The 144,179-nt window shown below is 40.2% G+C and overlaps 6 protein-coding genes across 7 annotated transcripts; 4 read left to right on the plus strand and 2 right to left on the minus strand.

Annotated features, from left to right (window-relative positions):
* Window positions 1–16,948: 16,948 nt before the first annotated feature.
* On the minus strand, window positions 16,949–29,904 carry tes (testis derived transcript (3 LIM domains)). The gene is made up of 7 exons (XM_030732522.1): window positions 29,733–29,904; window positions 25,705–25,790; window positions 22,671–23,166; window positions 20,870–21,547; window positions 19,034–19,249; window positions 18,732–18,890; window positions 16,949–17,650 (listed from the first exon to the last, which is right to left on the minus strand). The coding sequence occupies exons 1-7, from the start codon at window positions 29,757–29,759 to the stop codon at window positions 17,459–17,461; spliced, it is 1,854 nt and encodes a 617-aa protein (XP_030588382.1). The 5' UTR covers window positions 29,760–29,904; the 3' UTR covers window positions 16,949–17,458.
* A 3,998-nt stretch (window positions 29,905–33,902) lies between these two features.
* Window positions 33,903–38,712, plus strand: cpa5 (carboxypeptidase A5). The gene is made up of 11 exons (XM_030731364.1): window positions 33,903–34,044; window positions 34,776–34,851; window positions 35,001–35,135; window positions 35,227–35,331; window positions 35,806–35,907; window positions 36,143–36,244; window positions 36,369–36,479; window positions 36,713–36,803; window positions 37,216–37,415; window positions 37,523–37,607; window positions 38,441–38,712. Exons 1-11 carry the CDS (start codon window positions 33,977–33,979, stop codon window positions 38,647–38,649), a joined length of 1,284 nt encoding a protein of 427 aa, XP_030587224.1. The 5' UTR covers window positions 33,903–33,976; the 3' UTR covers window positions 38,650–38,712.
* A 1,250-nt stretch (window positions 38,713–39,962) lies between these two features.
* LOC115781683 (carboxypeptidase A1-like) lies at window positions 39,963–44,369 on the plus strand. Its single transcript, XM_030731481.1, has 11 exons — window positions 39,963–40,036; window positions 40,575–40,656; window positions 40,835–40,969; window positions 41,109–41,220; window positions 41,819–41,919; window positions 42,057–42,158; window positions 42,265–42,375; window positions 43,009–43,099; window positions 43,431–43,627; window positions 43,737–43,821; window positions 44,051–44,369. The coding sequence occupies exons 1-11, from the start codon at window positions 39,969–39,971 to the stop codon at window positions 44,236–44,238; spliced, it is 1,272 nt and encodes a 423-aa protein (XP_030587341.1). The 5' UTR covers window positions 39,963–39,968; the 3' UTR covers window positions 44,239–44,369.
* A 338-nt stretch (window positions 44,370–44,707) lies between these two features.
* cep41 (centrosomal protein 41) lies at window positions 44,708–51,036 on the minus strand. 2 transcript variants are annotated; one of them, XM_030732186.1, is made up of 11 exons: window positions 50,942–51,036; window positions 50,550–50,613; window positions 50,415–50,462; window positions 48,951–49,012; window positions 48,588–48,657; window positions 48,363–48,501; window positions 47,101–47,267; window positions 46,951–47,018; window positions 46,731–46,845; window positions 46,208–46,423; window positions 44,708–45,930 (listed from the first exon to the last, which is right to left on the minus strand). In XM_030732186.1, exons 1-11 carry the CDS (start codon window positions 50,972–50,974, stop codon window positions 45,812–45,814), a joined length of 1,101 nt encoding a protein of 366 aa, XP_030588046.1. In that variant the 5' UTR covers window positions 50,975–51,036; the 3' UTR covers window positions 44,708–45,811. The 2 variants fall into 2 exon arrangements, with proteins under 2 accessions (XP_030588046.1, XP_030588047.1); XM_030732187.1 differs by having other exon boundaries at window positions 50,804–50,943.
* Window positions 51,037–51,365: 329 nt separating this feature from the next.
* Window positions 51,366–88,443, plus strand: poc1b (POC1 centriolar protein B). The gene is made up of 12 exons (XM_030732185.1): window positions 51,366–51,839; window positions 52,238–52,322; window positions 52,753–52,924; window positions 53,090–53,269; window positions 54,970–55,077; window positions 55,421–55,536; window positions 55,820–55,953; window positions 56,096–56,164; window positions 56,259–56,411; window positions 56,533–56,610; window positions 86,637–86,942; window positions 87,755–88,443. Exons 1-12 carry the CDS (start codon window positions 51,825–51,827, stop codon window positions 87,911–87,913), a joined length of 1,575 nt encoding a protein of 524 aa, XP_030588045.1. The 5' UTR covers window positions 51,366–51,824; the 3' UTR covers window positions 87,914–88,443.
* A 46,707-nt stretch (window positions 88,444–135,150) lies between these two features.
* dusp6 (dual specificity phosphatase 6) lies at window positions 135,151–140,017 on the plus strand. Its single transcript, XM_030731763.1, has 3 exons — window positions 135,151–136,164; window positions 136,511–136,945; window positions 138,297–140,017. Exons 1-3 carry the CDS (start codon window positions 135,762–135,764, stop codon window positions 138,608–138,610), a joined length of 1,152 nt encoding a protein of 383 aa, XP_030587623.1. The 5' UTR covers window positions 135,151–135,761; the 3' UTR covers window positions 138,611–140,017.
* The last annotated feature ends 4,162 nt before the right edge of the window (window positions 140,018–144,179 follow it).

Consider the following 144,179-nt stretch of genomic DNA (forward strand, 5'->3'; position numbering starts at 1 on the left):
CATTAAAGAGATAGATTGGAAGGACTGGAAAGTCTCCAGTGTCTTAAGTCTTCACTTTAGGGAACAGACTATTTTGTGCATGTGTGGTACTGGGTGGACACAAAGTAAACAGACAGCTGAAGAGAAGGAAGTGTTATGGAGCCATGATCTTGGATGGCACTGTAAACATTGCACCCTCATTATCACCTGACTTATACATATAAATGACAAAGTATGTGCTGGGTAACAGGCTTGGTCAGACATGGAAGTGATGATGAAGAATGGGACAGAATATTTAGCAGAGAAAAAAGACAGAAACAGGGTTTTTCTGAATGCATTTCTATGTTTGCCAATTATTAAATATATTGTTGTTGTTGTTGTTCTTTAATCTAAATAAGGCACTCAGTATCACCCATCACTCAAATCCCTGTTTGGTACTGTTTAGAGACTTACAGCTCAGTTCAGCAATGTACAGCATCACCCTAGCTCAAAGTGAGTGTGATTCAAGGCCTGAAATGGGCATGCAAGTCCCTGAAATTTATGTGGTATCTTGTTAAATGTTATATTCCCCATGTACCAAAATGTTTTCAACAGTATTAAAAAGACACTTGTGAGTTTCTGATAATGATTTTTTTTCCCCTTGTTGCTCACAGAAAGGCTTCAAATCAGCATGCATTTGAGAATAATGATGGAGAAGTATAGAAAAGTTCAGAAGGAGTTGCACTGTGTCTTTGTGGATCTAGAGAAAGCATATGATGCCAAGACAGAAACTGTGGTACTGCAGGTGGAAATCAGGAGTAACAGAGAAGGATGTGAGGGTAGTGCAGGACATTTATGAGGACAGCAAGATAGTGGTGAGGTGTGCGGTACGAGTGACAGATAGGGTTGCAGTTACATCATGGATCTGTTCTGAACCCCTTCTTGTTTCCAGTGGTGATGGACAGGTTAGCAGATGAGGTCAGGCAGGAGTCTTGACGGCCTATAATGTTTGCAGATGATATTGTGATCTGTGATCATTGTGATCAAAGCAAAGGACAGAGCACATAAAAGATGAAGAAGACAATGAAGACAGGGTGGAGTGGGTGGAGACGAGTGTCAGGGTGATTTATGACACAAGGACAGCAGTAAGAGTCAAAGGGAAAATTTACAAGACGGTAATGAGACCTGCTGTGATGTATGGTTTGGAGACAGTGGGACTAGGAAAAAGACAGGTGGAGGAGCTAGAAGTGGCAGAGTTAAAGATGCTAAGATTTTCATTGGGAGTGACCATGGATGAACAGGATTAGAAATGAATACATCAGAGGGACGGGTCAGGTTGAGGGATTTGGAGACAAAGTTAGAGAGGCAAAGCTGGATATGTGGCAAGGTTTGGATATGTGCTGAGGATACACTGGACAAAGTAATGAGTGGAAAAAATTGAAAATATACCAGTGGAGTGCTCTTAGCTCCAGAAAACTGGTAATAGCTATGGATTTTATGAAAGAGCTAAACGGCAGGAATGCATACAAATTTTTTGGGTAGCCTAGCTGTAAATTGTTGATACAAATATAACAATCAGAACAAGCGATGGGAATGATCAGGGAATCCCTCTTTACTTCTCCAATGTAGCCCTTCATGAAAGTGTAACAGAACTAGTCCATCCTCAGAGAGGAAAAAAAAGACATGAGTAAGTAAAAAAAGAACCAGCACTCAACTTTTATGACCATACAAGGAAGCCACATTCCTGCCTTGGACATTTACAGGCTCTTAAACTGGGGCCTGGTGCTTGCCAAAACTGAAGAGAGGAATTCTTATCAAGCTACAGTATTTTCATAGTATATGGAGGGAGTTATGGGAGCATAATGAGTGGTGGAAGTAGTTTATATTAAAGGTTAACGAGAGCAAATAATCGTGGAGAGAAAATGGGATCAAACAGACAAATGGGAATCTTGGTCTGAACTGAGAAATTTCCTTTTGAAGGCCATCTGAATCCGAGGGTGTTTCTCATCCAGTGATGTGTGTAGCTGATAATACTTATCTACCACAGCAGGGAAATTGCTATTAAAGTGCCTTTATTTAAAATCTCAATTCATATTTCACTTTCTGACAAAAACCTTCTTCATTTTTAGTGCACGTGAGGAAAAAATGTGACCACAAATGTCTGTACTCAATATTATTATCATTAATATTTAGATATTTAAAAATAATGTGGAAGAAGTAATCATTCCGCATGCTGTATGCAGGTCATTAGGTTATTTTAGGATGAGATATGGGGAATGTTAACCATAACACCCACACTGACACACTTCTTCAGTCTCAGAGTGCTGTTCCATGTCACGAGTTAAAGGTTTATGTGTGTGTGCGTGCAGTTGTGTGTATGTGTGTGTGTGTGTGTGTCAGTGGCAAATGCATGCACTGTATGTGCCTATAGTTTATCTGAAACACACACATTAATACTGTCTGCATCCACACAATCACAAAAAGTCACAAACATGCTTACTACTCTGTGTACTTAGACTTACATCTTTGTTGCACATGTGTATCGACAGATTAAACATTTGTTTGCATTACTGTTCATTTGTTCTAATCCTTGGTGTCCCTTTCATCTAAATTACAATTTGCTTCCTAATAGATTTAAGTGCTTACCTTCTCAGATGCCTTGTGTATTAGCATTACATTTCTGTAAAACTATGTAGTGGTTGTAAACTGTAACACAACTAATGAGAAATTTCATCAATTCTTTAGATAATATAGAAGATTGTGTGTACATTTACAGCTGGTTTCCCAGTCATGGATTAAGCATGGTCCTAGACTAAAAGGAAAAAGTCAATGAAGACCAAAATAGGAAAAAGTATTTAGTCCAGGATTAGACATAATCCCTGTACGGGACACTGGGCCTTAGTGTATAGTCTGAGACAATCAGTCTCTGAGTTCTTATCATTGATGTTTCCAGCAACAGAATCCCCCAGATTATAATATAGATAAAACTACTCTTACAATTAGCCTTTTGTAAAGGTTACAAATTGTCAACTGTTGCTTCTCCTTGAGCAAATCTTTTCTTTGAACTAAATGAAAAGCCAGTGTTAAGGAAAAAAAAACAGCTGAATGTGTAAATGGTTGAAATGAGTCATGCACATAAAGTAATGATGCAGTCAGGAGGAGATAATGTTTCCTTTGTTCTCAGAGTGCTGCTGTTATCCAACAGCGAATTAAAAATTCCAAAAGGCCATTTAGCAAAGGCAGAAAATTGATGCATATGTGAAAGCCAAACCCATAAGGATCTGTTGAGGGAAATTAAAAAACACATAATGCCCCCCAATTTAACATTTTTAAATCATCATTTTGTTGAGTGCCCTATAATCCTGAAAGACTATCACCATCATCATGTCATCACGTTGTACTGTAACCTTGAGTGGTACACTGATTACTTTATCTGCAGTCTTTTCCAGCTTGCAGCATGGAAAGGAGGAAGACTGCGGTTAACAATGGCAGGAAAGGGAAACTTGTTATGAGAAATCTTGCAACAGGCACATTGGTGGCAGTCGAGGTTTAAAATGATTTGGATGCATTGTAAATGTTACCTTTTTCGTTGTACTGCGGTGCTTGTGGCAAACCTTTAGTTTAATGTCTGAATATATTTCTAGTATTTTGTTCCCTTAAGGTCATTCCTGTGTATATAAATACAAATATAAATCAAATTTGTCATAATTTAAAATTTTAATTGTCCTTTGTCCTGCAGAAAAAAAACAAACTGTAACAACACAACAGTGTGTGCTGTCTGAACTGCAGCTGTATCCACTCATACAGTTTAACTTCCATTTGGTGTACAAACACACCCAGGTACTGTATACAGTACTATACCACTGTCTGAAGTGCTTCCACAGTACCTTGAATGACTGCTTTCTCACCAGTATAATTTATACACTCTTTTACAGTGTGTTACAGTTCCATGACATTTGACTTAACAAATGACTACGCTTATCTAAATATGAGATATAAGGTACCAGGGAGCACCAAACTCCAAGGGACCAATGAAGTTTGAAAAATGAACTCACTTACACTTAGACATGCAAGGCCTCGCACAGTAAAGAGAATATATTTCAGATGACTCTGAACACAGCTTATCAGCATGTGTAACTTAAGCAAATATTGCCAGCTGTAAGACAGAATCATTAACTGGTAACTTACCATGAAATGCAAATAGTAACCAGGCAACCCAGAGTCAGTGTGATAGCAGTAATCCTGCTAAAATAAGTAGGGCTCTTTCCAATGTCAACACAAACTTCATTTGTTAATATTTTTTTCTGGAAAAGAATAAAGTAATTACTTCTTATATTAGAGACAGTTTAGCTTTGGCAAAGGGCAAGCTACCTAAATATTAAAGGTTTTGAATTATGAATGGTCTCCTTCATTTCAGTGAAAGTTTCTCCAGCTTTACATGTGTACCCATGTCTTTTTACCCTGCTGGTCTATAGGCTTTACATGCAGGTGAAGCCACTCACATAAGAACTTTTAGATCTTCAAACACTCCAAGAGAAATTGCAGACCTTGACTGCAGTATTTTTCTGTTTGCTTATTTTTTAAGGAATATATAACAGCAACTGGTTGCTTTCTAGTTCTTCTAAAGTCTGTAAAATCAATTGTGCCATCCAGGAAATTTGTTGTCATTGCAACAACAACAGATTGCAGTGATAGACAGTATAAAAGATGGATGCAAGTTCTGGGTCTGAAAATTGAAATCAATGCAGAAGTGCCTTAAATTTGTGTTCCTTTCAGTGGCCACCAGGAGGTGAGTTCTCTGGTTGCAAAAAGACTTCCAGTCCTTTAGAAGTCTACAGGAAAATGGCTGTCAGCCCTGACATCAGTAAACCATTTTCTGATGACTTTATGGGCTCCATCACTCACTTTGAGTCATAATGTGTCATAATGAGGTTCTGGTAGGACCCAAAAAGCAGGATCAACAACAGTATTCACTGGCACAAACCTTATTGTGGTAAAGTAACAGACTCAGAGACTGGGAGTGAAAGCAACTATGGGGCTTCGGCACAGGGGATTGCACAGGGGTCTGCCAGAGAAGAGATGACATGTTATTGTGTGATCCAAATGTGTGAAGAGCGTTTACAAGGTTTATTCTTACTTGCTACAGCAAGGGGTCTGAGTGATAAAGGAGCACTTGGTTGGCAGGCAGGGTTCCTGAGATCCACAGGTGAAGAACAATGTTTCAACATGTTTCAGCTGCAAAGTTGAGAATTTTTACAGGGGTGTGTGTGTGTGGGGGGCGGGGGGGGGGGGGGGGGGGGGGGGGGGGGGGGTGATTGGTTATTTACTTGTGTTTGGAACAAGCATCAGGTGGCTACTCAAGGAAATGGAGTTGTTGTTATTTCTGCGCCGGTGAGTGGGTACTCCAAGTGTCCATCCCAAGCCCAGATAAATGGGGAGGACTCGGTCAGGAAGGGCTTTGGGCATTAAATCTTTGCCAAATCAAATATACAGATCATCAAGAATAAGTGTTACATACTGGGTTGATTGAGGAATGGCTGGTATGACAGAAGAGGAAGCAAGGGATGGGGTGAGATGGAGGCAGATGATCTGCTGTGGCAGCCACTAAAGGGATGAGCTGGATGAAGAAGCTGCCATTTGAATGAAACAATAAGCTATAATAAGAATAAAGTGAGCACTGGATGTCCTTAGGTATAGCTTTTGAAATATAGAAAGAGATACATAGATTGGATAAGCATGATAACTATGTATAGGATCTGATAAGCTAATGGCAATAAGTCAGACTCATTTTTGGTGGGTGTTGGACCCATGTGGGCCCTTTGTTACCGATTCAGTTCCTAATTCTTTGTCCATAATTTTTATGGACAGAATTTCTAGGCATAGACAATCTTGGTGGCCTCAGAATCCAGTGGTGGACAGTAACGGAGTACATTTACTTGAGTACTGTACTTAAGTACATTTTTTGAGTATTTTTACTTTACTTGAGTATTTATTTTTTGGTGAATTTGTGACTTTCACTCCACTACATTTCAAAGACAAATATTGTACTTTCGACTCCACTACATTTCTAAAAAGATTGTCGTTACTCGTTCCTTTTGGCTCAGCATAGCTTTTCGCTGTTGCTATTTTTCTTTATTGGCCACAGGCTATGGTCTTCACAAGAAGGGAAACCAATCACAGTCTCCGCTCACACCTGGGATTTGGAATTACACAATCGTCGACTTGAGCTGAGCTCCCGCTTTCATTCAAACAGAAATCAGCAATGGAGACAGCTGGAGAAAGTCAAGCGGAGAAACCACTGCACCCATGGCCCTGTCTCAGCTTGCTGTTTGAGATTTCAGGACTAAAAAATTGTTCGTATCAGTTTAAATGTCTTCTGTGTTTACCGCGAACAAACTATATTTCTGCATTTAAGAACTCGCCATCCAACCTGATGGCACATTGAGGCAAACGTTTTTTTTCCCAATTTAGATAAAAACTTTAAATGACTTTGACTGAGGTTTAAGTGGTTGCATTTTAATGCCATGACTGATGATTGAAATAAAGCCGACCATTAGTGTGGTAAGCTTGGTGACAAGTGAGAGGGAAACTATGGCGTGGTTTCAGCACCAAAATTACAAATATTGCACACTCAGTGGTGGCTACTTTCTCATCGCAGAAGGCTATATCCATTCTGAAGCCAGCTACTGATCTGATTAAGAGGCTGGCACTGGTAACTGAGCGGCCGGTGTTCTGTATGTAAACATGTTGGAAGCAATTTTTGAAAGGTAGCACCAACAGATAGACTTAGCTATCTAGATACGCTACAGTAGGAAAATCTGATGAGGTAGCACAGATCATCAGAACACCGGCGCTGGCAAATGAGAAGGAGACTACTCAATGCAGGGGTGGGTAACTCCAGGCCTCGAGGGCCGGTGTTCTGCAAGTTTTAGATGTGTCCCTGATCCAATACACCTGAATCAAATGGCTGAATTACTTCCTCAGTATGCAGTCAAGTTCTCCAGAGTCCTGCTAATGACTTCTATATGTGATTCAGGTGTGTTGGATCAGGAACACATCTAAAACCTGCAGGACAGGGGCTCTCGAGGCCTGGAGTTGAAGAGCCCTGATCTAGATTAATCTGTACAGAGCTTTCACTGTTTTGTAAGCATCTATGTTAAGTATGGTAGTTCTTAGTTACTATATGTGGGGAGAAAAGTCTCCTGTTTTGTTTTTGTTTGGTTTATTTATTTATTTATTTTTTTGGGGGGGGTGGGGGCATAGTAAATAAAAAAATGACAAGAGTTGTCCTATTTTTTATTGCATTTTTATGCTGATGTTTTACAGGTGGTGCAGACTTTTTGTTACAGAGTGGTTCTACATGTCAATACATCATCAGGTGGTTTCAATAAGTTACAAGGTTCTGTAAATGCACTCAAAACAATACAGCAATGTACTGATATTAGAAAATATAATTTGTACTTTTGGATACTTGAGTATTCTTAAATACATGTACTTTTGAATACTTAAGTATTTGTAAAAGTAAGTACTTCAGTACTTTAACTTGAGTAAACCTTTGACTGAGCAGTCTCTGGAGCTTGAAAAAGGCGACTGGACTTCTTTTTGTTTCTTGAAGACGTTTCACCTCTCATCCGAAAGGCTTCTTCAGTTCTCAACCAAATGATGGAGAGACCCAGGTATTTAAACCCCTGTGGGCGTAGTCCCCTGGAGGTGGTTATGACCCTCTATTGATCATGTGCGTGAACACATGTGCCCAGGTGTGAAGGGGGCGTGGCCTATTGAGGTCACTGGAACAAAGGTGTGAATGGGGGTTGAGACGGGACAAGATTCAGCAGTACATCTGCATCTGAAGGAAAAAGGGCACTCTTTTGAGGATGCCAATGTTCACATTTTGGACAGGGAAAACAGATGGTTTGAAAGAGGAGTGAAAGAAGCCATCTATGTCCACTGTGAACAACCATCATTGAACAGAGGAGGTGGATTACGTCACCAACTTTCCCCCGCTTACAGTGCTGTCCTGAGCTCCCTTCCCAGACGTCTCAACCCCCATTCACACCTTTATTCCAGTGACCTCAATAGGCCACAGGAAACAATGGAGCGGAGTCCTAAATTGGTTTCAACTGAAACCACTGATTAAATATGACCCACGCCCCCTTCACACCTGGGCACATGTGTTCACGCACATGATCAATAGAGGGTCATAACCACCTCCAGGGGACTACGCCCACAGGGGTTTAAATACCTGGGTCTCTCCACCATTTGGTTGAGAACTGAAGAAGCCTTTCGGATGAGAGGTGAAACGTCTTCAAGAAACAAAAAGAAGTCCAGTCGCCTTTTTCAAGCTCCAGAGACTACTATGACCTGGATGACTGAGAATCTACACAGACTTTGACTGAGCAACTTTTCCTTGTAGTTGAGTAAGATTTGACCACGAGTATCAATACTTTTATTTAAGTACTAGAGTTGAGTACTTTGTCCACCACTGTCAGAATCTCATCTCTGCTTTTTACAGATGATGTGGTCCTGTTGTCTTCATCAAGCAGTGGCCTCCAGCTCGCACTGGAGCAATTTGCAGCCAAATGTGAAACAGCGGGTATGAGAATTATCCATCCATCCATCCATCCATCCATCCATCCATCCATCCATCCATCCATCCATCCATTCTCTTCTGCTTATCCGGGGCCGGGCCGCGGGGGCAGGAGCCTAAGCAGAGAAGCCCAGGCTTCCCTCTCCTCAGCCACCTCCTCCAGCTCATCCGGGGGGACCCCAAGGCGTTCCCAGGCCAGCCGAGAGATATAATCTCTCCAGTGTGTCCTGGGTCTACTGCGGGGCCTCCTCCTGGTGGTAGCCTCAGATTTGGAGAATTAGTACCTCCAAATCTGAGGCCATGGTCCTCAGCCAGAAAAGGGTGGAGTGCCCACTTTGGGTCAGGGACGAGTTGCTGCTCCAAGAGAAGTTTAAGTATCACAGGGGTCTTGCTCACGAGTGAAGGGAGATGGGAGCTGGAGATTGACAGACAGATTGGGGCTACAGCTGCTGCACTGGCCCATCGTGGTGAAGAGAGAGTGGAGCGTAAAAGTGAAGCTGTTTATTTACTGGTCAATCTATGTTCCTACTCTCACCCATGTTCACGAGCTTTGGGTAGTGACAGAAATAACGAGATTGTGGATACAAGCCCTGGAAATGAGCTTCCTTTGAAGGGTGGCCAGTCTATCCCTTAGAGATAGGGTGAAGATGCAGTCATTTGAGAGTGTCTCAGAGTCGAGCCGCTACTCCTCTACATTGAAAGGAACCAGTTGAGGTGGTGGATTGGATGGATAACATTAATCGTACACACTGAAAGCTACATTGAAAAACTACACCAAAGTGTAGCCAGGTCTTTCATTGTGACAGTAAGCAATCCAGAGTCCAGGTGGGAGCTCAGCAGTACTTGCTATAATAATGCAATGATCCATCCATTTTAGTCCTGTGAATAATTTCATTTACCAAAATGCTGAGCTGTTTAATACATTTATATCTTCTTTTGGCAAATTTAGGACACTTTAAACTCAGCTTTTTAGATATACAGTAGCTGTAGTCAGATTTAGCCTGCTTCCATCTTTGACAGACTGCTAAGATGCTGACATTCAGATTGTCATAATAAGCCTTTTACTGCAGGAATATTATGGCATGTTCTGTGTTTGTACTAACTGATAAGAAATTTCCAGAAATAAAAACACAATCAAGTTGTATGGGCTTGTCTGAGCTTCAGTGGCAACATCAGCTTCCTGGCAACCAGCACACATTTGTGTTTGCTAATCAGGGATGCTGACTAATCGATGAATTCTGTGGCATCCAGAGTTTCCAAAGACTGAAAAAATGTTGCATTCAAAACTCTGCATGACCTGATCTTGTTAGTTTTTGTTGAGAATAACATTACAAACTGAGATATCATTGAGCTAAATGAAACATTTGACAAAGTGAAAACAAGACAAAGTAATGTACAGGACAGGTTTCTAAGCTGGATCATCTTAAATACTGCTTCAATATTTTTTTAATGTGGGCTAGGGACATTTTTATTTTTGCAAAAATGGACAGAAAATGAAAGGCCTCATGAGCACTGTAAAAACACTCGCTGAGCAGGTAAGATAAGAAGACCTGTAAAGAGAACGCTATTTTTAAACAGGTGCTTCCACATTTTCAGACATTCCTATAGTCTTAAAATCCTTCCCACAGGCTTTAAAAGCCCACTTAGTCCAGAACAGGAACTCCAGATTATAAAGCACATGCCTATAGGGAAGGGTGACTCCTGGTGGATACATAAAAAACTGCCTGACCTTAAAGTTAACCCAAGAAAGACAATCTCTCAAAATGTTCTTCGGGAGAAAGATCTGTGATTTTAGGAATGGTTTACATATTTATCTTAGTTTGTTTTCATCTCAGCATTCTTCCTTCCTTTTCTTCTTTCCCCTCTTTTTGTATTTCTTCATGAAAGTTTCTAAAATGTTCAACAGTATTAATGAACTTTACACTCTACTTAAATTCTAATTGTATTCATACAATTACAAAATCATGGATTGCCTTCATACAGCATCAGGATGTTGACAGCCTGATGATCAGGTTCAGTGAGATACAGATTGTGCCACAAACAGGATCTCTCCTCCGGATGAAGCCTAAGAGAAGAAGAGCCATGTGATCCATATATTAGCGGGTGTATTTGTCCAGCGTTTGGGTAGTGAGGAGGATAAAGAAAGTGTTTTTTATACTGAGGGAATGGTGCAGATGTAATGGAAAACACATCTATGAGGATCACAGCATCCTGAGAAATGAGGACGACCCTGAAGAATGGTCACAGAAAAACAAATGTTGCGGCGAAGAACTGATGGTAATGATCTGTAAAATATTTAGATAAACCATGAGAGAGAAGAGAAAAAGAAAGAAGGAAATGGAGGGGGGGGCGTGTGTGAAAGACTCTAAAGAACATTTGTCAGTTCGATCATCAGATTAAAGGAAAACTTTAACGGATAAGGAAGATAACAGCTTTTTGACATCTAACTCTGCCAGTTTCAAGGTGTCAAGCACAGCTATTCATCATTTCTTTGCTTCTTCCTTCTTTCAACGAATGTGCACTATATTTCCAAAAGATATTTCCTCACTTGCTGACTATTGCTTCTGGTCAGATTGTGCTCCATATTAAGGCATCTGCATTCAGTCTATTCTCTACTGATCCTGTTTGTCACAAAATTAAAGCTTTGTTTAAATTTCTAAATGGAAAACCACATCAACAATTCTACTTAAATTTTTACAATAACTATCTGGTTTCATGCAAGACAGCTTTCTTAGCATCTCAGCTACTTATAGTTCATACAGAGCTTAAATTTAATTACCAGATCCTTTCAAGTAGCAGCCTCAGAGCTTCCTGCCTCCAGCCCCAATTATAACTGTGGTGTTTAGAGCATTATTGTAATCCTTATACAGGATCACTGCTCTTCAGTTAGTTCAACGTAACACAGTTTATCTCAAAACCAGCAAGATACTCTGTGATCCTTTAACCTTGACTGGCAAGTTTTGTACTATGATAAAAGTGAGATGAAGCACCTCTGGAGACTGAGTTTGTGAGCCACACATGCACATAACTTGTCTGACTGTGCCATTAAACATGATCGCTCCTGTTGGCTGCTGGTTCATAGCCTGTAATGCCAGGCCTGCTCTATAATGACATTCCATAAAACTGAGTCATTCCTGCTCACTGCTTTGCTCCTCACAGGAGGAATGTGGGTGGTGAGTTATCGGAGTTTCTCGGAGCTGGCATTTATACCATCTGCGTTAAGATGCCTGCCGTGGCTGCTGTTTCTGCTCATCTTCAGGAACGTTTTAAGATTCCAGGGTGCAGCGTGTTTCTGTTTAACCTCAGAGAACTGGATGTTCTTTTTAAACAGGAACTATGAAGCCCTCACCTTTAAAACCATAAACCTTTTATTTATAATATCGATATAGTAATAACTTGCTTCATGTTTTTCTTCCACAAATGTAATGAAAAATGTGTCATAGTGTAACCCCATATTTTGCAGGCCATCGCTGTTTTATTTTTATTAGTGTGTTTCTGCCTTCTGCACCCTTCCACATCCTCTCAACTTGTTTAATCTGCACATGAGAAAATGTATTGGATGCATGAATTTCTCTCCTTACATTATGATTTTTAGTGTTACAAGAATGTTATCCGACTGCTCTCACTTCACATCCCTGTTCACTTCCCTCCTTCAGGTGCCTCAAACATATTCTTAAGTTTAATGACTGGTTTTATTTTGCAGTCACGACAAGAACTAAAGAATGTGAGATCAGGTGATCTTCAGGTGCTTTCACCTAATCACACTTGGGGCAGTCCTGATTGGCTGTCTCACAGAAACAGCACTGTGTGGACTTGAGATGGGTGTAATTATCCAGATGTGCATTTGTGAAACTATACAGTCGGTCTTGATCCTTCATGGTGTTTCAAGAGGTTTTCTTTTTTTTTTCTTCTTGTGATCTGAGCCCACTGTTGCCCATTTCACAGCACATTTCACACACCGTCATTATTTTTCACAGCAGACATTTTAACTTGTCACAGTAGGGTACACGTGGAGTTAATGAAAGTGTAAGCTCACACACCGCAAAAAATTAAAAACCTGAGAAATTCTAAAAAAAAAAATGAGCATGGGGTATCGGGAGATGGGATTAAATAAATTGAGTCTTGTTTCTTTTTTGTATAGTACTTTCTGAAAGCACTTTTTTCTGCTTAAAGGGTTCTAAACTAATACAGCTACTTACAGTAGTGCACTCAGTGTAGTGGAAGACAAAGATGCACACTGAATTTTCTTGGACTAGAGGTTTACATTTCCATTGCTAATGCTAAATTTCATAGAGTTCTTAATAGTGTTTTGAAAGGTTCCTCCTTTAATATTAGTTTACAAGACAGTGGAACATGGATTTGACTTCAATGTTGGTTGTCAGTGGAGCAGGGGTCTGAAATTAAACATGCGGATGTAATCAGGATATCCAGTCTATCACAAGATTTCATCTGAATATGCATCCTGTTTTCTGTGGAGAACAAAACAGAATGAGTGTGGGTTATCTACCTGAGATAACCAAAGCAACCTTAGCTCCATTTGAAGCCCAGCAGGGGTGCTTGTGATAAGCTTCAGATATGATTCCATGGAAATACTGTAGATACTTCCCTGCTGTAAGTAAACAAGATAAACTTGAACATGTTTATTTATACTTGTCACTGGCCTCTGGCATTACGCTACAGTATATTCTACAATATCCTGACTTAATGAAACTGATGAAATGTAATTCATGCATAAAACCAGACGCAGCCTTCTGCTAAGTTGCAAACAGTCTCAGGTGCTTTTTATATGTTTTTCAACATTGCTCTACTAGGACGAAAAACTAGGGAAACAAAATTCCAAGTAACTTCTAAAATCTCATCTTGATTTAATCTCATATCTCTCTTCATATGAATATAACTCACACTAGATACAGTAGATAGAGCTGCCCTACGTTCATGCATTTGAGAAGGATTTATGACGTGAACTGTTGTCAGAGTATGAATTATGGAGAGCAGATCTTCTGCAGACTTAAGTCAGAACTTTTCTTCACAGAGAAGCAGACTTTTAGGCAACTTTTAAACATATAAGGCAACACACAAAAGTGCCACTACAGATACGCAGATGTTGCTTTAAAGCTTATTGCAATAATGTGGTGCAAATTCCAGTGAGAGATGAAAGGCAAGGCATATTCCTATGCTAAACTACAGCACCATGCAAATATATATATATATATATATATATATATATATATATATATATATATATATATATATATATATATATATATATATATATATATAGAGAGAGAGAGAGAGAGAGAGAGAGAGAGAGACAGATATATATATATCTATCTATATATATATATATATATAGATAGATAGATAGATCTATCTATATATATATATACAGTATTATCACATTCAAATTCATCATGTACATATTACAGGAAGAAGATCCTTCCCTTTTCTCTACTTCTTAGAATTTTTAACTGTTTCAGGGAAAAGAGAAACTTGAATTCTATGATCAACAATGCAGTGAAAATGCCAACAATGACCTGGCTTCCTATGATGGAAGAACTGGCCATGGAAGGAATCTCTGAAATGAGAAAATCAGAGCAAGGCCACAGGAAGATGCTGGAAAGAGATTATGAATGAGTGACCCTGGAAGTGGTCAGGTAGTTCAGTCACATCAGAACTAGTAGAGTTGTGGTTGAAAGGGGGGAAATAGCCGCATAGTTCTGGGCTGACTGCCATTTAAGACAATGGCCCTCATCAGAAATGGCACTTCCTTGAATTGTGCACACTTTCCATATCGTAAATGAAAATACAAGCCCTTCAGTGGTGTTTTTCCATCATGGGAACCTGCCACTGACTTCCCAGAGTATCCCAGAGTGTAACAGGTGAGGTAACAGGGGAGAGTAACATGTAGGAGTTAAAGTGAGCAGCATTCAGAAAGATAGTATTTGGATTGCATTGTGATCCTTCTACAGCACATTAATACTGTTCTAAAGTATTCATGTATATCAATCATACTCTGCATATTGTGACATTTAGTGTTCAGTGTAGTGTGGAATAGTGACAACACATTTATAGCATTTGCAACAGTAATATCAAACACCCTGTACCAACAGGTCTGTTCATTTATACTGATTAGATATCTGGTTACCTTGTAACCACACTGGAAGTTATATGAGGTCAAGATAATAGAGACTCTAACAGATCTTTTTCACAAAGGAAAAGCACCACTGTAATTAACAATTAATGCTAAGCAGCATTAATGCTGCATTTAGTGGGTCACTGAAATGGTTCATTGTGACGTTTCAAGGTTATACCTGTGATTTTCCAGATGTGGCTGTCTGGAGCTATTTTCACACATGAACTTCAGAAAATGAAGTATAATCTTGTTGGGATATTTTCATGCAGTTTCAGAGCAACTCACATACTTCAAGTCACACAGACTAGCTAATGTCTCATCTGACTGACCGCGCTGGACATTTGCATGCACCTCTAACAGGTGCATCACCAAAAAAGTTCAGGGCTGACAGACAGAGCTGTGCAAAGGTTTTGAGCCAGTCCTTAATTCTTTATATTTTGCTAGGAAAATGCAACCTAGATGTGATATATTAAAATGTGCAAACATAAATTTAAGTACAGTATATCAAGCAAAAACAGCTCTTTGGATATTGGCTGCCTTTTGTTCTGTTTTCTGTCAATATGATCCTACACTGCTTCAATAATGTTGAGCTGTTGTTCCATTGTGTGTTTCTCTATCCAGGTATGCTTTTACTGCATTAGAAGTGTCCGAGATCATTGTCATGCTGAAAAATGAAGCCACTGTCAATCAGAGGCTTTCCAGATGGTACTGCATGGTGGCGGAAATTCCAACGCTACTTTTCTGTGTTCAAAATTCTGTCAATTTTGACAAGATCCCAAACACCACTGGCTGAAATGGAGCCCCAGACCATGACAAAACCTCCACCATGTTTTCCAGATGGCTGTAGGCACTCTCTCTCAACCTTGTCCAGACATATTTGGATTCATCGCTACATAAGACCTGCTGCCACTGATTTTCAGTCCAGGTCTTGAGTAATTTGACATACATCAGCCATTTCTCCCTGGTTTTCTGTTCCCCTGTTCACCAAAAATGAATTCAACAAGATATAAGCAGATATTTAATGAGCTCTATGGCTGATTTCCAGCCCATAGACATGATAGAACTAGTATAAAAGGTAGAATTTGGTCAGTGAATATAATCACCTTATGCATCTTTTTTATAATGCCTTACACCGAACACCACATCTGCACCAGTCCAGCATAGTGTATCACTGCAAATGTTACCACAGTACTGCAAGCTAACCAGTTCAGCCTGCACCAAACTGCTTAATACATGTTCATGCAACGTTTGAATAACATAAAATTTGCATACTTTATGTAGTTTTGCAAGGTTTCACAAAAACATAATTCAGCAACACATTGTATATCCAGTATCTAAATTAAAAGCAACTGTACATTATGTAACACACAGTGTGACAAGAAACAGTCTGTATGTTTTCTGATATTTGTTGATTTGTTTAAAAAAAAAGTTTTATTCAGTTTATGCTGCTTTTCTGTGGTGCTAGATAGCTGTGGAAGTATTGCAGTACTGACATTATATTACTACTGAGCAAGTGTCTTCATGCCATCACTGGAAAAAATGCCTGACTATATATAGCACATGAAAAATCAACTTTAAGCTACGAAGAGGTCACTCCAAATATGTTTCTGGAGCTACTTTTATCTCCTTGCAGTTGTATTCCTCTGCCATCACAGTGTCTTTAGACATTTGTGTGATTTCTATTTCTCCCAAATTATTGAGCTAAATCCATATGGTGAGATCAATGTTGCCTTGACCACCAAAATCTAATCACATCTTTCCTTGTATCCAAGTAAGCATTGTATCAAAAGTTGCAAAAACATTTGATACATTAGGTGCTCCTGACATGCTGCATTCAAGATAATGAACAACCAAAAAAGCAGCATATTAAAGTCTGCACTGCACTAGTTTTGAGCACATTAGCTACACAATGAGCTATTTTTAAGGCTTTAGTTCCACTACAGGCCCATCAGAGTAATAAAAAAGCTTTTATATGGCTTCACAAAATGCCAAATTAAATCATTATATTTTGTATACTCTGAATAGTTTGCTTGGACTGGACTTTAATCATTTCAGCAACATTTTCTTTAGCCACATGAACATGTGAAAGAAGTGGTTTTAGAAATACTTGTTATGATACTACAAGTCATTTGCACCTCATAAAACAATACAGTGATTGTCTATTCGAGAAGCTATTAGCAACACATTGTTCCCTCAATACAACTATAGAAATACTATTATCATACAACCTCATTGGCTGATGTACAAGAAAAACAGACAGTTGTGGAGAATTGGAGAAATTTACTTTTAATGTCTCATTGAAATCCAGAAATTTATTCTGAAGCACCCCAAACCTGGCTAATACTGATGATACAACTGCTGCAGGGAAAGTGAGTATCAGTAGCTTTTATATAAAAGAAGTAGTAAAACAGTGGCCACAAAAAAAAAATATATATTAACAGTAGGTTAATAGACACAGGTTTAACAAGGACAAAAGAATCTCATCTGTAAATAACAGTGCAAGAAAAGCAGGCAAGACACTTAAAGGCTGGAAACAAGGATGGAAAGTAGAAGTTTGGGTATCAACCTATCAGTGCTGTGGTCTTCCTAGGCACACAAAGGGTACCTGAATTCCAAAGGCTTCACTGTTACAGTAGATCACTATACTAGAGAGATCAGGCACTCTATTTTATGTTAACAATCCCAATCCTCCACTGCTCACTGCAGCTGTACCAGTGTTTTCTCTGCAACATTCTTGGTTTCACAAGTGGTGAAGAACATGAGGGACTCATCTTGGCCCTTTAAGCCATGATTTTCTTCTTGCACTCCACAGAACAGAACAGGAAGTTCTTCACTGCCATAAAGCGCTGGCCAATCAGGCACTTGGAGCAGCCGGAGCACTTGAAGCACTGCGGTTCAGCATGCCAGTGGTGATCCCCGTAGGAAACCCTTTGGGCCTCAGGCTCCACCGCATTCTGGCAGCATGAGCATTTCTGAGAAGAGGTAGGATAATGATGTCAAGTCACATAGGTGTCTTTTTACAAAGTTTCAGATACCTGTATTCAAAATTCTTTTTTTTTTTTTTTAATTATTCAAGCTGTTTAAGTATCTATTCTTCATTTTATTTCTCTTTAGTTTGCTCCTGGTGCCTGATTAATACCTGAATCATTAAAAAATAATGTTTAATTTAGGGGAAACTTAAAATGTTTGGCAACACAGTGTAATTACTCTCTTAAACAAAGAAGATATTCTTTAACTCTTACAGGCAACGGCAAGTACGAAGTTATATGAAAACAGCGGCTTTGCTGTGGATTATGTTGGATAAATACTATAAACATACAGCGAGTGCTTCACATTCTTGGCTTTGGGTGGCCAGCATATATTCCCATATCTGCTTTTCACAAAGTTTGACGAGTGTGAGACCGCTGCTGTGTAGCCCTTTGACACAAAGAAGGCATTGAGTCTCCAACCTACTGACCTCAGTGTTCTTTTGAGAAGCTAAAATATTCAGTGGGATCAAATCTAAGATCTTCTTGTTATTAAAGCTCATTTAGGTGTTTAAAGACAAAAATGTGCACTCGGGGAGCTGAAATTTGGTATGTTATTATATGTATATTTGGACACAGCTTCCTACTAATAAATCCTAAAGATTGAACTGCACTAACAAACCTGAACAGTATGACCAGCTGCCACATGCTGCTGCTCATTTGTGTGCAGCAAAAGAGCTTCAACTTGTCAAAACATAACCACTGGAGTGGCTCAGAAGGTAGAGCAGATCATCTACTAATAGGAAGGTTGGTGGTTCAATGCCTGGCTGCTCCAGTCTGCAAGATACTGAATCCCAAGCTGCTCCCGATGTGTTCATCAAAGTGTAATTGTGTATGAATGTTAGATTGAAAGCACTTAGATGTTGAAAGTACATGTATGAATGTGTGTGAATGACTCAGTGAGACATGCTGTATAAAGTGCTTTGAGTGCTCATGTAGAGCAGAAAAGTGCTACATAAGAACCCGTTCACTTACCAATTTACCATCTGTTTACAGGGATGAACCAATTGAAGAAACAAAGACTCACCACAGCATAGTTCTTCATGTAGCAGGGCTTACAGACAGGCTTGTCATTCTCCATGACATAGGTCTCTCCAGCCAGGATGCAGTCACATTCGAAACAGCAGAAGTGCTTCAGATGCCAGTTCTGGCCCTCAGCCTGAGTGTACTCATTACTGAAGATCAGCTGCAGACAGACACGTATCAGAATGTAGTGAAGGATGCTAATAAACTCTCAGCTATGAACGGTCACACAGACACATTCAGAATACTAACAGTTTTCCCAAATGACACAAGTTCAACTCAAGAAAAAAAAAAATATTTTCTGACCTCATCACAGCCTCCACATCGTGGTTTCTCACTGTCTCCATAGTGGCGTCCACAGTACATCTTGCCTTTCTTCCAGAAGTAGATCATGTCCACCAGCAGTTCGTTACAGGTACAGCAGACGAAGCATGCCGGGTGCCACATCTTATCATAGCCGGCCCGCTCAGCATAGACAGCTGGCTCACCCTGACGCATGGGCTGCTGGCACTGATGGCATGACTTTAAGGGGAAGTAGGGAAGGACAGAAAATTGGCATGGATCTACACTTCATTATGATAACATAATCAGAGCTAAAATAGGAAAGGTGTTCTATTATGTGAAAGAAAAATTGAAAACAGTTTGATACATCTTGTTCTGAATAGGTTTTCTTACAGCCCATTTGGCCCGAATAAACAATCATTATGAAGCATTTCTTGATAGGTTTCCACAAAGGGTAATATCTCTCTCTGAATCCATTGCCAAGTGAAGTTGAGCCTCTTTGATTTCACAAAGAAACATGGGAACTTTCTGGCTGTACCCTTTGCCAGAAATTGGTGGAATTTCCCTTTTTAAATACAAACTTAAAAACGCTGTGAGATCGCACTGGTGTTTAATTACAATGAGGTGACTGCTGATGTAGAGGTTAAACAAGTCAGGAGAGAAGAGTCTGTTATGATCCAGTGAAAAATTACAAGGAGGGATTAAACTTTAGAACAAGACGGCACATGAAGAAAAGTACAGGGGAAAATGATCTTATTCCACCACTACTGAAACTCTTGCATAACCAGTCCTGTTTTTTTGAAATGCATAAATCGCAGTAAAACAAAAGCAGGAATAAATAAAAATCCACAGAAGAGGAATTCACTGCAGATGGTAAGGATGAGAAAAACGTCAGCTGTGACTCATGCACTACTGCCAAATAAATACCCTTCATCCTGAAAGGGGAAGGTTGGTCTTTTGGCTCCACCCAGTGTTCAGTTGTAGAATTACTAATGACAGTCATGGAATGAGCGAAGAAACGGCTACATCTACTTAATCACATCAACTAAGTCATATCGCAGTCAGAGTTAATAAATAATGTAGTGATACTAAAATCTAATGTAACTGCTATAACATTTTACAGGAGTTAATCACACCTTTAAGGAAACATTTTATGACTGATCTCTCAGCTCAACACCTCCTCAAAAGGGTTCCCAGAATAATGTGACTGGCAGAAAGATGATTAAGAGCTCAAGAAAATAGAGAAACATCATACTATTATTGTTCTATTATTTTATGCTACCTAAAGCTAATTTTTATTACAATTATAATATAATATAATAAAGCATTTATTTATTAATAATACACACATTTAAATTTTTTGCTCCTTTTGTACACTTGCGGTCTTCCTCAACTTCCCTACACCTGTTTTGAGTGCAAACACACAGAAATGAAAGGCTGGATTAAAATGATGCTTTCCCCCCTAAATTTTATTATAGATATTGCAATAATATTGTATTTTTTGGGCCATAAGTCAGTTAATATCTGATATTGTGACAGCCCTGATTCTGTATTATTGCCTGATAAATGGTTACCTATGAGTCAGTCCACTGAAAGTTAACAAATTTAGCTTTCATTAATAAATCAAAAACTAACTTTATATTTGAAGACTTTAATTTTGTATTACGTAAAACTGCGAGTGAACAGTTTTTTGTTTGCATGTTTTGCTTTCATCTGCCATATTGTAACATATCAATATCAAAAAATATTTGTACTTTTTAGATTTTAACTTAATTTTATTTTATTGCAGATGGTCAGTCAACGGAGGGGAAAACACACAAGCAGATAATAAAATAAATAAATAAAATAAAAACTTCTTACAAAGTTCTGTTGTGGTAGTGTAGCTTGCTGAGCTCCAGGGACACCCATGGCTCCAGCGGTGGCAGCAGTACCCATGGCTCCTCCAGCTGGCCCAGAGCCTGCAGATAGTCCTGAGAGTGGCCGACCACTACCAGCTCCAACTCCACCTTTCGCAGGTCCAAAGCCACCACCAACTCCAGCCCCAACACCAGGTCCTTCAGTCCCCAGTCCAGAGCCAATAGTCCCTGGTCCAGAGCCATTTCCAGGCCCAACACCAGGTCCTGCAGCTCCAGGTCCTGAACCAAATCCAACTCCAGCAACCCCATCCTCTGGTTTAGAGCCAGGCCCTCCAGCTCCACCACTAGTCCCAGCAGCAACACCAGCTCTAGGTCCAAACCCACCCCCTCCTGGACTGGGTGCTCCTCCAACCCCAACACTGACTCCACCTGGCCCCCCTGCCTGAACCAGAGCCATCTCTTCAGGCAGGATGACATCTCCAACCCCCAGGGCCTCATCCTTGTACTTTCGCACGTACTGCTGCATCTGCTTGACCTCAGCAGGGCTCAGCTCATGACACCTGGAGGGGTCCTGGTCATGCTCGGGCAGCTGTCGGGCCATTTGCTGCCGACGGTAAGCAGCTCCCTCTGTGCCAGCTACTGGACGTTTCTCTGGTGGGAGCAACTCAATATAACGCACAGCCTGTAAGGGAGGCAGACAATAAAAGACTTAAATTCACCTCGAAGGGGATAAAAAAAAATGTGAAGGACAGATTTGAAAGAAAGCAAGAGGAAGCTGTCTTGTCCTGTAGAGAGAAAACAAGCAAGCCATGGGCTCTACAGATATAGCATCAGACTCAACAAAGACAAGAAGGGTGAGTCAATGTCAGACAAGATTAATGCATTGGTGAGAGATGCTGGTAACAAAAAAAAAAAAGCCTCCTCTTTTTACTGTAATCATCAGTGCTTCAGAAATTCCTGAAAAAACAACCATTACAAATTAGTAAATAAAATATAAAAAACCATTTCAGAAAAAGCCTCCAAGTATCACTGATCCATTACAGGGAAACAGACCTTGTGTTCTAAGACAGCAATTTAATGTATCTGGCCTGTGGGTTTCCTCTATGGTAGTAGTTAGACAAGGAGTTTCTAATGCCGTTTAAACAGTTCAACAAGCATAATACCATAAAAAAAAAGCAACAGCAAAAAGTGAGTCAGCTTATCTCCCCTTCAAGGTCATCTCTTTGTGTACCTCTGGGTCACTTCCAGGGTGGCTATTATTTTTAGAACAATATCAGGAAGTCTAATTCTGCCCACTTACACTTCTGCATCTGTGATGCACACTGCATCTCCCCCAGTGTGTTAAAATGGCAACACTTCACTTTAAATTTAATTCTGGAGGAAAGCATGAGGTTGTAAGGAAGACTGCCAAAAGACTTTAAAACTAATAGCTGCTCTGGAAGTGGCCAGAGGTGTGCTAGGAGATGATGTTGATGGGAGAACTGGCCAACATTAAACCAGGTTGGGATTTTTTTGTTTTGTTTTTAATCTACAGAGTTCCTAAATGTCACTTAATTTACAGTAAATCATGCAATGCAACTAATATTTATTGTAGATGAACGGCCAGGCATATTATCGTTCATGTTTTTTTCTTTTTTATGTCAATGAATCCTTTTTATATGATAAGACTCAAATTCCAAAACACAAAGCAGCAAATCAACACATTTGAGAAGTAAATATTTTACTATTTTTGTCTAAAAGAAAAAAAACCCCAAATACTAAATTTAGACTTGAAAAATGTTTTTATAACTAATATGAACTCTTACCATATACTTGTTAGCCACTGGTGGCGCCCACTCATAGGTGACAGTCTTCATTGGTACATCTTTAGGAACTGGCACTACATTGGCTGATGTGGCACTGACACTGACGGGCACTTTGCTAGCCTTGACTGGTGTAGCACTGGCTGGTACAGGCTGAACCTGAGCCTGACGCTGAGCCCCACTGGGTGCTGAACCCACAGAGGCTCCAGCAGAGGTTACAGAGCCAGCTGTGGCAGAGGGGGGCACAGAGCCAGCTGTGGCAGAGGGGGGCACAACAGTGGAGATGGCACTGGGTGGTACTGTGTAAGCAGTGGCAGGGCTGGGCAAAGTGATGGTCACCATGTTGCCCTGGTAGTCGGGGATCCCTTCTGTCTTCAGCTTGGCAATGAGGCCGGTGTACTTGGTGTCCTCAAACAGCTTGCCTACCTTCTTGTTCTCCTCTGAGTTCATCACCACATCGTGCTCTGCGAGGCCACATTTGCAGTTTCGGCATATTTTTCTGCAGAGAAGAATTTAACAAAAATGATCAGGACTCGGACTTTTCAAACATTATTATTAATAAATCACCAATGCTCGATTCAGTTTTTCTATTTGCATATTCTTCTTGATGCCTGCTAAATTTTCTAAATTTGAAGAAATCCCCACTTCATTCTGCTTTCTCTATTTTTAAACTAGTAAATAAAACTCTTACACTATTATACAAACACAGTAAGCTCTATGTTAAAACTGAACTCTCAGCACTTTTATCATGCCTCAACACATCTTTCTTCATAACTATGACATAATTTATGGCTATAAGGCATGCTCCAGCCCAAACAAGCTTTCAGAATTTTAGCAGAACGGGGGATACTTTCAGCTGAATTAAGCTTATATCAAATGACAACAACAGGCTCCACAATCAACACACTAATTTGTGCCTTTGGCAGGCATGTGATAACCTCCAGTTCCAGCCGGTTTGTAGACTTATGAACAAAACTCACCCTGAAAGCTCAACACTGGCCCTCAGACTGAATTCATTGGCCTGGTGTTTCCACCATTGCAATCGTGTTTATTCACAATGAGCCAGTCAGACATGGAACGCTGTGCTCAAAGACAAACATGAGAAGTGTCTGTTCTCAAGAACAGCATGTTCCCATTAGGCTGATGGCTCCTGCTGCTATAAGAATCCTTTTAATTAAGCAAACTGGGAAGTGGCCAGACTGGGTCAATGAGTGAAGTTCTTTTTGTTTGTTTTCCTTTTATTATTCCTGCAATGTCATACTGAATAAGCAAGCTTTCTGCAAGCCTGCTCTGCTTCATAATCGTATACCAGCATTACTGAGCTGGATGATGTATTGATATATTTTAATATACATAGTGATACATTTTCAGATGAGATACAGAATGCATTTTATATCACTAAAGCCTAATATTGCATCATAGAAAACTCAAGTTGAAGAATAAATCTCAAAGTTCAAAGCTATGCACTTTGTCTACTGTTTCCATACTTGTAATTATAACAATGTGTCATTTCTACAAGTCAACAAAGAAAGAAACTGCCTTTGACTAATACGGTAATTTCCACATGGGAGTTGTTGGTCTCCTGCTTCTACAAGAACAATGCTGGTTTCCTTTTTTTTCCAACACCAGAAGAAAATAGTGAAAATGTTCTAAACATGCAGCTAAAGCAGTGCTTATCTTCAGTGCAGTCTGTTAGGAGACATGCCGCCTACCATACACTATAAATAATATACTTTGTGGATCAGAAGCTTCTACAGTCCCATTTCAAAAAAGCTGAATTATCCGTAATGAAAGAAAAGAGTTTCTCAAGCCAAAGAATTATCGTCAGAAAGAAAGAAGTAAAACACTCCTGCCAAGAGACGGGAGACTGCCTGAGACATTGCTTGACAATAGTGAGGTACACTATAGCGCCAGAAGTATTCTTCTAGTGGCCCATGTGTGAGGTCAGACACTGAGGCCTGGCTCACAGTCTCCGCTCTAATTCATCCCAAAGGTGTTCTGTCGGGTTGAGGTCAGGACTCTGTGAAGGCCAGTTAAGTTCTTCCACACCAAACTCACTCATCCATGTCTTTATGGACTTGCTTTGTGCACTGGTGTGCACTCATGTTGGAAGAGAAAGGGGCCATCCCCAAACTGTTCCCACAAAATCTTGGTATGCTGAAGAGTTCATTAGGAGTTCCTTTCACTGGAACTAAGGGACCCACCTCCTGAAAAACAACTCTACACCATAATTCACACATTGGCACAATAAAGTCAGACAAGTACCGTTTCTCCTGGTAACCACATAACCCAGACAGGATTGCCAGACAAAGAGCACCATTTGTCTCTCTGGAGAACACGTCTCCTGCTCTGGAGTCCAGTGGCAGTGTGCTTTACACCACTGCATCCGGCGATTTAAGGCTTGGATGTAGCGGCCGAGGAAACCCAGTCCATGAAGCTTTCTACACACTGTTCCTGAGCTAAACTGAAGGCCACATGAAGTTTGGAGGTCTACAGCAATTGAAAAGAAAGATGGCGGCCTCTGTGCACTATATGCCTCAGCATTCACTGTCATTTTATTTGGCCTACCAGTGCATGAATGAGCTGCTGTCATTCCCAATTGCTTCCACTTTGTTATAATCCCACTAACAGTTGACTGTGGAATATTTAGTAATGAGGAAATTTCACAACTGGACTTGTTGCACAGGTGGCATCCTTTTACAGTAGCACGCTGGAATTCTCTGAGCTCCTGAGAGCATCCCATTCATTCACTAATGTTTGTAGAAGCAGTCTGCATGCCTAGGTGCTTGGTTTGATACACCTGTGGCCATGGACGTGACCGGAACACCTGAGTGAATACTCTGGGCTATAAACTGCATATTGTTTATCACCATTCAGTGTAAAATCACTAAGGTATGATTTTTGGTGACTGAGCCTGAGGGTTCACTGCTTTCCTCAAGACACCCCCGACTCACTCTTTAATCAGCACTGTAAAAACAGGAAGTGAAGAAAATAAAACTTGTGAAACTGTGATGTTGGGCAAAGGAACTGTCCAAACCTCCAAAAATGCAGCTCAAAGCCCTCGCACTTGTCCTTGCATTTCAAACAGGCCGCTCCAGCGCCAAATTCATGGCCGAGAGTCACCTGTAAACAAAGCACAGAAAGGAGATGACAAGTGCTATCAGTTTTGTTGTCTGCTTCCTTTGAGCAGGACCCCCTATTTAAACAAGGAACACAGAATCATAACCAGCTTTATTGCCCAAGTATGTGTACACATATAAAAGAACTGGGCAGTTTTTTCTTTGCTCTCAATATACTTCACAGTAGACAGACAATAACAACACATATAGCAGATTTATATTGCTGTGTTGATCAAGATGTTATTAGGGATATATATATATAAGTGGCTACTATAACATATAAAAACACAAAATTAGTGTTTGATCTTATCTGACTGGAACGCCTGTTTATTGCCACTTAAATGGTGCCACATTTGTAAAGAAAATGCACATGTGCACGCACACACACACAAAAAAAACAGTATATACACAACATGTTTCGGTTCAGTAGCATGTATTGTTGATGTTTTACTGGAGAACAGTTGCCCATTTATGGTCACAAATGTCCCTAATGGCTTAAGGTGGACACAAATGGTTTTTGACATAATAGTGACACTTAATGGAAAATCATATTAATATGTGAAGAGGAACTTAAAGTATAAGACAGAGGAAGGAAATAGGATAAATTATATAGTCTAATGAAGAACATGTCTTTTCTCAGTCCCCCTCTCCTGTGCAAATAACATTTTTAGAAAGTGAAATTCATCTTCCTGTCACTTTGGTTTTTCACAGGACTCAAGATGAATAAACCTGATCTGCTCTCTGTAAGCGCTCTCATGTGCTGCAGCTGTTTGGTGAACCAAGTGTGATAGATTTATTTCTTAACTTTAGGTTTCTTTTATTAGAACTTTAACATCTGCTTTTCTGTTGCCTAATGTCAAACAACACTCATGTCCACCTTAAGCTATTAGGGCAGTTTTTGACCATATATAGACAACTATTCAATGGCACTAAAAGGCTGGTGGGATCTCATCAGGCACCCCTGCTGTCAAAAGAGATGTTTTTGACCCAAAAAGAAATTCACTGCTGAGGAATGCAGACAGACAGTTTGATGCCAGACTTTTAACATTCACTGCAACTTCCTGAGACTTTCTTCCTCTGGGAAATGTTAAGAAGCACCAAACACATGATTGAATCTCAGTTAAGCTGCACATGTACTCTCCTGCTGTGCATTTTGCAACAAGCGTAAATAGAATTTTAGGAGTAGCCTGTCAAACTGCAAAGGAAACTTCAAAAATCAGACCGAGCCTTTTCCTTCTCTGTGCAATAAAGAATGATGCTTTTTGGGTAGGGTTGGGTATGATTTTACTTACATTGTAATACTGACACAGAAATACCACTATAATTGTGGATAAATAAAAGTAAATAAAAGTAGTTGGACCAAAGTTAAAATTAGAAATATTTGGATCTAAAGATGAAACTACCTGATTTAAGCAAAAGTAAACCAGATTACAAATTTGCACAGGCGCTGCAAACTTCCAGCCCCTGATTCTCAGTTGATTTCACATGATATCACAAAATTGCTCAGGCTCTTGCACATATTCTCAGATTAAGGCGTGACGTGTGATCTTTGAGACCGGATGACTTATTCAAAGAGTCGTTTTAAGACACCGACTAAAGCACCGGTTGAAACTGCTCAAATGCAAGAGATTATTGCTGTGCTTTAAGGGCAGAGAAGTTATGTGGTCAAGAGCCTAAATATTATCTCAGGCATGGGGAGGATGATTGCTTTTGGCAGAGCTTACTCAGTGTGTACGTATACTTCCTTGGAAGGCAGCTACGCCATCTGGATTCACATCTCAAGTTCATCAGTGACTTTGTTTCATGACTACGCCTGCAGGGTGATTCATTTTGGTGACAGCACTTTGCTAAAAGCCAGTTCAGACACAAAGTCTATGATTCAGGTCCGATGAATCATAGTTGATGAGGCAATCTGTTTGAGAAGGGCAGAACTGGAGCCCAGTGGCAGCTCCAAGTCACTTTAGCCAGAGCTGACCAGCTCCTTTCAGACCATGACACCTTGTTTGTGTAACATCGGGAAGAAGGCAAAACACATATTTAAAAATAGATTTTGGTTTACTTTGTCAAATATTTTGCTTCTAGTGTGTTGGTGACAGCAGGAACTGTATGAAGGAAGCTGTATTTAGTTTCAGTCAAACTACTTTTAAATAAAACACTCCTCTGTAAGGCTGGAATACCTTCATAAAAATATGCCTTTGGGTCAGTTTTACTGCTGTTCTCTTAGAGACAGATTTAACTGCTCTCATGAGTCACTGGTTTGAACTGAAATCGAGCTCATAACACAGAAGTCACTGTAGGATTTAAAACAAACTGAGAAATCCTTTGGTCTGGAGCCGTTTCTACCACAAAGTCTTACAGAAGCTTCAATGATAGTTTAGGTGTTTAGGTAAGAAATAAACCCAGAAAGACCACCAGAGACTTCTAAGAGTGAGGAGAAAGGCAGTGCTGTACACAGTGCGCTCATAATCACAACTTATTACCTCAGATGTCTTTTTGAGTAGAATGCAGGAGCTTTATTGAGCATAATGTTACCGAAACACAAAGTTAGCTTTAAAAAAAAAAAAAAAAAAAAGGCAAGAGTGATCACAGCAGCGTCTCTGACTGTGAACCTGCAGCCTCTGGCAGACAGAAACCCTGCAGCTGTGGCTGATCTCCCCAAGGGATTAAAAGCAGATGTCAGACTGGGTCTATCTGGGTTATCCAGCTGCTCAGACCCACTTTTCAGCTGAGGGTTACTTCACCCCTGCTGAAAACTGTTTTGTCTCTGCAAAATTGTCTCTCTTTGTGTGCATGGATTACTAATACAGGAAAATGTTAAACGCTACTTTAGAAGTGACTGAAGCCATATTAAAACTGCAGCTTAATCGGGACTAATGCTGAACAGCTCATATAAAACTAACCACCAGTGTGGTTTTCTCTTCCACTGCTGCCAGATCTCTGCAGGTCTGTGCTCAGGTTAACTCCGCAGCAGTAAGTTAGAAACAGTAACTACAGGAGCTTCTATTTCTAACCTACTCAAGAGGTTATAATAGTGTCTACAGAAAATACTGACTGTTTGATATTCATCTGTATTCACTTTATAAACATTGATTTCTCAAACAGAATTACTGGCGCAGGGATTATCTACCGATCATAAGTAGACTGAGCAGAAGGAAAGCATGAGAGGAATCTAATGAATGCAAACAACGAGCATCTAAAACGGCCCCTGACGGGAAATGAATAACTTCACTGGACAAAGCGTGTACTGTCTGTCCTGACCCTAACTTTGTCTGGTCCCCTGGAAGGCCAGACTCCATCTAAAAATCATGAACTTCTGCAGGATCTGGCTTTAACGCTCAGTGACATGAGCTTTAATATCCCAGAAAGCTTACTGACAGGGACTTCTCAATTCGGCTGCTGGAACAGCAACATTTAATTAGGATTAAATAAACTGCCGTAACTGGTTTGCATTTTACTGTCACAACGATTTGTTCCACTTAATACAGAGCTGTGGACAGTTACCAATGCGCTTTAATACCACAGGATCAAAACAATGTAAGGGGAGGACGACTATTATCAGAGGTCGGGAGTTTGGTAGATCCGCAGGATGAGACTTTGTCACATTTCAAACGCAGTTTCTCACATGTGAACTTGTTCTGAGAGGGAAGTAGCTGCACCGGGCGTGACCGATGTTTTCTAAGTTTGTAAACCGATCACCACGAGTTTGTTGGGGCAATAAATATCAGCTGTCTCTTGACGTGAAATAACGGCTAATTAAATTTTTATTATTGAAAAATTAAAAACCGATATTTCTAACGCATGTTCTAAATTAAAACCGAAACTCAAACTCTAAAACGAGCTAAAACACTAACTTTTTTCCGCCACCTGCCCCCTTGCTCTGCACACCTTAAGGGCGTTCCCTGGCCAGTCTGAAATATCCACGGAGAACACGGGGGGCAAAGCTTACCTTCTTTAATTCCTTCTCTATTTCCATTCTTGTTTCGTTTTCTCCGTCCAGAGGAACGTCTCTTTAAACTCTCCTTAAAATTCAAACACAGGCAAGAGGGGGCAACGCGGGGCAGCAAGATAAAACAAAACCTGCTCTCCCTCACTAGTTTCCCTTTGGAGGTCCTGCTGAGCTGCCGAGCCCGCACAGGTGTCAAGTCACCACAATCAGGTCCACAGTTTCCGTTTGGCCATTTCAAAATAAAACATGCGTTTGTGCACCGACGTGGCGTTTGGATGAATATTCAATATGACTGAAAATTCAAAAATATTTTTACAAGTAGTTTCGAAATCTATAAAAAAAAAAAAGTGTGTCTGAGACATTCCAAATTGGCCTTTTGTTTAAAAACCTTGCATTTTTGTCATGACTGTTACAGGCTCTATGTACTGTTCCAGCACCAACTGCAGCAAAATAGTTAAAACCTAGAAATTCAAACCAATATATGCCCACTTTAATTTTACTTTCAAAGTGATACAATAACCATAATGTTTGGTACAAAAACATTAAAATTAGCAGTGACTTTAAAATGCCTGCAGTTATGATGTGCATATTTGTATTTTTGCATTTGCATTTATTTCACAGGGGACACATATAAAATATTGCTGCACTTAAAAATGGCACCCAATGCAATGGCTTGTGGCTACATATTTTGCAGTCTTTTTAACCAGTGATGATTTTGAGATACAACACTGATACAAACATAAACATAAACATCATAGATGAGCCAGTATTAATCAGATAAATGTATGTCATCACTTTCATGTATTGTTCCATGATCTATATCAGCAATGCCGGTTGGAAGCAGTAGCTATTTATGGCACAAAGTGAGCAAAGTCATATGCTTCATGGTGTCAAGCATGCTTGACACCATGAAGCATATGACCTTGCTTAAAATGGACCTATTGTATTGTATAGGTGACTTCATTCACCAATGCAATACAATAGGTCCATTTTAATTCACTTTATTAATTTTAATTTTATTAATGATGTATTTGTTTATTTCATTTTTGCCCTCCTGCAACTCCAGAGCAATGAATAAAAACAGAAAAAGAGGTTTCAGAAAAGAATTTACCAACTAAGAGTCTTCTCTTGTTCTCTTGAGTCTTCTCGGTGCTACAAAAACATCCACTTTTATTCAAATTCACTTTCAAAGCAAAGGAGATTGTTACATCACAGAGCCTGAGAAGGTGGAAAGATGTGGGGCAAAGAATAACTGACCCCATTCACTGTGGTCTCTTTACCATGAAATAATAAGTAAACACTAATCACATTAATTAAGCTAAACAAAATAATTAGTGGTCCTATAAACACCTGATTGCCTTTTATTGGTCAAAACCATCAAGCATGTCTATAAACTTACAGGCCTTTGTAACCCACAAAGACTGTAGATAAAAGATGCACTGGGATGGAAAGATCTCTTTTTAACTATCTTACTTTGTTTCTTGTTGCTTGACTAATTACACCACTCCAGTTATTTTATTTTTTTCCTAGATAATTGTGCAAAATCCAGTTTGCAGTCATCTGTCGGGTTTTACTATGAAAAAACACTTTATTACTTCCGGACAAAGCCTCGTGTCTTCTTCCCAACTTGACTCGGCTTTCACTCTGGAGGTCCCGCACACTTTTCATTGATGTTAAAGAAAGGGTGGGGGTGGGCCTTGCACTTTAATAGAGCTTCGTCTCAACCAATAGAAGTAAAGATAACAGGCACTGGAGGGCAGGACAGCCAACCAGCAAACAGCAGGGGCGTGTCCTCAACCTAACAAAGGATATGAGTGCATTTGACACATTCAACCTGCCGTAGCGTTTATTCCGTAGTTGCATTTTTCTCCAGCTTTTTTTTTTTGGTCCTCATCATTATGTATAAATTCATTTTAAACAGTTAATTATGCATTAATAACTGAGTAGGGAAAAGAAAATTCACTTTTGATCCCATGGAGCAAGTGAAATAATCCCAGGACGCGCAGACCACAGACTACAGCTGGTCCTTTTTGTTTGTGGTTTGAACCGAAACAGCTGCAGTTTTGACTCAGTGACAGGAAGCAATGGCGGTTATCAGCTTCCTGTGTGCACTTTGAGAGGAAGCAGCACTGTCACACCCCGACAGGTCATGTGTGGCGTTATCTGTTAAAGAAAAATGTTTGATGAATCATAAGCAGCTTTTTCGCCAGTGCTCTCTGATGTCTGATCTATGCTTTGAGGAATGCCTGTAAACTCTCAGGCAACCGTTTTAATAGATGTCGTCATTTCATCTGCTGTGTCCAAACCTTATTAAAACCTCATCACGCGCAAAGATGCTGCTATCTTCAGCTAGAAAACATGTGACTCAAAGATGGGATCTCAGTCATTTAAAGTGACCCTGAGCCAGAATATCTGAACCATAATGCATTTTTAAATTAGACATGACACAAAGTGTGAGAGTACCTAAAATTAAACTCATCTTATCAGTGTAAATGTAGCCACTACGTGACTGCAGGGAAGGCATACTTTTTTTTTTTTTTTTTAATCTCTGTGAATTCAGCAGGTGTTTGTACTCTTTACTTTTCCTCTGCACTGAGCTTATCAGCTCGGTTGCATAAGAAAAATTTTGGAGACTGCAGATGGGACGCTGGCATTGGAGAGAGGTTGCATTAGTTTGTTGCTTTGCTACCATGTGACCCTGTTTTAACTTCCTAAATTGTCCTGATGTATGATTGCTATCTTTTAAATAAGGAAATAAGAAGGCATCCATTTGAAGGCTGGGATTTTAAAGGCGTTTAGAAGCTCTGAATGTCTTATCTGTCGCTCAATATTTCAACATAACTGAGAACTATATCCACTAAAATGTGGCCAATTTAGAAGAAAATAAAAGCTGGGCATAAATTTGCAGCATATTTAAAGGTTATTTTGGTGTCTGTTGTATTCACGGGGAAAAATTTCAACTAGCATTTGAAAGCTCACACCTGCTGAAACACCAGATGTAAAGTTTTGTGCTCTGACAAAACAGGTTATCTCATGCCTGGGAATATTTTTGCTAACATGCAGAGTTCATAGTGCATGTGTCCAGGCAGCTGGTCTGAATTTAGAGCATTAATGAATTCTGTCTGCAGTAAGAGAGAGGAAGCAACAAGAGCCTGCAGACGCACGGCTTTGTGTTGAACAGTGAGAGTCCACCCTGAGCTGGAAACAGCATTTAGACCAGCACTCAATGCCAGCAATTAATATGTGGATGCAGTGATTAAATATAGTTACATGAATACATTGTTCAGTGGCATAAAAAAATTAATCTTGACAGGGAAAATAAAAAATCTTATCTTATATGTTAATGATGACTTATCAGTATTTCATGAAATAAAGATTTCAATTTCTTGCTTAAATCTGTATCATGAGCATCCAGTGGTCAGAGATATCTGTGGAAACAGCCGTGCTTACCTGGTTGAAAGGCAGCAAAATCCACTGAGCATCGCCTCTTAGGCTCACTAATTAACATACTTTATATCTTAGTTGCCTAATCGGTACAAAAGCACATATTAAATACACCACAAAGAAAGCTGCACAAGAAGTCATATAAACACCATATCATGACTGTATGCAGTGTGCACACAGTTCATATTTGCTGTGTGACAAAATTACCGCAACTTTGGGAGGTGCTCAACTGGTTATGGTCACTGTTTCTGATGAAAAAAGCAATAATCTGATTTCCCAGATATCTTGTTAAAATCCTTTACAGGAAAGTGTGACAGTTGTTTTATTCTGATCAACTAATAAGTCAACGAATGTAATGTTTTAGTTGGACCTGATAAGTACCAAAGATAAATACTTTATTGGAACAGATTTTTTTGCATGTCTGTCCACATATGGGGGCAATGGGGTTTATTTTATGGCATAACACAACAAAGCTGTCATTGTTGACCAAAGTATTAAATATCTTATTCTGCACAAAAAAAAAGCCAAAATGTAATGTCCTCATGAGGCCATGTTAAATTTATGTTTTCAGCCAGACCAACATCAAATCCAGCACCTTTTTTTATTCATTTATTTTGAGCTAAACATAAGTTTATTTTGTTCAAATATATCTGTATGATGCAACCTTCCCGTATCTCTAGGCGGGTGTGGGAACAGCACCGGCTGGTGACAAAACTCTAACAAGGTCACAGTTTTGGTATGTAACCTAGCACACACAGCCATAAAAGCCCATCTTTGGCCCAGCCTTCACACTGTTGGTCATGATGAGGGGGCTGCTCGTGTTCGCGGCGCTGTTTGTGGCCGTTCTTGGCAAAGAGACATTTGAGGGGTAAGTGGATCTGTCCACTAAATCTGAAACAAAATCTGTATTTTTGAACAAACTTTGGCGTTACACTTACAGTTATCAAAAGTGTCCTTTTTTTTGGGGGGGGGGGGTTGCTTCTAAATTTACTAGTTTTATAAAGCTGATTAAGGATGATTAATGTTCTGTAATGACACCAGGTCATTTCGTACATTGATCAAACAAGGAGTGGTTCTAATAACTGCAGGAAACCACATGAGATTGTTTGGAAAATCTCCAGTGGATTTAATCTGTCACCTCTGTCATATCCTACTGACCCATCTGCTGCTTGGCTAATAGGATAATGCAGCAATGAGGGCACTGTGGGGGCTCTATAGGTGACGAGGCCTCTCCTGTTCCTGTTATTGAAGATAGTTCGTCATGACTCTGGCTGCTGTTTAGGGCTGCTTACTGTTAGTGTAGTATCCGCGAGGTGTTGTCCAGCTGAATACATTTTTTATCTGGACGACACTTCACTGTTACTACAGTATGAACAACAGTATGCATAGCATTAATACATACGTGGGAAATAGCTAATATGCAGTGTCTAGAAAAACTGCATTATTCCTGCAGCTGAAGCTGGTTGAGATACCTAAACTGGTAACTCCAGCTTCACAATAAAGACAATGACTTTTCCTGTCACAGTGACAGCACAGTGACAGCACAGGCAAACTGAGCTGAGTTCAAGCTTGTGAAACTTTGCTGTTTGCTTTCTGCAGGCACAAAGTGCTTCGAATTGTTCCAAAGGATGAAGCCCAGCTGTCTCTTATGAAGGATCTGGAAGACATGATGGAGGTCATTTATCATCCACTAACAGACATCAGCAGATACCATTGATTGTGAAATAGAAAAAAAAATGTGCAAACATTAAAATGTGCCACAATTTTTAAATTGATCTTTATTGATTTTTCTAAACAGAGAAGGGGCTTTTTATGTTTTTTCAGTTGGATTTTTGGAGGGGGGTGACTACTGTATCTACTCCTGTGGATGTCAGAGTTCCCTTCCACAACCTGCCAGCAGTCGAAATTTACCTGGAGACACAGGGCATTGAGTACACCACCATGATTGATAACCTGCAGGTAGATTATAAGACCTGCAGCCTGGCATCTTTTTCTTTGAATGATTTTGTTGATCAGTAACTCGAATATAAATGATATCACTGTCCTGCAGGTGATGCTGGATAAAGAGCAGGAGGAGATGAAGTCTGCTGCTCGTGCTCCTCAGCCCAGAAACACTGACGGCTTTGACTTCGCTGCATACCACAGCCTTGATGAAGTAAATACACAAAATTCCTTTGGCTACTGTTATCCAGTGAAAAGATTATCACCATGAACAGTATTTTAAAAAGATTGTGTATTTTATTCAATTTTTTCACTAAGCAAAGTAAAACAGCGTGAAAAAAAGCAAACAAACCATTTGAAAGTTAAAATATAACTGTTATATTATATATAATATATTTCATGTTCATGTGAACCCTACATTTTGGAGAACAATAAAACACATTTATTTCTAAAAGTATGAGTATGTTATGTGCCTCATGAAAGCTGGAAATTAGGTTCTCAACATTTCAGTGACATTCAAACTGCATGTTAATGGAAATGTTAATTAGCATTTCCCTGCTGATTTACATCATGTTGCAATCCCCATGACACTTCAAAAACATATTTAAATCTCATTTAAGGCCAGACAGTGCTGCAGAATTATGTCACACTCAGCAGATGCTTATGTATCTTTGTGTCTCCCATTCAGATCCACAGCTTCCAGGACATGCTGGTGGCTGAGAATCCCAACTTGGTCAGCAAGATAGTGATCGGTCAGAGCTACGAGGGCCGTCCTCTGAATGTGCTCAAGGTAAAAAAGAGAACACCTGCCCTCACAAAAGAACTTAATGAACATCAACAAAAAAAAATAAAATTGGTGCAAATGAAGCCTCTAGTTTATTGACAGTTAAATGATCTGCTCAGAAATGGGCCTAATTAGATAAAATATTTTACAAAGGAAAACATGCTGCGCGCTTCTGACAAAGGAGTTTTCAGCCTTTATTTGTGATGAAGTTTGACTGCGAGTTTCGCTTCCTCTGTTTTAGTTCAGCACTGGTGGAACCAACCGACCTGCCATCTGGATCGATACTGGGATCCACTCCAGAGAGTGGGTCACCCAGGCCAGCGGCACGTGGTTCGCTAAGAAGGTGTTTGTTTGTTTGTTTGTTTTTTTGTTTTTATGAGTTTTTTTTTATTTCCTCTCCATCTCTGCTGATTTTGATAGCTTCCAGGTTGTACTCAATATTGCATCCTCTGCATCTCTGTTAATAGATTGTGACTGATTATGGAACTGATCCTGCTCTCACCGCCATCCTCAATAAGATGGACATCTTCCTGGAGATTGTGACCAACCCTGATGGATACTATTATACCCTCACTAGTGTGAGTCTCTCATAATGTCTGTTTTTTCTTTTAAGAGTTATTTACTACCAAATGTCTGTTTATAACCTTCATGTTACTTTTAAAGATTTCTTAAGGACTCCTCCCCATAAACATAAGCTGAAGAGTCGATACAGCTGCACTGTGTATTTAGTCAGTTTTGATCAATGAACACGACAACAGTCATATAGAATAAAGTATTCTTCTTTAAGTTAAAAGTAACATTACTGTTTCAGAACCGTATGTGGCGTAAGACCAGGAAGCCCAACCCTGGTTCTGCTTGTGCAGGAGTTGATCCTAACAGGAACTGGGATGCTGCTTTTGGAGGTAATGTTTTCCTTTGATGCTGAAACGTATTAAAACATCACGTCATTCACTTGTACTTAAAGCCACGCACAGCTACTGCATAAGGTAATAATAACTAATCACGTAAGTCTGGAAAATATGTTTTCTGTGATTGTGTCTAATGTGACTTTTAAAGATTTTAATCAATACAATGCCACTATTGGTGCTGCGACCAAGGGGTGGCAAAATGCCAAAGTCTTCATCTACTTAAATTTCAATATATATAAAAAATATACTACGGATAGTGGTTGATCACTATATATCATATATTGTTGTAAACCTTTCATCATTTTACACTTTAAGGGGCCTAACCATGAGTAATAAAATTTCATGGGGAAGTTCTACTGCTTTACAGTTGTGTCTGTTGTCTGGATTTTTTATCTTTTATAAATAGACGCCGGTGCCAGCAGCAACCCCTGCTCAGAGACCTACCATGGACCCAGGCCTCACTCTGAGTCTGAGGTCAAGTCTATTGTGGACTTTGTGACATCTCATGGCAACATCAAGGCCTTCTTCTCCATCCATTCCTACTCTCAGATGCTGTTGTATCCCTATGGCTACACAAGTACTCCTGCCAAGGACCAGGAAGAATTGGTATAAAATATTTTTCTTTCTAACTTCTTTGTTTAGAATTCTTATTTTTATTTCATCTTTGGTCACTCCATGCAATTTTAAAACATATGGTAATATGCTTTCCACAGCACAAGGTGGCTCAAAAGGCCATCACTGAACTAGCCTCCCTGTACGGTACTCGCTACAGATATGGCAGCATCATCAGTACCATCTGTAAGTATAAGCAAGACTGTTTACAAATACAAATAGAGACTGTGTTTACTTTATTTAACTTAACAATGATTATCAAATAAATCCTCCTTTCCTATAACTTTAATATCTGTAAATGCAAATGTAGTGGTGGGACTGAAATCCTGTAAGGCATCAAAAATACTTAAAAGGTGGTGGTTGAGCCAAACTACATGTTTAATTTCTTGGTTTATGCCAACAGTTATTGCTTTGCTTCCCCAGTTGCAAAAACTGCAGCTTATATTCTTTTGCCTTTGTTTTTTGAATAATTGTTTTTTTTTTTTGTTTTGTTTTTAATAATTTGCCAACAAGAGTGATCGCTGATAATTTTAAACTTCATCTGTGATTCATTGCAAAGCAAGAAACTCATCTTCGTTAGTTGGAGCATGAAGGAATACACATTTCACCATGTTCATACTTAAAGTACAACAAATTATATCAAATAAATTTAACTCCATGCAGTGTAAAAGTCAATTGGTTTATCTCATGAGCAAAAAAAAATAAATCAGTAATTTTTTTTTCCCCCAAATTACAAAAGTGTGTAATGACAAATGACACATGTCATTTGTCATTACACACTTTTGTAATTTGGGAAATGACACATGTCTGTACTTTGGACACATTTTTGGTGTGTATGAACCACAGGTTGCTTTGTTGCATCTAAAATTAGATGTGCAAGTGGTATGTTTAAAGATGATGGATAAGATAAACTTATAAAATTAGAATTTTTTATTTCAGGTTATTGCCCTGACATTTTAAGTATTTTTAGCTTCTTTTTACAGTTTAATTGTTTAAAAAAACGCCTGTTTTAATTGTAGACCAAGCCAGCGGTAGCACCATTGATTGGACCTACGACCAGGGCATCAAGTACTCCTACACCTTTGAACTGAGGGACACTGGCTACTATGGCTTCCTCCTCCCTGCCAATCAGATCATCCCCACCGCTCAGGAGACTTGGCTGGCGCTGATGTCCATGATGGATCACACCTTCAAGAACCCATACTGGTCTGTGTGTGTGTGTGTGTGAAAGTGGAAATCCTACAGCTGGAGACTGTTCAAACAAACAAGACAAAAAAAAAACAATCAAAAACCAAAGCTGAATTTCTTCATGATGCTATGTATACACTGTAGCACATTCAGGCCACAGGAGTCCCAACGCACTCGTACAGTGTTCTGGGTTGCATGTTTCTTTTATTGGTCCCAGCACACTACTGCACAAATAGGAGAAGCAGAATTAGAAAATATGTACCAGCTATGGCAGCCAGCCTCTCCTGGCACCGCCCCCTGAACCCTCCATTCCACCTCTCCTTCTGTAGCCGAGCCACAACCACACCCCATCGCCACATACACAAGAATATTTTGTGCATTTTATGTCACTCGCATGACTACAGTGCTGCCGTGATCATAACAAAGTGGAAGAAACAAGCTATATATATATATATATATAGAGAGAGGAACGTTTGTGGTCAGCAGTTAAATTCTATGTTGAGCTCTAGATAGAATTTGTTCAATCCACGCAAAATCTGAACCATAAAAACATGTTGCAGTTTTCTTGTCTAGCTGTGTACGCATTAAACACAAAAAATTGTCATCATATTCTACTCTGACATGAAAGAAAGCAAATAAGCTTATTCCTGAGATTCTATTGAAACAGCAAGTTTTTCACATGTGCAGCCCACACACTCAACTTTGCTGCTCAACCTACAAACACATTTTCCTTTCAAATGTGGTCATTTAAGGGGAAATGAACACACTTTCCAATTGTATAAGATTTGTGACCTGGAAGCATTGTTACAACAAAGAAGTAGTTGCCCAAACACAAATTTCCTTACATTTTGTGCATAGTTTTGAAAAAGAAATAAATATTAGATAAGAAATTTCTTTCTTATATATTTATATAAGAAATTTCAGCATTAATTTTGGTCAAGATGGCGGCGCGCACAGACGCAGCGGCTCACGGCTCTTCCTTTCGGTGCTCTTTTTTGTACTTTTTGTATTTCATATTTGTTAGTTCTCCAATCTCATTGTACATCCTGTATAATGACAATAAAGGCATTCTATTCTTCTATTCTTCTAATCAATAGAACTTCCACATAATCTATATGGTACTTCAATAAGCTGTCTGTAACACAGCCGAATGAAGAAGAAGACGTGTTGGGTTGAGCAATCTTCCTTTTTTTAATAAACTGAACACAACTGTGTCAAAATCACAAGCGCGTGGTGCAACCGCTCTCGTGAGTCAGCCAAAGAAACAAACACAACCATGAACAAGGCTGTGGCTTGAACACGTGACCTTACACATTTAAAAGATGGTGTTCACCCTGACCTTGCCACACACTGCTGGTCATGATGAGGGAGCTTCTTGCATTCGCTGTTATCCTTGTAACTGCTCTTGGTAAAGAGACATTTGACCGGTAAGTGGGCCTGCCAAAACCTCCCGCTGCTGTTGGAGTAGGGTGTAAGTCATCTGTATGCATTACAATGTGCAAAAGATGTGAGCTTTAGATATAAAGTGAGGATGTATTTAAGAATAATGACGAGGCATTTTTTGACTTAAAGCAGCCTGACCAGCCGTTGCCTTTACAATAGAAGCGTTTCTCCAAGGTGCACTTCTGCAGCTTTTGCTTTTGAAAACTTTAGCATAGCATTGTAGCAATTATAAAATGTAAATGTAATATAAACTGATGCATCCAGGTAAACTTTAGTCAGTAATAAACCTCATAGAAAGTCAAGGTAATTTTACCCAAACAGCGCCTTTCATTAGTAAAAGCCCAGGATACTGGAGGAATCTAGCATCATCATAAGAGTTCTCACAGCTCAACGTTTGCAGAAGAAGAATCAGAACCAACCAAGCTTGAGAAAGGCTGTTTCACCCCCCTGTGTGCCAACTTCTTGCTAAATGCTTGAGTTGTGTCAAAAACTAGTGAAAGAATGAGGTTTCTCTTTTTGCAGGCATCAGGTGCTTCGACTTGTTCCAAAGAATGACACCCACCTGTCTCTTATCAAGGAGCTGCACAACACGATGGAGTATGAGGTCATTTATCATTGACATCACTTTTAAGCCAAATCTAAAATAAAAAATGGAAAGAATAGATTCAAATATGTCACAAAACCCCATTTCTTTATGCTGAGGGTTTTGTTTTGTTTTGTTTTTGAATAAAATGAGATGTGCTTACCTCAGTTTAGTGAATAATATCTGTTTGTTCTTTCAGCTTGATATCTGGAGGGGAGTGACTGATGTGGGCTCTCCTGTGGATATCAGAGTTCCAGTACATAAAATAAAGCTGGTCAAACGTTACCTGGAGACCAAGAACATAAAGTTCTCCACCATGATTAAAGACCTGCAGGTACAGTATAAGACCGGGAATCTCAAATAATCAGAGCATGGTTTTCTTGCTGGTTTTTTTGTGTTATTCATGCACCTGGTTTTGTGATTGGGAGCCACTACTCTGAAACAGTTTAGATAACTATGCTTCTGTCCTGCAGGTGTTGTTGGATAAGGAGCAGAAAGTGATGGAGTCTGCTGCAGCTCGTGTCCCTGACCCCAAACACACTGACAACTTTGACTTTTCCAGGTACCACACCCTCAGTGAGGTTAGTGCACACATTTGCTTTCGCTATTGTTATCCAGTAAAAGGATATTTTTAACTATTTCAAAACAAGTTTTATTAAAGAGTTTTGACCTTAGTCTTGGGACTAAAGGGGACGAGTAAAGGTTTTGTTGCCTCATACAACAAAATATTGTTAATTTGCTTTAGTGTATGGACAATAAAATGTGTTGGAGCTCGTGGAATATTTGATTAAGTTTTGAAAAAGTGACGACGTGAACCTCTTTTTATTTTAATTTTTTTTTTCCAGACTTGTGTTTGATGGTCACTTATGTTCATCATATTGTTGAAAACATACACTATATGGACAAAAATATCAGGCCACACCTCTTAATTTTCAGTCCCACTGCTAAAGGTGTATAAAATGAAGCACCTAGCCATGCAGTCCACCTTTACCAATATTTGTGTAGGTTTGTGAAGTTTCTTTCCTCCTAGATATTATAATATTGGAAAGCGGAAGGGTTTAGGAAACACAGCAACTCAGCCATAAAGTGGGAGAATGCAGAAGTTACAGAGCGGAGTCACTGAGTGCTGAGATGTGTGTGTCACGCTTAATTGATGCTTGTGCGGGATTTCACTGTCATTCAGATCACAGTTTTCAGGACATGCTGGTGGCTGAGAATCCCAACTTGGTCAGCAAGATAGTGATAGGTCGGAGCTATGAGGGCCGGTCCCTTAATGTACTCAAGGTAAAAAAAAAAAAAAAAAAAGCACAATGGCACATCAGGACAATGAATGCATGCATGCTCTTTAGAAAGCACAAACACTCTCTAATTACAAAAAGTACCTTGAAATTTCACTCATCCTTTCCCTTCCCGTGTTTTAGTTCAGCACTGGTGGAACCAACCGTCCTGCCATCTGGATCGATACTGGGATCCACTCCAGAGAGTGGGTCACCCAGGCCAGCGGGACATGGTTTGCCAAGAAGGTGTTTTGACAGTCAGCCTGTAGAGTTTTTTTCTCTTCTGTCTCTTCCACTTCCAACTACTAACAGTTTGCATTCAACATTATGTCCTTTGCTTTACTATCATTAGATTGTGACTGGTTTTAGAGGGGACCGTGCACTTACCGCCATCCTCAATCAGATGGACATCTTTCTGGAGATTGTGACCAACCCTGATGGATATGCCTACACCCACACCACTGTGAGTCTGCCATAGGTTTTTAATATTATAATATTATTATTATATAATAGGTCATACTCATTGCTATGTCACTTGGAATGACTTTCAGGGAGTTGTGAATTTGTCACACTTTTACAGTGTTATGTTTTATAATAATTAACAAATAAAGAAAAAAAATGCTGCTTAAAATCGTTGAAGTCCAAGTCATCACGATGACCCTAACCCTAACTCCAGCCCTGTGCTATCAGAATATATCATAGCCTACATAATGGTACAGTTGCAGTGAGAGCTCAGTCTGTAGTGCTGGTAATAAGTTACCCCAAACCCACTCCCAGCAGGTGTTGGACTCTGGTAGGACTGCCCTCTCTCACAGATTCTATTCATAATTTAGACAGAATTGTATTTCACAAGGCTAACACAGAGAGCCGCACATTCACTGACTACAAGGTCCACACCAGGAAACTTCTTGCTGTGAGGCAAGTGTTGACCATTATATCCATCCGTCATGTAGATGGGTGGATGACAGAATGCACGGACGCATTTAATATACATGTTTATTTAAAGTTAAATCTAAGCTTTCATAACTAGAAATAAACCTGAACACTTACTGTAAAGTAGTAACCTACACACACTGGGATACTTCGATGTTTCCAGAACCGTCTGTGGCGTAAAACAAGGAAGCCTAATCCTGGCTCCAGATGTGTGGGTGTTGATCCCAACAGGAATTGGAATGCTGGATTTGGAGGTATGTTTTTTGATGTAAATATACTAATATAATATGTAAATACTTAAAGTTTCTATGAGTACATTTTTAAAGCCATGCATTTCAGTCTTCCTATGTAGTGGGAAAAAAAGCAGAAACTTAACAAGAAAGCACAGGGAATACAGGGGAGGGAGGAATAAATAAGGAATATAGACTAAACTTAAACATGAACCCAAACAACAAAGATCAGAACACTGGATCAAAGACCCAGGACCATGACAATTAATGATATAAATGTGTTTAATTTTTGCAGTTTTCCAAATTTAGAACTTTGCAAAGACATTTTCTCTGTCCTTGTTATCATCACATGTAGGACCTGGTTCCAGCAGCGACCCCTGTTCACAGACCTATAGTGGACCCAGACCTGAGTCTGAGTCTGAGGTCAAATCCATTGTGAACTTTGTGAATTCTCACAACATTAAGGCCTTCATCTCCATCCACTCCTATTCCCAGTTGCTCATGTATCCCTATGGCTACACCAGGACTCCCATCAAGGACCAGACTGAGCTGGTACAAAAATATAAAACTGTTGTCATTGCTCTTTTTGTCTGTAATGACAGAATATGTAAAAATGTATAACATTTATTTGAAAAAGTTTGATGGTAGTATCTTTCTATAGGACAACCTAGCACGACAGGCCATCACTGACCTGGCCTCTCTGTATGGTACTAGATACAGATTTGGCAGCATCATCAAAACCATCTGTAAGTTTCTGCTAAACATCTTAAAACAGAGACTTGATTTAATTCCCGTTTTATCTTATTTACCTTTCTTCTTACAATAAGATTGGCAAATGTTGGGAAGCTTTTACAAATCAAAATCCTACTTATGCACTACTTATTGCTATTGTAATATGTAATCTAGATAGATGTTTAGTGACTGAGTAAAGACAGGTGCTACCTTAAAATCTCTCTTATAACTGCTTGTTCGTAGACCAAGCAAGTGGTGGGAGCATTGACTGGGCCTATAACAAGGGCATCAAGTACTCCTACACCTTTGAGCTGAGGGACACCGGCCGCTACGGCTTCATCTTGCCTGCCAATCAGATCATCCCCACTGCTGAGGAGACATGGCTGGCTCTGATGACCATCATGGATTACACGCTCAAGAACCCATACTGATCTGTGTGACTCATGTATGAAAGTGTGGGGAATGTAACCACTTAAGCGTCATCTTCAAGACTAAAATCACACATGTCAAATTCAGTGGATTTTTAGACATTGTGAAAATCACAAAGAAATAAATGAGCATGCATGGAAACTGATCTGTTATGATTTCATTCAGAGGCTATTGCACAACTATTTATTTATGTTTTTCTTTTTTTTTTCAAAATTACTAAAGGCACTTTTTTAACCTGTTTTTTTGGGGGGATTCTTTAAAAGATATACATACATACATATATATCTTGTTATTGTCTGTTAGGAGGCACTTGCCCCCTTGTCATTGCCATTTAGCCACCATTACAGTATTACAAGACACTTTAAATACAGAAATTACCTTTATGCTTCTCAGATGAAATCATATGATGACCAGTCTGAAAGTGTATTTGGTGGGTTAAAAAAACAATCAAGAAAACACACAAAAAACTGATGCAACAAACCATTGTACCCTTTATTTGACATTTGTTACAACAACAAAAAAATCATGTAACCACTTAAGAGTTAAGGCGGATTGTGAAAAAATGTTCATTTGAACAAAGAGTGAGAGAGAAGTCCAGATCTGTTAACCAGCCACATGCAACAAGTCACCAACATGCAAACAAAAGGCCACAAACAGCAATACTGTTGTAGAAATGTAGGAAATGAAGTGCTTCTAATAAATGTGTCATAGTCACGAAAACAACACTCATGTATTTTCTTTAGTGACTGATCTGTTTTATGCACATCAGTGTGAATAATTTACAGTACTTTTGACAAACACACACACACACAGAAAAAAAAAATGCAAAAACTGCAGTTAAAGGCTGCTGGTGTACTATCATGAAAGAATGACAAGTTACAAAATACAGCACAACTTTTCAAAACCTTACAAATTTGATCAAACTCTATAACATTACACCTCATTTAATACAGCAATTTCCAGCATATCCTTCATGTCATTAATTCAGAATTAAGATTTTAATGATGCAAATTCATTAGCCAGTGAAAACTGAAAAATAGTGTTATAAGTGCAAGAAGTCCTCTGATCTCAGGTTCAAGTCTGTTGGAAACCATTATTTAAAATGACAATCTCTCTCTAAAAGTCAAGATTGAGAGTCTGAAATAAAACATCTGTGCTGCTCCTAACATATTTTATATATGACACTTGTCCAGATGTCAGTCATCATTCGTGTACTGGCCACTGTTGTTGTGAAATGCTAATCGCTTTCCCAAGGTGACGAAGAACACATCCAACACTAAAGAAATCAATTTTAGGAGAATTTAATTTCAGCATTCAGAGAAAATTCTGGAACAAAGTCTGATAGTGGGCTCCAGAAACTTAAGAGAAAAACTGCAATTAAGCTAATTAGGTAACTATGCTCGTTCTTGTTGACCTCAGACTGTCTTTTGCAGATTGCAACCAAAGTTGGATTTTTAAAAAATTTATTTTTTACACTGATATGGGATCCAGATGGATGCTAGATTTTAACTTAAAAAAACTGACTTTTCTTTGGAGGTATATTTGTGCACGTTTGTGGTTAAAAGAGGGGCGGAGTTATTTCCAGGCTCTACTGCTCCGAACTCGGGCACTGCCTCTCCCACTTGTACTGGAACTCAGATGGCTGGATGTGCTCGACCGGGCACTGCTGGTTGACATTCGGCTGGACAGACGACCTTCAGTGAACACAGGCCAAACAACATTACTTTAACACCCATGGGAAGCAATACTGTAATTTGGTAATAATAGTAATTATAATAGGGTCGTCAATAAAACAAGTGTTTAGCTTCAACCTAAATAGGAAATGTTACCTATGGAACATGAAGTTTTAAATAATACATCAATGAATTATTTGCTTTGGTTTAAAGGGAGAAAATTCTGGAAATGCAACATGCAGTTGCCAACTGCTCCGGCCTAAAATTGGATTTCAAGTCTTTAACACTGTATCCTTACTGTTGGCGCTACTGGGGATGAGGATTTCCTCCAGCTGCTCCTGGATCCTGGCCAGCTCGTCTGATGTGAACCGCCATCTCTTCTCTGCTGCGTGTGCAGGCTGCTGTGGCGCACTGCACTTTTTCCCCTTTGATGATGTAGGAGAGGACAGGCATGAGGAGGGGATGGAGCCTGTTGTCATCCCGCTCGGAAATTTCTGAGCAATTACTTTGAGACCTGTGAAGGGAGGACACAGGGAGAGAATGGCTTGGTAAAAGGAACTTAAATCTAACCTCTTTTCTACAGCAGCTGATTTGATCCTGTTTCCCCCAAATCTTACAAAACCTCTATTTAATGAAAACAAATTGTAAAAACTGGGGATCGCATGCCAGAGCTGCAGCTGAACGGGGTTATGGTGCATTTTAGCCTCCGATTTGTTCTCTGAGATCAGTAGAAAACATAAGCTTGTCAGATGTTGATACATATGAATTACAATACTTCTAGAGAAAGTAGTTTACAAGACTACAGTGATATTAGCTCTTACCTCCACTGAGCATAAACAGGTTCTCAAACCCTCGTTCACACATGATGGTAGCTGCCTGGCTGGCTATTCTCTCATCCTCATCATACACAATGATGATCTTGCCTGCTGCGTTTTTCTGCACCATTGGTGGGTTAAGTTATAGTCAGCAGTCGATACCATTTACATTTGTGACATGAAAAAACGACAACTGGTGAATGATTCGTGTCTGTAAAAAGGATACGTATTCCAGCACTTCTTTGGTGTAGGGGTTCATCGTGCGAGATAGCATGGCAATGGGAAAACTGTGTGCTGTAGGAAAGAAAGATAATTAAAATAAAAATTGCCATTTTTGTTATAAGACATTCAACAAACCAGCTTCATGTTTACCTACCGCTGATGATGTGACAGCAGTCGTACTGGTCACAGTCTCTCACGTCCAGCAGCAGGTACGGGCAGTCGGGGTAGGGCCTGTCGTCTGGTTCCGGGCTGGACACCAACTCACTTGCCATCTTCTGATTGTTCCTGTCCATATTCAGCTCTCCCACACCACTAATTACACTGAAAGGTCAAAGGTTAGATAGTCTGCAGCCACTTGCATTTTATATTGTTGTTTTTCTCAGTCTGGCACCTGTCACATGTATAATTCAAGAATGCTAAACAATTAAGTATCCGACATATGAAATAACTGATTTAAGGTTTACTGTCATATATACTGCGGACAGAGTGCGTTATTATGTTTACACTGAGGCAAATACTAAACAATCTTTTGCCAAATGTAATCGGTGATTTCAACCTGGGTACCCCCTTAAAGTTACTTTTAATGTAACACAAGCTTACATTTTACACTGATTTCAGAACTTGTAACTTCTCCTGACAAGACTATAAAAGCTTAGGAGACAAAAGTGTTTTTATTTTACTTATGTCAGTGGTGAGTCAGTACGGTTAGAGTAGTGATTTTGTGTCATAAAGCACAGAACGCCTAATGAGAGTTGTATAGGTTTAACCCAGTGCTGCCCTGATTTCTGTCCCCCCCCCCCCCCCCCCCCCCCCCCACACAGACAGATAATGCATAGTTCTACAACATGGCTCCCCGATAAGTTGGGAATTACTGTGCAAAACATAAACAACAACAGAATTCAATGACTGAAATCATTTAGAAAAAAAAAGGGAACAATACAAGGACAACTAGTAAAATGTTAAAACTGGATTAAACTCTGCCAATAAAATATAATTCTAAATTCAAAGCCAACATCCATGGGAGAGGACAGGCATGAGCATCACTATTATTTAACTTTATAAGCTAGCTATCTGTGGGTAGATACCAAAAGAAGTCATGAATGGGTGAAGTCACAGCGTAATACCTGCCCAGATCTAATCTACTAGCTAGTGTGGTTGCACACACAAATTAGACTCTTGGACACAGAAAACTGTTTTCAGGTAGAAGTCTATCACATACTGACTGCATCAGTGCAGCTTCAACATCTTGAAGAAGGAAATAAAAGGTAATATTTGCTGTAACTATTTAGGATACATTTTTAATACAATAACAGTAATTAAAATAGTAAATATTGTCAGCATAAAGTTTGACTGTCAAAAATACAAATAGTTTGGAGTACTTAGTAAAGCTTTACAGGGTGCTACGCTGTAAAATACCTCAGAAGTGTTGACCTAGCAGAGTAGCATATTTCCTTGGTGTCTCCTGCGTCCTGATGGTCTGACAGGACAGACCTCTGCAGAGAGCCATTGGTGCGTTCAGACAGACACTCCAAGTCTGCGTCTGACTGTAGACCATCTGCAAATCAATAAACATACATTACAGCATATCATCAACTACTGTTAGTCAATATGTAAAAAAGTAAGTTTGACTGCAAGTGTTACCTCCTGAACCGTTTGATTCACTATCGTTCTCATTTTGATTCAGGCTGGAAACAGAGGCCACCTGAAGTATCTAGCATGGAAAAGCAGTTTTAAAGTTAAAGAAGATTAAAGACTAAATCAAACGCAAGAAAGAATGACACATCCTGATGTCTGTATAAAAAAAATAAATAAATAAATAAAATAAACAGAGCTAAGAGCCATTTGATTAAAGCTAATGAAACAAGTAGTCTATCTGTGATTAATCACCAAGTATTCATATCCTCCACATTAAGACCTAAGAATAGCTGGTGGCTGGACTTTCCACTGATTGCATCAATCTTGCAGAACATTACAGTAATGGAAAAAAACAATTTTGATGCTTACCAGTTGTGCAAATGTTGTCACCTTTAAGCGTTTGAAGATTTCATCTTTTCGATATCTGTAATCTTAAAACGGAAACAAACAAATGAACCTAAAAAAATCCACATATGTAATGGTGGAAAACTTCAGTCTTGATGAAAGCCATTTCTTTTGAATGACCCTTGCAGTTGAGGATAAATATTTCCTGTCAAGTCTAATGCAATCAATTGTCTTTGTGTTCACAAAGACTGTTAAAACACCTTTAACCACTATGTGCAGCTTTAGTAGATAAAATTCACCTGGGTCTATCAGGTCCTGTATTTCTTCATCCCGTTCCACTGCTTCATCGAACCATAACTCTAACCTGTCTGTTCCCATTCTACCTCGACACTAAAGCTGCCACCACAGCGCCCAAATCAGACTGCTCAGGCTGTTTGTTTTATCAGAGCTGCTAATGCTGGTATTATCAACAGTGTAACCTCTGTGTCTCACACTGACAAAGACCCCTGCTGGCACCTTGCCAGTGCGTCCCTAACGCCTGGGTCCAGTCCCACAGAGGAACAATTGTGAACAGTGGTACAATCTGCCTTGGAGAACGAAGGAATCAGTGTTTCGTATCCCTGGGAAATCAGAGTAGAATCCCTGTCCACAAAGAACCTATTTATCTGGGAAATATCAGCAGGTAAGAAGCTGGTTTGTTTACCTTTTGAAGGTACACAGAGAGGGAAGAGACACACATAGATCCTTAAAAAAACTGGAGTGCCAGGTTGGTAAATCTTGCCTTGAATGTGCAGTAAATAGGCCTCATGCACTTAAGGGAAAACATTAGGAGGGGATTATTTTGCTGGGATTGGATTATGTGTGAATCTTACAGTTGTGCCAAGGTGGGCTATTTGAGCCACCTGTTCACATTTGCACAGAAAAGACAGCATTTATAAGCTGCCAAAGGACTGAACTGATGACATGGGACCAATAGTTTAGAGTAGCAGTCCAGTAGCCCAGTGGACAGAGAATCTGTTCTGTACTAATTGGGTCAAAACTGTGGCCATTGTCAAGGATCTTTTAGGAAAGGAATTTATCTTTACTGTGCATGCTGAGCATCAGAAAGATGAAGTATAGATCTTGGACACATAAATTAAAAGAATGAGGACCAAGTATGGCTGTTATCTCCTAAGACAGCTGTTATTTTTATACAACCATGTAGCAGGTGGCACAAGGGGGAGGTATATTAATTATGGATTTTGTACTTTATAACCTACTGCATGGAGGAACTGATGTTTTGTGTTCCATTTGCTTCTCCTTAGCAGTTGCCTGCTAAATCTCACTGAGGTCAGACTGCATTCTGTCAGGGCAGACTTATGCATGGATGGTGATATTTATGGTTTATTGCTTTTAATATTGTTGCACACTGGCACGCAGTGAAATTTGGGTTCCTGCTTTATAACAATGCTAATAAAGATACAAAATTCTTAAAGACAGTTTACTCACTTTTTTTAATCTCCTCCAGTCTTTCCATATACTTTGTGAGGCTGCATCCTGGGACATCAACATAGAAGGTTAAAGAGCATTCAGACCGTTTGTGACTAAATAAGCAGCACATTCATGTACATCTGGCACCTGTACCTGTGTCCAACCTCGTTTTCACGTGCTCATACTTTGCGTTTTTCGGTATCTTTTTCTTGATATACTGCAAAGAGAAAAGAACATCGATTTCCGTCAGCTGTAAAACCTACAACAGCGGCCTTGAAGCAAATCTTTCGGCCCCGGAATAACGAGTACCTTTACTAAATAGTGAGTAATCTAGCTAATGCTGTCATACTAACAAGTGCACTGCTGTTGATATGGAAACACTGATACTAATACAGCTGACTAGCTACCTTGTTGGACCGCTACACTAGTTTTTGCTGCTCATGCTGTATTCGCAGTGGGTTACACAATTTTTTCGGCAGCGCAGTAATGCCACTTCGCCGCGTGTAAATAAAATAGGCAATGCTGTTATTCTTTCCCAACGTTACCTCTGCACTGCCGATGCCCCGATTCAGCGACATCTTTTTAAACCGAAAAACCAAACGTTGAGTTGCAAGGTTAATAATCTCAGTTTTGATTTGCCAATGCTTTTTCACAGACCAATCGGAGAAGCCGATACTGCGCTGCCTACTGCGTAGCAGGTTGGCTAGTTGCTTAGCAGCGGAAGACGCAACACCCTCATGACGTGCTGCGTTCACGTCGCAATATTTTAGGTTAAAACAATGCAACGTGATCACAGTTTGTAGAATATTTACGTATTTGTGACATGTTCTACTTACGCAGTTATCTTTCTTTATTGTATAACGTAATATGACTGTTTATTTTTGTATTTGAAACAGTTACATTACATATATTTACCCAGACCCCTTCAATCCTCAATATAACGTCATTTTTTCAAATTGTTGGGACATAGTAATGATATAATACATCAGTACTACTTTATTTAATTTGAACGATGTTACCGTATTTGCGAGGGTTTTCTGAGCTCCACTCTTTTCTTGTAAGGATAAGTTTCAGCGAGGATTTTCATGTCTACCATTTTAACATGCATGGTGAATGCAGCACCACTCCTTGCTACGAAATCAAGATACAGGTGGCTGTTTTATTTTTTTTTTAGCTTCATGCTGCAAATTGAAGGTGCAGTTCCGTTGTTTGTGTAACGGAACTAATTTTTAATTATTAATTTCCGAATACATAAAGTACCAAGTAAATTAAAATTACTAAAAAGTGTTGAACTATCTGAGTTCGACAAGTCAGGTCTGAAAGAGTTGCTGAACGCGCACTGATGTGTTGACAATCATGGAGGTGCAGAGCAGCGGGTTAGTTCAAATTTCCTGTGGACAACTTTAGCACTTCTACTCAACGCACACAATGGCGTCTGTTATGGTAAGTCTATTGTTTTAAATACTTGCTTTAAGACAAATTAGCGAAACGTTGCGTGTAACGTCAGCTGGCGCTAATATTAGCTGTGTCGGCAAGTTTTTTTTTTAGCTACGTCTCTGCTAAGAGGATTTGCTGATTGGGGCTGTCACACAGGGTCTTCTTAAAACATGGCTTTAAGCTTTGCCAAGAGTTAGGTCTCTAATGTTGGAGGGACACGCAGTAGGGCAGGGAACTAAAGACGTTCCTGCTTACAACAGTAGACTTGAGTCTGAACAACTTGGGCATAATGACATGCAAAGAGTGAAAGTGTTCCCTCACCAATGTAGAGCAGAACTAGTCTGCATCATTAAAACTGTACACGACACATATTTTTGTTCACTAACTGAGTATTGTAATTGAAGGAGGATCCCACCCTGGAGAGGCACTTTAAGGGACATAGAGATGCTGTCACCTGTGCAGACTTCAATCCTAACCGTAAACAGCTGGGTAATGCTTATTTAATACAGAAATGCTGTTCACATACTTTGTTAGCAATACGCAGATATTTGCTGTATCTTTCATTTGGCCGAGAAATAATTTTACAAACAGATTTTTTTCTCTACTTTTTTTTTTTTTTTTTTTTTTTTTTTTTTTTTTTTTTAGCCAGTAAGAGAATCTTGACCTTACTAGACACTGGGCTTTTTTTTTTTTTTATTATTATTATTATTATTGATGGACTTATGCAGACATTTAACCTGCAACTGTTCAATTTCAGACAGGAAGCCAAATTTATTTGCATTACTTACATTCTAGAAATAAAGTCTATTGTAGCTGTCCAGCAAAGACCACATGTACTGATTTAACTGATCAAAGTTTTTATGGTCTGTTTATCATTTGTATTTTCTCCATTTATCTTTGCTACCTTTTGTCCCTCCAGCCTCAGGGTCAGTAGATAAAAACGTGATGATATGGAATTTGGCTCCCAAGGCGAGGGCCTTTCGATTTGTTGGGCACCAAGATGTGATCACTGGGGTGCAATTCTGCCCATCTGGCAACCTGGTAGCGTCTTCTTCCAAGGACAGAACAGTGCGACTGTGGACACCATCTATGTAAGTATTGGTCACTTTATGCAGGACATGTTTTAGTAGATTAATTCAAATTTGAAAGAACTGGTCCAGCAATGTGCAGTTTGGTGCATAAATTAATGGCTTGCGGTGATGTAACAATATAGTTTATTTTAAAATAGCTATTTTAATGTACTGCATATGTTACAGGAAAGGAGAGTCAACAGTGTTCAAAGCCCACACAGCTGCTGTACGCAGTGTTGCGTTCTCCCATGATGGCCAGAGGCTGGTAACAGCATCAGATGACAAGTCTGTTAAAGTGTGGAGTATTCACCGGCAGTGCTTCATCTACTCTCTCAACCAGCACACTAACTGGGTGCGCTGTGCTAGGTACCCAACAGCACCCAAATCCCTGTAGCCTGTTTCCATGTCTTTGTGTTATACCCTACCTAAAATTTGGTTAACACATACCACTTCATGGCTTGTATTAGAAAAATGTATTACGTGAAACATCTGTTATGTATAGTTGTTGTTAGAAGTTTACATATGCTCATTATGGGCATGAATGTCATGATAATTTGGGGCTTTTAATGATTTCTTTGAAGTGTCCATGGTGGAATGATTGTACAGCATACATCTTTAATGACTTTAAAAGAAAAAACTAAACAAGAATGGGGTGCACTAGAAGGTTGTGCCTCGTCCAGACACTTTTGGTAGCCAACAACAAGTTATAATTCTGGTATAATTCTGGCTGGATATTTGGCCACTCTGATTGTTAGAATTGGTAGACTTCATTTAAATTGGTTGGTTTCCTGGCATGGACCTGGCTTTTAAGCATAGTCCACAAATTTCCAGTAGCATTGAGGTTGGGATTTTGTGATTGCATCATTCCAGAAGCTTAACGTTAGCCTGCTTTGTTCATTCAATAACCAGTTTTGATGTGTGTTTGGGATCATTATTTGATTGGAACAAAAAGTTGTGTTTTAAGTTTCAAGCTGTTGATTTGAGGTGAAGTTGATGAATTCTGAGGTAGTCTTCCTCTCACCATTATTCCATCCACTTTGTGCAGTGTGCAACTTGCAGCAAAACAGCCTCAGAACATGGTGCTGCCACCACCATGCTTGACAGTTAGCTCAGTCTTCTCAGGTTTGAAAGCTTCACCTTTACTCCTCCAAACATACCTCTTGCCATTGTGGCCATACTGCTCAGTCTTTGTCTCATCTGACTGTGAAACTTCTCTCCAGAAGGATTTTGGCTTGTCCTTTTGGGCAGCTGTAAATTTCTTGGGTTGTTCCTCAACATCCTAACCAATTTCCTCTTATGTGAAGGTAACATTTAGCTTCTTCCAGATCTTGGCAAATTAGTCGGATGTGTCACCAAGTGGTGATGCATTCAAATAACTTGTACTTGCATATCGTTGTTTGAACTGATGATCTTGGAGTCTGCAGTTGTTTAGAAATGCCTCCAAGAGACCATTCTGCTCCTTAGATCTTCACCGAGTTCCTTGGACCTAAGTCTGAAGAAGGGCAATTGTGGCCCGAAACATTACTCCTTAAAGATTTTGTATTAAATTATTATTCAGGTGCTTTTTCAGGTGTGCGGACTTCCTTCCCTTTGTTTTTCTTTGGACAGTATTGGTCAGTCCAGTGAGGGCATACACATCCCTTCATGCAGGCAAAGAGAAACTACCAGTTGTAGTCATTCATGATCACTAATGAGAGGGTAATATGCCTCGGTCTTGTCAAGGTAAGACATTGTAGCCCTTTCAGCACCCCTTATTAAAAGATTTAAGTAAATGTATGTATATATTTGATCCTGTGTGCATACTTTTGACCTTGTGTGGATGACAGAAAATCCAAAATAAACTCATGCAACCAAGTTTTGTTTTTAAAATTCATTAAATATGCATGCCGTATAATCATTCCACCCTGGAAATCATTAATGAGTGTGTGTAAACTTCAATTAACTAATCAACTGAGTCCTGAGGAAGTGTTCATAACTGTATGAGTGTGAGGAAGTGCATTGCTGGGAAAAGTGGATTTGCACTTAAACTGTTTTATTATTTTTATGTTTTGTTTTCCTTCCTGCAGATTTTCTCCAGATGGCAGGATCATCGCTTCCTGTGGGGATGACCGGACTGTCCGGCTTTGGGACACTTCCACCAAACACTGCATCAACTGTTTGACTGACTGTGGAGGGTAAAGTCTCCCCAAAAACTGCTTTAGTGTTTTGTCTTTCAGTAGGTTTCATAGATCAATTTTGTGTGCTGCTATATCACTGAAATTGATTTAGTTGTAGTCATATAGGGCATTTTCTGTTTTACCAATCTTTCACATTCACTGGGTATTAAACTGCATATTTTCCTTTCCTGATGGAGAGGTAACCAATAGCTCTGTAAGTCAGGATATGTTTGAAAGTTCAGAAACTGGATTGCAAATTCTGGTAAAAGGCCAGAACATCACTAGATGTATTTGGATGTGAAAACTAACTCAATTGTTCTTACACTCCTATTGATGGAGTTTTTTTTTTTTCCCCTCCCAGATCAGCAACATTTGTTGATTTCAACTCCAGTGGTACCTGCATTGCAGCCTCGGGAGCTGACAGTTCATTGAAAATCTGGGATCTACGGACCAACAAGTTGATTCAGCATTATCAAGGTATGATGGAGTTCATTTTTTGACCCTGTATAAACAATTGCCAGAAAGACCCTTGTCAATATCTCTAAAATGTATTACAATCAGACTTTAATTGCATTCCTAGATTGTTAGATATGCAATTAATTTACTTATTTATGTTTTAAGTTTGAAGTAAGTGTGTGTGTGTGTGTGTGTGTGTGTGTGTGTGTGTGTGTGTGTGTGTGTGTGTGTGTGTGTGTGTGTGTGTGTGTGTGTGTGTGTGTGTGTGTGTGTGTGTGTCTTATTTTTGTTATTTTTGTATTAGTCCATAGTGCGGGAATCAACAGTTTTTCTTTCCACCCATCCAACAACTATGTGATCACTGGTTCGAGTGATAGCAGTATTAAGATTCTGGACCTCTTGGAGGGGCGTCTGATCTACACCCTTCATGGACACAAGGTGATGCTACAATACAGCACAGCTTAGTTCACCTATACACATCCCACAACATCGTATAAGCTGCAGTCTGAAAAGAGTCCCTTTATTAGCCCATGATGGTGTTTACTTTTAGTCTTTAACATTCTTTATTATCTTTCATTAGGGTGCTGTGATCACAGTGGCCTTTTCCAGGGCTGGAGATCTCTTTGCCTCAGGAGGAGCTGACAGTCAGGTTTCTGCACCATGATTCAAGGTTATGGGTTTTATTACTTGTAGTGGAAAATGTGCTGAATTTGGGTCATGTTGATTGCAACTCGGCCATTTAGGTGCTGCTGTGGAGGACAAACTTTGACAGCAAGTCTTATCAGGATGTTCTGCGTCAACACAGCCGGAGGTCGACCCCAGATCCCCCACCCCACCTGTCTGACATTCATCCCAGGGGACCACACCTTCATCACCCACAGCCCACAGCCATTCAGGTCTAGTTTCACTTCATTAATAGTTAAGGACATGTTTTTAGGCATTTACCATTTAGATATAGTCAAAAATCCTGCCTTGTTTAGAAGAAACAATGCCAGCTGTTTAATTTTGTCTTTCCAGGTCAGTCCAACAGTGACAGACACCCGGTCCACTGACCCACATGTCATACAGCTGGGACAGTCTCTCCATGGCAACACGGTAAGCTGATGCAGCACAGCAAATATACAGCTGCTTAAATTAAATACAGCGCGCCACATCTCAGATCACTCATTAATATTCATTTGTTCATGTTCCTCACCTACATCTGCCTTTTGTTTTTTTTTTTTAAACTTAATATTTTAAGTTTAAACTTAATATTAACTTAATATAAACTTAATATTTTAAACTGAAGGGCTGTTAACTGCAATTTCCCCATTTGTGGGACTAATAAAGGCATTCTTGATTCTTGATTCTTGATATCAGCCTGTGTTTGACCTGGCATAGTTCAAGAAGGTCCAAGAGAAAGTGAATGGCCTCGAGAAAAGATTTTAAGTAGGATCAGCATGGCAAAACAGCATTGTTTATTAATTCACTGATTTTTATTTGACTGTGAAGCATAGGTTTACATATGGTTAAAGTCAAAGCTGACAGCAAAATTGCAAACCTTGATTCACCCGCATAGATGTTACAGTACTAAAACATGTAGACAGTAGGATTGGTCCCCTTTGGAGGGGATGCTCCTATGACCACCAGGTGGCAGTGCAGGCTAGTGTTTAGTTCTGAATTCAAGGCGCTCTTCTAAAACCTGCTTCAATGGACAGTAGTCCATTCACTTGTTAAGGATGCATATCATTGCTTTTTGCTTTCTTTATTAGTAAAATTGCTGTAAATTGTTAAGAAAGGCAATACTAAAGTACACACAAATACTATAAGTAGACAAAGTAGTTTCATATCAGTGATTTAAAAAAAAGAAACTGTTTATGATTAGATTTTGTTAGAATTCAGTGTAGCTTAAATGAAGTTTTACTGATTTTGAAGGCTGCATAACAGTTCAATAAGAGTGAAAATGAACAGAACTGAAGAATCCCAGGACAAATGTTAAACAGGGGGCATTTCAGTTTGGCCCTTGATTTCCAATCTGTTTTTGTTCAGTTAATAATTTGTGAGACTTTAAACTAGAACAATGTTATCCAAGTTTTGATTTAATCAGTATTTCCATATACAGCCACTGGCTGTGTTGGCTGTTAAGTAGTTCTATCAGATATGCAGAGAAATGCTTTGTGCTGCAGGACACTTCCCCATCATAAGCATATTGCTCCAACTTTTTCAGCTGCTCTTTTTGTGTTTTTTGTATTTTGTACTTTGTATTTTCCAGATATTTAGTCCTCTGATATATTGTTGTTGTTGGAGGCTCATGTGGGTCGACGGGACATTGACCCAGCCTTGAACTTGAGTAGCAAATCCCGCTGTGTAGCAAGGTATCCGCTTAATTCATAAATGCTGATCTCGGATAAATGGGAAGAAATGTTGATTAAGATAAGTACTAATGTACAGATTTAATGAGTCTTAATCACACGTCTGAGGCTGACTCATTTAGATTTGATTGGGCGGTAAAATGGCTCATTTGCTGTCATGTTAAAGATTACAGAGTGCTGGATTTTAAATCAAGGCTGTTGTGAGAATTAGGTGTGTATTTCAAAGAGAATAATTCAGAGCTGTGAAATTTCATTTCTTGACTGGAATCCAAGAATGTGTGTCTTCCTCAATCTTCTGAATCCAATGTCATCCATTATTATATAATATTTTAACTTACTGCACTGTGGTGTCACCCAAAGTTAATACATATACATCAGTTTTATCCTTGCCAAAAATGGCGAGATGAATGCATGTCCCTGACTTGCTTGCTTTGTCGACATGCTGATTTCCCAGTTGTGTGTGTGTTTGTGTGTGTGCTTTGGGGGTTTGTACATGACATGAGTCACTGCTATTAGAGTGTAAATGCATGTGAGGGTCATTCCTGTTTAAATTGGTTCAGAGCAGGGATCCCTCAGTGCTACTCCTCCTGTCAGCTCTCATCTCCTGATATCCACTGCTTAGAAACCTCATCTTTCCTCCCCCTCCTCCTTGTCCTCTTTTCCTCTTGTTTTCCCTTCTGGTTAGTTTCTTCCATCTTCCACTGTTTTAGATGTCTTCAGTGATTTTCCGTCCGCTCTGCATCCATTTTTTCTACTTCATCGCCCTAATGGGTCCAAGTGGGTCCAAGAGAAGGGGTGAGAGAGCTTGACAAGCACAAGGTGAGAGAAAATGACTGGGACATCCAAATCGCCTGAGGTGGATATGTGGGTGTCCTTACGGGGAGGTTCCTGTGCTCAGGAATTCCTGCTGCCTTTGGTGACCTTTCTGTGCATAATTTAGGGCCATCTCCTCTCATCACTGTTGACTTTTTTGACTCTAATGGCTCGTAAGCCTGCAATGTCTTTGTAGGTTCTCAGTCATCTAGGTCATGGTAGTCTTCAGAGTTTCAAAAAAGAAGGCGACTGGACTTCTTTAAGTTTATTGAAGACGTTTCACCTCTGGTCCAAGAGGCATCTTCAGTTCTAAAACCAAAAGGTGCAGAGTCCCACGTATTTAAGCCCTAGTGGGGGTTGTCCCCTTTTAGAGGTGGTCATTGACCCACTATTAATCCTGCATGTCATCACATGAGCCAAGGTGTGAAAGAAGGTGTGGGGCATTACCATGATGAAACCACTGTTGCTACTTTCCCACCGCCGAGGAGCCGGTTCGCGTGCCAGTGCTCGTGCTGTTCCCAATGAACCGGCGAAACGCTTAAGAACGGGCTCGCGTTTCCACCGCGTTTCTGTGAACTGCTCCTTTACATATGAGCGTGGGCGGGTCCTCGTCTGGACACGGAAGCCGAAGCGCACAAACATGGGAGAACACGCTCCCCTTTCTTGTGCTGCAAATACGTTTTACGGTCCAAACCAAACTACTGCAGCATCTGTGTGCAGCACAGAGCTAAACACAGACAGCGATTAGAGCAAGACGACAAGTACACACTTTGTGTCCTTTTATCTGTGATATGAACTGATACAAAGCATTAAGTTCAGACTTAGAGCCCAACCTAATTCACAGCTGTGAAAATTGCTTCTCTTTTCTCATGTAATACACATGTAATATGGTAGAAAACTTGATGTTGAGATGGCAGAGTCACGCCCTTCTGCCGCTTTCGTCACGCATTCTTGGTTCGAGACCAGCTAGTTTGCGGGGCTGGAGTTGAACCCATTTTTCGGCTGAGCACCGAGTGCTTCGGCTGTGGAAAACCCGCCTAATGATTCAAATAAAGGCACCGGCTCCAGAACCCTGTTGGTGGAAAAGAGGCTTGTGAGACCTTGCCCTACCCTGTAACGTGACCTACTGAGGACACCTAAAGTAAGATGTGAGCAGAGGTTGAGGCGCATGGGAAGGGCTGTCACGACTGCATTGTATGTGGCTGATAGTTGTTGTTGTAAGCCACCACCTCTGTTCACTGATGATCATTCCCAGTCGACATAGATGGCCTCTTTTACTCCTCTTTCAAACAATCTGTCTTCTTGGGCCAAAATGTGAACATTGGCATTCTGGAAAGAATGCCCTTTACCCTTTAAGTGCAGATGTACGGCTGAGTCTGTCGAGGTGGCTCTTGTGCCATGTATTTGTGAAGTGGCACAGGAGTGCAATTATTCTGAGTTTCTCTGACAAATGTGCTACATAAGGGATGACAGTGCCCTCCCTTCTGCCTTAGAGAGTAACATTTTTTGCCAGGTGTTGCAGGGTCCTGATCACTCCAAGTTTGTGTTCCAGAGGGTGGTGGGAGTCAGAGTAGGTACTGGTCTGTGTGCGTGAGCTTCCGGTAAACGTCAGTGTTGAGGTTTCCATCTTTTCAGTGAGCACAGCACAGTCCAGGAACAGTAACCTATTCTCCCTGGTATTCTCCCTGGTATTCTCCCTGGTGAACTTTACATTTTTATCCAGAGTTGATGGGATCAGTGAAGGCTTCTACTTCTTGGGTTTTGATTTTGACCCAGGTGTCATCCACATACATGCATCAGTGGCTAGGTGCTATTCCTTCAAAGGAGCCCAGAGCTTTACTTTGCACTTCCTCCATGTAAAGGTTAGCTACAATGGGTGACACTGAGGAACCTTAAGGAAGTTTGTATGAAAGTGTAGGTGTCAGTAACAATAGGACTCTCTTGTGACATCAGCTGTGGGTTTATCTTCTTCCTCGCATTTACTTTTACAGTACTAATTTAGGTCTGCATTGTGTTAGCGGTACTAGCAGGGCTTAGTGGTTCTGTATGGGGGCGTTATCAGCAAAAACTCAGTTGCTCCAGAGAAAGGCCCTCACCCTCAGCTGACATTGTGGAGCTTTGATAGATGCACCAATGATACAGAGTGATGTATCATCTCATCGTCAGCTGCCATCTGTTGGTTGTCTCTGGATAACTGAGTAGACTACAAATATGAACATGTCATTTTAAAGTTTTACTTCTAACATGGTAACTTTATTTATTTTCTTTCTGACAAAAACCTAGAATTTTTTCAGGAAAATGACTCTCATAGTCTTCTGGGAAGCCTCGAGGTCACTGAAGGGCTTCCAGTTTTATGCTTGTTTTTAAATGTCACAACATCTCTGTGGGGGGTTAGAAAGTCTAATTAAATTGAATAACACAGTTGAATCAAACTGACATTTGCAATCCATTTTTGTCATTGTTATTTTATTTAAACTTCTCTTACAACTACCTCACATGCTGGTGAATAGATAGCAGAAGTTTAGATTACGTTACTTGTGCCATCTCTAGTCCTCCAGCTATTAGCAATGATGCCAGTTTGAAAGACAAGTTGTCCTCTAACAGCAGGCCTCCTGCCACTGACCTGTGTGAGTATATGCCTCTTTTTTAGCTGTATGTGGTGCCATTCTGTGGGAATCAATGTACAGTTTTGACAGTATGTTAATTTATTAGGAGCATCCATGAACATGTTAGGCCGTATGTTTGTGTTATTGCGTAGTGTGTAAGCATCTACAGCAACACAGTGGACCCTGCCTCTACAGTCCTCTCTGGCTTCCTGTGTAGGGGAAGTACAGGATATTGGATGGCCTGGAGGTTTAGATACCAGATTTAAGTGCTTTAGAGGAGAACACGAGTGACAAGACATGACGGAAATGAGCTAAAGATAGTAATGGAGGGAGGAGGGGTTCACTTTCCACCAGGACACGGACTCCCAGAGGCTGCATAACCGCCTCACATTCACACATACCCACACACAAACACACACTCTGCTGCACTTGTGCAAACATGCTTTTGTACACTTGGTCCAAGTGATTTCATTTATACTATATCCTCTCATATGTACACTGTTTGGTTCACACCATCTTTTACTCACACACTCCTATAGAGTTACTTTGATAAAAATACAAGAGTATTTATGTACCTAATATGAACTGGCTTTAAATGATTATTTGACTTGCATGATTTTGAGATGACCAGTCAGAGTACCAGACACACTGAGACATTCAACTTTACAGTTCTGTGCAATTTTGGGGGGGCCTTAAATTGTGGTTTTTAAGCTTGTGCAAAGCAACATTCAACATTACATTAAAATTAATTTGAGGGGTTTGCTTTGTATTTTTTTTTTTACTATGCGTACTGTTTGAGTACTGCATCCAGAGCTATCAAGTACATCTTCATTCAGTACATTTCTAAGTAGAACAGGAATATCTTTCTTAAGAGAGGACCTAAAAAGAGTTAACTGTATATTGACTAACACCAGTTTTGTTTTGTCTTTTTTTTTCCTTTCTTTTTTCAGTGCTATTCTAATTCTTCTAGTCAATAAACCATTATTTCTTATATTCATGAAATCAAGAGTCACAGTCAGATATTTGGCTTTGCCTTTCTGGTGAGCAGCAGCTTGCTTAATGTCGCTCCGAGGAGTGGAGCACAGTATGTGCAAGTAAAATATTGCTTAAGGCTACCTGAGCATTTAATGGCCACATGCAGAGTTGAAGTGGAACCCCTTCTCCAGACATTGTACACGTCACATAATGTTGTGGTTTGCTGCGAGCCTCCCCGTGGCGGTTCCAGTCTATCAGGCGCTTGCATGCAAGTGTCCAACAACTTGATCTTTCTCATCAAAAATACAAGAGAAGGGCAAGCCTTATTACTAATTCAAGAGATTTTTTTCTTCAGGTTCACATCCCTTCCATCTCTTTCCCTCCTTCTCCTTCTGTGTATAAAAATAATGTTACTTCTCTGTGTCTTAGGTTAAATATGCTGCATAACCACAACTATGGATAGTAATTACACACCTTTATCAAAAAAGCCATTGTCTGTACAGTCTGCTCACACTTAGTGGTTTCTGCCTGTCTTGAACTTGATGCACTCTAAAACATATCTTCTCATTTAATGATCACTTTACTGCTGTTTTTCAAACAATTGTTTTCCAATATAAAAACTTTCATGCAAAGTGTTGCAACAATAAAAACTGGGTATTTTGTAAATTCAGTTTTGATTGCAGTTGTCTGGAGCCATTTATTTTGGCAGCATAGAAAATCACACTTACTGCTAGTTTCAACTTGGTACAAAAAAAGGGATTAATAAATACACACATCGCAGAACTCCAGTTAACCTTATTTACTGCGTCTTACGTGTGGCATTTTGAGCACACCAGCTCTTCATTAGACAGTGAAGGGCAGCATCACCTGTGATTGGTCCAACGACCAAACACAGGCGATTTAAGATGTCACTGCCCTGTGTTTCACTGTCTGAAGTGCAGGTGTACACAAAACGCCACATGCTACTAACATGCAATAAAGAAGGTAAATTGGAGTTCTGCAGAGTGCGAGCTGTTCTCTCTTATTGTGCTTACATTTTTTTGCAGCCTGCACCTGTCCCACATAGTGGTGAGGATGTGCGTGGATTTTTCTTCCTAGTTTCTGCTTGATAAAATATTGCATTATTTGACATTTATTTAATATGTTTATTTTCATGCATGCACAGATACTGCAGTACTGTAATTGCACATAACTGAACTGCAGTTCAGTAATGCTAGGATGCTGGAATTGAGACTGACCAATATAGGATTTTTAAGACCACAGATTTTTGGCTTTCTAAACGTGTTGCCAATAAGAAAATTCTCTGGTGGACAAACTATGGAAAATCAATACTCATAACACTGTTGAGGGGTGTGTCTCCTGTCTCTTCTTTACTTTCTAAGTTTTCATTTTTTGGCAAATAAATAAAAATTATTTGCTGTTATTGATATATTCTATTTATAATATTTGCCAATATTATAAATGGCTGATACTGTCGGCAGGGCTCTATGCTGGAGTTCCTGATGTCATTTTCTTTTAGGACTCTAGTTTGTTTTGGATGAATCTGTAAGATGAAGGTGTTACACATGGGAACATGTGACTGGAAAGCAGTATGGTAAAGTTACAACCTGGATATAGATCAAATGCCTGCATATGTACAATTATGCCTATTACTCCCAATACTACTGTTACTGCCAGTATCTGTGAATTTATATCTAGAGTTTATACATCCACTATCAGTATAGTAGTTCTGGAGGCTGATTTTGTGTAGAATTCATGTAGTACAAATTAATGTTAACTCTAATTCTGTAATTACATTTTTCATACACGGACATTACAGCTATTTCTGAACTTCAGTTTCTGTCACTTGAAGGTCTTCTTTCCTTTCCTGTCTTCTTTTCACATTTGACCAACTCTCTGCTCTGAATGTGCTCTCTCAAGGGTACAGCGGTATCCTCAGGTGCCACTAGTTGGAACGTGCTGACAGTCAGTCCTTGCAGTGAGCTAAAAATAGACAGGAAGGTCTATCACAGGTATTACCAGGACACCTGAAAGGCAAAGATGTGATGTGTTGCATTTTATTGTCCTGCTTGTTGTGAGAATTAGATGCAGGCTAGGGTGAGAGATGAAAATAGACCTTGGATGAGACAAATAAGGACAAATTTGATAATGATGTAATCTTACTAGTGGGAACCTGGAAAAGGAAAAGGACAACCAAAAACATTCATGGTACTCAGCCCACATTTTTAATTAAGCTTTGTAGGTTTTTAATAATTCCAAGTTTGCTTGTTGTATATGTGGAAGGATTCAGTCACTGAATTTGTTTTTGCTTTTTTTTTTATTTTTTGTGTCGGCCGAGATGAGCCTGTTTTCCATTCAAAATACTTCAGATGTTCTGCAAATGTTTTAAAAAACAAACAAACAAATAAAACCTTCTCAATGTTATCACCACTGAATGAAAATATGCACAGATCAACTATAATATTAAAAAAAACAATGAGAGCTGATTTAAATAAAATCTCATTGCAGTGCAATGTTCTGCTGGGAAACCTTTGGTCTCGGCATTCATGTGGATGCTTTCACATGAGTGTTGCTTTGACCAGCACACTCCCTATGGCAGCAGGACACTGCACACCGCAACAGTGCAAAAATTGCTAAGCAACAGCTCAAGGGACATAACCAAAAAGGCATTAACCTGGAATCTGAATTGGTGTCACTACATCCAGTCAGGCGTCCATGGGATGCTAGGGCCAGATCTATGTAGACCTCCATCCTCCAACCCAAAGCAATCCACTACCAATGTGCCAATACTCTCACTGGTCAGAATTGTTTTCATGGCACAAAGTAGACCTATCAGGAAGGTGGTTTAATGTTGTAGTTGATTTATTGTGTGTTTATTTTGATTTAAAATAAGTTTCATAATTTCACTTGATGTTGTAGTAGATAGGAAATTTACTCTAATGTACAGTTACAGATTTGCTTTAACTGAAAATGTGGGTAAAATGACAGGATAATAATTTATCTAGTGTATTTAACGTAATCTAAGAGTGATGGACGAAACTGCAGCTAAACCTTTTAAGGGAACCAGTGTGGATGTCTGTGGAACTAACAGGCTACCTTAATGTTTGGCTGTGTTGCTCGCTGATGCTATTTTCTCCCTGAGTGGAGGCAGAGAGGATGTGGCCCGGTGAACTGCGTAGGTAGATCAGACGCCTCATGGCTCTGCTGCTGGCTGAGTTTATTTCTGTATAGCTCATCTAGGCTTGCAAAAAAAAAAAAAAAAGTGGACATTGATTTTTTTTTTTTTGAGCAGTTTTTATGTTCTCTTTTTTTCTTCCCATTGAGAGGCATCTACCTGCAGGCCTTGAATGATTGAGTGAAGGTTAGCTAAGTCAGGGCTGTACTTTGAATGGACTAAAAGAAATGTATTGATTTTATTTATGGCATTCTTTACTGGACTGTGGGATGAAAATAGTTGACAGAAAAATATGTTAGGCACTGGCTCATTTTTCTTTTAATCTGGCGGGTTTTTTCCCCCAAAGATTGTGCTGAAGCTACTTGGATAAACCCCAATATTATGCTCAAACTATGGCATGTTTATTAGTGCTTTATAGTGTGAAAATAAACGATTTAAGAATACAATTTTTCCTTATCCACCTCTCTGTTTTTACTAATGCTGCACCCTCTTATCTCACTTTGTAGCTCATTCTACTACCACTCACTCGGGTATGAGTGCCCAAGTTTGAAGTTTAAAAGTGATAATTTAATTTATATGAGAGTGACTCCCTGAAATGTTGTATGCTGGTTCCTCACTATTCAGAATCAGCCCTACCCCCATGAAATTTCAGTTCAGGAGTTTTTGGGTGGCTAAAATATTTCACCTGGAACTTGATTCCTGCAGTGGAAGTGTAATGATTCCATCCAAACGTTGCTAGTCCTTCAGAAAAGTTCTTGCACTGGTGTATGGCTTGCACTTCTAAAAGTATCTGTACGCTGGTCTTTTATTCACACATGGGTGTGTGTGCATTACTCTTTATGTCAGAATCCTTGTACTATTGTTTGCACATCCAGGCATATGTCTGCAAGGAAGGATTAATGGAAAGGGCTTGGAAAACAAATCCATTTCCTGTGAGATGAGAGAGCCACTCTCCGGAGGTGCAGCTGTAACCCAACACTGCTTCACTCCCAGGTTAAACCCCACCTCTTCTCACCGCTACCCCCGTTCTGTTAAGCTCATAGTCCACCTGTGAGGAAGTCATTCATCTCTCTGTTCCCTGGAGAATGATAAGTGGATCCCCCTCCTCTGACCACAGTTCCCCTGATGGATGACAATAATGGGCTTTTATTGTGTGATGTAACTCTTCTCTTCCTCTTTCTCCTCCAAACCTAATCCAAGATCTTTATACTGCTGTTATCCATCTTCTTATGACCTACCTTTTCACATGTTTTTATTTTAGTCATCCATTCACATTTTGTGTATTTAGCATTCACATTTGTTACATGATGAAAATTATATTTTGGTTAAGGGACGGATTCTGGACTATTGGCAAAAGAATTTTTTTTCCCCACTCATCTCTTATCAAATAGTGTCAGAGCAGGAGGTCTTTAATCGCCCACTGTAAAACTCAAAATAATGCTTGAATTCTTAAAAACACCTTCTGACTCAAGAATTCACTTGAAAAAGATGACAAAGTGGGAATAGATTAGACTTTAGTTGCTTTAAACACCCAGAGCGCTCCTGCAGAATATGGAATTTTTCCAGTAATCAGTATGATCCTAACTCAACTTCTGCTGCGAGCGTTTCTGATCACATTTTGCTACGCAATTTTTAATTATTATTAATCACAGTAGCTTTTTTTTGCACATGATTTAGGGCAGTTTAACTCTTTATTTCCAGATTTTGGTGATATCTGTTTGATCTTCTGATAAAGCCATGTCTTAATATAAACTCAAGTAGCTGAGAAATGCAACTTTTATACCAAAAAGCTGTGACTATGTGGCTTCCTTAGTGATTTTTATATTGTTAAATTCAAGTGAATTTTTGCGGCTTTAATTCATCTTATTATTTTTGTTTAATTGTTTGCCATGGTTTAGATTCAAGCTTTTTGGTTAAAGATGCTTAAGTATTTTGTGAAGGCTTTGAGCCTAGTATGTGTGGGAACATAGAAAAGGTTAGGTCGCTGCTATAGTCTGAGAGGTTGCATTGTTTTACAATGAGACTATTAGCAATTAGCTGTGAGGTTGTTCTGAATGGTGAATGCATTTCCCACAGGTGCTTTGCAGTCCTTTTGGTATTAGCTTAAGAGCTAAAGCTGATTAGCAGGCATTTGCATGGCAAGGCAGCTCAGTCAAATCTCTCTTGCGGACATCCATCTGCTTTGGTCGTTTCTGTGATTTGCAGCTTTTGAAATGGAGGTTTAATATTTGTGTGTAGTTGTATGATGCTTTTAGCATTCAGTGCTCCATGGTTTCTTTCAACTGCACAGTCAGAACCACTGAGTTGTGCTTTCATGTCAGTGTTCAGAACAGATGTACTCTAACTTTCATGACACTTTCAATCAGCACATCCACTGTTTGTACAGCTTCTGTCACTCTTAAATCTTTCTCTCCCTCTGAGTTGTTTACGTGTCCAATAATCACTAAGTTGACTTTCTGAGAGGTAAAATATAAGACATTTTAATTGTTGGATTTGTGTCATTACATGGGAGATTTAACCTCTTGTTGTCCTCCACTCCTCCATATAGCAATATGTGACTGTTGACGTTTAAATGATACTGTGAATGAATTTCTAGAGAGAGTATAAGAAAAAATAAAGGAAAAACATCTTAGAAAGTTTCAGTTTCTTCATGCTTTGTAACCTTGGCTTTTCACATGTTTTTGTGTATTCAAATACCTGTGTTTGGTGTTCTTGGGCACATCACAGATATTAAATTAAATGCCTGTGTAGTTACACAGAATTGCATTGCCCTGCATAATATCTAAGAAAAAGACAGAGTTTTGTAGTTTTGCAACTGTACACCATCACAATAGACTGTAAATCAACCAATATGTCCCCTATTTCCTGCACACGGCCCGGGGCGGGGGTTGGCTTGGGTGTCTAGGGTTGGGCTGACTGCATTCTGGTGTGGCTGCTTCGCCCATGTGTCAGAAGATGGGTTGATGTGGATGAGTGTGTCTCATAGTGCATTTGTCTTTGTGTGTGTATGCATGTATGGCTGGTTCTGGGTCTGGTGCTTGCTGTGCCTTGCCCCCTGTGGGACATGTTTGCTCCCCATTGGTCGTTGCTGCCCACCCGGTGGTTCCAGGGCACGAGGCAGGGTGTTTTGGTGTGGTTGTTGGCCAGCTCCCATGAGGGTTGTGGTTCGGGTGGGCGTGGGCTGCTTCTGTGCACACAGGGAGGGCTCTTCTTGGCATCAGGCAGTTCTAGGGCGCCTGGGGCCCTGGGACCCTCCCTTGTCTCGTGCAATGATGACCGGCCTCTGGCGGGGTCGGCTGCCCATGGTTCTCTGGAAATCTTTGGCCGTGGGTACCCCCTCCCTCCTCCTTCTCTGGGGTTGGGCACATGGTTGTCATCAGGACGTGTGGTCTCGGGGCTGCGGGCGGCCTGGGTTTCCTGAGTCTATCTCTGGCACCAGTTGTCCTTGTTGTGGCTTTTCACCCTCTTTACCGAGTATGTTTCATGGCAAACGCGGAACACACACAGGCATGCACACACACACAAGCAACAGAGCAAGAGTATGTGTTTGGTGTTTGTTGTATTCTTCTCTTTCAAGGTGTTGTTTGTTGTGGGGGTTTGGGGGGGGTTGTATTGTTACAGATGCCACTTCCCACCTGTCCGTGTTTTTGGCCATGCCATTTAAACTTGTAAATAAACAAATCAAGAAAATAAATGAAAAAACTAACAAGAGGAGCCTACAATAGCTCCTCTTAGCATTGCAATGAGCATGCAGACAATAATTTTGCTTGCATAAGCTGCCGGACAAGACAGGTTTTAAAAAAACAAAACAAACAAACAAAACAAAAAAATCAATCAATATGTGCTTTTGTTTTCTGGCAAAGCCTAATTTGACCTCCTTGGTCTTGAGTATAATCAGTGGTTTTCACCTTGCTGTAAACTCTCTGCAGGAAGGCGTCTCTTGATTGTAGACTTTGACAGTGATGCACCTGCTTCTTTAAGAGTGTTCTTGACTTGGTTAGATGTTGTGAAGGTGTTTTTCTTAACCATGGAAATAATTCTGTCATCGAGCACTTTGCTTGGCAACTTCAATTTCGAATCTCTGAAAATGGGGGCCTGTATAAAAATGGCTGCCATTCTTAAACAGGCCATGCAAAACTTTGTAAAACCTCTTGAATAAACCTAAAAGTCAGCACTTTGATCATGTAGCGATTGGTTGGTTGGTTGGTTGGTTGGTTGGTTTATAATCCACTGTGGTGGTGTATATAGACAAAACTACAAAAATGATCTTTGTCTCAAACATTATGGAGGGAACTGTATGTAAATGCCACAGTACATCTCACGAATGATCAGAATTTGCGTTAAAGTTCAAATTATCAAGCTTGATTCTCCCCCAAAAAATGCCCTTTGCATTGTAACATGTTTTTGGGTTCACTTCTTCAGGATCCCATTTAAAAAAATAATAATAATATATTAGAGTTGAAATCAGCTTCTGTGAAATAACAGCAAATGCATCCAAACTATAATTATTTGTCTTTTTTAGCATGTATTCATTCAAGAAAATTGGGATCTAGAATTACACATGGCACGTTTGTTTCCACATTTTATAGCAATAATATAAAATTGTTTTTCAGACTGCATTAATAATATCCTCAACTTTCTTCTTGTATTTCATCCCATTAATGAACTGTGAATAAACACTAAGAAAATTCTTTCTTAAAAAGTGCCAATAATACTGTTAGAACAAAAGCATAGATGTCCTCACTTTGATCCACTGTGGTTCTCTTCATGAACATGTCCACATGCCACCTTTTGGGCTGCAAGTCCCCTTGTGACCAGCTATATTTGAACACATAAGTGAGTCTAATGAAAGGAAGTTACCCATTTATTTCCTCTCCACAGTTAGTTATTATTAGAAAGTCCCAGTGCTGCACCACTTCAAAGGCCCCAGTCTAAACTGACATCCATGGCCCTTGTCAAGAAACATCTTGTGACACACATCAGGAGCTATGTTTGGAAAGGCTCATGTGAGGGCAAATTGACAAGAAGCCTACTCATGAAATATATCTGAATTTAGCATGGGTTTGCACGAATCTAGTTGCTTTAAAATTTATCTTGAATTTATATAGTGTTGTATGTTGTGTTCTTAGGCTTGTCAACTAAGGTCAGCATCAGACTTTTGTGGTACAGACAAATCTGGTGACTCATTTGTGTGCTCCATCTTTGAACAGTACTTCAATTACAGCAGTAGTAAGTCATAGTGTCAGTACTACTGCCTGCTACAGTGACAGCAGCATGTGTAGTTGGAATGAGGAGGTCTCTCTGCATTCTGTTTTGTCTTGAGTAACTGAAAGGTGTGCTTGCAGCATGCTTTGCATCAGTATCCATTTGCAGTGAAACACTGCATGATCAGCTTTACAGCATTTGTCTGAATCTGAGCAGAGTATAGCCTGCACACCAGGTATAGTTGTTTTCAGTAATTGAAAACAACTATACCGGAATGTACATCAAACAAGATGTGATTGAAGTCTGCACTTCAATTACATCTTGTTTGATTTCAAAATCATTGTGGTGTTGTACCGAGGCAAAATTCAAGCTTCTGTCTGTAGTGATTGCTTTAAATGAGGTTTAGACTGAACAAACTGTACAGATGGAGAAATTTCAGTATATGTGGGTTCACTCTCAGCAGTGCAAAAGTGCAAAACAATTGTGCTTGTTGTGAAGTTGTGGGAGTCTACAGCCAAATGGCAAAATTCAAATTTAGCCTGTTTAAGTATCTATCTACTGATCGATCGGCACTTTTTGAGATTTAAGGGAGGATCAAAGTCATTGCTGGTTTGGGGGTCCTGTCCTTTTCTTTACACCTTTCTCTTCGGAGAACATCTCTCTTACTTTTCATAGCCTGACGCAGTTGGATTTTGTTAACTTGGCAATACACCGTGTCCTTTGTTCCTACCACTCACTGCAGAACACACAATAGCTTTAGTGTTTGGAAGTGCACAGAAGGAAATACTTGACAGTCTGCACATCCACCTTTTGCAGGAGAGAGTGGGCTGAGGGTTTTGGCTCATTTGACGTTAACATTTGACCGTTGTGGAGGTGGTACAATAAAATGACAAGAAAGGATGAACTGTCTACAAAGTTTTCCTTGTCTCTACCTTTCCTACCTCTGGAGTCCTTTTCATCCTCTGCAAAGGTTGAAGCTGTAGAATGTTTGCTCTCCCAACATGTAAAATAATAAATGTCTCACCCAGAGACAAGCTGATTGTGTAGCTCTGATAATCACGTATGTTTTTACTCTAGAATCTGAATCTTGAAATAAAGAATGTTTAGTGTGAGTTCATTTAGTTAGACATATGTGGGTCACTGTTGTGTATTGCAGTGGCTTGTTCTCAAAAAGTAAGTCAGAGCTACTTAAGAGGAAAAGGACCAAGATAATCTGGAAAGCTCTTGCTTCCATTACAGGCCTGCATTGTCAGTAACTTATTTGAAAGGTCAAATATGAGCAGTTTATTTTATATAGTTGCATGCAAATATTTGGGTACCCTGTGGCAAAGTAAATGGCACCCCAAAAATAAAACTACATTTAAAAGTTGCATTTTATTTGTATTATTACACACATATGCTCAAATCTGCAGTTTTAAACTATGAAATAATCAGTTTGCCAAGGCTTAAATTTGCAGAAAATCAGACTAACCCTGCGAACCTTTTGGTTCTGGCTTAGAAGGCAGATGTGGATGAGATATTTTAGCAATACACACAGAATCTGATGTAACCGTCGACTCTGCTATTTAGACTGGACGCCTACATAAAAACCTGGCTTTGATGTTAAGACGAGTTGGGTGAACCCAGGAATGTCATTGGGGTTACCAAATAAGCGTGTCTTCTGCCAACAAATCCATCCATCACATCTTCAGAAATTCAAGAAGCAGATTCTTATTCCTCACCCAACTCCTCCACCCACATTTGGCTCTTTTCGACTGTGTTCACCTATACATTTGTCTACACAACTGTGAGAGATTAATATATAACTAACTCCTTACTGAAGTTGTGAAGTATATTTCAGGATATTGTCCAGAGTTTCAGTCTGGAGGAGTCTAAAGCAATGTTCTACTTAGTAAAATGGGCCAAATGTGACTTTTGTTATTTGGATTAATCAGCTTTGGGAACACTACAAAATTGCTAATCTCTTTGTTTTGGCAACCTTTTAAAACACGTAGAATGCAGGCTTACCCACTGGCAGACAGAACTTCATTAAAAACTACAGACAAATGAATCAGATTAAATATTGTTAAAGCAGAGGAAGTTTATTTGAACTGGGATCTGAAGCTTCCAGGAAGTGATTATTTATTTGTGTATTTATTTTAGGTCACAGGATGTCTAATTTTAAGATCATTACTTTTTTAATTGTTAAACTTGTCAGATGTCAGATATTTTTTCCCCAAGTTTGATTATGAATATATTGATGCTGGTTTAATAGGCGAAAGCTGGTCAGATGCTGAAATAACGAAAAAGTTTATATGGTATATTGTAGTGGGCAATCTTCAAAACAGGTTCCTGTGTTCACATATTTTACATGCACAGCGAAACTAAATGGAACATGTAGGTTTTGTGAAAGCCAAAAGCAAATTGATACATGAACCTAAATATTTGTCTACAAAGGTGTTAAGCCTTAAAAGAAAGTCAAAGAAAAATAAAATATGGACAGAATAGGCCTGCCTGTTGTTTCTCTTGGATAGAGGGTTGAGAGGCAGCTGGGTGCTGCAGGACTCATGAAGACAGACCACAAAGCCCACCTGTGGCTGCCAGGGCCTGGAAGCGCTCTGCTCCCTCCTGCCTGTGCCATTAAGGGTAGAGACGCAGCACAACCTCTAACCCCCCCTGCTGCTGCAGCTGTCAGTCAAGCAGTCTAGCTCTACCATCTTCTTTTAGTGCTCCCTCTGTTGCTCCACATTGATGGAAGCACTAGCAGTTTCCTCTTTGAGGGCCTCTCTGGCACAATCAGCTGGCCTTTCTTGTCATTCATTTAGCCACCTGCTATCAGTGTTTCCCACAGGTTGGCATTTTGAAAGGGGTAGATAGTGTTAGAGCTGTATGTGGATTGTTGCTGACATTTCAATAACCAAGCCTAATATTTTGAGCCATATTAAATGACATTAGCTTTTATTTCCACAGCAATGTTAAATTTGAAATTCTTACCTCATGTTGCTGCTGCTTCAGTGTTTTTGTCCTTTTGCTCTTGTGTATAATCTGTGTTGTGCTGGTAGCCAGTTATTTGTTGCTTTTAACTACTTTGGCTTTTAATAGAGCAGCAGAGGGGCACTGAGGCAAGAGCATAAATATCACATCCTTTGGATTTCTGTGGAAAGCTGATCTGCATTCTCCATATAGAGATGGTCCATAAGTTGTTAGAGGACTGAGAGTCTGGGAATGTCTCATTTAATTTTTTTTTTTTTTTTTGGAAGGGGGGTCCATTAAATGGGATCTATGTATATGTGGAGGTTGTCATTGTAGGCCATTCAGTTTAACCATGCACCAGAGCTGCACCAGAGCTGCACTCACAGCTTTTTCTGGCCTTCCACAGATCTGTGCTTCTTGAATGATTACTCTGGTGTTTACTCTGCTTGGTTAATACATTTGTAAATGTTTATTGTCACTGATTAAAGTAATTGCCATATTTATACATCTCCCCATTTCAATAATTTCAGTGCTCTAATTGTATTTGAACAATGCTTATACTTGAGTGAGGTCAATGAACCTTGACATTTCCTCCCTTATTTCATTGCTGTGGATTTTGATTTTAGCCAGCATGTGTATGCGTGGGTGGGAATGGCCATTAAAATGTGAATAATGTGGGTAAATCTTACTAAGGGGCTTTAAAATGGGCTAATCCCATGCAAAGCCACAATGACGCTCATTCACTTTCTCACTATGAAAGGCTTCGCCTCCACTTGAGGCTTTGGTGGGAAAGAAACCAAAGACAATCCTCTGGTTAGGATATGAGTTTCTATACTTCTCCGTGAAAGCCTCATTTCCTGTCTAACAAGAGTTTTTCTTAAGAACCTCTGCTGTGATGTCCACCCATTCAGAGCTTATTTAAATGAAAGCTACAGGTGTATATCATCAGGAATGAGACTTTTCAAATTAGTTTGCAAAGTGGTTTTCCTATGTTTGTTTTTTAATTTTAGCTAATATTTTATTTGAGTTTTTCATTTCAAGTGAACTTGAAAGTTGTGGTAACTTTCAAAACATCCCGACTCTCACCACAAAACTTGATCTCACATTTGGAAAACAAGCTATGAAAAGTTGGCAGTACTATTTATTAGTCAGGAAGCTTACAGTAAACTCGAAACTTAAGATTGTGATGAATCATAGCACACAAAGATTTTGCAACTTACCGCTTCATTGCTGTAATGAAACTGACAAAACAGACACAGATCACTTATTCCCTTTGTGTTCCCTTTTTGTCTCTGCACTGCTTAGTCAGAGGCATATACAAGGTCTACCAGTGGAATCAGATAACACAGCCACTTCCATTTGGCATGTAACAGAAGTATAAAGAGGAAGTACAGTAGAAAAGAAGGGAAAAAAATATGGGAACAATGAAAGAGGATCCAGAGTTGATGACCAAGGGCTTTTCCTCCTCCCTGGTGTCTAGCTCGATTACTTAAATTGTTGGTTTTTATTTTATTTAGTTAAATGAGTGCGAGTGTGCTGGTGCCTCCCATTCAGCTCGGTGATGCATTGTTAGCTCAGGTTTTGGCAGAAAGATTACTGTTTAATTCTATCCACATGCGCAACATTGATTAAATCTGCCCACTAACAAGTGAACCCAGAGAACCATGTTTCATGTTCAAGCCCCCATGACAGTAAACATCCTCAAGAAATGTCCTTAAGCCAAGCGGTGATTATTTTCTTCATGGGTACTGCTGCTGTTGACGCTTACCTTTAAACTTCCCCAGGGAGGCAGTTACAAAAAAGGACCATTTCACTTTTCAAAATGACAGATTAGAACAATATGTAAGGGATAAGGAAAATTAAAAAAAAAAAAAAAAAAATATATATATATATATATATATATATATATATATATATATATATATATATATATATATATATATATATATATATATAAAATATATATATATATATATATATATTTTTTTTTTTTTACTAATTGAGCTTTGGTAAATTAATTGAGATGGATGTTGAGGCCTCAGGAAGGGCTTTCACTGAGTGTCATTTGTAGCTAACAAGCTTCAGCGACCATTATATGAGATACTAGGGGCCTCAAGGGGTTGTAGCTTGAGCTGTAGTGAATCCCTTGGCATTCACAGAAATCCTGGGCTAATAAAACTAATGTGTTCAAGCCCTTGATGCCCTAGTTTGTCATTTAAATTCTGAAGTGGTTTTTTTGGTGTGTGTGTGTGTGTGTGTGTGTGTGTGTGTGTGTGTGTGTGTGTGTGTGTGTGTGTGTGTGTGTGTTCATAGGCATCAGCTTACCTCTTTTAGGTTTATTTGGTATGTTGTGAAAATTTTGGCATCCCCAATTAGACTGCTGCTCCTGCAACCTGAACCCACATAAGAACACGATGGATAAATTGAGAGAATCTCTCAGCCACGCTGGTGGTATGGTTCAGAGAACAGGTGTTATGTAATAGGCAAGGGTATTCACATAAAGTATTCTCACACACAAAATAAACTTGACTTAATAAGTTAAACAGTGGCTTTATATCTCAGCGCAAACACAATTGCTAGCACGAGGACAGTGGTGTGTGGGCGTATTTGCATGGGTGTGATCATTTAAGATTGTGTACATTGATGTTTCAGTTGTGAATGCATGCCAAATGATATGCAAGTCCTTCAACACATGTTCACTTCAGATTCTGTGTTTACTATGTGGGCGTTTTAGAGTGAATTGCAGCCACGTCAGGAAAACATGTTCCTTCCTGCCTGTTATCATAGCATAAATTGGAGATGTAGGTCGTCTCCCCCAGAGCAGAACCAAAACAGACCTAGTGTTTTTATTTTGTTATGACCTTGACTCAGTAGATTAAAATCAATGCTTTGTTTGGTGTAGAACTTTTAGTGCCCTTCTGTTGTTGTAGTCATAATTCAGTTGAGTGCAGGTTATGTTTACTGTGTCGTCTTATCTTGGTGTGAAGAAAGTCATGCTAGGAACCAAATGGCGTTTGACATTAATGATTAACAAGCGTTATGTTAGACATTATTTACTCAGTAAGAAGGGTTTTCACCTGAAAAACTGCTCAGCAGACTAGCGGTTTTTCTGGCAGTGGGGTCCTATTTAATAATCCAGTCAATTATTATGTTGTTTCTTTGTTTTTGTTTTGTTTTTTAACCTTTATTTAACTAGGAGGTGAAATTCTTTAGATTATGAATCTGTTTTGCAACAGTGTCCCAGACCAATAATGTATTGCTATCTACCTGTTAATGGTTAATTGTGTGGCACAGAGAGGACAGTAGAGCAGAGAGAGACCACCTTAAAAAATCTTTGTTGCATAGGTTCATTCATGATATTCTTGCAGAAACCATTCAAGGCAGAAGAAATTTGATTATTTCCATAAAAAGAGATGGAACCTTCATTCATACTCAAAGCTTAAGGATGACTAGGTACCAAAATGTAAGAGGCATTGAATGTTGAAGGAGAAAATGCATAGAAGCAGAAGAGCTTTGGGTAGCCAACTAGCTAATAATCAATAATCAGTTACCCACCATGAGGGAGGGCTAGGACATAACCTTCTCAGAGGCAGCAAAATTTAATTTCCTGCCCCTTGGTTGCCTTGTAATGCCGTGTTAATAGCTTCCTGCTCACATGCATAATAGCCGCACTGCCAGTCCTGCACGTCTGTTTCCACCACAGCATGCCTGGCTTGTATCACTGGTACATGGGTGACCAGACACAAATGAAAACACAAGTTCAGAATTCCACACTGTAACTGCTGTAAATAATGACGAAATCTATCTAAATTTTTGTTATTATATTTGGGGTCATATTTGCTGCATGCAGTTATAGCTATTATTTTATACATCATGCCTTTGGTAACAGTGTTGATATTATAAACTCATTGTAGACAAAGGATTGCATCTAACCACTGCCACTGAAACACAAAAGCACAGGTCTCCTCTCGTTGTTGCCAGTATGAAACCTCTTTAATCAAGCCAGTCAAGGGTTTGTAGCCCATTCATCAGGAACATTAGTCTGTTGTGTTTGAAGCACACATCTAGTGTTAATGAGGGCTTTACTCTACTGTGATTTATTTCCCTTAAACATGTGGGGATAAACTGAAGATACCTTCAGCAGATGATAAAGCTGTTGTTGTGCTGTGGTTATTAAAAAAAAAAAAAAAAAATCCATTTCATGGTGAACAAAGCCTTTTCACACCTACGCTGCAAGTGCTTGACCATGTTTAATGAACACTGAGCAACCTTTTTTGGAAGTGGCTTTCATCAGAAGCCCTCTGTTGTTACTGCTGTATCCACTTTTAGCATGAGTGGTAACCTATAAACACTATCCATGTGAGTGCTGTGCTTTGCCCATTAAGCTACTCCTACATATTTCACATTAACACAGCTATAACTTGTCAAACGTTATCTACAAAGCATAAGTGACAGCAGGTTTGGATTACATAATATTTTTGATATTTATGATTTAAGCTGGTGAGTTTAGGTTTTCTATTTACCAGTCCAGTAGCTTGGTGAAAGAATTGCATGTAATCAAAGACTGTTAACATTCAATATGTCAGTCAGTTGATGGTTATAGGCTCTTTCAATGTGCAGTGATTTTGATGCTGATTTTTGATAATAGCATTCATGAGGATCTTTTGAGAAATTACTTCTTGGCGTAGAAGCTAGTTTTAGTTTTTGTTTTATGGTCTATGCTGTTCCATTAATAATACATCATAAAAATACAGCTGTGCTAGCATTTTGTTAATGCCGTTACCTCTTAAACTGTTTATTCGTTATCAGGAGCATTCAGCCAGAAGTGTTATATCATTTTTCAGTTTCCCACCAACTGCTTCGTCAGTATTTCCTCTGGTAACATTATGAGCATTAAGAGTGATCTTTATTACCTCTCTTGTCAGCTAAGCAGTGCTGAGCGACAGTGCGTCTTCATACTTGGTGAGATTTGATGACAGATTTTGCCCCCATTTATCTTGCAGAAGTGGGTCATAGTCATGTGTTTTTGTTTTTTTGTGTGTGTTTTACTTTTTCTTTTCCTCTTACTTATGAGCTTTCCTTTTATTCGGTTAATCAGTCCTGCATTTGAAGGGAGCGCCGTGACTGCACACCTTTTTAAAAAGCAGAACACATTAATATCAATGTGTGTTTGAGCTCTGACATGTAATATTTCTTATAAGAATTGTTTATCTTTGTCCTTGACATGTGAGTAAAGTAACACACTTGAGTAAGAAACTCACTATATTCGTAAATGGATGTGCATTATGTGTGTGAATGCTATGTATTTCTCTTTAAGATTTGTGTGGGTTCTGCACTGTGTGTGTTAGTATGAGTATATGCTGTTCTGAGTTGTGTGTATGCTTTGATATGTAAAAGCATTGCTATGAGTTTTATTCATTTAAATTTTTCAGGTTACCTTACTTTGTGTGTTAAAATGCTTTTAGCTTCTGTGTGTCTGGCCCATCTGCCGCTGAACCATGGCAGGAAGCTGCTGTTTTTTTTTTTTTTTTTGGCTGTGGTCGAGGTGTTTACAGTTCCCATTTATGCATGTGTGATGTGGACAGAAAACACACTGTATTTAATGGCAAGCAGGATATTTTTGTTTGAGTGTGTGGGTGGCTTCTGTGCGGATGTTGGAGGCAGACAGATAGAGGAGAGAGAAGGGGAGGTTGAGAAATCTGTGCACTTCCTCAAAGTCACATGAATATACTCTTGCTTCCTGCTCATCTTTCACCTCTGGGCTTTTAAGAACATCAGTGTTGCCGTACCTTTAACAAACATTTGTGTGAATTCATGTGACTGTGTGCACTGCCTGTTTTCTCTGTGTATGTTTTTTTTTTTTTTTTGACATGTCACGTGTGCGTATTGAGTATGAACATACTTAACTATGTTTTTATTTTGTTTTGAAGAGACACACTTTTGTTTTTTGTGTATGTGAAGCACCTCGTCTGGTGACAATTAGGAGTGACAAAGATGAAATGAAAATTAGTCGTCTGGTGTGGTGTGCTGGCCGACCTGAAACAGAAGCTTCACATCTCCTGCCAAGTCTGCCTGCCAACTGACTTCCTGTTACATTCAGGTGGATCCCCTGGTGGACTGATCCCTGGCTGTCAAGGCTGGTGATTGGGACATGGAGTGTCTCTGGTGGGGAAGGAGCCTGAGTTAGTGCAAGGTTGTAGATACTGGCTAGGTATAGTCAGGCTTAGCTCAACACATGGCTTGGGCTCTGAAACCAGTCTCCTGGAGAGAGGTTGAACTCTGTTCCAGTCTGGAATTGCCCACGGTGATAGGTAGCAGGCTGGAGTGGGTATCCTTGTATCCCCTCAGCTTGCTTCCTGTACGTTGGAGTTTTTACCAATGGGTGAGAGGGTTGTTTCCCTGCACCTTCAGGCCAGGTAATGCTTCCTGACTGATTTTTGTGCTTATGCGCCAAACAAAAATTCAGAGTACCCAGCCCTCTTGGAGTCATTGAGTGGGGTGCTCAAGGGCCAAGCAGAACACGGCTTGGGCGGTGGCCGAAGCAAAAACTTGTGTGTAGGAGGAGTTTAGTGAAGCCATGGAAAAAGACTTTTGTTCTGCCTCAAAGTGATTTTGTAAAACTGTCAGGCAACTCAGGAGGGGAAGTGGTGCTCTACTCACATGGTGGGTATGGATGGGATGCTGCTGAGTTCTATTGAGGACATAGTGGGTTTGGGCATCTGACTAGTGTGCCTCCTGGGTTGACATGTCCTACTGGGAGGAGGCTCTCATGTAGACCTAGGACACGTTGGAGAGATTATATCTCTCGCCTGGCCTGGGAATTTCTCAGTGTTCCTCCAGATAAGCTGGAGGAAGAGGTGAACTATTTCCTTGCCTGTATGTGCATGTTTGTGGGTTTGCAAAAATAGGAAAGTGAAACCAGGGTGGGGGAGGGCCTCCTGATTTATATATTTTTTAAACAAGGATTTCCTCCTGCCACAGAGTCTGTTTTATTAACTGCATTACATGGCATCCTGTGACTAGAGAATGCTCCCTTCCCATTACAGGACACATATCAGTCACACATAAACTGTCAGATACAGGAAAAAGAGTGGCAGTGTTACATGATACATGATGGACTCTGTGGATTGTCACGTAGTAAGAAATTTTTAAAGGCTTACAAAAAACTTTGTATATACAGTACAGTAGTATGTTTAATTTTCCCCATTGTCTTTGTTAAAATTTCCCTAAAAGAATTATTGCAATTTATTAAATTGGTGATAAAGCTTTTGAAAGATTTAATGTCTATAAACTATACAATCACTTTAAACCTCAACTTCATATACACTACATTCTGTACATAGCATAAGTGTGTGTGTGTATATACATTCCTGATCAAAATCTTAAGACCAGTTAAAAAATTGCAAGAATTTGCATTTTGCACTATTGGATCTTAAGAAGGTTCGAAGTAAAGCTTCACAATGCTAAAAGAAGAAATCTGAGCAAGAGAAAAACTTTTGAGCAGGGAATTTTTTGAAAACTGCATTTACACTCAAACAAGGTTTTTTTAAGCTGATCAAAAGTTTAAGACCATAGCTCAAACCCCCCCCCCCCCCCCCCCCCCCCCCCCCCCCCCCCCCCCCAAAAAAAAAACAGAAAGTGTCAAAAAAAAGGACTCAGTAATGAGCAGCTCCACCATTCTTGTTGATCACTTCAAACAATCGTTAAGGCGTGCTTGATGCCAGTGTTTCCAGGAGGCTAGTGGGAATGCTGCTCCAAGTGTTGAAGATGGCTTCACGAAGGGCATCCACTGTCTGGATGTCCATTTTTGTAAACTTCCCTTGCCATCCCTCCCCAAATGTTCTCAATCGAATTTAGATCAGGGGAACATGCAGGATGGTCCAAAAGAGTGATGTTATTCTCCTGGAAGGAGTCCTTTGTCAGGCGGGCATTGTGAACTGCAGCATCGTCCTGTTGAAAAACCCAGTCATTACCACACAGACAAGGGCCCTCAGTCATGAGGGCATCTCAGGTGGGATCTCCTTGTCATGCCAGTAACGTTGGAAGCCATCAGGACCATCAAGGTTAAATTTTTTCTCATCAGAGAAGACAACTTTCTTCTACCTTTCCATGTCCCATGTTTGGTGCACCCTTGCAAAGTCCAAATGGGCAATTTTGTGGTGTTGAAGAAGACGTGGCCTTTGAAGAGGTTTTTTGTTTCTGAAGCCCTCACAGATGCTGTCTGATGGTTATTGGGCTGCAGTCAGCACCAGTAATGGCCTTAATTTGGGTAGAGGATCATCCCGTGTCTTGACGGACAGCCAATCGGATCCTGCAGCTCAGCACTGGTGAAATTTTTTTGGGTCTACCACTTTCCATAACCCTCAGGATCATTTAAAATATGCAAAATGACTGTCTTACTGCATCCAACCTTCAGCAGCGATGGCACGTGAGAGGCCGTGCTTATGCAGCTCAACAATCCTACCACGTTCAAAGTCAGTGAGCTTTTTTGCTTTTGCCATCAGGAGGTCTTGACAGTGTAAAGACTGGACAGAAAATGACATGGAATCCAAATTTTTGCACAGTTTTTGGCTTTTAAAGGCTATGGTCTTAAACTTAAATTTTTTAACTAGTCTTAAGATTTTGATCAGAAGTGTATATGCGTGCGTGTGCGCGCGCGCGCGCGCGCACACACACACACACACACACACACACACACACACACACACACACACACACACACACACACACACACACACACAATATATACGCAATATATATGGAGGTGCCACTGTTCATACACCTTCCAGGGCCACAGAAAGGGATCAAGAGTTAAAACTGCCTGCAACCCTATCAAATTTGATCCCAATACAACAAATACTACATTGATGTTAGTCATACTAATGCCAGTGAATGTGTTATGTTTACTAAATTTGAGGAATGGCGCCTGGACACACAACAGGGGCCCCTAATGAAGAAGAGGTTAACTAGTGCTTTTCAAATGACATGCACATAATTTCCAGCTATTATGAAATGACCTGGCGGATTGGTAAAACAATTAAAGTGCAATTGAAGTTATTAGCTTTGACGGAGGCTTTTCGTACTTCATAGGGAGGATTTTTCATGTTAATAAACATCAGGCAGGTTTTGAGGATGAGCTTGTGGCTTCACAAGGGGTAAGGGGAGGAACGACATCAGAGAGGCTCTTCAATTAAGATCAAATGGCTTTTTATATAAGGGTCACAATGTCTGAGGTTTCCTGCCAACGACCGAGTGCGCAGCTAATTCTGGTGCTCATGGTAATGATGTTTTTGATCAGACATCTGTGATTTGATTTAGAAGCGGAGGTGAGGCTATTTTTGATGTGTTTTCTCATGGGGATCCTTTTGATCATAAACATCACAGCCACTGTTAGCATTTATTATGGATTGTGGTTCTGAACTTCCCATTTTAAGTAAATCTGCTGCTGTTATCAACAATATCAATGAATAATAATAATCAGAATAATAATAATCAGTGATTAGCATTTAATAGTGCTGGTTTGTCATTAGACATTCAATTTGTGTCTTTCACAGTGCATCATAATATTATCTGTGGCATAAACTGTGGCCATATTAGGAAGCACTTCATAGATTGGAGTATTATCACACTTTGTGTGCAGTGTACACTGAAACACATACTGAGAGTCAACACATAGACTGACTTGATATTCTTGCCTTCCTATCAGTACTCTCTGTTACTTCCACTGCCCCCTCATTATTACAGTGGCTAGTTATTGCTCTGCTCTGCTCAACCACCCAAACCCAACCACCTACTCATCTCCCATCAAATAGAAAACATTACCGGCAGCCCCATTGCCACAGTCCTGCCATGACTGACCTCTGACATTCCTCAAAGCGTAGCAGACATGAGTTTATCTCTGAAATTACCCTTTTTGTAAATAGGTTCTTGTTTACAGTGTTAGGTTTAGGCTCCTGATTGATTTACATTGAACAAGTTAGATATCTGCATGTTGCCTTGATTTTTGTACATCTATCTGATGATGCGAGGCAGCACCTTGTTACATATTCTGATAAAAATACTGTTCTCAGTCTTGCTGCTGCAGGGATCATTTGCTTCATACATCTGCAGTGTATGTTCTTACTGGGCGTGCGTGTGTGTGTGTGTGTGTGTGTGTGTGTGTGTGTGTGTGTGTGTGTGTGTGTGTGTGTGTGTGTGTGTGTGTGTGTGCGCTTTGACTGACACCCAGGGCAGCTGGATACCTTGCCTGTTAAACATTAATTGTATCCAAACTGCTGGGCGAATGGAGGGGATGGAAGGATGGATGGAGACCTGAATCTGTTAACTGTTAATGAGCTGAGCGTATGTTGACCAGATGTATCACCAAGGAGAGAAAAGGTGTTCAAGATGAAGTGAGAACACAGATAGCATGAAACTCACAGTCCAGACACTGACATCTATGTTCGCCTCCTCTCAGTAGTTGATCGTAACCCTCCCTCCTTCCTCCTTTTCACATACTTGTGTACTCCTCCTCTCTTCCCTCCATCCTCCTTCCTCTCCTGCCTCCCCTCCACTCTTTCTTTGAAGTGAGGACAGTATGCAGGAAGTAAGCCGGAATCGATTGCTCCATGCATTAGGCTAGGAATGTGTGACACCCTCCTCTTAACCCTGCACTTCCTGCCTTCTTGATCTTCCTGAACGATCCCCCGTTTATCCCGCTGCCTCCCCTTTCCCTCCCCTTTTGTTCCTGTTGGTGTAGTCCATGCATTACCTAACCTTACCCTACTGCCGTTCACATACAGCATAATTATTGGCAAGTTCAACTTTTCTCTGGATTATTATTTTTTGAAACTGAAAAAGAACTGGTTAAGTGATATTCATTCTACAAAATGATTATTAGCAACTGCAACAAATCAATTCATCATCTTGCTTATTGAATCTAAATTGTTGGTTGTCAAGAGCAAGCAGTTTTAAGACACCACTACTGTAGTTATAGCTCTGTGTTGGACTGGCAACCTGTTGATTGTGTACCCTGTCTCTTTCCCTATGACAGCTAGGAGAGACTTCAATCTCCCAGTGACTCTGAATTGGATAAGTGGTTAAGAAAATGGATTGATGGATGGACATTTTATAGACTAAACAATTAGTTGATTCATTGAAAAATAATGACTCCCCAGTTTCAGTGTGAAGAAGTGTCCACACAGGAAGCGATTTGCTTGTTGCAAATTGATTTGTCGCTGATGGCTCATTGCTAGTGGGCAGTTGGTAGTTGCTTCAGTTGCTCCTTTTCATGGTTTGACTTCAGACCTACCCACTTTGTGTCACCAGGAGTTATTTTGCTTCTCATCACTGGTCATTGACTTTTTGTAGTTTTTGATTGCCATGTCACTGCTAGCTGCTTCCTGTGAGGAAGCCTCTAGCTTCACCTTGTGATCTGTAGAATGACAATAATGTTTGGGAACTGGTTACGGAGCTCTGGTTGCTTTTAAGCATAAATTATTTGTTTCTCAGTTTGTGGAACTATTACAGTAGTTTGAAACTCAGAACTAAAATGCCAGTTTGAATCCACACTTTCTTTAGAATAGATGCTTCTCTGCTGTACAGCTAATGTGCTAAATGTGTGTGCTATGACAAATGGACCGTCCCTGATTACACTGAATATAATGTCTCCCCCCTCACCCCCTTCTTCTTTTCCTTCATTGTTCAGTCTCCCTTGTCATGTGTTTTTGTGAAAGAACAAAAAATTGCTTTGTAAGGAACACTTGAAGGTCATATAAAAATGAAGCTGATTTTTTTTTTTTTTTTTCCTGTTTTGCTCTGTTTGTATCTGAATGCAAGCAACCAATGGACTTGGCTTTAGCGAGCAAGGTAGTCAGACTGTTACTGAATCTGCCTTTCAGTCAGTAATCCAGCAGTGTGAGTCAGCCACCTACTTCAGTCTGCCAAGTTGCAACAGGTTCAAGGCCTACTTCAGTGACAGAACAGTGAGATAGGAAGGATGTTGGCTAACGTGTTATCATTATATATCATCCAGGATCGTGAAAACCTGTGATTTATTCTTTCTGTCAACCTTTGATATATGTATATTTCAGACATGGTGATCTAGCAGGATAGATGTTTAGAGTTCCATTATTAGTTTATTAACGGCTTAATCTTTAACTCCATTTTGAACTTCCACTTCAGCTGATAGTTTGGTAACATGCAATACCTCAGTTCCTATTCCAGTTGAATCTTGCCATGAATCAGACAAAACACAGCAGACTTCAGTTCATTAACCAGCCATGATATCATGATATAATGAGTGTGGTGTCATCATTAAGGAGATGCCATGCACCATCTACTGGAAACAAGAAAGTAAACAACACTGCAGCTGATACTGGCCATCCTGTGTTTGGAAAACAATGGCTGTAAATCAGCTGCTGCGTGCGTTGCCAAGACTGCCAAATCCAAATTTTCCTTTCATCATGTTCGAATCACTCCTTTTGGCATGTTATGGATAATGATATACTTATAGTTTTCTCTGGGCAGGGCGATGCATTGCTGATAAGGTTCACTACAATAAAATGCTAAATGATTCTTTCCAGGCTTTCACTTCAGATGGTACTTTAACTCATTTTAAACTTTTAAACCCTTATCAGCACTTTTACTTCAAACTGAACATTAATTTCTTTAACATTTTGACTGTAGGAGTCACTTTCATGTTAACCGCCCCTTATATAGTCTTTCAGTGCTCCAGCTTACGCCTTCTTCACCTATAAAAACCTACACATTAAAAATGTGGCATTTAAGGTTATTTATAGGTTTCAGCTACTGTTTATCTATGAACATGAGATTATTAAGCCTTTTCTAGTTCTTTCTAACTCCTGTGCAAGCACTTAGGGAAGCCTTTAAAAGAATATTATTATAAGAGCGCTTTGTTTTCAGTGGTCTCTTCTTAATTAAATGTCCGAGTCATAATGGTGATTTGATGTAATCTGGGTTTCTTGTATGATACAATGTATTTGATGGGGTGAATGTAAGTGGAGCAAAAAAAACACAAATTTTCACTCTTGCTTTCATCTCCAGCTCTTAAACAGTTGGCCCCACTTGACACCCATGCAGACTGCTGCTAACAGTCACCTCTCCAACGGTTTGACAGCATGTAAGGTTGCCAATTCAAGATTGGAAGGATGGATCGAAGGTGAGAGTGCAAGTAGGGCAGATTTGACTGCTGGGAATGACACAAAGGCGGACAGAAGAGCAAGGAAAGGAAGGAGAGAGGAAGAAGTAGAGGAGATAGGACAGACACACCCACTGGAAGTTCTCTCTGATCATCCAAGTGTGAACTCTATCCTGCAGCACATTGTTCAACAGCTGGATATTCTCACACAGGTCAGTTATCAGTAAAAGCATATATATCTCAACTCAGGATACTAGCAGGAGTGAAAAACATTGTAGGAGAAAAGCCTGAGGTGGTTAATCCCAGCACCAGGTTGCTTACCATTCAGCATAAATATATTCTGTTCTTCTTATTGATAAAGCTAAAGGCAGTCAGAGCAGGGCATTTATCTCCTCCCACAAACCTATATTTCTACTTGTGCACAAGTCTCAACAAAGGCAAAGAAAAGCAAACTCAAAAGCAAGAAGTAGGTTTTTGGTTTAGCTGCCTGCTTCATCTTTTTGATAAGCGTCACCATTAGATGAACAGAGACATCATCTCATTTCATGACTTACGAAATCTGTGGGTGAAAAAAAAGTGAACGCATTTTATGTTCTGCAGTTTTAGGAGAAAATTGGCTCCAGGAAAAAAAAAATGTGCTGCTGTATTTATTTCTTTTTTTTGTCAGGGGGGCTCAGAGACATGATCATCTATAAGAAATATTTGGCGCATTTTCTGCTTCTCAGGAAACATGATAAATGAAACCTAATGAACTATAAAACAATCTTTATATTATAAATATTTAATTTTAAACCATTTCTGCCTTTTTGCTATGGTGACTACCACATGCATCGAGACCAAAATGAATAATAATTTGAAAGCCGAGACTGTCTCTCATTAGCTCTGATGTCTTTTTTTTTTCTACTCTGGGAAAGGATTGATTTCAGACTGAACTTTGCTCTTCTTGGTTTCTGCTTGTATAATTATTCTCTGACTTCTCTATAATTGTCATGCTTTCCCACCTCCACCACTTCACCTCACTCAGACCATTTCAGTGCTGGAAGAGCGTCTCACCCTGACGGAGGACAAGTTGAAGGAGTGTCTAAGCCATCAGTCTCAGATTGTGAAAGACCTGCGAGCATCTAGAGAGAGACAGCAGACAGAGAGCGAAGAGACGGATGGATCTCCTGTTCATTTCACTTGAGGACAACATTGCCCTATTTCAGACTGCAGCACAAAGACCTGTGCTATCAACTGTGACTGCAGGGTGTGTGTGCGTGTGTGGGTATATGTGTGTGTCATTTTAAATACCCTCCTTGGTGGTCTTTCTCAGGGGTCAGGGGGTTAATCAGGATTTTGGGCAGTGGTTGCAGTGCTTGTGTGTGTGTATAGTACCAGCATAGTTTCTCCATGTCTGTCTGCACCTCTTAAGGACATCCAGCTGTACAGCCAAGCATTCCATGTGTGTGTGTGTTTGGGTGTCCAATCCACATTAACAATCTGAACAGCTGCAGCTATATTAAAAAGAACAAAAAAAGGACCTGTGTGTGTCTTTACCTGTGTGTTTGCAGGTGTTTTAGCAGTCCACTGCTTCAGGATGTTTTTATTGGAATCTGTTTGCATCTTTGTAATATGCCATGAAATTTTTAATCCAAGCTGTGTGCGTTTTGCCTAGAATACACGTAATATAAATGGAATTTTTATGAATAAACAGTACACTCTGTTACTCTAATTTATTATTTACTGTATCCAGACAAAAGCTGATGAAAGCCCTTGTATGGAGATAACCTAACCTCAAAATGGCCACAAATGAAATCTGAGATTAGTAAAAATATAAATTGATGTGCTCAGTTTTGAGTAAAATCTGCACATAAATGTCCAGCAGTTTGAATGGTTTTGCAGAGGCAAAACCGGCAGCCTGTATAAATATTGTTGTAAACATTTTAAACTTCAGTCTCTCAGATGTGATTTTCACTTTCAGAAAAGCTTCCAAGAAATTCTTTTTTCCTCCTCCTTCAGTTTAAGTTTATGTGCCCATTATAAAATGTGAGTGCTCTTATGACTTGATCCTGTGTGCGTGGATGATACAGTTGTGTACTGATTCTTTACTGTCCTTAATGAATTCTGGAATGGTTGGCCTATTGGTGGATTAATGCTTAATCTCAAAATGAGAAGGACATTGTTCTTAATTCCTCCTTACCCCTTGATTAAAATAAGTACATTTACCAATTATAGATTATACAGGTTCGTACTGCTCAAAGAATAATGCCACTGAGGATTGAATTCAGACTCAGCAACTGTATTGTACTGCCAGTACTGCCAAATACTAAGCCACATTAATGCACTGATATATGACAGGTAAGATTTTATATTATTATTTTTTTGTACTATTGGCAGTTTTGTCGCTCATAATTAACATAGAAAGTCCAAGTTTTAAACTTTGGATTTCAATTTGGTATCTGAAAATTCATTTACAGTACCTACTGGGAGTGAGCTTCAGTTCAGCCACTGTCCATAAATGAGGTAAAGCGCTTCCTGTAATTTGCTTCCATGTGACTGAAATGTTCTGGCTTGCTCTCAGCCAGCCTATGGTCTCTAGCTGTTTATGTTGTTCCAGCGGAGGCCATGCGGCGAGTGATGCGGCTGGGATGGGAGGAAACCACAAAAAAATATAATAAAAAACATGCATACACACAAAGAGGGAGCTGTCAGTGGCTGCCATTTGGTTTCTCCACCACATCCTTGAGCTTCCTCTCTGGCCTCATTGCTGTTCCCTCCTGCTCCTTTTTCTTATTCCCATTTACATAAGGTGGTTCAGGCTGCTGGGAAACCCCGGTCCACCTTATCCTAAGCACATGGACGTGTTGCTGTGGTGGAAATCCTGGTGTTTTATGCTATATATATTTGAATTTCTATATATAGAAATATATATATATATATATAATAAAAGCAGCATAAGGGGCTAAAGTACAAATACAGAAATGTTCCAGTAAACACTCAAGAAACCACTGAAAGTAGCATTTTTAGACTAACATTTTTAGAAGACATGCTCAGATTTGTTCCTATCTGCCATCCTCATGCTCAAAGGATCCTTTTAACTGCTGCTTACATTCATAAAGTAAAATTACTCACTACCCAAAACTGTTGGTGGTAATTGGAATTTGCAGTAAAATGACTTGTAAATCAAAATCTTGAGATTCAGCTCAATATTTATCAAAATGCCCCAGTACAAGCAACGCTGCACCAATCCACCTGTCAACCACCTGGTTTTTTACCCTTGCTAGAAAAATGAACTGACATTCAGCTGAATTAGCACAGGAACAGAAGAAATGCTAAAGTCCTTAAAAAAAAATCCATGACAGCTAAAAATGGCAAAGGAAGACGGTACAATAAACTGCAAGAAAGTGGCTCTTGAATTGTGATTCCTTTGCAATACATTAGACAGGTTTAACGCTGTATAGAAGTCTAAACTCTGAACTAGACAGCTGACCAAAATGACTTCACTCTGCTGAAATTTGACCTCACAGCCTCCAACTCTTGTTACCTTGTCTCTATGCAAGTGAAAACACAAGAATAAACAAACTCAGACACAAAACCTTTTGTGTGTCAAAGCAGGAGAGACTCACAGGCAAACATTTAATGACCAGCTTCCCTCTTCACTTCTACTTAGCTCTCATTAAGTGCGCACAGAACTTGCTTTACAGTGAACACAAGTGCTCTGTGTGTGTGTGTGTGTTGTTAGTGCATTGTGAACATGATCCCATAACATGTTAATAGCTTCCTAGAGGAGGGGCTTCCTGTTTATATTGAGGAAGGAGCTCTAACAACCGGATTTGCCACCAGACGACTGCATGGTCGCAGTTTACTACTTGGATGATGGTTGTGTGTGCGCATTTATGTGTTTGTCCTTCGGTTAATGGGGCGTGGAAGTATTTGTGGAAGCAATGCTCTGTTACCTGTTGGAATGACTTGTCAAACTGGTCTTTGCTGTAGATATGATGGGCCTTCATGAAAACATGTAAAGCAAACTTTAAGATGGGCAAGTAAACTTTTTGTCTTTAAGGGTTTTTTTTTTCTTCATTTAAAGGTTCTGTTGATCCTCCAAACATTTTTTTTCTTTCACTCTGAGGATATCTAGCAAAGCTGGTCTCTTTATTTGTACAGGATTTAAGATATAAAGAGTCAACCCCAGCTGGTCCCCACAGCAATGAAAACTGACATTAAAAAAGTTTGATTAGTCTGGGTTTCAGAGCAAAGATTTCTTCTGGGGTTTTAAATTCTGTTTTTGAGCTGCTTTTATAATACGTTGTTATAGTATTCTCTCTGCTGTCAGCAGAGGTGGCAAAAGTACTGACATTCTGTACTTAAGTAGAAGTACAACTACTTGTGTTAAAAAATACTTTGGTAAAAGTCGAAGTACTGGTTCAACTATTTTACTTAAGTAAAAGTAAAAAAAGTACAGGCTCTGAAATGTACTCAAAGTAATAAAGTAAAAGTAGTTCTTTGGAGGACGTTTCTACCTGCTATTTTTGTGTAAAGCTGACTGAACCTCATTATATATTATTGTAATAATATAAAATAATGCATGAGAATACAAACGTTATTCCAATCTAAATTTTAATCCTAATGAATGCTCTCAGCTTGAATCTGTTATGTAGGACACAAACTGTGAAAGTGAATTTAAACACAACTCTGTTCTCTGTGTCCTCCATAGTACAGGGTGACTGTGACTCCACAAACTTTTTTTTTTTGTGTGTGCCATCATTTTACCCCACATGGTAAAGTTGTTACCTCAAACCCAGCACAAGGTGGAAAACAAACATTGTCTTTAGCTCCCAGCTGAACCTCTCCTCTTATTATTTTTACGGCTTCTACCCCATTTCTAAAAAAAAAAAAAAACAGGAGATTATCTTTTCGGAAATTCCCTGTTTAACCCCCGCTAGGGGAAGGAGGTGATAAATGGAGTCCAGAGAAAAAGGAGGAAGGAGTGGAAAAAGAAAGAGGAGAAGGAAGACTGCGGGGGAGAGGAGGGCCCTGAGGCCGTGCCTATTAGGTTATAGTATGCGTAGCATGTGGCTATTCACACATAGCTTTAACAATTACTGATATTTTATTTAAGATGCACACCTGTGCATACATTCAGTGACACCTGTTCAGATGTGTCTGTTTGAATGACCCCCTATTTGCTTTAACATTCTGCAACTGTGGGCTCTTTCATTAACGTAAAAATGTGAGATTTAAATTTTACATCATTCATAAGAAAATAAATGACTTCTGATCTGTCAAAACCACAAGCCAGATGTACATAGGGAATCTCATTTGCATTGTTTCACTGGCTATGGAGGAAAATCCATGTACGGGCACCATAAAAAAAGTCCAGCAACAGTGAGCTATTCATCTGCTGCTTCATTTACTGTATCGTGTTACATTTGTTCAGCCCTTAATCATGGTTCAACATCTCAAAATGAAGACAAATGGTGCAGTTAGGAAGATAGAAAATTGGAGATTTATTTATATATGAAATCATAAAATATTTGGGAATATCCTCACACACACACACACACACACACACACACACACACACACACAGAGCAGCCTGATGCAGCAGAGCACATTAGGCTATCTTTGCAGACTGGTTTCAGCTTAAATACTCAGGCCTGTTTTTACAGGCTTAGCATGTTAAAGCTTATCTCCGGTGGAAAGGGGAGCGGTGGATGGGGAAAAAAAACAAAACAAACAGAACGAGAAAAAGAGAGTCCGATCCGGGGGGGGGGGGGGGGGACTGACTTCCGCACTGGGAAGGTTCAAAGGGACCTGTAGTCCTGTGTGATCTGTTTGTTGTCATTTGATCCCTAAGTTGAATTTCTCTCAGTCTGTCTTTCAGCCTTCCTGTTCCTCTCTTTCACTTACAGGAAACAGAGATGCGTGTACACAAGGCCACTGACTCAGACAACAGGTTCAACCCTGTCCCTTCCTTTGTGGGACAATAAAATCCGACTTTGTTTTGCCTCAGACTTCCTGTATCCTGGGCACAGAGTGTAATGAACCCTAAATAGTTGTACTTACATGGCACATGACAAATTTTCATGTAACAAATATCCTAATTTCACAGGTGGTGACAATTTGAAGGAAAATCCTGAATACTTAGCCGCCATACAGATGGATCCTGTGCTTCTGTGATATGGGCTTGGTTTTGCAAGGATGGTTTGGCCGTCATTAGAAGGAAAGGTCGCTGCAAATCAATATGAAGTTGAGCTGAGGGAAAAAAATATGATCCTAGGATAACAGCACCCCATTTCATAGGGGATGAGGAGTCACTAAACTGCTGCAACCTTCATACTTATCAAATTGAAATCAGATTGATTTAAGTAAGTGCTCTCTGCATACCATCTCTACCATAAAACACAAATTAAGGAAATATCTTTGGGAAGAATGGTGTTTCATCCCTTTAAAGAAAAAAAAACGAACTTCCAAAGGAAACCTGAATTAATCTAAATATTTCATATGCAATTAATCAGCGGTTACTGAGGGATCTACTTTTTGTGTGCACAACTGTAAATGACAATAACATGGTCTTGTTCAGCCGGTTTCCCAGTCATGGATTAAGCATGGTCCTAGACTAAAAGGAAAAAGTCAATGAAGACCACAATAGGAAAAAGTATTTATTCCAGGATTAGACATAATCTCTGTACAGGAAACTGGGCCGTTATGTCTAGTTTCTGGCAGTGTGATGGAAGTTTTTCTCAATTATTGCGAAGAACAAGAATCCTAATTTGAGACCTAAGACTCTGAACACTTCACACCGACCTTATCGGACTAACGTCAAACTCAACATTTTACTTTTTGACTTCCCAGAAAACAAAAAAGAAAGACGAAACAAAATATAAATCTCTCCAACTCCCTTCTTACGAATGCTGCTGGACTTCCGATATGGCTTTGTTTCAGATGGTTTTTTTTCCTAGTTCCTTTTTCTTTGGAATAAGGGACACAATGTGGGAACAGGTCGTCTCAGTTCCTCAGATAAGGAAGTAGTGGACTTCCTGACATCGCGGGGTGTTATTGGTCCAGGGCCATGTGGGTTGAAGGTCATTCTAGTGGGACACGCATCCTTCCTGCCTTGCCATAACCAGCTTGTTGAGCCTCCAGTTTATTTCATCTGTCTCTGAAGAAACCACTTTATCATTTGACTTAATACTTGTAGTTCTGGAGTTAGTACCATTAGAGGATCTGCAACTGAGCTCACTTAAGCAGTGACTTGCCACTGTGTGTGTGTGTGTGTGTGTGTGTGCGTGTGTGTGTGTGAATTCAGAGGAACACAGATTTATGGGAAGTGCCATCTGGGCTGTGGGTGGCAGCTCTGACTGGCATATCCTATTAACACTCTCTCTCTCTCTCTCTCTCTCTCTCTCACCACACACACACACACACACACACACACACACCACACACACACACACACACACACACACACACACACACACACACACACACACACACACACACACACACACACACACACAGTGAATGGCTGCTTTATCTGCTAAATCATTAGTAGATGATCATTTTCTGACTGTATTAGTCACCTTGTTAGGTTTAGAATCCATACAACATATTAGTATTTTAATGTTTTACAGGCTGATTTGGATGCACCATAATGTCAGGGACAAACACAGCCTGGACAAAAACGTAATTTACACGGTCTCTCTCAGTCCTACCATAAATGGACAATGTTGCTTCTCTGTATGAATCATTGGCCTGAAATGTCTTTAATACCTGCCAATATAATATCAACCAGTGCTGCTGAGGCCAACTGTAACAGCTTATTTCCACCATGATGTATTCTGCTGATGTCAGTTTGATGGCAGTGAAACAACACTAGGAGCCTGCTTTCTTCCTTTCTGCTCTCATACGTCTAAACTAAAGAAAATGATCCAAAAATGCAACATTTCATGACTGTTCCGGCCTCTTGGCAGCATTTAGTCAATATTTTAACCTCCATGTTGATGTTTTGATAGGGAAAACAAACTTTCTGAAAAGCACTGCAGTTCGTCAACTTTTTAAAAGGATACTCAAAAATCTTGCACAAAAACATTCATGCCATATTTTTTGTATTCCTTACAAAGAATACAACAAAGTTCCATACCTGTCACATTCTAAAGCCTTTTTAAATATATTAGCTCAACCTGAAATCAAGCTGCAGCAGTCAAGCAATTTAAATATTAGTTATTTAGTAGGTATTGACCTTTTATCTAGCAAAAATTCCCATCTATACACCTTTAGTTCAGGATTTTTCAATATTTTCTGACTTTTGGTTTATCAAAAAACAAAAATTACATATTCATAATAAAAAATAATCTTCACAGGAAGCCCTAAACTATTGATTTAGAGCACTCCAGGAATACTTTCTTTTAGCTGTCAGATGTCATAAGAAGCTTTACCCACTCAGGTAAACATGCTTACCAGCTTGCCATTGATAATCTCAAACAGAGTGCATGCTGGTACTTGTAACACTGCCAGATGTAGAAAGGGGTGATAGTTGTAGTAGTAAGAAGTAGTTACATTTAAATATAAGACATAAAGCAAACTGAATGTTGCTTTTGAATCCCCCCAAGTCCTGGAGCTCCATCCAATGAATGTTTGTGTGAGATTCACTCATGATTTACTTGTGGCTTCAGTCGCTTTCTCCTCTGTCACTTTCTCTTTGTTATTCTTTTACTGTACAAAGTTTCTACAGTTAGTTTGGTTGTTTCACCCTTTGCCATTTCAGCTAACTGAGGAAAAGTCCTCACAGTTACCAGATAAAACAAAATCTGTTTTCTTCCTGCTTTGTGAGTGCAATATTTATTTATTTATTTTATATGGGAGACAGCTTTGAATAGTAGAAACAATGCTTATGCAGAATTTGTCATTCTGTAGCCAAGTAAGCAGCAGTTACTTCATAATGATAAGTTAAAGGGAAAAGACTTATCTATTTCCATTTTAAGTAAACCTACTAGGCCCAAGATTGTTAACTTTGTCAGAAACAGTAAGAAATAGTCCACTGTAAAAGCATTTTGTTTAAGGTTCTAAGCAAATGTCTCACATGTTTTCTTTAGCTTTGAGACTGGCAGCTTAGCAGATCCTGAAAGTGTGATAGTCTCTCTTCATGTGGTAACTGTGTCACTACAGGTCTTTCCCATCAGGTCTCCATGTGTCTCTTCAGTCATGTGTTTGGCTCTTGAGTCAAAGATCTTCTCTTAATAGTGTTTTCTCTAAGTCTGTCGTCACAGCCGGTCCCTAAAGATACCAGGGTGTCACACATTCCCTTAACTGGGTTAAGTTCTCTAAGACTACACATTCCTTGGATTTACGTGTAAGGGAACAGATTTTAATCAGTAAGTGCAGTGCATGTAAAGGCTGCAGCTTTGCCTTCATTCACACAGTGCGTGAAAGTTGACATCAAACACTGAAAACAGTGGAAGTAAGTGCATGAAAAACACAACCTAAACCTTAACTGACGTGGCTTGATGACTTTAATTAGAGTTTCATCAGTTGCAAGTTCACTTTTTATCAAGGCTAATGGAATGTATTTTGTGGACAAAAACTCACTATAGTACCAATTTGTAATAAAAGACCAAATGTTAATCTCCTGTATAACAGTGGTATGTCTGTGTAGATTCTCAGTCATCCAGGTCATAGTAGTCTCTGGAGCTTGAAAAAGGCGACTGGACTTCTTTTTGTTTCTTGAAGACGTTTCACCTCTCATCCGAAAGGCTTCTTCAGTTCTCAACCAAATGGTGGAGAGACCCAGGTATTTAAACCCCTGTGGGCGTAGTCCCCTGGAGGTGGTTATGACCCTCTATTGATCATGTGCGTGAACACATGTGCCCAGGTGTGAGGGGGGCGTGGGTCATATTTAATCAGTGGTTTCAGTTGAAACCAATTTAGGACTCCGCTCCATTGTTTCCTGTGGCCTATTGAGGTCACTGGAACAAAGGTGTGAAAGAAAGCTAGCGGACTACAGGAACCACCTTCGTTTCAACTTGAGATGCAGACAGTCCAGACTGGTTCCCAAGAGTTTGCACCTTGGGTCCACAGTAAAAGGACATAGAGCTGACCAAATTCTATGGAGAGCACAGAACCACCTTTTGAGTGAAAGGATAAGACAGGTCCATTTCACCATAGATGCACTCCAGAACAAAATCCACCAGACTCAGCAGAAACTCTCATCACTCTTACCTCACACCATCGCAGAAGAAGTTTCTACATTTGTGGACAAAGCCCAGCTCGCACAACACATCAAAGGCAAGGAAAGACAACTACGTAAATTTCAAACTCTGCAAACCAAGGCATACCATTCATCTGTTAACAAACAGGACGACACGATAAGCAATGGAAACCAAGGAAAGTGGGTGAAGAACCTATCAGACAGGGTCCTCACCAAACCAGAAGAAAATGTGCTAGCCAAAGGACTCAACTTTGCCATAGCCCCACAACAGCTTCCTATAGTAGACCTCATCACAGCAACAGAAACCGCTATAAGAAATAACAAACTTTCTCATCCTGTAGCAGAACAGATCAGGATGAAAGTTTCAGCCACTCTCTCCAGTGCAAGACTTCCTCCATCCAACCTCACCATTCAGGAGAAGAAGGCCATCACAGCCCTAAGCAAGGATCAAAACATCACCATACTGCCAGCCGACAAGGGGAGGTGCACGGTTGTGCTGAATTCATCGGATTACCACAACAAAATTACTACACTCCTCAGTGACAACAATACTTATGAGGTCTTGAGACGTGATCCCACAAGCAACTACAAGAAAAAAGTTGTTTGCTGCCTGCAACAACTTGAAAAGGAAAAAGCCATTGACCGCCCCACTTACTACCGCCTGTACCCTGGAGAAGCCACTCCATGCATTTATGGACTCCCAAAGATCCACAAAGAAGGAGTCCCACTTCGACCCATTATCAGCAGTATAAACTCGGTCACCTACAACATTTCCAAACACCTCGCCACCATCTTATCACCGCTTGTTGGCATCACACCCCACCACATTGAAAACTCTACAGATTTTACTAACAAGGTCCAGAATCTTGTACTGGATCCAGATGAAACCATGGTGTCCTTTGATGTGGTTTCACTTTTCACTTGCATACCCACAACTGAGGCAGTGGAGACCGTCAGAAGACGACTACAGGAAGACGATTCCTTACTGAACAGAACCAGCTTCACCCCAGATCAGATTTGTGCACTTTTAGATCTCTGCCTTACCACAACATATTTTAAATACAATGATGGATTCTACAGACAGAAGCATGGATGTGCCATGGGCTCCCCAGTGTCTCCCATTGTAGCCAACCTTTACATGGAGGAAGTGGAAAGTAAAGCTCTTGGTTCTTTCAAAGGGATGGCACCTAGCCACTGGTACAGATATGTAGATGACACCTGGGTCAAAATCAAAACCCGAGAAGTAGAAGCCTTCACTCGTCACATTAACTCAGTGGATAAATACATACGTTTTACCAGGGAGGACACCAGAGATAACAAGTTACCATTCCTGGACTGTGCGGTGCTTATCGAGGAAGATGGAAGCCTCAACATTGAAGTTTACCGGAAGCCCACACACACAGACCAGTATCTCCTCTTTGACTCCCACCACCCTCTGGAACACAAACTTGGGGTGATCAGGACCCTACAACACCGTGCGGAAAGTGTTCCCTCTAAGGCAGAAGGGAAGCATAAGGAACACACACACATTAAGAAAGCCCTCAAAACATGCGGTTACCCCAACTGGGCCTTCATCAAATCAGCTAAGATGCACAGGAATGAAGGCCAAACACAAACTACAGAGAATAGGAAGGACAAGAGGAACAACATTGTCATCCCATATGTGTCGGGCTTGTCAGAGAAACTCAGAAGAATTTTCTCCAAGCATGACATCTCAGTATACTTCAAACCAAGTCACACCCTAAGACAAAAACTGGTTCATCCCAAGGACAAACCCGCCAAACACAAGATCAGCGATGTAGTGTATGCTGTTCAGTGCAGTGAAGAGTGCTCGGACCTCTACATTGGTGAAACCAAACAGCCTCTTCACAAACGAATGGCACAACATAGAAGAGCCACCTCGACAGGACAAGATTCAGCAGTACATCTGCATCTGAAGGAAAAAGGGCACTCTTTTGAGGATGCCAATGTTCACATTTTGGACAGGGAAAACAGATGGTTTGAAAGAGGAGTGAAAGAAGCCATCTATGTCCACTGTGAACAACCATCATTGAACAGAGGAGGTGGATTACGTCACCAACTTTCCCCCGCTTACAGTGCTGTCCTGAGCTCCCTTCCCAGACACCCCCATTCACACCTTTGTTCCAGTGACCTCAATAGGCCACAGGAAACAATGGAGCGGAGTCCTAAATTGGTTTCAACTGAAACCACTGATTAAATATGACCCACGCCCCCCTCACACCTGGGCACATGTGTTCACGCACATGATCAATAGAGGGTCATAACCACCTCCAGGGGACTACGCCCACAGGGGTTTAAATACCTGGGTCTCTCCACCATTTGGTTGAGAACTGAAGAAGCCTTTCGGATGAGAGGTGAAACGTCTTCAAGAAACAAAAAGAAGTCCAGTCGCCTTTTTCAAGCTCCAGAGACTATAACAGTGGTAGTGTAATTATACATAGACACACATCATTCATAAGGTTTCAGTGCAAAATATAAATCCTCATTAGAAAACGTGAACAAAATACCCCCTGAATTATACTTTAATCAAAATATGCTTTTTCAGCAGTCTTGACAAGCACCTAAAACTTTAGCAAGGAAATAATGGTAATGTACATACTTTTATGTTGACATGGTGGCAGTAAAATCAATGAGTAAGATCTAAAAGTACAAAATAAAAGCCCTTTATATGACAGAGTAAACTGTTAGTTCTAATTCTGAATGGATTCTCCTGGCCTTTTTTTTTTTTTTTTATATTCTAGTGTTTTCATCATCACACTAAGCCAAAGCCTTTTATTCAGCATTTTCGAGCCTCTGTCAACTCCCTCAATGCACCACTGTGTACGTGACAATAGTGTCTCCTGACTCCAGCCTGACCAGATCCCTCATTTCTTTCACCCAGTCTTATCCCTCCATCCTCTTTACATGTACTCACTGGATTTACAGGACACCTGCCTGCATTTCCATCTGCTGTTGGTGCACCACTTTTGCTACTGTTCATTGTTATACTGTTATACTCTTATATACAGTATGAATGTAGGTTACCCTAAAAATAAGGGTGAAGTGATTTTCACTATTTAAAAGTCCAAGGAGAAGAATTAATAAGCAATGCGGAGTGTCACACCACCTCTTCTTTTCTCCAGAGCAATTTATGTTGTTGTTGTTGTTGTTTTAACCTTTCCACTCAATGTCAGAGAGCAAAGTTGGACCTAATCTTTATACTGGAAAGTCTCCTCTCATACTCAAATAACTTCATCTTCTGCCCACATCAAGCTCAAGTCAAAGTCACCAATGTTGCTAAAATTAGACACAGAACCACTTGGTTGTCCTAGTGCCGTAGGAACCCCAGGTCAGGCTCAATGAATTGGAGATCTCCGCAGGAATGAATAGGAGGTTCTGCACCATTAAAAATATCCCTGTAGCCAGCCAGAGCCCTGTAGTTTGTATGGGTGAAGGTAGCTTAACCCCGGTTACCTGTCCCCCAGGAAGTGTAATCCTAAACAGAAGCCCCTGGTACACCACCGACTTGTGCATGTTTTGAATAGATTTTCCCCACTTGGCGACATATCCAAGGACAAAATTCTGGTTATTGGTACATGGACTGGTTCTTATATTGTGTTGTGTTGTTATATATATATATATATATATATATATATATATATATATATATATATATATATATGTTTTGTTAGTTTTCAGAGCATTAGTTTTTATATTTGGTTTCATGCTTAGTTTTAGTTTAGTTTTTGTCAGTTTTAGTTTTTTTATACTTTGTCAGGTGCAAGAGTGACTATTGTGTGATAATAACTCGACAAAAGATACTTTTAAAATTTTGCATTCAACAACCAACTCTTCACAAAATAGCAACATTACGTGTTTAATGTGTGTAATATTAAGGAAACATGAACATCAACAAGGAGAAACAAAGAAAAACATGAACTCCAAAACTGAATAAACTCTACAACAAACTTCATCGTCAGTGCAGAACACGTGGTGTAAAACATCAGAACTCAGCGAATGTTTGACAAAAACAAACTGAACTCTTTGAAGGAGTCAAAGCTCAAATCCAGCTGCATCCTGATGTTCTCACCACATGCAGCTGCTCCACTAGGGTTTTTTAATAAAATTACGAAAACAACGGTCATTTTATCTATAATTTCTCTTAGTTTTAGTTAGTTTTGTAAACTCACAATACTGTTTTTTGCTTTTAATTATAGATTTTTTTTATTTGAGTTAATGAAAATGTTTTTTTCGGTTTCAGTTTTCATTATTTAGTTCGTTTTCGTTAACTATAATAACCCTGTTTGTTACAAAGTTTACCAGCCGGCAGGAACCAGCTTGGTGGTATCACGTGGCATAGCCAAACTCGCATGCAATTGGTCAGTGAGTTTCCTTGGACGTTTCACTACTACCGTAAGGACTGTAAAAGCTGCGCCGGTAAACCAGAAAGCGCTCAACAAGATTTTAATTAAGTGGTTATTTCTGTTTTGGTATTAGGTTCGGGTCCACTTGAGACATCATTTCGGTCCGGATCCGGACCGAGGTCCGCCTATTGGTGATGGCTGATCTAGCCCAATGATACTTTGGTATGCAGACTGGATCAGCCAGAGGTTGAGCCACCAACCTTCCAATTAGTAGATGACCATCTCTACTTTCTGAGCCACAGCCACCCCATGCAATTCTTAGAAAAGTGAAGCTAGGCACTCCAGTGACCAACTGAATATATTCCTGGGGACAGAGTAGGCTCCAGAGGTTTTTCCTGTTAAAAGGGAGTTTTTTCTTCCCACTGTAGCCAAATGCATGCCCATAGGGGGTGGTCTGATTGCTGGGGCTTTCTCTCTAATATTATAAGGTCTTTACCCTACAATACATTTTAAAGTGCCTTGAGACAACAGTTGTTGTGATTTGGCGCTATATAAATGAAATTGAATTGAATTGAATCTGACAATTGGCGTTGCTGTTGCCTGTCTTCTGGCTTCCTTCCCTTTGGGTCCACCCTTCTTCCTCCATTCTGTACTCTGGTCACCCTCCCTTCTCCTGCATCCAAATGTTTTCCATCCATCTGTCAGGGTCTCTCCCCTAAACTAGAAGAAAGAGGTGACAGACAAAAGAAAGTGAGGAGCAACCAAAGACATCACACTAGATGGCATGTGCTGTGAGAAATGGTTCCTGTCTGCTTCCTGTACAGATTAATGGCTCAAGATGTAAATGTCAGGTGCCTTAAATATATAGGAAAGGTCCATCTTGACTCTTGCTTAGCCAAAACCAGAGGACCCTAAACCTAAAGTTCTGCTTTGAAGTTCACTTTTTATTTGATGATTTACCATCCTTTGTCGACAGAAATGGTTTCCACAGAACTTATGTACACAGATATGTATTGGAGAAACACTGATCTTCCCATGGGATAATAAGTGTCTTCCCCTGGTTTACCCCTTTGAAACCTTGATTTCACGCATCATCAATCCTGACCTGTGTAACCCAATAGGAACCCTTTGTTCTTTGCTTCAAAGAGCTGGACCAAAGATCAATCAGTGATTAATAGCACAAAGCAGATTCCACCCATTTCGACGACAATCAATACAGTGACTAAAAGAGTGGAATCCCTCTTTGGTAAACTGATTGATTTGATTAAATCTCTTCTTTTTCCTTCCTGGACAGCTGTGCACCCCCTTACTGCACCTTTCACTGGCCATGCACATGAAGATCATTTTTTTCCCCCTTTATTTTTTATGTCTCTGTAGACTGTCCCTCTTTGCTAAACATGATGTAACCCCATGACCTCGCAGATGGTCTTCCTGAGGAGTGGGGAGGGGGTAATAGAAAAGAGGCCTGTGTTGTGGCTAAGTCAGGATCAGGCGCCAGGAAGGCAGGAAGTGATATTTTTCACATAAACACCAAAGTTTCAGCACTTTTGAAGCAAGCTGTAGAACTGTTTGTTCACATGAAACACATAAACAGGCAAAATCATAAAGACAAGCATGTAACAGCAACTGCACAAACAGTGCTGATCGACTCTACACACCGTGAATACCCTTCTAAGCCCCAAACTTTATATTGAAAGATACATCACTCAGTCTGTGGTGTAGCTATATGAATGCAAAGGATACAGGAAGATGGTAAATGGACTAGTTGCTATACAGCACCTTTCTACTCAATTTTGAGCACTCAAAGCACTTTCTAATACAAATGTCATTTACCCAATCACACATACACACACACACACACACAAGCAACCAACAGTTTTCCAATTAACTGCTAAAAAAAGCAAACTATCAATAACATTTAAAGTTGAAATTTATCAAACGTTTTGGAGTTTGAGGGTGCAGCTGTCATGTTAGAAATAAATATGAAAATGTGTAACAGTGACAGTGACAGGGACACTGCAAGGAAGAGAGGTAGTGAAGGTAGGAAAGTCTGAATACCATCCAAGAAGAAGAGAGTGCAGAAAAGGTGGAGTGGCTGAAGATGAGTTTCAACGTGATTTGTGACACAAGGATAGCAGCAAGAGTGAAAGAGAAGGTTTAAAAGATGGTACTGCACAAGCCCAGTCCCAGAGATTTCACCACCTTTAGATTTGCTGATTCACCAACTTGTAAATAAACACTTGAAACATATAAACCCCTGCTTGAAACTGCTTTCTGGGTCTGTACTAATTCATAGCATGACACGCATGTGCTACACGCCAACTTCACACCCAGAATGCTGTAAAATAAGGGAAATATGGAAGGGGACCCACCAGCAGGGAGGCCACAGTGCTATTGGCTCATCTTTCTGTAGCCAAATCCAGCAACTAAAAAATGTTAAAACAACAAAGTAATCAATATTCACAGAAGATGGACTTTACTACTGTGGAAACATGGCCTAAGACAAAGTGCTTAAAAGTCTTACATCACCAATAAAACTGTAAAATTAATTTATTTTAAGCCTAAAATCCTAAATCTATATACACATCCATACATATCTGCACATTAAAAGACACAAGATAAAAGAAAACACACAAGCCAAAAGCCTAAAACATTTACAACTGGCGTACCACCTGAGCCAAGTAGCACCAGTTACACCCACAATTAGCTCTGGCATAACAACCGCTCTGTGAAGGGAATGGCTGAACAGCACTTCCTGTGGCATTCAAATGGGAAACCTGCCGTGGCCCAGGACAGCTCCAGGCAAAGGTCCCACACCACGCTGCTTAAGCCAGGAAACTCTGCAAGCAAACCATTTTAAGCAATCCACCAGATGCAAAACACTGTAGGCAAACCACTGTAAGCAAAACACTATAGACAAAACAATGCAGGCAAACCTCCACAGGCAAGACAGCAGCTCTTCTCCAAGGACAGGCAGCCACTATGGTGGCCAGTGCAGATTATACAATCTTAAATTGAATATGGGTGAAAACACCAGCTGCTGATGGAGACCCAGGCCACAACAGAGCCCTAAAAATAAAACAATCAATTCCTGGTTCATCCAGTCTGCTGCCAAAGTATCCTTGGGCAAGATACTGAACACCAAGTTACTCCTGCTGTGATATAGAAAGCACTTATATGTAGAAAAACATGCTAATATGAAGGTTTGTGTGTGTGTGTCTGTGTGTGTATAAAGCGTTTTGAGTGTTTAAGTAGAAAAGCGCTATGCAAGAATCAGTCCATTTATTTTTTCAACACACTGAGAGCTTTTTGAACTAATAGAAGGATTAGAAGGTAATTCCACATTGAACTGGGAGCCAATGAAGTGAGTTCTGTTCTCAGGTAATATGTTCAAATTTCTGTGTACATGTAAGGATTCTGGTTGCTGCATTCTGAACAAGCTGAAGTCGTCCTACTGATGATTTGGATAGTCTTGCAAAATGGAGCATTACAGTAGTCTAATTGGCTTGATGTGAATGTATTCACCAATTTCTTTTCCAGTGTGAGATCCTAATACCATGAAACCTACATTCATGTTATAATTAAACTCATTATATATCACATTAGATTTTGATTTATTGAGCTCTTCACTTCTTTTGTATTTTTTATTTAACTGGCTCCTCGAATATGTAGTAGTTTCCCAACTTTTGGGATGAATAATATATTTTGTATGTTTTCAATTTTTAAAAAGTCGAGGTATAAGTACTTAAGTTTCAGGGTATATACACTTGTTACCGTGAAATGAAAAAAATCAACTGAGCAAAGGCTCATTGATGCATGTGGGGAGTGGAGGCTGGCCTGTTGGTCTGAGCCAACAGAAGAGCTACTGTAGCTCACATTGCCAAAAAAAGTTAATGCTAGTTCTGATAGAAAGGTGTCAGAATACACAGTGGATTGTAGTGTGTTGTGTCTGGGGCTACATAGCCGTAAACCAGTCAGGATGCCCATGCTGACCCCGTCTACTGCCAAAAACACCAACAATGGCCATGTGAGCATCAGAACTGCACCACGGAGCAATGGAAGAGGGTGGCCTGGTATGATGAATCACATTTTCCTTTATTCACATGGATGTCTGGGTGGGTGTGCGTCACTTACCTGGGCAACACCTGTGGGCAACACCTTGTACCAGGATCCACTATAGGAAGAAGGCAAGCTGGTGGAAGCAGTGTGATGCTTTGGGAAATGTTCTGCTGGGAAACCTTGTGTCCTGCCATCCATGTGCATGTATTGTTGCAGATTATGTACACCCTTTCATAGAAGTGGTATTCACTGATGGCTGTGGCCTCTTTCAGCAGGATAATGCTCTCTGCCACAAAGCAAAAATGGTTCAGGAATGGAGGCCTCACCTCGCAGCTCACATGACTTAAAGAATCTGTTGCTAACATCTTGGTACCAGATACAAGAGCACACCTTCTGTGGTCTAGTGGAGTCCATGCCTTGATGGGTCAGGACTGTTTTGGCAGCAAAAGGGGGGCCAACACAATATTAGGCAGGTGGTCATAATGTTATCCCTGATCGGTGTATCTCATACTGTTGAACAAAAATATACCCTGCAAGGCTCTGAGTAGTATCTATGGATACAATACATTACCATAATGGGTGCTCAGGAAAGGCAGCGGGCTCAATTACTGAGTGCAACTTGGCAAACTCATTATCCCAAAAGTACTGTTCTTGTTTGGTAAACAACTGCTTATGCTATGCAGTTTCTCATACTTAATGGATTCTGATTTACAAGGATCCATATGTAGGTCATCAAAAGATCATAACATCAACATTTGTCTATAAAGGTGTAAAACTCTGGGGCACACATCCAAATCAGAAACCAGATTCCAATATATAGCAGCTTGGGCATTGTTTTTCACAAGCATCCATCCACTTTCTTCTGCTTAGCCAATTCAGGGTCGCAGGGGGGGTGGAGCCTGTCGCAGCTGCCACAGGGCCAAAGGCAGGGTACAGCCTGGACAGGTCGCTGTCTGTCGCAAGCCTTTCACATCCATATTCAAATCTGCAGAATTGTACTGTGCTGTGATATAGTAAACTTGTAAATCCTTTCACTTGGCTATGGATTACATGTTTGCAGCTAAAAATTCAGTAGTTAACTTATCTCTAAAACAAAATCCATGGCATTATTATTTCTCAGTGAAACAAAGTTGAAACATTAACAATTCAATCCTTATGATCTTAACCCAGAAATGTCTAAAAGACAGATACATGAATCAAAAGAAGCAGGTGGACCTCTGTGTGATTTCTTCACATCACATCCCATGAACACTCAGTCTTTGCCTTGTTGCCTCTGCTGTTGGCAAACTCCCATAGTCTACACAGTCATTGCAGGCTGTGGTACAGTAATCCCCACCCTTCCTGTCCCAGCAGCTTGCTGTAACATGCTGAGCAGGAAAAAGGCCAGCCAGCACGCAGCCGGCTGTGGGATGGTGATGTTTGATCTTCAGGGAGGCACTGTCGGCACTGAGCCTTCCTCAGCTGAAGTGCTTTGTGCTTAAGTGGCATTAACGGCAGGGAGATCCTTTAAGACGGCGTAGCCATGCACGAGACCTGTGGGCAGCTGGCCCTACACAGGGATGATGGGATTGAGGGAGCCAGGGAGTGCTGGCTATGGTGGGGGTTAGGTTGTATGAGAATACTCCCAGCACTGACTTGCTCACTGTTTATATTATTCCTAAAGGGGTGAATGAGTTGGTTGGGTCAGGGTGCACCACAGATGAGTTGGAAATATGTATATATCTGAAAATGTAGAGAGGAACGCAAATACATGGCTGTCCTTGGATTAAAGAAGATGGTATATATAAGCATAAAGGTGACTTTATATGGAGTGGAAAGAATGAAGTGCTATATTTGAGCTTGATGTAAATAATTATAATGATGGGTGCTGTATTTTGTAGGACTGTACACATTGGCATGTGTACCTAGGCACGTGCCAACTTGCCTTGTGTATGATGTAGCTCGGTTTAGTGACAGTTGGTAGCCCAGGTTGCAGAGCAGTGACAGCGGTAATTGCTGTATCACAAGCTGTTGGCTAACGGCTGTCTGCTCTTTGCGTAAAGTGGCCATCTGCTCACTGTCACTCTGTGTCGCTGTCACAGCTGGTGAAGTGCTGAAAGAAAATCTGTCAGCTGATTTAAACTCATCGCGTCTTTACTGGGTAGCACGTATTGCATTCTGTCAGGTCTCAGGTGGTAAAATGACACGGAGTTGAACTGCTGTATGTTTAAGTTAGAGGCCTTGAACACATAAAGCACTTGATGTATTTTAGAAGTTAATTTTGCCCATTTTTAAAAATGTTGATACATTGTTTGAAGAGCATAAAAAAGAAAATAAAGAAATAAACTAAAATATATAATAAAGAATAACATTCCCCAATAAAAGAGACTACCCAGAAATGTCAGAGTATGATTCGGACCATGGACAATGCAGTTAAGTTAATCTGTGTGATTACCAAAGTAATATCCAAGTAACAACCAAGTCATTAGGTGTAACAGTAGTTTTAGCTGAGTGATAGCACACTGAAATGTATTTAACTGGGTAATGAGGGGCCAGAAGCTGCAACAAAAGACTGACATCTGTGCATTTCTCTATACTGACTTTAAAATGGTAAATCCATTGTTGTTGGATATTACTTTGATAATATTTCTATATTATTACCTTCTTGTTTCCACCTTATTACACTACTATTTCCACACTGATACCAAGCTGTACTAGAAAGTGAAATCTAAATTTGTTATATAGTTTTAAGATTTAAAGATTGTTTAAACTTTTTTTTAATCTATGACAATCCATATTAATTATGCAAAGAACAACAAAGATCAATCCATCCATTTTATTCTGCTTATCTGTGGCCGGGTTGCAGGGAGCAGCAGCCCAAGCAAAGAAACCCAGATCTCCCACTCCCCAGCAACCTACTCCAACTTATCCGGAGGAACACTGAGGTGTTCCCAGGCCAGATAATCTCTACAGCATGTCATGGGTCTGCCCCGGGGCCTCTTCCCGGTAGGACATCCCCGGAACGCCTCACACAAGAGATGCCAGGAGGCATCCGAGTCAGATGCCGAAACCACCTCAACTGGCTCCTTTTGATGTGGAGGAGTAGTGGCTCTACTCTGAACCCTCCTCAAATGACTGCACTCTTCACCCTATCTCTGGCCCCGTTTACACGACAACGTTTTCAGATGAAAACTGTAAAATTTTGATGCTTTTTTGGCCTCCCGTTTACACAAGAATGCCGTGAAAATGGAGTGTTTTCGAGATACTCCACTCTCCGTTTCTGTGGAAAATGGGTGAAAATGCTACTTTTTGAAAACGGGGGTACTGGCAAATCCGCACCATGGTTGCGACTCCTATATTCACACCGCTGACTTGTGGCCTGGCAATGGGAACTACAGCATTTTCAACGTCTTGCATTTCTGTGTAAACAGAGATCATTTTTGAAACATTTCCTTTGGAACTTGTTACTTTTCTAAAATGAAAACGGTAAAACAACACAGTTTCCACTGAACTCATTCTTGTGTAAATGGGGCCTCTAAGGGAGCAGCCAGCCACTCTTCGCAGAAAGCTCATTTCTGGCACCTGTATCTGCATTCTCGTTCTTTTGGTCACTACCTAAAGCTTGTGACCATAGGTGAGGATAGCAACGTAGATTGGCCGGTGAATCGACAACTTCACTTTTAAGTTGAGCTTTCTCTTTACCAAGACAGAACGACACAGCATCCGCATCACTGCAGCCGCAGCCCCAATCTATTTGTCAATCTCCTGGTCCCCTCTCCCCTCACTTGTGAAAAAGACCCCAAGATACTTAAACTACTCCACTTGGGGCAGCAATTCTTCCCTGAAACTGGCCTTAGACTAAGATTTGTTAGCCTCAGATGCCCCATCCACACTATACACTGTGTAAGTAGAGCACTGGTTTCCCCTCCTGTGTCACCTAATGGTTTACAAGAATCACTTTGAGGCAGTCCGAAAGTCTTTTTCCATTGCCTCACCGAACTCCTCCCCCACTCCAATTTTTGCTTCGGCCACTACCCAAGCCACGTTCCACTTGGCCTACCGGTATCCAGCAGCTGCCTTCAAAGTCCCACAGGCTATCCAAGCCCGATAGGACTCCTTCTTAAGCTTGATGGTTCCCTTCAGCCTCTGGTTTGGAGATTACAACCACAACAGGCACCAACCACCCTGCAGTGACAGCTCCATGCAACAGCCTTAACAGTGGAGGTGTGAAACATGGTCCATTCGGACTCAATGCCCTCAGTCTCCCTCTGAATGCTATTGGAGTTCTGCTGGATATGGGTGTTGAAGATCTTGGCGTTCCTAGCTCACCCTCAATATACGTTTAGGTGCACCATATCTGTCCAACAGCCTCCCCTGCCACCTGACTCAAATCACCGCCAGGTCGTGATCAGTTGACAGCTCAAACCCTCTCTTCACCTGTGTGTCTAGAACATACAGCTGCAGATCTGATGATAAGATTACAATTGATCATTTACCTGCAAGCTAGGGTGTCCTGTTGCCGTGTGCACTCATGAATAGCCTTATATTTGAACATAGTGTTCATTATGGACAAACTTTGGTTTGCAAGTCCAATAACAGAACACCTCTCGGGTTCAGATCAGGCAGGCTGTTCATTCCAATCACACCCCTCCAGGTCTTACTGTTGTTGCCCACGTGAGCGTTGGTGAAGTCTTTCAGTAGGATGATGGAGTCACCAAATGGAGCACCCTCAAGCACCCCACCGAGCAGCTCCAAGAAGGCTGGGTACTCAGTACTGTCATTTGGCACATAAGCACAGGCCAGGACCCATTCCCTAGCCCAAAGGTGCAGGAAAGCAACTCTCTCCTCCACTGGTGAAAAATTTGACCTACAGGCAGCTAGCCAAGGGGATACAAGAATACACCTGCTGGCCCATCGCCTATCACCAAGGGCAACTTTAGACTGGAAGAGTCTAGCTTTTGGGGCATGAAATGTCCCAAAAGCTAGGAGGTGCTGTCCCCAAACCCCACAGCACCTCCTGCAAGTGGTGTTTTCTCTCCACAGGTTAAAGCCCGGCTACTAGGTGCTGGCCCTTGAGCACCCTCCCCAGGAATGACTCTCCAGGAGACTGGTTCCAGAGCCCAGGCTGTATGTTGAGGTGATCCCAACTATATCTAGGTAGTATATCTCAACCTTACGTAGTAGCTCAGGCTCCTTTCCCACAAGAGGGATGACATTTCATGCCCAAAAAGACAGTCTCGATAGCTAGGGATTGGTCTGCCAGGGCAGGCACCCATGGCCACCACCAGACACACTGTACCCAAACCCCACAGCACCTCCTGCAAGTGGTGTTTTCTCTCCACGGGCTAAGGCCCGGCTACTAGGTGCTGGTTCTTGAGCACCCTCCCCAGGAATGACTCCAGGTCCATCCCAAATCCCATATAACCCTATCCTACACAGGGTAAACTGTTTTGTTGTCTTTTTCCATAATGGTCATCTGAATCACTCTTCATATGGCTCCTCATCAAGGACCAATTTGCCTTGGGAGACCATACCAGGGGGCAAAAGCCCCTGACAACGTTGCCCCTGGGATCACTGGGACACACAAACCCCTCCACAATGATGAGGTGGTGACTCATGGAAAGGTTTATACTACCCCATGTTTTGAATTACAGTCCAAACAGTACTCATGGAAACCTTTCACAACTAGTGTTGTGTCATGCAAATATTATTTAACTAGAAATGGATAGAAAAGTAAAAAAACATGGACATGCCAGCAAACTAACAAATACCACCATCACAAAATGACAATGAAGAACAGTTTGTGATTAAACTGACAACTCATCAAAAAGGGTGTTCACAGTATATGCAATCTTTTGATCTGACCTTTCCTGAAGGAAGTTGTTTAACGTTAAGCTACACTCACAGAAAATGTTCCAATACCTTTTCTTGCCTTTACTCTCAACTTTGGAACAGTTAAATAGAGACCAGTCATTGTCTTTGCAGAAGCTAATTAACCACTTTCTTCAAAACCCTAGTTATTATTTATCTTCAGAGGCATGTAAGATTCATGGCTTTGTGTCTCTGTGTGTTCCTCGAAGGTCATTTCTTCCCTACTGCTCAGTGGGTCAAAGGCCATTCCTTGTGCTAATTATTCCAAAGGAGATGAAGTGGAGTGAAGCCTGTTCTCCTGGATCGAATCCAGATATCAGAACAATAGTGAGCCAGTGTGTATCTGTATGCGTGTGTGTGAGTGACAATCTGGGTGGTCCACAGCTATACTACCATAGTGAGATGGTGGTGTGTGTGTGTGTGTTCTTGTTTTGGTGTGCATAACAGGCCCCTACTTTTTTTTTGCTAACATTTGTAGCTCACCCCAATACCCTCCAGAGAGTCATGTTAAGGGTCACTGAACAGTTTGAACACACTCTGGAGTTTGTCAAACATGAAATATAAAAATATGAAGCCATGCAATGTTTAGTATGGTGAGAAGGAACCGGAGCAAACCAAATATACACCAGAATTTCCAATTTAAGCACAAATTCTAAATCAAAGCTGGTTTTGATTGATGTTTATATATATATACAAATTTATATATATATATATATATATATATGAGATGATAAATTTTACTACCAAAACCTTGAAGTTCACTTTAGTGTTTTCATGTACTTCAGTTTGAATTCTAACATAAAAAGGAAAAAAATCATCTGAATATACTTACTATAGGCTTAGTTACATTGAATGCAAACCTTCAGGCCCATTCACATAGGATCTGCTAGCTTGATTGATTCTCTAACATGATAAATAGCCTTAAACTTTAAATCATATTCTGGAACCAAGCTTCTGTTTAAACTCCAATGTTGTCAATCACTTACAACCATGCTTCAAATTAAAAATAAGCAAATATTTTTAAAAATATGATTTGTTTTCTCTGTGCCATTTTCAGTTAAATATAAAACTCAAATGATTCGTTTTTCAAAACAGGTGTTTAAGAGGTGAAATGTATGATTGCATTACAGATAGTGTGCATGCTTTCAGGAGAGTTGAGCTGTCAAACAACTGTTTTTTTCATATTCTATACAAAGTGATTATTATATCAAGAAACATAAACTCATTAATTCAGTTTTATTTATATAGTGCCAATTCACAACAACACAGAGTAACCCCCAACAATCAGACAACCCGCTATGAGCAGGCACTTGGGCAATAGTGGGAAGAAAAATTCCCATTTAACAGGATGAAACCTCCGACAGAACTAGGCTCAGTGAGGGGCAGCCATCCGCTGCAACCAGTTGGAGGTGAGGGGAAAGACAAGAGAGCAGAGGAAGAAAAGAAAAAAAGACACTATGGGAGAGAAATGGCCAGAGTTTGATAATTACTAATGATTAAATACAGTAGTGGTGTATACAGGGTGTTACAAGAGATCGGTGAAGAAGAGCAGAGGAAGAAAAGAAAAAAAGACACTATGGGAGAGAAATGGCCAGAGTTTGATAATTACTAATGATTAAATACAGTAGTGGTGTATACAGGGTGTTACAAGAGATCGGTGAAGAAGAAACATTCAGTGCATCAGGGTCAACCTATCCAACCCTAGCTATAATCTTTAACAAAAAGGAAAGTTTTGCAGTCTGAGGGCAAAGTAGTCTGTTAGGATAATAAGATACTATGAGGTCTTTAAGATATGACAGGGCCTGATTATTCAAGCTTGTGAATATGAGGAGAAGGATTTTTAAATTCACTTCTGAATTTAACAGGGAGCGAGTGAGGAGATGCTAATATCTTCCTAGTCCATGTCAGTACTCTCACTGCAGCATTCTGGATCAACTGAAGACTTTTCAGGGAGCTTTAAGAGCAACCTGATAATAATGAATTACAGTAGTCCAGCCTAGAAGTAATAAATGCATGAACTAGCTTTTCAGCTTCACTCTGAGACAGTTTTTTTTCTAATTTTAGCGATAATGTGCCAATGAATGAAGGCAGATTCAAACCACTGCAGCACAGTTCCTTTAATACCAACGGAGTGTTCTAATCGCCGTAATAAAATATTGTTGTTACTTTCATCGAATACTGTGCTAAGGTCTAAGCAGAGAGATGTTACTGTCAGAGGCTATAAGAAGAGTGTTTATAACCTCCACTGTTTCTTCAAATAAACCATTCTGTTGCAAATGATCAGTTAATTGTTTGGCAACCACTCTTTCAAGAATGTCTGAAAAAAAATGGAAGGTTATGAATAGGTCTACAATTAGCTAAGACAGCTGGATCTAGTAAGGGTGTTTTATGTAATGTTTAATTACCACCACCTTAAAAGCCTGTGGTACATAGTCTGTTAATAAAGATAGATTACCGTATTTTCCGGAGTATAAGTCGCACTTTTTTTCATAGTTTGGCTGGGGGTGCGACCTATACTCCGGAGCGACGTATATGTGACATTTATAACACATGAACCAAAATACTCCAGCCACTTGACATCTCCGTGAACTGCAGCTTTAAGGCAGTCTTGCGTAACCTGTGGGCGCAGTGGATGATGGACGGAGAGCACAGCTTAACGGCAACTGGGAGAATGCGCCACCCAACTTTCCTGGAAGTCATTGGATGGATCAAGAAAACATGGGCTTCAGTGACAAACCATCCTGTTGGGATTCAGAAAGGCTGGAATAATTGGAACTGCAGCTGACGACGAGTCTGACTAACGCGACACAGAAGAGGAAGCGGCGCTTCGTCTACGGAGTGTACGGAATTGTTTAGAAGTGACACCGAGGATGAAGAATTCAATGGATTGATGGTTTGGTTAACTTGTTAGTATGTTCTTTATGCTATGGTTATCTGAATAACTTAATGTTACGTTAACATACTGTAGCGATTCTCTTAGTTAGAGAGCGTGTTGATGTTGTGGGATTTCGGACTGTTCGGGAGGTTCGTGAAGGCAGCATGGAGAGAGAGAAAAAGACCGAGAGCTTGCCTGTGTGTGTGTTGCTGTTCCGCTGTTGTAGTTGTGGTTGGCGTGGCTGTGGCCTACATGCAGCCGTTTTTCTGTTAATAAAGACGACCTTTGTTGTGAATATCGCCGACTTTGGAAGTGTGTTTACAACGTTACAATACCGAACACGTGTTCGTTGTGCGTCATGTAGCTGAATGTGCTACGTTAGCATAACGTAGGTGTAACCGTGTTCGTCCTGTTCTTTAATCCATTATTATTTTAAATTGCCGTTCAAGATGGAATTTGTGCTCTGAGTCTCGGATTCTATCAACCCCCCCCCCCCCCCCCCCCCCCCCCCCCCCAAAAAAGTGCGACTTATAGTCCAGTGCGACCTATATATGTTTTTTCTTCTTTATTATGCATTTTTTGGCTGGTGCGACCTATACTCCGGAGCGACGTATAGTCCGAAAAATACGGTAATCATATTTAAAAATGACGTGTTAATTAATGGTGAAACTTACTTGAGAAGTTGTGTAGGAATGGAGAATAAGGTACATTGATGGTTTATTGACGTTAACTCGGAAAAAACAATAAAAGAGAAAGAGTTTAAGTAAATATCAGCAGTTATTAGAGCTGCTGTACTTAATGGCACATCTGTGGGATAGCAGTGAATATTTTTTCTCTAATAGTTAAAATTTTATTTGTGAAGAAATTCATAAAGTCATTGCTAGTTAAGCTAGTTAAGGTTAAAGGAATACTTGGCTCAACAGAGCTCTGACACTTTGTCTGGCTACAGTGCTGAAAAGTCAGGCATCTCTGATTTGTTGCCTTCTTTTGTTCAGAGGAGCTACAGTATCCAACACTGTATGCAGTGAGGATGTAACACTGTGGGAGTTAAGTTTAGGTAACTGCTCTACATTGTGTTGGTACATGGCACTGAAGAGGATAACAGCAGAGCAACCTCTTCTTTAAACTTAGTTACAGCATTTTCAGAAATACATCTACTGTAATGAAATGTGTTTAGTATGGTACACCAGATCCTCCTTTGCTGGCTTGCCTGTTTCCCTGTTGTTTCTTTTTTTCTCCTCTGTTTTCCCTTCCCAGTCTTTGTGCATGTATGTGGGCATGATTGTTTACCACTTTTAGAGGAGGTAGTGTGGTGTCCCCTCCTCTCACACACCTGTTGCTGATCTGCTAATAAACTCACCTGCCGCGTATCGGAGCTCATCAGGGATCAACTGCTTAAGGCTGGAGAACTCCCTCAGTCTCCAGATCACTGTGTCCTCTAAGGTGGAGTACTCTGGCTCCCATTCTGGTGATCTCTCTGTTTGTTTCTCGCATTAATCTTTATATCTTTGCAGCCTCAGTCTGTCCTTGAGCTACAAAGAAGTGTGTATGTGTATGGTTGCCCATGTAGCCTAGACCCTGAATCTGCCCAGCAATTATTGCATTATAGATAATTTTCCATCCATTCTCGACTTGGCTAAAATAAACCTGTGTCCACCTTAAGTCCTTCGTCTGCCTGGTTTGTGACAGAATGATCTGGCCACTATGGACTCAGCGGATACAGAGGGACTCCAGGAAACAGTTTCTGCTCTCAAGCAGCAGCTTGGAGAGCATGGACACGCACTCTGTCAAAGTTGGAAAAGGCTCAGGGGCTTTTGACTCAGTGCTACTAAGTGTTTAGGCAGCTCTGCAGATCTTATGCCTCTGATTACTCAAAAATCACGTTCATGACTAATCTTATTTGGGGCAGAGTATTACACTGGACACAGGCAGCAGTGAATTCCAACAGACTTAAAACAAATTCCTTAACAAATTTAAGAGTGTTTTTGTTAAGCGGTCAGTGCCAACACGGCTGCTCACCGCATGTTCTGTTTACGCCAGGGGAAGCAAAGTGCGGCAGATTATTCCACTGATTTCTGGATACTGGCCGAGGAGACTGGGTGGGAGGAAAAAGTGCTCCAATGCGCTTTTCTTCATGGGTTGAGTGAGGATATGAGAAGTGAATTAGTTGCTAAAGGCTTACCTTCATCCCTCGAGCAGCTTGTTTCTATGTGTGTCAGGCTTGATGACCATTGTCACGAACTTTGCCGGCCCAGGGGGAGTCTAGTTGAGAGGGCTCGTGTTTCTTGTTAGACCACTGGTCTTAGAGCAAGCAGTGGGCAGCCGAGACTGATCCAGAGCTGATGCGGATTGGCCGGACCTGGTTGTTCCTGGAGGAACGGCGAAGTGAGTGTCTCTATTGTGGGGAGAAGGTACACTTTATTAGCTCCTGCTGGCTGCCACTGATTAAAAGATATGTCCCGTCAGTTGAAGTAGGAACTCTGCCAGATCATATTTCGGATAATTCTGCCCTACCCCATCTGTTGGTACCCGCCATTATTGGCGCTGAAGATGACTTTCCTTTGTAAGCATTCATTGACCCTGGAGCTGAACAGAGCTTTTTGGACACCACCGTAGCTAGCCATCCATGATGAACATGTGAAACACGTTCATCAAGTGCTCCAAAGACTTCTCAAGAACTGTCTTTTTGTAAAGGGTGAAAAATGCGAGTTCCACATTTATTCTGTCTCCTTCCTGGGTTACATTATTGAGGAAGGCCATATTCTGGCAGATCTGGTTAAGGTGCAAGCAGTAGTGGACTGGCCCATCCCAACCACCTGATAAACAGCTCCAACATTTTTTGGGGCTTTGCTAATTTTTATCGGAGCTTCATTAGAGATTATGACAGAGTGGTGGCACCTTTAACCTGCTTAACCTCTCCAAAAAGATCTTTGCAGTGGGAACCTCAAGCTCAGGCTGCCTTTGATCACCTGAAGACGCTGATCACCTCAGCTCCTATCTTGACCCAAACGGACACCTCTCACCAGTTTATTGTTGAGGTGGATGCCTACAATTCAAGAGCAGGTGCAGTCTTGTCCCAATGAACCGATGAAAAGATGCATTCTTGTGCTTTTTTCCTCTGTCACCTTTCACCTGCAGAGTGCAAGACTGGGAGCTGCTAGCAGTAAAGCTTGCCTTGGAAGAATGGAGACAGTGGCTGGAGGGCGCCAGGCAGCCCTTCATTGTTTGGACTGACCACAGGAATTTGTCCTACATCCAGACAGCCAAACACCTAAACGCCTGGCAAGCCATGTGGTCACTATTCTTTGCTAGATTAAATGTTCTGTCTCTTACCCTCTGGGTTCCCGTAATAGCAAGCCTGATGCCCACTCTTCCACTGGGGAATCTCGGATTCCCCAGTGGAAGAGTAAACCATTCTCCCGGCCTTCTGCATCTCAGCCACTCTCACCTGGGAAATCAAACTTTTCCGGTGGCCATCTCACATTAAAGATGTGTGAGAGTATCTCTGCCAGTCCTGGGCCAGTCTTGGTCCCATATCTTCCTGGACTTTGTCACCTGACTGCCACTGTCTTCAGGCAATGCAACCGTTCTAACCATTGTTAACCGTTTCTCAGAGGCAGCCTATCTCATTGCTCTTCCCAAAGTGCCCACGGCTCTGGAGATGGCCGAGCTACTTGGGGACCAAGTTTTTCACGTTCACGGAATCCCTTCGGACATCGTCTCAGGGTCACAATTTATGTCCCAAGTTTGGAAAGAGTTCTGCACAGCCCTTGGCTTCCAGGTTAGTTTGTCGTCTCGTTGCCATCCACAGACCAATGGACAAACTGAGAGGCTCAACCAAGAGTTGGAGGCAGCGCTCTGTTGTATTACATCTACCAACCAAACCACCTGGTGCTCTCATCTGGCCTGGGTTGAGTATGCCTACAATTTCCTAACCCCCACAGCAACCAGTCTATCTCCTTTTGAAGCCAGCCTGGGGTACCAGCCTCCCCTTTTCCCTTCCCATGAGACTGAGTTGAGCGTTCCCTCCATCTATCACCACCTTTGTCACTGCAAACAGTTCTGGAGGGCAACAAAAGTGGCACTGCTCAGAACATAAACAAGTAGCAGACCGTCATTGAGCTCCAGCTACTTAGTACACCCCAGGTCAGAAGGTTTGACTCTCCACTCAAAATATTAAACTCCAAACTGAGTCCAAGAAATTATCCCAGAGTTTCATAGGTCTGTTTGAAATTCTGTCTGTGATCAATCATGTTACTGTTTGTCTAAGACTACCCTGGTATATGAAAATCTATAGCTCTTTCTGTGTGTCTCAGTTCAAGCCCATCCAGTCCAGCTGCCATTATTATTTAACAGATCAATCGTCATAGCACCTTGAAGACAAAAGAACTAGACACTGACTCAACAGAAGATGAGTAACACAGAGCTTCACTAAACAGGTAGTTGGCATATAATAGTCTGCTGTTTCAATCACAAACACAAAGTCATTTGAAGTGTGATTTACTTTTGAATGTCAAAAAAAGGCCAGCAGTTAGAGTGAAGTTGGACATGCTGGCCAAGTGTTGTAATAGATTTTCTTGAGATTGGTGACACCATTCCTAATGATCTTAATATCTTGAATATATGTTCTGATTACAGTTGTGTTCTATACACATGGTGATTCTCCTACTTTACCCCAAGGATTGAAAATTCATAGGCCATAATTTGTGTTATTGATCTTGTGCAAATAACAGTGTAACAAACTTCTCCTTTATAAATGTATAATTTGTATAATTTGACGTCACTCGCCTGTAGCTGGCAGGCATAGAGTGTGAAAAAAAAAAACTTGGCTCACAGAAAAATTTCACAGCATCCAGCTTTGAAAGACCTACTGTTCTTTACAGAGACTGAGCTGAAAATGAAAACAAACAGTATGCATTTCCAAGTCAAATCTGTGAAAACTTCATGCTCAAAGTATGTGGACACCTGAATATTACAAACTGCTCCATCCACCCATCCATTTTCTGGGGCCAGGTCGGAGGGACAACAGCCTAAGCAGAGAAGCCCAGACCTTGCTCTCCCCAGCCACCTCCTCCAACTAATATGGAAAAACACCAAGGTATTTCCAGGCTAGACGAGAGATGTAATCTCTCCAGCATGTCCTGGGTCTACCCCTTGGGCTCCTCATTCTAGGATATGCCTGGAACACTTCACCTGGGTGCTCAGGAGGCATCCTAGTCAGATGCCCAAACCACCTCAGCTGGCTCTTTTCACTGTGGAGGAGTAGCAGCTCTACTCTGAGCCCCTCCTGAATGATGGAACCCTATCTATAAGTCAGAGGCCAGTAAGCCTTTGGAGAAAGCTCATTTCCACTGCTTATATCCATAATCTCATTCTTTTGGTCACTACCCAAAACGTGTGACCACAGGTGACTGTAGGGATGTAAATTGACAGCTTCGCTTTTACGCTCAGCTCTCTCTTCACCACAACCGACCAGTATAGTGTCCACATCACTGCAGACGTGGCCCCAATATATCTGTCAACCTGCTGCTCCCCTCTCCCCTTGAATGCCTTCTCAGAGTTTACAAAACACATGTAGACTGGTTGGATAAACTCTTACAGAGACTTGAATATCCTCAAGATGATAAAGATATGGTCCGGTATTCCACGGCCAGGATGAAACTGCATTGTTCCTCCTGAATCTGAGGTTCAACTATTGAAGACGACATTGCAGAAGGGTGTCAATCAAGACTGCCCTACAACATCTAGGGCCTTAAAGAACTTGGAGGGAATCTCATCTACCTCAGCGGCCCTGCCACCAAGGAGTTGTTTAGATACCTTGGTGACCTCACCACCAAGTTCACCCAGGATCACTAGGACACACAAACCCCTCCACTATGGTAAGGTGATGATTTGCAGAGGGGGAAAAAGAGGTTCAAATAATAATTCACATTTTTTCTCTTTTAGTAAACATGGAAAACAAGTCCATCAGCACACTAGGGTTAATAAACACCAACACAGCACAACAGTGCATACTCACCTTTGCTTAGTATATGTTACTCAGAGCATGTAACTCACAATTACCCACAAGGGGCAATATTAAATAACTTACAGGGGTTGGACAATGAAACTGAAACACCTGTCATTTTAGTGTGGGAGGTTTCATGGCTAAATTGGACCAGCCTGGTGGCCAATCTTCATTAATTGCACATTGCACCAGTAAGAGCAGAGTGTGAAGGTTCAATTAGCAGGGTAAGAGCACAGTTTTGCTCAAAATATTCCAATGCACCCAACATTATGGATGACATACCAGAGTTCAAAAGAGAACAAATTGTTGGTGCAGGTCTTGCTGGCACATCTGTGACCAAGACAGCAAGTCTTTGTGATGTATCAAGAGCCACGGTATCCAGGGTAATGTCAGCATACCACCAAGAAGGACGAACCACATCCAACAGGATTAACTGTGGACGCAAGAGGAAGCTGTCTGAAAGGGATGTTTGGGTCTAAAACCAGGTGTTTCAGTTTCGTTGTCCAACCCCTGTAAATGTTACATATAAAATTAGAAGGTCCTTTAAATGGTAATGAAGTAATTAATTGAATAACAAACTTAGTTATGCAAAGTCAGAAAAATACAATATGAAACACCTTAATATACAACAATAATTAATATTATATGTATTTTGCAGTATAAACCCTGACTTGTCACAAACTGGCTGACAATAGGACAAATGACACAGGCTGCCATGTTAATTATTAGTTTATTTACAAAAGTAAAAACAAGAGTAAATAATGATTACCATGAAGTGTCTGGAGTCAGAAATATTGCAACTGTTGATCTTAAGAGGGAGTGAGACAGAATGTATTTAAGGCATACTTAGGTGTGCCCAAAGCCCAACAATCCTCCCTACCTTTAGATTCCTGCTTGAGGAAACCCTATAGGTAAACAGAAAAGGGAAACTAATATTAAAATAGAATTTGAATTTACATATTTCAGGCCAGCATAACAGATGCATTCAAATTGAGACTCTCTTCAAATTCATATGAGCTCACTTCCAACTGCACACAATCCTCATATAGGCTTCCTTGATGCTGATAGTAATAACTGTAATGGTAGACCAATTACAAGGGCCTCCTCACTTAAGGTCACACAGCAACCAGCAAATCACCAACAAACAACCACATAATTGCTCTTATCCTGCTTGCCATCCCATCATCCTCAGGTCTGGTGGGTCATTACTGACATTGCTTCAGGGCCTCTTTCCTTTCCCAGTGTTTATCACATTCCTCCCATACTTTAGCCTTACTTGCATGGGAAGCTCCAGACCAGTGCGAGGGTATCTGCGTGTCTGTGTATGCAACTGAAACAGCTGTCACGGACTAAAGGGTCCTGTCTGAACTTGTGTGTCTCGACTCATTTCCTGACATGTGGTTGCTTTTCTTTGTGTGAAGAGATTTTTGGGATACTACGGCGGGTGAGAGGAGTCCATGTGTCGCTGGATTCCAAGAAGCCCAGACCTCCTCATCTGCTGTCATGTGGAGCTTGTCTTTTGTTCTAATTGTAATGACAGAAGCATTTTTATCCTAATAGAAAGCTGCTTAAAGATCATGAGTTTCCAAGATCATGTGTATAGTCATACCACAGTGCATCCCACGATAACTGCTGGCTTTTTGGACAAGCACATGCTTGATCTTTTGAATTAATAAAGGCGATATGATCAGAAAAATACCATATAAAATTTATATTTTGTATTCATTTTTCAATTTGGGAAAGCAAACAAACAAACAAACAAAAAACATTAATCGCATGCAAAGGCAAGTAAAGCCTTAGATCGATCACGTTTGAAGATCCATAACATTAAAATCAGGGGACATCTGCATCAAGGGCCTGGAATTCTCTTTGTGGCATCATCATACTAAGATGCAAAGATTCTAAGGGATTTGAAATCTATAAATTCTTTGGAAAAAAATTACTTTATTTCATCTAAAATTGGAAATGACCAACAATTTGTGAAATAATGGACTGTCTCAACAAATCCAGCCCAAAAGCAGACAGTGTGATTCAAAAAGAAGCTTTTAAGAACCCCAAAACACATGTGATCCCCAAACTGCAGTGCTCCAGCATGAAAAATCATTTCAATATCAAGTCTTGCTTTTATAGTTTTAAAGTTGATTATTTATTTATCATTTATTTTATCATTTATTTTTTAAAACACATACCTAATCATTAGTGGGTTTCATGAAGCAGAATGAGGTCCCAGGCCTTTTAGAACAGTTAGAATCAGACATGGAGTTATTTCATTTCACAGTATGCAGCACCAGTCAAAAGTTTGGACACACTCACCCATTCATTTGATTACATTTTGACTGGTACTGTGTATGAAAACACTTTTTGGGGTGGCTGTGGCTCAGGAGGTATCACAAGTCATCTACTAATCTCAAGGATGGTGATTCGATCCCCGGCTGCTCCAGTCTGCATGCCAAAGTATCCTTGGGCAAGATATTGAACCCTGAGTTGCTCCCAATGTGTTCATCGTAGTGTGAATTTTAGATAGAAAGCACTTAGATGTAGAAAAAAGTGCTTGTATGTGTGTGTGAATGCAAATGTGTTGTATTGTATCACTTTGAATGTTCCATCCATCCATCCAACACAAATGAATTTTGTTATGACAATAACAGCCATTAGACAGTACTGGCTGATTACATGTGGGAGATTTCATCTGTGAAATGGAAAATGCCTAGTTGAGTAATATCAAGCATATATTAAGAGAAGGTTTGATAATATTAGCAGTATCACAGAGTGCAAATGACATAGTTTCAGATAAACACTAGCAGATAGCATGACAACATGATAAACTCTTGAAAAAATAGATTGTATTCAGCATATAAATAGTACCTATATACATTTTTCCAGATTGTTCCAAAGTGGATCCATGCAGTGGATACACTGGTCTTTTTTGGAGTTCTTACTCAAGTCCATATAGCAGTTTTCTCCCATTGTGTTTCATTTATTCTGTCACAGTCTCTACTTGTTCCTCTGTCTTTGTTTTGCTATGTCTCTGAGATTCTTGTCTTTCTTCCCCTTTTAACAGAATTGCAAAAATATATGGAAATACCAGCAAAACAAAGCACACACTTTCACAGCTTAGCATTGTGAATGTGTGTCCATACCCGCCCCGTGTGTGTTTCCTGTTTTCCTCATGACTGTACATGTCTGTTTCCAGCAAGTCTGTTTGTTTGCGGACATGCTCTCGAAGGACTCCCTCCAGTGTGACTCTTCCTGTTTTCACTAGACCACATAATTCAAAATGCAGGGCAGCAGTGATGTTTGTACAGTGCCACCTGAACACCTTTGTTTTCTCTATTATCTGCTCACGGTAAACAACACATTTACAACACAAGAAGCACTCCGAGAGCAGAAACCTCCACCAAGGCAGCTCACTCTCTGAGCAGTGTTTACATTTAAGGGAACAGTATGGTATTTTGTATGAGCTTTTTAAACGTGCTTTAAGAAGTTTTTAGTGCAGTTAAAACAAGTGCAAGACAAGTGTTTGCCCTGTTGAAAATCATTTTAATATACTTGATATAATTCTGAGTATATTTTTTTATTATTTGTTATTATTTTTTATTCATGTGGCTATAGTACATGCATAGCATTCATTTAATTGTTTAGTAAAATTTATTTAAATGTTTAGTAATAAAGCTACTTATTTGTAAATAACTGGACATGAATAACTTGAGCTCATTATATAATATTATACCACAGTATATTTCTAACTAACTAAGCAGCTCATTCTCTTTCTCTTGACAAAAGTTTCTTTAAAGATGGAACACATTTTGAGGTCAACTTGAAAGAAACGCAGATGTGAAATGTAATAGTGATGTCAGAGGTCAAATGTGACATGATATTTGGATGCAAACTAGAATCTCTATATTCCAGATTCATTTCCTAATTGTTGTCAATACAAATAAAAGCAGCAGAATTTTAAGGGTAAAAGGTATTTTATGACAGTTTGACCTTGAAGGAGAGGTCAGAGGTCCAAAGTAACGTGATATTTTGAATCCCCATATTTCATTCCCTGTATGCCTACATGTTGTCAGTACAAACAATGGCAGTAAGAGATATAGTCAATCTACTGACCTTGAAGGAGAGGTCAGAGGTCAAATATGACATATTTCAAATAAATATAAAGTACTGCTTATATGTTACCAATACACACCACACTTGTAAGAATCATAGTTTCCAAGCCATAAGGCTTTTGTCAGTTTTTGACCAATAAATCAATAAGTTGACCTTGAAGACCCTGGTGGATGTAAGCCAAATTATAATGGATTATTAACATGACCCCACTCTACACTCCTACAATGGTTTATCAGAATTCATTCAAAACCTTTCGAGGCATCATGTTTACAGACAGAATGACATGCTACATGCAAATGCTACCAAAGACATAACCGCCTTGGCGGAGGTAATGAATGTATTGTGAAGCCAAGTTTACTGAGACAGCGTAGAAATGTTTGAACAATTTCACTCCTCAAAGGTTACAAATTATAATATACTAATGATATTACATAACTCAGGAGGATCATTGTTCACATTGTAAACATCCTTTCTCTGTTTTACAATAACACTCACTGGCGGCAACAGTTGACAGACTTCTGTTCCCAAAATATGCTGGATGTTGATGCTGGTGCAGCAGTAAACACATCATGTTTACTGCTAGACAGCAGTGAGTGTTGTGGGATGAAACCCGCACTACTGTGGAGTTTATGTGAAAATGTGTCATAACAGTGTCGGCTGCTAAAATACCACAACTGAGCCATAAGGTTGATGTTGGATGGAGTAGAAATTATTTCCTATTGTAATTTGAATCTGTAAATACAAAAAATGTAATTCAACTAAAAACAAAGGCTGACTAGATTTGGTCAGTAATCACCCCACAACTAGAGTAAAATGAAAAACCTTGCTATGTGGATAAAAGGCACTTAAAATGAACAAATTTTGAGTTCTCTGAACTCAAAGTTTGACATAATAGAAAAAAAGCACGTCTTTCTATTTTAGGCATTTGGAGAGTTTTTGAGAGCCAAGTGTTGGTCGTGCATTAACAGGATACGGTGAATCAGTGCATCCCTACTCAAAATATCAGTATTTATATTATGCAAAGACACACACTTTCATAGCTCAACATTTAAACATTGTTTCCCATCCACAACACTTTGTTATTATTTTTAATAAAAATGACTTTTTTATATTTATAGTTTCAAAATGCCAAAAATAGTGTCAGGTACAGTTACCATTTGGGCACCCTGCGTGGTCAATACTCATTAACATCAGCACTGGCAAGTGTAGCTGCAGCTGTAGCTGAGTTTTAAACATGTTTAGAAGGCTGTTGTTCATTATTTTTCAAAAAGGCATCCAGTCCTGTGATATTTCCTGATATCTCACATGCCCTGTTCTTCTGATGTCCATCCACACATTTTTAATTATGTTTGGGGTTGGGGTGCTGTGAGGATCATGGCAAAACCATCAACTTTTGCCTCCTGAGGTAGTTCATTTTAAAGTTTGTGGTATGTTTAGGATCATTATCCTGTTGCTGCAGAAGCCATGCTTGTTTAATCTTTTCACAGACACTGTGATGTTAGTCCAGAATTTGCTGTTTTATTTATTTATTTTTTTAAGTGAATCCATTCTTCCCTATACTGCTGAGATAGTCTTTGTATCACTGGTTGTATAACAGGATGTTCTTTTAATGAAATTCTGCACCCCTTTCTTTACTGGTGCCAATTATTTCTTAAATAAAATGAATCAGCCTTCTGGATCTTTTTCCACAGTGCATGAGATCGGCTTATATGTTCATTTGCAAACTTCTGATACTGATGCTGGAAAAAAAATATTCTTACTGCACAGAACAGCAGCACACCTTCACTCTGCTGAATCTACTGTTATGGATGTAAGCCAAATTATAATGGATTATAATTTGGCTTTACATTGCTGGTTTTACATTCCCTCTGTAGTAATCCTTTAATCCGTTCTGTCCGAGGGTTTTCTTGGTCTTCGTGACTTCAACTTGACCGCTACCATCACTGCCATTTCATAATTCCTTTACAAATCCTAGGACACAACTACATCATTACACTTTGCTCTCTTGTTACAGCCTTTCTAGAATTCTGTGCAGTAACTAAACAAGCCCACGGAGGTGATGGGATAAGGTTCGAGGAGTTGGAGTATTGATAAAGCTTTGGAAAGTGTCATAAATTGGTCTTTCCAAACAATGACTGTGGATGCATTATGGTACTGAAGAGCTAATTCAGGTTTAAAAAGGTTATCTAAGAAATTAAATCTTATGTTGAATGCTGAAATGTCGATAGGAATGTGTTATTCAGCTTCATGCCTTACGTATATCAGATGATCTTTACCTCATTTAACTATTTCAGATAGGGTAAGGTTAAGCAAATATAGCATGTGCCATATTCCACACTATTCTACACTAGTTCTACACTGGCTCTCAGTATAATGATAATAAACTGAACTGAATAGAATTATACTTTTTAGTGATGATAAATCAGGAAGTAGATGATGTGGGTAATTTTCTTTTTGCAGGTCTGAATTTCAGAAATCCTGATTGTGCCACAGAAAGCAGCAGACACACCACTGATGCTGGTTCAATGCGGTCTAGGTGAGGCTCAAATAAATCTTGCAAGATAAATATACAGCAAAATTCTCTTCAAAACAGACAGTAATGAATACGGTAAGGCACCTCCCACTTCCTCATGTAGTAAACTTAAAAAAAGCAAACAAAAAATGCTGTCCGGAATGAGCTGATATAAATCATATTTTAAATGTACTTCCGAAAGCTACAGAATAAAAGGAAAGAAGCCTGTTTTGAATCCAAGTGAATGAATGCGGACTGACAGACATAACTGGGCCAAACACAGGGGGAAGTGGACACACGGTGAAGGGGAAATCCTCTCTGTGGGTCTCTCACACAAGTAGCATGTGAATGTGCGACTTCATTGAAGCCGAACGAGCTCACTACACAATCCTGTCTGTTTTAAGACACGCGCGCACGTGCGCGCAGATGCAGAAACAGGACAGCGGTGACAAGGTGCAGAGCAGAGACAAAGCGATGGAGCTGTTGATAACACTGGAGCCACCATTGTCTTTTACAGAGCTCAGACTAGGGTGTGTGTGTGTCTGTGTGTGTGTCTGGAGTTGTCACGAAACAGCCTGAGGGAACCTCCCTGGATATCAACGTGTGAGTGTGTACTATGTCTGAAAATGCACTTTTCACCTTTTTTTCTTTTCACAAAGAATTCAGAGGACAGATTTTAGAAATGCATTATGCGTAGCAAAAAAATAGGGCCATAACCCAGCGCCTCTTTTCCCAACAATAGGTATAATAATAATAATAATGCATTAGACTTATATTGCGCTTTTCGAGGTACTCAAAGATGCTTTACAATTCCATGCACTATTCATTCACACCTCAATCATACTTGGTGGTGGTAAGCTACTAATGTAGCCACAGCTGCCCTGGGGCAGTCTGACAGAAGCGTGGCTGCCAATTTACGCCTACAGCCCCTCCGACCGCCACCAAACACCAACCACACAACCACATTCACACTCGTAGGCATAAAACTTTTTAATTTGGATGTTGGAGACAGCAGCTGATCTCATTTAAATGAAAGGGGGTGTGTTTCATGATTGCATTTTCCCCATTACAGAGAAATCCTTTATCATGGAGTCAGTCCTCATAGTCAGTATTAAAAAACAGTCACAAGTGACTTTAATTCACAGTTTTTTGAAAAATGTGTCAGCCTCAAAAGAAAAACAAAACAGCTCAGCAGTAGTGCCCAAAGGTCGAGGACAGTGTCTCTGAGAGAACAGCGAGTACAGAAAGAGATTTTACAGGCATTGCGTGCTGTTCACCTTTGAGTTTGTGTCTGTGCGTTTGTGTTACTTTGATGCTCCTATACAGACAGAGGGAATAAGGGAGGATACATGCACTTGTTATCTGTTAGTAGGAACCTGGCAGCACCTCCTGTTTTCTTTTTCTTTGCTAATCTTAATCTTGTTTTGAGACGTGGTGGTGATCGTGCATCATGTCATATATTTCTGCATATATGACATGATTCAGCTTTCACATAGCGCTGTCTCGCCTTTTCCCTTGTGCTGCATTTTGTCAGTTTTGCACTGTGTTGTGACACTTTGTTATGGTCGCTAGATTCTGATTAGAGTCTACTGAACACAACATATAAATATTTTATATATTTCTGAATATATGAGTGTAATTGACCACCCACTCGTGGGTTATTTTTAAACATAAGTGTGCTTCAGTATACGAACACAAGGATACACAAAGCACCCATTCTCAATGACATGGGCCACCATTACAATTTATTTTATGGATTTGTGTTTGCTTGCCTTAAAACCTAGCACTGCTTATATTTGCTTAATTTTGTGGATCACATGACTTTTGCTTTTAATGCACATTTATTTCTGTAGCCCCGTAGAGTCACCTGCAACCATGATTAGCATTTTATTTAACTTATCTCTTAACTTATGTTTCTATTCCTTTGTTTTCAGCAAATAAAAAGATAAATTCTAAAACGTGAATTACCTGAACTGAGGCTTCTCTCAAATTCTAAGTGAATTCTTGAAATATTGTGTGCTTTTTGTCTGCTTATTCCAAGTAAGTATCACTTTTAATGCTCAATAGCAGTTCCTCTTTCAAGTTCAAATGCAGACTTCCTGTGTATCACATGCTAACTTTAGTCTAGGGATGAATGCAGACGCTTTCTCATTGTCTGTCTCAGTCTTTCTCCGTGTCATTCTCAGGCACAGACAGGGCATTCTCACTTCCTGAGTATGTTTCATGTGCATACATCACACACACACACACACACACACACACACACACACACACACACACACACACACACACACACACACACACACACACACACACACACACACACACACACTCCAGACCTGATTACTGCACGGTCTTTGTTTGTGGACAAAGGATTTTGAGCAGCCGGTGGCAAAGAAACAAGGAGGGGAAGATTAGTTTCTGAATGAGAAAAGAGGTTTGCGTTCAAGGGGTGGCTGTTGTTGTTGTTGTTGTTGTTGTTGTTGGTGGAGTGGTGTGTATGTGGAGGGGGTTGAGGATGGATTGGGGAGCCTGATGGGAGATGACTCACAGAGAAACTGAAGCTACAACACTACAGTTGTTTCTATTAGCATCGTTAAAAAAGAAAGCAAAGAAAATGCACAACTGGTTAAAAGGGAATCTTCATTTTAAGTTTCAGACTGAAGTCTATAAAGCAGTAAGAGTTAAATCAAGGAAGTCACTGACCTTTAAAGTTCCTGTCTCTGGTATGGTGATTTAAGCTCATTTTATCCAACCCTTTACAGTCAGTAAGACAATCAGTAAGACAACCATTAAGTCACTCAATGTGGAAATGTGAACCAACTGAATGTAAATAGTAGTGATAGGATCATGACACCATGAAGTGGACATGAAATAGGTCTGTGTAGGTTTGTAGGAAATGAGTGGAGTGAAACAACCAGACAAGGAGAGTCAGCGGGGATTTTCCAGCAGTAAAGAAACAAAGAAATTAGGAACAAACAAGACAACACCAAGCATGTAAACGAGTAATGGATGACTTTGCATTTTGAAAGGAACAAATTATTTAGTGGCTATCTTGGACTTAATAGTCTCTGTTTTCCTACAACAATCTGACTAGTCACACAGATAGCACACATAAGTAACTAGATTAGAACATGATGCATTATTGTTTCATACTACAAAAGCACAGCCAAAAAATTGCCACTAAAAAATTAATTAGCATTTAAATCTCCTTTAGCATTCCTCATCTCAAAGTCAGTGAGTTTTTATTTTATTATTATTATTTTTTGTGAGATGCCTGGAACAAGGTGTGTGGAGATTTTCACATTTTGCTCTAGGACATAAAATAACTCAGTAAATACCCCACTTGTTCATATTAAAATGTACATGTCCTGGAGACAATATTTGCTAATAAGTGGCAAAATTAGACAGCAGAATTTGTCATGGATATTCAAACTCATCACACTGGAAACAGAAGCTTGTCATGTGACCACAGTGCAGCTCAAAGTTAAGGTTGTACTGCCAGAGAGTGCATTTATGTTTGAAAATCATGTGAAATCAATTTGTGAAAACATGTTAGTATCATAAACCTTCCTTTCCCACACAACTTGTTTTCTGGGATAATCCTAAACCGTATGCAATAATTCTATTGCCGTTTTATGAAGGCAACCAGGGCAATGCTAACTTACAACTTTGCCTGAAAAGTCTACACAGTAGCAGTGATCAAGATGATCACGAGACAAGGTATTGCATTGTGCTTTGGTATCAAAAGCCAGAAAGGAGGCGGTACCTGAATAATGGGTGTCCATACCCATTCACCACTGCAATCCACAGCACCCATTGCATAATTTGGCCTAATTTCTGTGGTGCTAATGCCATTCTCTATACACTTTTTATACACTACATTGCCAAAACTCTTTCCTTGTCTGCCTTCACACCTTTCAGTGACGTCCCATTCTTAATTCATACGGTTTAATATCATGTCAGCCCAGCCTTTGCAGCTATAACAGCTTCAAGTCTTCTGGGAAGTCTCTGGAGCTTGAAAAAGGGGCAACTGGACTTCTTTTTGTTTCTTGAAGATGTTTCACCTCTCATCCAAAATGCTTCTTCAGTTCTCAAACCAAATGGTGGAGAGACCCAGGTATTTAAACCCCAGTGGGCATAATCCCCTGGAGGTGGTTGTGACCCTCTGCTGTTCATGTGCATAATCACGTGCGCCAAGGTGTGAAAGGAGGCGTGGGTCATTACAATCAATGGTTTCAGGTGAAACCAATTTGGGACTTTGCTTCATTGTATCAATTGACCTATTGAGGTTACCGGAACAAAGGTGTGAATGGGGGTTGAGACGCCTGGGGAGGGAGCTCAGGACATCATTGTAAGTGGGGGAAAGTTGGTGCCATAATCCACCTCCTCTGTTCAATGATGGCTGTTCACAGTGGACATAGATGGCTTCTTTACTCCTCTTTCAAACCAACTTCCTGGTCCAAAATGTGAACATTGACATCCTCAAAAGAGTGCCCTTTCTCCTACAGATGCTGATTTACAGTTGAGTCTTGTCCTGTCAAGGAGGCTCTTCTATATTGTGCCATTTGTTTGTGAAGAGGTTTGTGTTTGGTTTCTCCAATGTAGAAGCAGTCTGCATGCCTAGGTGCTTGATTTTATACATCTGTGGCCATGGAAGTGATTGGAACACCTGAATTCAATGATTTGGATGGGTGAGTGAATACTTTGGGCAATCAAATGTTGATGTGATCAGAAGTAACATGTTTAAAACTGATCTGAAAATTCTCAAATTAAGTTTCACCATTTAAACAGTTTTTCATATCAGAATGGTGTAGTGATCCCATTTTGTGCTTAGACTGCCTAAGTGAGGCAAATCAGTGAATTTTAAAAATGCATCATCCACTTGTCATTTTGCATGTCTGGCCTGAAATTCACTGAGCCAGCAAAATTCAGCTTTTTGAAAACAACCTGAAAGGCAAGCCCGAAAAGGTTTACACTAGAAATCATCAAACTTGTTACACTTCAGTCGGGCTGATCAGAGAAAGTCTGAAAATGACCTCACAAAGTCTTGACATGCTACATTTATACAAGTCTGGTTCAAAGTACTGGTTTCTAGCACATTTGATGTGCTTAATGGGCGTGTACACAGACAAATGAAATGGCAAGGGTGAATGAAGAAGGGAGAGAGGGGCAACGGCAAAAAGGGGGCCATGGGCAAAAAAGGGGGGGGGGGGGGGGGGGGGGCAGAGGCAGAAGAATGGAGTGAGCAGCAGGGAAGGGGGAGAGGTACTGAAGAGGGTGAAAAGCGAAGAGAAGGAGGTGGGGATGTTGAAAAAGAATAGAATTCATTTGAAGGTGAATAGTAACAGCTTGGTTTCTTTCACAGGGACTCCTGTCATGCCTAGTGGGCTGTAGGAAGTGGAGGGGTGTGCAGAAGCCTTAGGGCCCATATTAACACTGGAGCCACTGCACACTTCATATGCAGAGACACTGCTGGGGATCTGCAACACACATGAGTGATATTTGGCATAACATGAAGTATAATGTGTGACTGTAATTCCAGTTGAGCAGCCTGTTTTATTTTTGCCTTCAAATGAAGCATTTTAGAATGATGAGTGGGATGAGATAGGATGGGTTGATTAACAGGTTGTCAGTGTGACTGCATTATTGCAGAGTTGTGTCAAAAGTGAAACAAAATTACCAGTAAATCTGACTCAGTCTCATGGTGCTGAGAGGTGAGCCAGTACTTTAACTTGCCTTTGGATTAATGGAAAAGAGTCCATTTTTGATAAAGACAAACTGACACAAACTAAACACAACTACATGCTTCATTTTACTTTATACTAAAGCTTTTGCTTACAACTCTAACACTTTGATAGATTTTAGACAGCCCCATAATGAGAGGAGTTCCTTCTTGATAACAATACATAAAAAACACAACAGCAATTCAACAAATGAACTGTTGTAAAATCTTTTTTTTTTTTTAATTTAAGCACATTATTATATTAAACTACTAAACTGGAAACAATCATCAATGAGAGCTTTAGAACATGCAGTTGGTTTTTATAGATTTTGTGTTATTTCATATAAATAATTAAGTACTATAGATCAGCATACAGTAAGTGTAATCTTGCAAAATGGAAGACTGTGAACATGCTGACATGAATTCTTTCACTACAGGAAAAAAAATAATAAATCAATGCATGCAAAAACATTTTTAGAGTACCCAAGACTTCAGTGGGATGTGAGAAAGTGGAGTCCTCTACCATCCAGTCTCTGAGCTTCTGTCCCTTGTTGATTGAGAAACTCCTCCTTCACAGGGATTCTATCTTATTACCCTCTGTGGGGTGAGAAAGATCAGAAGTAGCAGAGCGATAAACGCACTGTCGAAATACATACATATTTAAACCGAAACTACCTCTGAAGAAAGTGCACGGAGTTCTTTAACAGGAATAATGTATCTATAATACAGTACCAGTCAAACCTTTGGACACACTCACCCATTCATATACTTCCTCCAGTCTCATTGTACATTCTCTATATTGACAATGAATGTTCAGTAAAGAGTTTGTATGTTTGGTGTAAGCTGTAGTGTCATCCATATAAAAATGGCTCTTTAAGTGATAAGATAAGCATTAACTGAAGATGCACTTCAGTTATTGCTGGAATATTCACCCTTATCAATTACATTTCCACTGACCTGTCCATAGCTTGACTAAATCACACATTCATGCCACTAATAAGCAATAAAATACTTTTGTTTGTGTTATTTTCTTCACATAAGTATATCTAAATTTGTTTTCAAATCAGTCCATCAAATTGGGCTTATAAACATTTTGCTGCAGGTTTATTAACATGTTTCTGCTGGGTGCTGCATTCTAATACCAATAGTATGACTTCCACTTGAAGCTTCAGCTCCTCTTATATGATAAAAGTGTTAAGTTGTTGTTAGAGTGTGATGCTAATTGGACCCCCCTGAGTCTGAACAGGTCATGCAGTTTAGCAGGTACTCTGTTAAAACACAAAATGTGTGTGATCTGCACCCCTCATGGCTCCATATAACCCTGAAACTGGCTCTCAGTGTTAAATGTCTGATTGAAGTGAAATGGTCCAGTCGTACAGTGAATATGACTTAACTGCTATTCATGCATGTTTGATTATGGTATATATATATATATATATATATATATATATATATATATATATATATATATATATAAAAGCTCAGTAGTATAGGATTATCAGAGCAGTTTTTGATGATTAGTTAGTGTGAGATATATACAGAAAGAAACACTCTGAACCATCACCACCCACACAAACAAACATCTTCATTCCAGTGAAGGCTGCACAGGCAGAAATAGCTCTAGTGCTGTTGTGTGCTCACAATATCACAGAGAAACATTTTTCAGCTGAGCTGATTTCAGTGGCCTTCCATAAGGTGGGCAGAAAAAAGCAAAACAAAAAAACAACATGAATTACATAAGGACACTTTTTTGTGTTGTCACAAAGCAATTGGCTGCTTTATTCTAACAAGAATATTTATTTGTAATAAAAATATCTTCTTCTTTCAATGTGGTACAAAATAGTCAAAATTAACTTTCTAAAACTTCAGACACACTGAAAAATGCAAACTGCATTATTACAGACTGTGTTATAGCCTAATTATTATAGCACTCTTATTACTTCGCCCACTGATAGGTGAAGGAAGGTTATGTCTTCAGTCACATTTATCTGTCTGTCTGTTAACAGGATGGTGCCCTTCTAGTTTGTCTGTCTGTCTGTCTGTTAGCCATATAACTCAAAATGTTTTGAACCAAAAGTGATGAAACTGTGTGGAAACATATGATTTAATTTTCAAGGACACAGGTCAAAGGTCAAGGTCACCAAAAAAATTGAAAAATTAAAAAAGAATCATTGGTGAAATTTCAAAATTCAAAATGTTTTTAGAGGATGCTATTACAGTATAAACTGAATAAAATATATTGGGACTATATATGACATTATCGCTTCATGTGGCTCTAAATTTTTATATACATAAAATCATATTTTACAGTTTTTAAAAGCCAATAAAATGCATTTCTAGTCTAGCCTAGTGGCCTAGTAATTTATGATGGAGTATGACAACATTGGGTGGTGTCTATTGCAATGTACTATCGGTACGGGGTGCGGGAGGTCTGCTCTACTGAGTGCCCTTCTAGTTTGATACTCGTTTCCCTCTAAATCTGAGTTGAGGCTGCGCTCCCTCCCTTTCTTTCTTCCTTCCCCCTGCACTTCTTGTGTTTGTTTGCACACACTTGATCCGGAGCGGAAATTCCTCTCCGTTTTTGTGAATGACAAACTCATTAACAATTCATCAACACAGGCCTTTCCATCCGGCCCCCGTTTCCAAGGCGACCGCTGCTGCTGAGCTTCTGATTGGCCGGCCGACAAAACGTATCCAATGAAACACCTCCTGCTTGTAGCCATTCAGCAGCCTGGCGCCGCAGAGAGTGCATCGAGCCACAGCCTGCAGAGCGACTATTCACATCACAGACAGGCTGCATAAGCAGGCAGAGACAGGGACATAACCCGCATGGTTCACGTCAACAAATCCTCTCACCATCGGGCCTTTCCACTCTGGATCTTCACACGCACGCACACAAAATATAAATATATATTGAGAGGTGGAAGAGCAGCTGCGCCTTGAGCTGTGGAGTTATATAAGAAGAAGAGGAAGCTTCAGCCTCGTCGCAGGGCCGGTATGACTCATTGATAAATAACTCAGGCTCTCTCCAACCAGATGCATGAATGAGGAACAGTGTAAGCGACCTACTCTCGGAGATCTCTTAAGGGAACACGTATTTTTATTGATTCTTTCGTCTCGCAACACACTGGACGCGACAGGACCGTTGGAGTGAGACTTCATATGCGTGACGTTTTTATTTTGATTTCTTATTTTTAAAGCCGTTGTTCCCAGAGTTGTGTTGCTGAGGGCCCTCTGAGCAGCAGAGCAGACTGAAAACGAAATTCCAGCCAGATATTTGTGCTTGCTGCTGAAGCCGAGAAGCTCTCCGCTTTTCCGAAACATTTTTTACTCCTGCTTATAAATGCTTGACAAGCTCAAGCCCGTCGTCCAGCTTGACTCGGTTATGGCGATCAGCAAGACGGTGGGCTGGCTCCGAGAGCAGCTGGAGACGCGTAGGGACGGCCTGCTTGTAATGGACTGTCGGGCCCAGGAGCTCTACGAGTCGTCTCACGTCGAGACGGCTATCAACGTGGCCATACCCAGCCTCATGCTTCGCCGGCTTAAGAAGGGCAACCTTCCCGTGCGGTCTCTGCTTTCCAACGGAGAGGACCGGGATAGGTTTGCGCGGCGATGCAAAACAGACGCCATCCTGCTGTACGACGAGTACAGCCGGGAGTGGAACGAGAATGTGGACGGAGGCTCCGTGTTGGGTTTACTGCTGAGGAAAATGAAGGACGAAGGCTATAAGGCCTATTATCTGGAGGGTGAGTGCAGTTCATTCACATTTTCGCGCACGGCGGCTGCTGCTGTTCATTCACAGGGTAGATTTTCACGCAGACAGATTTTGGTGTTTTGACTGAAATAATATATCACTTTTAAGTTAGATTAAGTTACCTTATCCTTTTTTTTTTTTTTTTTTTTTTTTGCATTTTAGTAATTACTGAACATGGTCTTACTTTGATTGTGTGAAAATATACGGTCTCTATTTGCAGTTCCCACCCCCAGAAAATATTCATTTACTGTCCGTAGTCTGCAAGTTGTGACTGCAGTAATGCAGGCAATGCTCGTGCAGAAGCTTTGTGTTCATTGCATCTGTTTTATATTTTCTAGGTGGCTTCAGTAAATTTCAGGCCGAGTATCCAGCTCTGTGCGAAACCAACCTGGATGGCTCATCCAACAGCAGCTCCCCTACTGCCCAGGTGTTGGGCCTCGGCGGGCTGCGCATCAGCTCCGACTCTTCGGACATCGAGTCTGATATCGACCGGGATCCGAGCAGCGCTACAGACTCGGACGGTAGCCCGCTGTCCAACCCGCACCCCTCCTTCCCGGTGGAGATCTTGCCGCACCTTTACCTGGGCTGCGCCAAGGACTCCACTAACCTCGATGTGCTGGAGGAATATGGCATCAAGTATATCCTCAACGTGACTCCCAACCTGCCCAACCTCTTTGAGAACGCAGGAGAGTTTAAGTACAAGCAGATCCCAATTTCGGATCACTGGAGCCAGAATCTCTCTCAGTTCTTCCCTGAAGCCATCAGCTTTATTGGTAAGAAATCCTGCAAATATTAGTTATTAAATTAATATTGTTTATGAGGTTGTGTACATGCTTATTCATTTTTAGTTCTACTGATAACTGTTTAAACTCCCAATGACGGCTTTTGAATTCCTAATTTGTAAAATTATTAGAGAAATACAATATAGTAAAAATATATCAGTTTACAGTGACAGAATGCAGAGAAAACCATCAAATCCTCACAATTCTGAAGCAAAAGTCATCTCTTAAGTTGGTTATTTGGTTGGTTAGTTGAGCACTGTTCTTGTCCCTATTTTATGACATACATACAGGCAGAGCAAAAAGACAAAAACAGATAGCTGGGGGCATAAACCTATTAATGTGATATCTGTTATCTCTGCCAGGAAGTTCTTAGGTTCTTATTGTGCAACTGAGATTAGATGAGGTGTCCCTGGCTGTGGTCTTATCAGTCAATCAGGCAGGGACACACAGAGCCCGCAGATTAAGGCATTGTGTTGAGGCAGAGGAACACAAGTCTGCCTCTAATGGTGCGCAGGCTAAAATGCACTCGATTTGACTTCAGTGGAAGACATCCTGGCCCTATCTCTTGTCCCAGGGCTTGTGTAATTGCAGCACAAAGGGTGATGTTGAAACAGGAGAAAGGGAAGAGTGAGTGAGGGGAGGGTGGTAATTCAAGCGCAACAGGAAGGAAGTGGCATTGAAAGTAATCTAGGACATGGCATTGCCCCCCTTCTTCCCTCCACATTACAAAAGGAGCCATTTACGGGCCCTGATGACATCCTGCTCGCCTTGACAGGGTGCCCTCATGACTCCTACATTTACACGCCCAAATGGCACCATTGTCAGAGTAACTCTAGCAAGCGGAAGAATGGCTTAATAGACCGTAATAGTCAATTTCCCAGCTGGCTACTCTAGGCCAAAAAAACCCAAAGAATGACGGCTCTGTTTATGTGCAATACTGTCATAGCCCCTTGTTTATTTACTGACATGGCTGGGAGATAAGATAATAAGTTCTACTGCTCTCCCTTTCTGGATTTGACTCAACTTCCAACACAGCTTGACTTTAATATCACACACATTTGATTATTTGCCTAAAAGAAGCATAAACAACTGGACCGTCTCTGCTTCATGCTTTTCAGATGTCAGGAATTGATCTTTTTTCTCTGATCAGTATCCGTGTAGACTGAATATCTTTGGTCTTTGAACTATAAGGCAAGCAAAACAACTTGAAAACAACACATTGGGATATCCTAACATTATATAAACTGTACAGTTGCTTAGTCATCTGGAATGATGAAAAGCTCTAAAGCTTTTGTGTACTTATAGAAGTGACTGATAAAAATTTCCACTCTTTTTCTACCAGATGAAGCTCGGGGACAGAAATGCGGTGTTCTGGTCCACTGCCTTGCAGGTATCAGCCGCTCTGTCACAGTGACAGTTGCATATTTGATGCAGAAGCTCAACCTGTCCATGAACGATGCCTACGACATTGTCAAGATGAAAAAATCCAACATCTCACCCAACTTCAACTTTATGGGCCAGCTTTTGGACTTTGAGCGCACACTGGGCCTGAAGAGTCCGTGTGATAACCGCATGGCACCGCCGAGCCAACAGCTCTACTTCACCACCCCGACCAACCACAACGTCTTCCAGCTGGACCCCCTGGAGTCCACGTGAGGTCTGCCATCACCACTCCTCTTCTTGCTGGAGGTTTTGTGGGCCTCCTGTTGGAAAAGCTGCAAAATGTTTCTCTTTTTTCCGTCGTCTGCTGTGCGACATTATTGATACAGCTGGTCTGAGGCGACAGCTGCTGAGTGTGGTTACTGGAGGGCCATAGCTGTCTGGTCGAGACACAGCTGCTGTTGACTAAATGAGGAGAGACAGTAAAAGAGACAGGAAGAGAATCATTTAACGTGTGCAGATACTTTCTAAAATCATATTTTGCTGTCAGACTCTTATAGTCTTTTTTTTTTTTTTTTCTTTTGTATTTTTGTCAAGGGGTGTCTAAGGAAGCCTAAAGTGATTGATTGGACAGCTGTATGTTATGCTTCAAAGTTCCTAGGCTGGTGTGCCAAAGAGACATGGTTGTTCAAACTGGACAGAAAAATTAAACCCTTTTGTATATTTGTTTTGGGGTCTACTACTAGTTCTCCCATGACATCAGGGTGCATTGTCTCCTTCATCTTCTGTGAAGACTTGCCTGCATGGGGTTGAAACCCTGGCTTTAGAAGGCACACTATATACTGGACTTAATTTTACATTTGTGGAGTCTTTTCAAACATTTATACATTGTGTATATATCTTAATATAAAAGACTACAATAAAAGCCTTGCTCTAGTAGTATATACCCTTTGGCACAAGTGGGTAGTGAAGATTTGCTTTGTTTCATATTCTTCTTTTATGTAAACATAAAAACTGCATATTGATCAATATGTTTTAAGTTGATTATGCCAAAAATCAAGTAGGGTTTCCAAAAATTATGTACATGTGTAATATATTCAATAAGCGCTTTGTGGCTGGCCTTTTTTTTTTTTTTTTCGTGCACCTGCCCTCTCACAAATCAAAATCACTTTGGCCATCTGCCTTACTTTTGTGCTTGGAAATCTTTTTTTTTTTTTTGCACATTTAACCTTCAGAGAAATTTGCATTTTTTTAAAAGCCTAAATCATCCCAGAGAGATTTGTTTTGTTTTCTTACAAAAAGCCAAACAAACATAGAACAGTTTTCACAGCAGTTGTTAATTTGGCACCATGCTTATGATAGCTCAAGCAGGTCAAATGGCCAAAGGTGGAATTGTCTGGCTCTCTGAAGGTTAATTTATGAAATCCTGATCTGTGGGTTAAATATCTCTGACATATGGAAAAAGCGGAGAGCTTTGTTTGCCTCGCCTCTTCAGGGAAAATTCTGTGAAATGCAGTTTTCATTTGTCAAGATGAGAGAAAATTGAATCCAGAGCTTCGGAGGGTTGTCTCGCCCCCTCCGTGGAGGAAGCCATTGTGGTGCCCTCTGCTCTCCCCCTCCACACTCCTCTCTTACGAATGTAAAGGAAATATAAGTTATTAATAAATTGCTATTTTGTCTACACTTTCTGCTTCTTCTGCTTGTTTTTCCATTGACACTCTTGTTGGTGTTTTGTCTGCGCCCACAGTAACACATTTATGTAAGTGTCTCCTCACCTGCAGTACAGTTGAGTGTTAATCAGCAGGCCAAGTCACGACAACAAAGAGTCACCATGAATCATGAGGCTGTTCACAGAGCTCTCATTTTCCATTAACTACAGCACTCGGCATATTTCCTACTTTACTTTCCAGTATAAAATTAGAATGTCCTGTCACATGATGCTTGTGTAAGATAGCATTGTGCACTCTCTCTTCTGCAATAACAAACTACAATAAGCTGCTCAACAGGTGCAAAGTGATTCTAGTCATGCAGTAACTAGCCCAGCTGGTTTTACCAGGCACTGGTCTACCACAAGGGCTTTGGGTTCACAATAAATACTCCCTTGGTTACCTTGTGAAGGCGGGTCCTCAGCACTCAGCCATCAAAGAAAGTACAGAGATAAAGTGTTATTTGATAGCGAGAGCAGCGGCATGTAACACTCACTGAGAGCTGGAGGCTCGGGACATGATCTTCACAGTGCAGGTTAGATGCCGTATTCTCAAGAAAGCAGCAACTTGTTTCACAGTTTTGAAGTGACTGTATTCCCACACCAAGATCAACTGCAGTGTGTGTGTGTGGAGCATGTGGAAATGATCAAGCCAAGCATTTATAGCAGTACCACAAGGTTTAATCGTGACAGAGCTTGGATTGTGAATGATACAGGACGTTCAAAGACTGACTTATATGCAGCGTTTTTGTCAATTAAGGTCTTGCCGTGTGTTGCATATATGACATGGTATAAAGCACTCACACTGAAGAATTCAGAGTGCATGAGTAGACACAAACCTTACCTAGATTAACTGATAACAGTTGCTCTATTGTAATTGTCAAGTAAAGGGAATATTTAAGCAATACAAAATGTATAAGCAAGCATCTACAATTCCACAAAACTACTGTAAAACAAAGCATACAGTACCTAACCTTTATCACAAGTAGACAACGGAAAACATAAATGCTATTTTACTATTACATTTTTTTTGTTAATATACAAATAAGAATACAGAAAACATACATACAACACATATGTCTTAATAGAAGAAATATATTGTATAAATTCTATGGTGTCTTTTTGATGGTTTATTTCTTTTTTACATTTAGATTGGAAATTCAATTCAGCCTTTAGTTGTACAAAGTGTGTGGATCAGTGGCTGTGTAATAAAGGGCTAAACCTGCACATTCATGTACTGATGCAAGTGATTAAAAAAAAAAAGACTCATATTTCAAGAGGTGTTTTCCCACTTTCCATTTCAGATGTTCTTTTCCCTTTGTTGGGCAGCAAAGCCTGCACACTTAGGAGCAACACTAGTTCTAAGTCACTACATTTTTTCTTTCCTTTTTTGCTCTGAATTCACATTACCCACAAAAAATATATGTCAAAGTGCCAGAACCCAGAAGACAGCAATGTTTTGTTTTCAGAAATCCCTACTTATGCATCCAGTTTTGCATAACTGTCATTTGTGATGGAAACAGTCATGGTTATTGTATTCCTTTATAAGCAAATCTCTCTGAAATGTCAAACTTATTATTAGTATTGTTACCATTCATCAGCAATCCAGCATATCCATGTAGCTGGAAAAACAGGAGCAAATGTGCAGAAGGCTATCAAGGAGCTGGCAGAGGTAGTGGAGAAAGCAAATTACTGGTTGCTGTGGTGTGGTTGTGTTTGGGTCAATGACCATCTCCATAGGGGACAACTCCCACTAGGGTTTAAATACCTGGGATTCTCCAACTTTTGGTGGAGAAGCCTGAAGGAGCTTCTTGGATGAACCAGCTTTAAAAAAAAAAAAAATTCAAAGAAGTCTACTCACCTTTTCTTGAGCTGTTGAGACTACCATGACCTGGATGACTGAGAATCTACACAGACATCTGTTCCTGCTACTGATGTTCCTTGCCACAACCATCTTTAGTTGATTGATAACATTACAGATCCATGTATTCTTCTATATTTTTATTGATTATAAAGTATATTTATATATATGATATTGATTTATTATAAATATAAGCAAATAATGTATGGCGGAGAGAATTACCAGCTATGGGAGTTTTAGTAGCTCTAAAATTCTGTGAGTTCTAGTATTAAGGGCCATCTGGGTAAGTGCCGCAGCCGGAACCACCAAGCGTCCCCTTCGACACTGTCTCACTGAAACTGAGTTAGGTCACAGAAGTCATCAGAAAGGATAGATCACCCTCAGCACCAGGACCAAATGGAGTCCCTTGCTAGCTGTACAAGAACTGTCTGCAAGTAACAAAAATCCTGTGGAACCTGATCAGAGTTGCCTGGAAAAATCAATCTATTCCAGCGGTATGGCAACAGGTTCTTGGAGTTTTCATCCATAAAAGAGGAAAATTCCACCATCAACCAGTTCAAGAGCACTGCCCTATTAAAAGTGGAGGGAAATATCTTTGTTGCAGTTCTGAATTACATCATTAGCAGCGTAACTAAGGGATGATTCAGGGTCACCTGATCCAGCCCTAACAATAAACTTGATCAAAAAGGAAAGTTTTAAGCCTAATCTTAAAAGTAAAGCTGGTTCCACAGAAGAGGGGCCTGAAAGCTGAAGGCCCTTCCTCCCATTCTACTTTTAAATACCTTAGGAACCACAAGTAAGCCAGCAGTGATGTGGAAATATGAGGTCTTTAAGATAAGATGAGGCCTGATTATTCAATTCAATTCAATTCAATTTCAATTCAATTTTATTTATATAGCTCCAAATCACAACAAACTGTCACCTCAAGGCGCTTTGTATTGTGGGTAAAGACCCTACAATAATACAGACCCTACAATAATACTCAAGACCTTTTATGTGAGGAGAAGGATTTTAAATTAAATTCTCAATTTAACAGGGAGTCAATGAAGAGAAGCCAATACGTCCTTTCTAGTCCCTGTCAGTTCTCTAGCTGCGGCATTTTGGATCAGCTGAAGGCTTTTCAGGGAGCTTTTAGAACAGTCTGATAATAATAAATCACAATAGTCCAGCATAGAGGTAATAAATGCATGAACTACGTTTTTCAGCATCAATCTTAGACAAGATATTGGACAAAAACAAGAAACCAGGTCATCCAGGCCTTTATGTCTTTAAGACATTCCTGCAGTTTAACTAATTGATGTGTGTCATCTAGCTTCATGGGTAGATAAAGCTGGGGATCATCTGCATAGCAATGAAAAAGTAGGATATGCCTTCTAATAATATTGCCTAAGGGAAGCATGTATAATGTAAATATAATTGGTCCTAGCACAGAACCCTGTGGAACTCCATAATGAACCCTAGTGTGTGAAGAAGACTCCCTACTGATATGAACACAGTGAAGTCTACTAGATAGATATGATTCAAACAATTGCTGCACAGTACCTTTAATACTTTTAAATGCTTTAATCTCTGTAATAAAATATTTTGCATTTTTGCAGGGCAAGCACAGAGATGAGTCCACTGTCAGAGGCCATAAGAAGATCATTTGCAACCTTCACTAATGCTGTTTCTGTATCGAGATGAATTCTGAATTTTCTTCAAATAAACCATTCCTCTGCAGATGAGCAGTTAACTGTTTTAGTCTTTCAAGAATTTTGAGATAAAAGGAAGCTTGAAGATTGACTTATAATTAGCTGAGTACACTGATGTCTTTTTAAATAATGGTTTAATTACTCCCACCTTGAAGGCTTGTAGTATGTAGCCCATTAATAAAGATAGACTGATCATATTTAAGATTGAAGTGTTTATTAATGGTAGGACTTCTTTGAGCAGTCTTGTAGGAATGGGGGTTTAACAGACACGTTGATGGTCAGAAAAGCTTACAGCACCTGGTGTTCTCCCATCTAAGAACTAACCAGGTGTAACCCTGTTTAGTTTCCAAGAGAAGACAAAATAAGGTATGTCCAAGGTGGTAAGGCCACAAGGTAAGCAGTTCAGCTGCAGGGGGTAATGGGGCAATGTCCCCTTTCAGCCACTAACCCCACCCTCACCCCCTCACCCCCCAGGCCAAGCAGGAAGAACACCACCACTATAAAATTCATCCAATTTGTTTCTGACACATTGAATGGAAAAGTCACTAGTTTATCACATGATTAAAGCAGATATACATTATAGGAAAT

Source organism: Archocentrus centrarchus, chromosome 6, assembly GCF_007364275.1.
Source record: "Archocentrus centrarchus isolate MPI-CPG fArcCen1 chromosome 6, fArcCen1, whole genome shotgun sequence".
NCBI lineage: Eukaryota > Metazoa > Chordata > Actinopteri > Cichliformes > Cichlidae > Archocentrus > Archocentrus centrarchus.

Coding starts and splice junctions, on each gene's coding strand:
- tes (XM_030732522.1), bottom strand. CDS start 29,759: ATGGAAATAGAGAAGGAATTAAAGAAG. Junction 25,791..29,732: donor TAGAGAAGGAATTAAAGAAG/GTAAGCTTTGCC, acceptor CTTTGTTTACAG/GTGACTCTCGGCCATGAATT. Junction 19,250..20,869: donor CACTACCACAACAGAACTTT/GTAAGAAGTTTT, acceptor TTCCCCTTAAAG/TCATGCCATCAGTGCCAGCA.
- cpa5 (XM_030731364.1), top strand. CDS start 33,977: ATGATGAGGGGGCTGCTCGTGTTCGCGGCGCTGTTTGTGGCCGTTCTT. Junction 34,045..34,775: donor GGCAAAGAGACATTTGAGGG/GTAAGTGGATCT, acceptor TGCTTTCTGCAG/GCACAAAGTGCTTCGAATTG. Junction 37,416..37,522: donor CCAAGGACCAGGAAGAATTG/GTATAAAATATT, acceptor TGCTTTCCACAG/CACAAGGTGGCTCAAAAGGC.
- LOC115781683 (XM_030731481.1), top strand. CDS start 39,969: ATGATGAGGGAGCTTCTTGCATTCGCTGTTATCCTTGTAACTGCTCTT. Junction 40,970..41,108: donor CCATGATTAAAGACCTGCAG/GTACAGTATAAG, acceptor TCTGTCCTGCAG/GTGTTGTTGGATAAGGAGCA. Junction 43,628..43,736: donor TCAAGGACCAGACTGAGCTG/GTACAAAAATAT, acceptor ATCTTTCTATAG/GACAACCTAGCACGACAGGC.
- cep41 (XM_030732186.1), bottom strand. CDS start 50,974: ATGTCGCTGAATCGGGGCATCGGCAGTGCAGAG. Junction 49,013..50,414: donor ACTGGAGGAGATTAAAAAAA/GTGAGTAAACTG, acceptor TTCCGTTTTAAG/ATTACAGATATCGAAAAGAT. Junction 45,931..46,207: donor CATCCCCAGTAGCGCCAACA/GTAAGGATACAG, acceptor TGTTCACTGAAG/GTCGTCTGTCCAGCCGAATG.
- poc1b (XM_030732185.1), top strand. Junction 53,270..54,969: donor AACTGGGTGCGCTGTGCTAG/GTACCCAACAGC, acceptor TCCTTCCTGCAG/ATTTTCTCCAGATGGCAGGA. Junction 56,412..56,532: donor CACAGCCCACAGCCATTCAG/GTCTAGTTTCAC, acceptor TTGTCTTTCCAG/GTCAGTCCAACAGTGACAGA.
- dusp6 (XM_030731763.1), top strand. CDS start 135,762: ATGCTTGACAAGCTCAAGCCCGTCGTCCAGCTTGACTCGGTTATGGCG. Junction 136,165..136,510: donor TAAGGCCTATTATCTGGAGG/GTGAGTGCAGTT, acceptor TATATTTTCTAG/GTGGCTTCAGTAAATTTCAG. Junction 136,946..138,296: donor TGAAGCCATCAGCTTTATTG/GTAAGAAATCCT, acceptor TTTTTCTACCAG/ATGAAGCTCGGGGACAGAAA.